Consider the following 144,179-nt stretch of genomic DNA (forward strand, 5'->3'; position numbering starts at 1 on the left):
GTATAAATATTCACACCGTGGCCACTGTTAAGCTATCAAAGTGATGTTGATGAATTCAGAGTGGGAAGAAATGTGCAGTTAGCGCACACAAACTGGTAAGAACTACTTCCAGCACACCATTGCTTATCTTACCCTTTACCTTCACTTTCTGATTAGGAAAACAGACACCCCAACAGAAGCATGGTTGGAATGCTCATGGAGCGTTTATGATGGCACTGTTCTAAGGACTTTGCAGTTAAAATTTTTAATTCTCACAGCAACTCTATGTGGTAGGTGGAAATAAGGAAACTGAGTCCTGGGTGAAGTAACCAGTCCCAGCTAATAGCTTGTGATATGAACTTAATTAGTCTCGGTGTCCATAATCTTAAAAACTACACTAAAGTATTCTCTAAAACTGTACTAATACACTAGCCACTGGCCACATTGGCTATTTAAATTTAAATTAAATAAAATTAAAAATTCACTCCCTCATTCACACTAGATATATTTCTTTTATTATTATTTTTATTAGGTTCAGGTGTACAAAGCAACATAATAGATAGACATTTACACCCTCACAAAGTGATAACCCCACTCCCCCAAAGCTACTATCCCTCTGACATCTTATATACCTGTTACAACACCATTGAGCAAACAAAACAGAAATAGACTCAGAGACATACTAGACATATTTCAACTGCTTCATAGTCATGTGCCACTAGTGGCTACTGTATTGGACAATACAGATATATGCATAATACATTTCCGTCACCACAGAAAGTTCTATTAGACAGTGCTGCTCTAAATACATTGTCAGAAAGAAAGAAGCCACACATTTTATATGGAAACAGTGGATTTAATAGCCTTGTTGATTGCTGTAACGTAAAAACTCAAAATACACAGTTGCATGTCTCTTCTGCTCTGAGATAAGCAAATTCATTCACTTATTCATTCATTCATTCAACACACATTAACTGAGCACCTACTATGTTTCAGGACCTGTGCTAGTTCCTGGGGATACAAAGATGAATAAAGACACAGCTCCTGCTCCCCAGGTGCTCACAATCTGATGGAGGAGGAAGATAAGTACAAAGGCAATTGTAATGCCGTGAGGAGAGAGTTATGATGTGAGGGTCAAGGGTAACATGACAGACTCAGACAGGCAGCCAGCTGAACCCAAGGCATTCGGGGGAGGCTTCACAGATGGAGTGACTTCCAAACTGGATGTTAAAACATGAATAGGAGTTGGCAGGTTTTAGGCATTTTAGATAGAAAATGCAAAGAGCGGCATGGGAGAAGATGGGTCCCTCAGGGACCCAGGAGAGAGACGGTTTGACTGAAGCCTGGGATGCAACAGAAGTAGAAGTCAGTTGTCTCAGGTAGTGTGCTGAGGACGGACAACTATGGGTGGTGGGGAGAGAAAGGAAAGAGGAAAAATTTCATTTCAGACATGCTGAGTTTAATGTGCCTGCAGAATGTCCTCTTGAACCTCTTGAGTGGGTGGGGCTGGAGTGCAAGAGCAAGGTTGGGACATACAGATTTAGGAATATCAAACTCAAGGTGGTGAATGAAAAAAAAGGGCCCGCTGAGCTCATGCAGGGAGTTTGTACAGACTGAGATAAGAATAAATCAAGAGTGACCAGAATGAAAAAAACAACTACAGGAAAGGCCAACATATCAGTGGCGTGTGGAGAAACAAGGACAGAGAAGACTGAGAAACAGTCTTGGGTCATCAAAAGGAAGTGGTGTTCCAGAAACCAAGCGCTGGGAGTAGCGACCGACATAGAGCTGCCAACTATTGTAAGGACTGAAAAGCACCCACTGCAGTTGACCTTGGTCAGAGCTATTTCACTGGAGTTCAGGAAGCCAGCCTGCAGTGGTTTCAGGAAGAAATGGAAAGTGAAGAGAAGAAGATGATACCTATGAAACACAAATCCTTTAAAAAAAAAATACTCAGCTGTGAAGATTATTACTGAAGAGTCCCCAGCATGTTTACTGGCTACATTGAAGAAGTCAGTGGACAGAGAAATGTCAAGGATCCAGGGTGGAGAAGGAGTAAAGCGAAGCAAGGCCCCGGGGACACAGGAGGGCAAGGGGTACAGAGCCCTAGTGGGGAGTTTGGCTTTGGAGAAGGAGAGGGGCTTTTCCACCTCTTCCTGCATATGCACCATTCGGAAGAGGCTTCACTTCTCTGAGCAGAACCTAAATGGCCCAAACACAGCCCCTTTTTCATAACTCCATACTTACCTGAGGAAACTGGACATCCCCCAACCTAGTCAGCCAAATCCTGAATATTCCAGACCATGGGTGAGACCAGCAGCCCCAGAGACACTTGCACAGATGGCTGAGAAGCCACCGATGACTCTCCAGGCACCTTCCCCCCTCAGCTCAGATGTCATCCCTCCATGAAACTCCCCACTGCATGCACACACTCACACACACACACACACACACACACACACACACACACACACACACACACAGAATGTTCTACTGCACCCCCTCTCTCCATAGAGTTTACCATTGCATTTATTATTACAGTGCTTTGTTTGTTTATGTTTTGCCTCCCCAGCTACTTTTGGAGCTCTTTATCTCTAGGGCCTACCACCCAATAAACATTTGTAGGATGAGCTGGGCTGTAGGATGAGTTAATTGAACTGAAATGAGTTGAAATAAACCAAAATGACACTAGGGAACACAGAACAGAACATTCCCACAGCAACAAGGTTGAGCGTGCCTCTGACTTCCTCATCAAGGGTCTCCCCAGAAACCCACTACTTCCAGAATATCTCCCCAATTCCCCAGCCACGGTGCCCTCCATACAAGGCAGGTCCTCACTGCTTCTTATGGAACAGAGACGGGGCTGGCTCGTTGCTGGGCTCGGCCATGACCTGCATGGGCTGGTTGTTCAGGGCAGCCTCGCGCATCTTGCGGTACATGAACTCGTTCTGGCGGAACAAGCGCAGCTCCATCTCCGTCTGCACCCGCATGGCCTGTGGGACGCAGACACACCATAAGCAGGGATGACAAGCCCCCGGGACATGTTGGTCTCTGACCTACCTTGGCCCTTTTGGAAAGGGCAGACAATGGGGTAAATGACTCTCAGTCACCAAGCTTCAACTGTACCCCTCAGAGGACACACACAAAGTGGGGGCCTAATGTCCTGGCAGTGGGATCCATTTGTCAGGGAAGAGGGAGTCAGACCCCTCAGAGAGTAGCTTGAGGGATTATTCTCAGCAGAGACTGTTTATTCTCAGGAAGTGTCAGGTGGGGACCTGGATTTGAACCCTGGCCCCTGCATTTAGGTCCCACCCAAGATTCTAGGACCTTGTGTAGGTGATTTAATCCCTTCAAGCCCTGTTTCCTCACACACGAAATGGGTAAGATTCCTTCATAGTTTACAATAAGCCAGGAAGATTAGAGTATGTGACACACACAAAAAAGCCCTCTTTCCCAAATGTCCATTCAAGAAATATTTACCAAGAGCCAGGCATCGCTAAGGGGCTCAGGATACAGCAGTGAATAAGGTTGACAGAAACCGCCTTTGACAAGCTTAATACACTAGACATAACATTTGTGATCCCATACATTTCATGACACAAAAGTCTGTCATCTTTCCCTACATGACACTGTCTGAGATCAGCTCTTTGAAGTCTGTAATTCTCATAAAAACCAGCCCTTCAAAGCATAAAGAAACCCAGCAGCTATTAAGAGCATGCCACTGGCCAGGCACTGTTCTTAGTGCTTTTCGCACATTAACTCACTGAAGCCTCATTACAACCTTACCCTTTTCCTCCATTTTATTGATGAGGAGACCGAGGCCCACATATTCAATATGTGCAGTCACATAGCTAGAAAGTGGTGAGACTGGAACTAAGTCCCAGCAGCCTGATTCCAGAGCCTGTGTTCCACAAGCCTACACCATATAGCACATTTCTAATGTACATGGCTACACACACACACACACACACCATTTTTTAGGTTTTCTCAGTCCAAGCTTGGAGCATCTCAGGGTTCAAGTCTCAGCTTTTCCATCCACTAGCTATGTGGCAGTGGACAGATTATTCACCTTCCCTGGGCCTAAGTTTCCTCATATGTAAAGCAAGGGGAGTGGGCTAAAGCATTTCTGAGTTCCTTTCAGGTCTAGCAGGCAATATAGACTTTCTAAAAGCAGAATCCAAAACATAGCTCTCATCCTCAGATATGTCAGGGAAGGCAGGGAGGCCCAGCCCTGAGATGCTACTTGCCTCTAAGTCCTTGGTGATTGGGTGGGTGGGTCCGTGTGTCACCAGGAGAATGGCATAGGCTTTGCAGATCATCCCATGCCCCACCTCTATGTTACCAGCATGCCAGTTGGTCAGCCCCGCCCGCATCACGGCCATGCCCAGTTGGGCATTGTTGGGGTGGTAGAGCTTCCTGTAGGGGCATACGAAAAACTCAAACACAGAATCCCAACCTTGCTTTTATCTGCACAGTATTTGACAACTTAGAAAGTACCCTCATTGATTAAGTCCATCTGCTTTCCCACCAGTGCCGTGAAACATGTGTGGCCCGTTGAGAGGAGACTGAGGTGCAGAGAGGTGGGCGAGTTGCCAAAACCTCCACACAGTGAGGCTGTGAGAGCTGACTCTCACCTGGGCCACCAAGTCACATCCTCGTGGGGAGGAGGAGTCGGGATTACACTCTGAACTTTAGTACAAGAAGCTGGGCGCTCCCAGCCCTCAGCCCTCTCCCTGGAAAGCAGTAGGATTCAAGGGAAAAAAGTAACTTCAATGTCCTTCTTGGGACAGAACTGTATTTTCACCTCCTGGCACCTTCCTAACAGAGCTTCCTTTTAGCATGTTACATCGTTTTCCCACATTTTTTTATGAATAACATCCTCCCCCAAAAATGAACCTTCTTGTGCCAACTTACTTATTTGGCCAGAAATACAAATTCACAGGCCAGTGAGGACAGAGAGAACTGGCAGGGGGAAGGCCAGGGTGTTCTATTTTATAATTTATAAGCAAAAGTGGCTGACACTTCTTTTTTTAATAAATTAAGCTCACAGGATTGCCTGTGCTGAATGTGCGGGGGGGAAACTTTTCCAAGCACTTAAAATCAAGCTGGACTTAACCTTAAGGAAATCAAAAGCAGAAGATGCCCCCAGGCGATAGATGAGCTGGAGGACGTGGGAAATACCAGGGAGGACAAACAGGTTTCCTCTCAGTACCAACTCTGATTATTTGGTCATTATTACTCGGAGCACCATTGTAAAAAGGCTCCATTGTACAGAGGATCGATTACTGATGCCTGCTGTGGGTGCGGGAGGGAGAGGTAGCACCATGTGTGCCATCTACTTTGCATGCCTGGAATAGACACGCTTCCAGGAGACTATCTGAGTCCCAGGATCGTCACCTACATGTAGCCATCCACCATCCTCCTGGCATAGTATGAGGCCTCCTCAAACGCCTGGAGGTAGGAGAGGACCTCTGAAACAATGCTCAGCATCCGCAGCATGTAGATATTGGTGTCAGCAAACACTGACTCCTGCTTCTGCAGACACTCCCGGCATAATTTCACAACCTAGAAGAGACACAGGCCATATCCATTACCAGTGCACCATGGCACATGCTTAACTTACATATGGGAGCATCACAACAACACTGGACAGTCATTCTTTGGAGAAAATTAGGAAATTGCTGGCAGAGGTGGGAAAGCACCAGTTTGTGATCTGAATAGCTAAATGGTCCTATTTGGCTAAGATGTAAGGATGGAAAGAGTAACACTGAAGATACAACTGACATGACAAAATGAGGAATTTTCATATATGTTAGTTGGTAGCAGGGAGTTATGAAAAATATAGCCATCTTTATGTCATTTTATATACATAAAGATATATATGTCTAAGAGTATATATTTTTACTTTCATAACAATGCAGTGAGATAGGTACTATTAATATTCCCATTTACCAGATCAGAAACTGAAGCACAGGGAGGGTAAGTGCTTTTTCAAAGTCACACACCAAGCAATTGAGCTTTATCTTAACCACCATTCCTATGATCCTCTACCCTAGCTGTGCTCTGAAATCACCTGGAGACCTTTTTAAAAATACATACGAGGTCAGAGAATTAAATTTGCGAACTCATCCTAGAAAAAGTGCTACATACTTCATTGCTGAATATCACTATGGTCCCTTTTGAAGTACTCCCCTTGGGAAGCTATGCACCAATCCCAGCACCTAGTCCACCCTTCAAAGCAATTTTGGAACTCTTTTTCTGGAATGGCCATCAGAGCTGTTGTCATATTACCCTTGATGTCCCGAATGTCATCAAAATGTCTTCCTTTCAATATTTCTTTTATCTTCGGGTAAAGAAAGAAGCCATTGGGTGCCAGATCAGGTGAGTAGGGAGGGTGTTCCAATAAAGTTATCTGTTTACTGGCTAAAAACTCCCTCAAAGACAGTGCCGTGTGAGCTGGTGCATCGTCGTGATGCAAGCAAGAGGCATGAATTGTTGGCGAAAAGTTCAGATCGTCTAACTTTTTCACGCAGCCTTTTCAGCTCTTCCAAATAGTAAAACTGGTTAACTGTTTGTCCAGTTGGTGTAAATGCAGAATGAATAATCCCTCTGATATCAAAAAAGGTTAGCAACATTGTTGCAACAAGTTTGCAAACTTAATTGTCAGACCTCATATGTCTGAGCCCTACCCTCAGACCAATTGAAACCAAATATCTGGGGGAGAGACGCTGGCATCTGTAGTTTGTATAAGCCCCGGGGTGGTCCTTATTCACAGTGAGGTTGAACAATCAGATTGGTCCTGCTAGAGGTATACAAAATGGAAAGGCAGAGAGGGAGGCTCCCAGGAAGCTGGAAGACCCATCAGGTGGATACCACATTGGTCTTGGTGAGAAATAAGATGGGCCTGACCCCAATCAGCTTGGAGTCAGGCTTTTCCGACTCATTCATGTGTAGACATAGGCTTAGGTTGCACTCTACAAAGTCAGATGGTCCTTAGATGTTAGTTGTTCATTGTCTCTTCTTCTTGCCTTGCCACTCCCATGGGTGAAATGCAACACAATTCTTTCCATTTAAAATGAGTGGAAACTAATTTTGCTCTGAGACTCTCCCAGAGGCCCATGAGGCAACTGAGTGGGGGTATAGCAAAACATGGGCTGACAATCAATCCATCCTAAAGACAGTTCTCTTAAACCTACAGGGCAGTGTCCAGCCCTGCACTTGGCTCTGGCCATTTTGAACAGAGGATAAATGAAGAGGAGAGAAACTGGAGGAATGGAAAAAGTGGAACTTTCCTGATTGTTCCAGCTTCTATCCCATGCCTCTGACAGAGATTTTCCATACTGTTCGATAATATTTTGTTCATGTGACTATCTCCCTCACCTGACAGAACTCCTGGGAGGAAAGAAGCATGTCTTGTATTGGTCACCCCAGTAATGGCTCAAAAACGTGCAATGAAGTGAGTAAAGGATGAAAATGAAGGTAAGGGGAAAGCAGGTAGAAATGAACAGAAATCAATCTCCCCCATTGCTATGCCCTAGGGGCATCCAAACCCAGCTACACACCTGAGTTGTTTAAAGAGCTTGGAAAAAAGATATGAATTCATGTTCGCTGTTGTCCTGCTATAAATTGGATAAATCGCATCTTGGGGAGTGAGACAGAGGAATCTATATTTCCAAAAAGCTGTCTAGGTGAATTCAATGCAAGTGTTCTGCAGGTCAGTGTTTAGCAGTGGGTCTCAACTTTGGATGCACACTGAAATCACTTGCAAGCTTTAAAAATCCTGATGTCTGGGTCCCACCCCAAGAGATCCTGGTGAAATTGTCCTGGGTCTGGATTTGAGCAGTAAGATTTTTCAGTGATTCTAGTGAATAGCCAGTTGAGAACTCCTGGTGCTTTGAGAGCCAACATCAAATGCTCAGTTTGTAGAGACAGGAAACTATAGCCAGGATGTGAATTTAATTACAGGAAAGTAAGCACCCCACGGCTATCTCCATTCCTCCATATCTGATGCCAACCTGAGACATCACAAATCCCCCAGGGACATTTGTCAGGCTGCCTGTGTTCTCCTCAGACACAGTTTCAGTGGGTAAAACAGTCACTGAGAACACACCCCTAAGAGTGCTCAAAGCTTAAGGGCAAGAGGAGTCCTGGTCTCAGCCAAGAGACATCTTCCAGAAAAAACAACCTACTTGGTAGTTTCTCCATCTTCACCGCCCCGCCCCCGCCCCCCCCCCCCACCATTTCCCTCCCTTGCTAGAGGACCTTTCCACCCCCACCTCCTATAAAAATGAATTCTTACCTCGTGGTACAGACCCTCAGAGCGAGCCTTGTCAATTTTCTCCAGTGTATCTTTAGAAAATTGTATCATCTCCTTCACCACATCTTGAGAGGGCTGGGAAAGGGAGGGACATTGAGTTAGATCTTTGAATAGTTGCCATCTTTGACGTTCAGTATAGTACAAAATTAATGGCTTCCTCACCCTGAATGCTTCATTTCTGTAAATGCTGCTCAAGAGCCCTACAGCTTTTCAAGCTGCCTCATCATGCTTCTGATTCACGGTGTATTTTCCATCAACCAAGCCCACAGCCTTGCTGCCAGCCAATCATCCCCACCCTGTACTCATGCCGGGGCTTTCAGCCCCGGTGCAGAATCTGACATTGATCCCTGTTGTATTTTCTCTGGTATTTTGGGTTCTCATTCTGTTACCCAAAATATTTTCCTTTTTCCTCTGTACTTCAAGTCAACCATATATTCTACAGATATGCCCTTTCTTTTTTTGTCTTTGTCCACATCATTGATGTAAATACTGGCCAGCACAGGGCTGAGGACAGAGGCTGAAGACTTCCCTAAAAGTTTGTACTCTGTTTGCCATTGGAGTTCATTAAAGACAGCTCTTGTGTCAATGGGCACTCAAACCCTTCCAAGCATCTTAACGTCCAGTTCGTATTTCCCTGCCTTCACCAAAAGTATATTATGAGAGAATTTGTCAGCTGTCTCTGTGAAATCTAGACCCTTAGGCTTACTGCGTTTGCCTGAGCAGTCTAGATATTACCAAAAAAAAAAGAAGGGATTTTGATATCTGAGGCAAGGGGGTACCATAATTAAGAAGCCCATAGGGACACTATAACTTTGAAGAAAAAGTGCCAAATTTTCAAAGTCCAGAGGAAAAGTTTACTTGCTATGATTGATGCCACATCCGAAGCTCTTTACTGATTTTTTTTTTTTTTTTTTTTTTTTTGCTTAGGCAAATTTGATAAAGCCTTTTTCCAAAATGAAACACTTACTGTTTATTCTGACTGTAAAATAAGCATGTGGAAGTTGTAAAAAATTACAGCATATGAAAAAGTATGGAGAAAAGAGTAGAAATCCCCAGACACACCCAAAGATGGACACAGCATTTTGAGGAACATTTTCCAATGCATATCTATAAGAATCATATTTAAAATATTTAACAATGGGTACAGGAAAGGCACTCACCAATCAGAACAGACACTCACCATCAACAGCGAGTATCTCTATATGGCCTCATCAGTGTGTACTGGCTGAACTGTAGCCGGTATGCGTACACATGCGTGTAGGTGTATATGCCAGTAGCAGCAAATATATTTTTTTAACTGGAATGGTACCATATTTCTGTCTATATTCTGTTGTTTTCACTCAGTAGATTATGGATATTTTCCCATACCTATAAAAATATATCACCACTTTTAATAGCTGTAGAGTTTTCCACTGTATTCAGCTAGAATAATTTATTTAACCAGTTCTGTAGTTGTCCAATTTTTCACTATAAGGAATTGGGCTCAACAACTCCATTTATATTTGCTGCTTACATTGTTTTGTGAGGTCACTTTCACAAAACTACCAAAAAGCAATGGGAGGATGGGCATTTGTTCCCATAAAAACACACCCCGCCCCCGTTAGAGATGGAGAACGGGATTTTCCCTCAGCCTCCCAGTTGTCCTGGGATAGTTCCATCTGGCAGTAGGAGACGCCCCTGGCCAGGACAGCTTGCTTCAGGGTCAGGATCTTTTAAGAAAAAGGGTGTTATATTTATTCCTGTACCCACCTCACCTACTTTGGTCTCTGCAGAGTTCTTGACTATCCCTCAATTTTGACCACCCTTGTTTCCATACCCGTCTGTATCTTTGATACAATGCTAAGGTCCGCCTGCCTGCCACTTGCAAACGTTCAAGATCGAAACACATGGTTGGTGGAAAGAAAAGCAGGTTTGTTCAGAATGCTGGCATTCTGGGTGGATGGCAGATTCCCCTCATGTCTCTTTCCACCAACCATGTCTCTCGATTTTGAACTTTTGCAAGTGGCAGGCCATCGGACCTCAGCACAGTATCATCTGGGCCTCCCTGGAACTCTTCTGCATGTCTACTTGTACTTGTCCCAAGGCCTGACTCCAACAATTGATACATCCGTCCGTGCTCTGACTTTTATTTGCAGGTCTCACTCCTGACTTAACTTTGCTTTGATCATTGATTTGGCTGAGATTTCTGGCTTCCGGCTGCCTTTTATCCCCAGAGTTATACTTAGCCTTCTGTTAACACGAAACATGTCTGGGTTTCAGACAAGTCATTTCTGCTTTCCTAAGACCGTTTGAATCAAGCACATAAGTAAGAGAGGGTCCATGTCTTGCCCGGTTGTGCAGAGCTCTGTGACACGTGGTCCTCCAATCTTTGAAACCTACATTTTTAGTTTCATTCATGGTTTGATGCCCAAGTAGTGGCTCATAACATCATATCTAATTTATGATCATTAGTTTAGTCTCTAATCTACTATAAGTTTAAAACTCAAAATTCTTAGTGAATCTTCTAGAGTCATCAGTAGCTTGCAGGTAGACTCAGAAAATACCAAGTGGTTAGGTGTTAATAGTCATGCTCAATTTGATGTTGTAAGAGAGAGTGTTACTTTAAGCTCTGAAAGTGAATCAATTTGGTTTTTTTCCCCAAGGAGCCAACTGCCAAGGTTTCCAAAACAATCTGGCTGAAAAGTTGTTCATTAACACGTGATAAAGCTATTCTGAGAAGGGAAATGGGCAGCTCCCCTGGCTTTGCTTTCAGAGTAAAGACAGGAAAACCTGATCTACAGATAGGCTTTAAGAAACTCCACAGAGAGACAATCCTCTTCCCAGAAGCATCACAAAAAATAGAAAACAAAGAGAGGGGAAGAAGCCAGAAGGGAAGAGAAGTTTTAGTGACCACAAGGTATTTTGTTTATTTAAATACTTCCCTGTTGATGGTTATTTAGGTTTTATTCAATATTTTGTTGTTCCCAACAATGCTACAATATATCTCTTGAAACATATATCTTTGTGCATACGTGCAAATATATCTATAGTGTAAATTCTTAAAAGTAGAACTGCTTAGTCAAAGGGTTAAAAAATATTGTTATTAAGTAAGAATAAAAATAAGTTAGTCCCCCCCAAGAAAAAACAGGTCTATAATAGCTAGAGCACGAAAGAGAGAGATGAATCAAGTGGGGGAATAGTGTTATCTGAACATTAGCACTGACGCCACTGAGTAATGAAGTGAGAAGAGCCCCAACGCTTGTACCCAAAAGTCAATTTTGCTTGTAGCCTTTGCTCTAACCGGCGACAAAGTTTTGTCCACACATAGGATGCAGAAGTTAGATTAATTGTGTATATGTATCTTAATTGCACTGGTGGACTATAAGTTATACAAAAGTGCTCACTTGGTTGGCCTCCCCCGAGGAGTCCAGCTCCTGGTTAAAAACCTATGTGTGATTTTTCAGACCTGACCACAGGCAATTACAAAGGCTTTCCCTGACAGGCCTCATGGGGAAGGCTGCCCTCCGCCCACCACACTTGGTGCACAACCAGTGCAGGGCAGTTTCTGAAGGGGGTTGCAGTCAAGCACTGAGGGTCCCCTGGCTTGTCACGCTCTTCGAATATTTGCATTCCTAGCCCAGGTGCCTTTATTCCTAGGTCTCTTCATCTGAGGACTTGAGCTAAGGTCTTCTTTAGGGGCTTCTACCGAAGCGTCCTGATTGAGGAGGGACTGGGGGCCTTGAAGACACTTTTCCCCACTCTGACTCAGTACCCAGTACTTTTCCACCCCTAGCTCTTCTTCCCCCTTGCCCTCCCCGCAACCCTTCACCTCAGGGTCCATAAAACTGCTGGAGCCTTTTGTTCTGGGCCCCACAGCAGTGAGACAACCCCCAGATTGGTGCTGATCCATCTGACCCCCCATCAGTGTACCTTTCCATGGGGGAAAACTGAACGGGGGAATTAGCTCCTGCTGCAGTTCAGCTTCTTGCTTACACTGCAGGAAAGGACTAAAGGCTTGCTGCTTTAATTGCCTACTCCAATACCTGGCAGCTCAGCTTTCTCCCAGCTCAGCTGAGCTCCTGACATAGCTTTCAGGAAGCCTTCCTCTCCTCAATGGTCTCGCCATCAATTAAACAATAGCTACTCAGGAGTCAAGCATATTAACCAATCTAAACATTGCCTCTTTCATGGGACTAGGAATAGCTTTGTGATAACCAGACAACAAATCTCTTTGCCCATCTGCTCTTGATACATGAAATTCTCAGCATTACTTAAACTACAAAGGGGCGAAGAGGGGAACTAAAATGTACTGAGTGTCTGCTCTATGTGCCACACCCTTTACACATATCATTTTGTTTAATACTCATAACAACCCCTTGTAGTGGGTGCCATTATTCCTATTTTACAGATGAGAAAACTGGGTAACGTCCCCAAACTCAAATGCCTAGCAGGTGGTGCTGAGAGGACACCAGCTGGGACCTACCCACAGTGCTCTGTCCACCACCCATACAGCCTTCCCCAGGGTTACAGGCTGGTGCTCTGGGGACCAGTGGGCAGGGGTGCGTTGATTGGCTGTGGGATCAACCCTTGCCTGGCTCCTGGAGAAGGTGGCCACAAACACCGTCCTAGCAGAGCTGCGTGTACCTTCGGGTCATCCTTCGCCCCGAGGAAGAGGTCATCCTTCAGCCCTTTCTGGCAGTGCTCACACGTGCAGTCAAAGTAGTACTGCTTCTTCAGCTGCTTCTTGCGTTCTTCGCTGACGTTAAGGAAGTCGATATAGGACACTGTCAGCTCTTCTCCTTCTGAGATCTTGCCCAGGGCCCGGAGCTCAATTCTGGAGCAGGGCAGAGGAAAGAGTAGATCAAATCCAGGGCTATCGGAATGGCATTTGTGCTTTTCAAGATTCAAGGAGTTGAGTTTCAAAGACCATGACTTCTACTAGCACTTGAGAAAACTCTCCTTCCCTCCAAAAATAAAAAAATATGTGACCTAAAGGACAGTTTTCTGGATAATTCTGCTCTACTCACCATAACAATCAAATCTGCTCCATTCCATGAATTGCTCTGAAATCTGCTCAGAGGGCCGGGCTTGGTCTTAAAACCACACATAGCTCCCACGCCTGCAATTACCCCTGCACATTCAGCTACTTGTCGTCAAAGGAAGGGAGAGACGATAATAAGGCAAAAACTCAAACAAGAGAAGACTCAATAGTCTTTTCTGCTTCGTTTGGGGACTGCTCCCTCAGAAACACACACATTTAGTTACCACCAGTCTTAGCCTATTCTGTGACTACCGGTGGTTTAGGCCTGAATTATGTGAGGAGACTTATTTAGGAGATCACCGACGCCAAACAAAGACTGGCTCTCTTAGTCCGCGGCATTGTTCACTTTTGCGTTTATTGGGGGACATGGCTTTCTGGCTGAAGGTGACGAGCAAAAGCAGATGGCATTTCAATCCCCTTCCAGCCTAGACCTGACCCTCCAATTACCTATCGTACAACCCTCCTTGCCATGTAGTAAGTACAGAATGTGCTGAAGACAAAAGCCCACTGCAGAACTGACATCCAGCTAAGCCAAAGAAGCGGAGATCAGCCCGTGGGCCTCTCAGCCATGCACCCTCCACCACGAGGCCAGAAGCGACAGAAAACAAGTGATGAGCCCTGCAAGCTGGATCCTGAGCTGTGCTCTTATATCTCCCCAGGATTCTGGGGCCTCGTTACCCAATAGGTAACCATCACCCAGAGACTGAGTGGCAGGACGCAGAGGCTGGGGAGAGCATCTGCAGAGAGGGCCGTGGTCATTTCTTTGACCTCCCAGCAAGGCTGTCAGACACTGTGTCAAAGGCGGGACAAGATTTCAGCACCACAGAAGGGTCCCAGTCACAGGCTTCCCCTTCCACGTGCTCAGAGGTGACAATTGAGCAAACAACTACTGAACAGCAGTGACACACTTGTCCTGGTATCAGAGGTGACCACTTAAGGTTAAAAAAGCTTTCTCCCAGAGTGGAGTACACTGACATGCCAAACAAATGTGATCGTATATATAAAAACAACTCATATGGAAGCTGGTAAAATCTAAGTGCCCATTCACCTTCTGTTCCTTCCTTCCTTTCTTCCCCACTCTGATTTTTGGCAGCAGCTGTTACTAAAGTGACAAAAGGCGAGAGGGACAGGAGGGCCCAGTGATTCTACTCACAGCTCTGTTTATAATCTATGTCCAAGCTGCAGGGGATCAACATCCTCATTTCACAAATGAAGACACTGATGCCCAGAGAGGTGAAGTAATTTCCCCAAAGGTCCACAGCACTTTTGCGACAGAGTCAAGATTAGGACAGAAGTGCCATTCACATTTCACCACATCATATTGGCCTCACCTGACTGTGTTCAGTCTGCCTCTCGAGTCTGCAATGCACGGGAAATGAGATGCACCAAAGCCCTAGATTTGAGGACTCTTCTAATGTCCTAAATCATTCTGGCCAAGGTTGAGTGTGGATCGCTGGCATTTGTCCTGGTGGGGTAAATAAGCAATTCTACCCACACCAGCCCCTTTCACAAAGGCAGTTCACCATCGTAACGTATCCCCATTCAACAGTGATTCAGTGGCCAATTAAGTTAGGATTTCCAGTAGCTTTACTTCCCATTATATTTAAGCCAATTCATACAAGGTCTTGGAGTATCTCAAATTATTTCAACAATATTAGAGAATTTTCAAAACCAAATTAATTTAATGTCACTTAAATATGAAAAAAAATACATAGACATGTACCCCTTTTTACCTAACTTGGAATTAGGGAGGAGGGGATGAATATTGACTACCACTCCGTTCTGGACCCCAGGCCCCTTCCATCTCTAATGCTCTGCAATTTTATAGTTCAGCCGATTGATCCACAAGTAGGCAATTAATTTAAGTATTTATTCTAGAGCTCGGGAAGGTCCCTAGAGACGCTCCCATCTTGACCTTTGCTCTATAGATGTGGAACCAATGGCCCAGGAGATGATGTGAGTTGTCCGAAGTCAAATGCAATGCACGCCAACAGACTCAGATGCACAGAACACTCCTCCCCGTCAGCCCGAAGCCCAAACTCCCAGGCAGCGTTCTGCCCTGATTCCAAAGAGCATTTCAAGTACTTCAAGCCCAGCTTGAGTAAAAGACCCACCTAGGGCCATCTGGTTGTGATTAAGAAAGGTCAAAAGTAAAATATAACCTAAACCACTAATTCACAGTTGGCTAGAAGCAGTAAAAAGAAAACTATGAATAAACACTTATCAAAAATATCACAGTTATGGGCGCAACTTTCACAACCCAATCTGGGTGAGAAGTTGAGGGTTATAAACCAACATAGTCCTTTAGTGGGTCAGTAATATCAGCAGTCCTCATTTCATGGTGAGAAGCATTTAGAGCAGGGGTGTCCAAATTTTTGTCAACATTTTTCACCAAAGGCTATATGTGGTAAAATACACAAACAGCCGGGCCACTCACTCGAGGGGAAGTACGTATTGCCTCACCTGGTTTATTTAAGTAAACTAAATATATTTTTGGAATTTGCTGCGGGCCAATTAAAAATGGATTGCGGGCCACGGTTTGCCCGCGGGCTGCAGTTTGGACACCCCTGGTTTAGAGGGACAATGTGGGTTTCTGCCAAGATGATGTGGACCAGGAGGGACTGCCATGCTTTGATGTTGGAGGAGTGAGAGAAATGAGGAGTGAAATAGGGGAAGAAAGAAAGCAAAGTACAGCAAAGGCATGGCAGGTGGTGGGTGGGTAAGGAATAAAATGATTAATTTAAATTAATTTCAATATTAAGAATACAGCATTCAGCAAAGACAGGACTCTGGTGGGTAGAAGAACTTTACAAACAGCAAGCAGCCACAGAGACGTGGGAAGAGGTGGCCCAGCAAACCAGGCAAGTGAGGGAGATGGGTCAGAGGAGCAGGGATGTTTGCAAGAACTGACCCACCTCATCTGAGTGTGAAACATGGATTTGACTGCCTCATGACTGAAAGACAAAACAGACACCCAAATGGAAATCATTACTATTGGCTGATCCCGCACAGCTAGCAAGGGTGCCCAGCATTCCAGGTTATGCAATCAAAGCTTTGGCCATAACAACCACCTCTATACCAGCCCCGACAGCTGGGCCCACATGACAAGATGCAGCCTGGTACAGTGGAAAGTACACTGAATTTGGAATGAGAGGTTCTGGGTTCAAAAGTACTCAGCCCTGGACAACTTACTTCCCTTCCCTAGACCTCAGTGTTCTCATCTAGAACCTGGTAATGAGACTCAGGAGAGAATGCATTTAAAAATAGAGTGCTAAAAAAATATGGAAAGCTGTTATTACACCACTAACAAGCATCTTGGACAAATAAGTGTTGCCTCTTTTGATATCTATCTCATGGAGACTTTGAACAACATATGGAAACTATATTAGATCACACAGGTAGCATATACATAAAAATTGTTAGGGTTAGAATTAGGCATCTAACATCATGACCAGTGTTCTTTCCACTATGGCAGGCAGCTAGACAGTGAATGCAAATCACCTTCTCTTGCACAACAACCAAGAAGCCTGTGTAAAACGTGGCTGCTCAAAGTTAGTGGATGCATAGGAGCCACAGCAGACCCTGAGATGATCTGAAGAAATGGTTCCCAGGTTCCTGTGGCTGTCACATGCAGTGACAAGAGCCCTGGGGCATCATCGCTTTGGGCAGGGATATGCAGAAAGACCAGCCCCGCATGTGGCTGAATCTGATCTTCTCTGCCAACCATGCTAACCCTGGACAATAGTCCCTCTGGAGAGGATTCCATCAAGTCCAGGCCAGTGACCCCAAGAGGCTTAGGAAGGGAAACACAAAACCTGGGAAAAGATTATCATTTGGGTCCAAAATAAACTTCCCTGTCTTGAGTGATTTTCTCAGTTGCTCAAGAGCCTGTTGTCATGTGGGCCCTTGTTTGCAAAAATAGGGAGGAAAAGGGAAATCAGAGCCCTTGCTATATTGGGGCTTAGGCTTAATTCTTGGCTGAGAACCAGAAACCATTGTCTTTAGTTTCCAGGAAGTTTTTTTGGGGAAACCTATTCATTGTTGATGGCTTAGCATCTGTCATAAGAGCCTGTCTCTAAAAGCAACAAAAATATTGCTCAGGCCTCATTCCCCCAAGTCCCCCCAGCCTGAGCCATGGACAACCAGGGGTCACCCTGTTTGCTGACTCTTCTCCATTTGTGCCTCACCCCCAAATTCCATTCTTGGCCCTTTGGGCCCTTGATCTGTGCCTTCTTGGGGCAGGGGGCTAACTGACCTCTGAGGATTTCATCGCTCAGGTTCCTTTGCCCTCTGGCTTCTGGCAGGGGTTTGGCCAAAGGGAGAAGATCAGAAGATGGGAGGACAGGTTGGGGTTTGGGTCTCCTGGCTCCCGCTGTCTCACCATGGTTCTAGCAGTTTCTCTACAGGCACAGACAAGCTGTCGGGGTTGTGGGGAGGGCATCGCCCATGGTTGCGGCTCTCACCAAACACAGGCACAGGGCTTCTTCCACTTGCCCTTCCAGTCTAGTGGTAACAATGGTTTCATGCTGTCACTAGACCCTGGACACCTCACCATTCTTTTTTTTTTTTTTTTTTTTTTTTTTAATTAAATTTATTGGGGTGACAATTGTTAGTAAAATTACATAGATTTCAGGTGTACAATTCTGTATTACATCATCTATAAATCCCATTGTATCCTCACCATTCTTTGTTATTAGATTGGTGCAAATGTAATTGCAGTTTAAAAGGTTAAAAATAATTGCAAAAACCGCAATTACTTTTGCATCAACCTAATAGTTTCTTAAATTCTACCCACACTCCTGTAAATTATCCTTTTATAAATTCTCTTCAGGTAAACTCTCAGTGTGCCTTCTGCTTTCTGTTGGGACCTGGACTAATAATATGCTTCTGCCAAGCGCTTTCTCAGTTGATGATGTTCTGCAATGACCTCTAGAGAAACAATCCCAGGCATCAAGTTTTAAAATAGTCATTAGAGGTTTATCTAACATATCTAGGCAACCTGAAGCAACCTACAAAGACCAAAAATTACCTGTGTAGAATTATTTACTGTCTTCCTCTTTACGTTTCTCCTAGCCACAATTATTCTATAATGAAATTCTGTTTTCTTTCCATTTGCAAACCATGCTAGTTCAGGTTCAACAGTTTACCTCTGACTTAAATCAAGTGGAGAAAACACCATAAGACCTCCCCACTCGCATCTCACCACCCCCAGTGAAAGACATACTCACTTGCCATTGTTAAATATGACGGTGCAGTTGGGCCAACAGTCATGGTTCACCAGGCCCAAGTTGGGGAAGATGCCCACACCCACTGCCTGCAGGCCTCTCTGATCACTGAGCGTGAAACCATTGCAATTAATCTACACAGCGGAAAAGATAAAAGAGTCAGCTGACAGATGTGGACTAGAGCCAGGTCACCAGCTAACTATTGAAAGTTAAAAAAAAAAAAAATAGAAAACCGGGGTCATCCTGGAAATGTGCAGAGTCTTGCATTAGAATCCTGTTCTCTGTGTGACTCTAAATGATCCTCAAGATTAGTACCATGACAGAGTCCCATATTTGCTAAAAAATGCAATACCACCTTAAAAGTTTTGGGTAGCTGTATTCTGAAAAGGCCAAAGATAGAAATGTTCGTTCTGAAAGTCTCTCTTTCCTGTACCTGGGTCTCACAAGTCTTCCCCAGTATCTATCTTGTTTCTCTGTGCCCTACTCTGCCACTTTCTTTGCCTACCCACCCTCAACTCCTATAGCTGCTCATAAGATAAAAGTGACACCTCTTTTTCACTATTTTGTATCTGGTGGATATTTTATACTTCCTGTTTACAATTTTAAACTTTGATGAGTACAACATTTATCTCTAAATACAAGGCAAGGCAAGTTGGTTATTTCTTATATATTGTTTTATTTCCTTTTCCTTAAAAATAACTGGTTTTTTTTATAGAAACATATTCTAAATATCTGCTCTCAGGGTATGAAAAATGCACAAGAATAAATATAACCAGGCATTAACAACTGCACAAAAATTTCTACTTTATATGTAAATAATATATAAGCTCATACTATACATAATATACATTTATATATACCAGGAGTGTCAAAAAAATGTATACAAGTGGACACTTGGGTCAACGTTGCCCAAGCAGCAGTTTGCTATAATCAGAAGTGTCTGGACGCTGATGGTAACCACTCTGAGCACCTCTTGTAATTGCAGAAGTCAAATGTGACTTGTACTCATCTTTTGTTATCAGTATATATTCAGTATTACAATTTTAATACAGTTTTCGTTTCTTAAAATGTGTATACATTTTTTTGGCACCCTCCGTATATATTGATATGTATAGCGCATGGCTATTTGTTACAGATATTGAAGGAGTGTCACTTTCTCCATTCAATCTCATTGATCATTCAGAAGGCACATGAAATTAAGCCTGTCACTACCACTAAAAAACTGTGTTACCTTGGTCAAATTACTTTTGTCACTGAGCCCCAGTTTTTCCATCTGTAGGTTGAATAAGTTGGATTAGATGATTTCCCAGTCCTTTCAGCTCTGCACTTTGGTGATCATGCCATCCTGTGACTGTAGTCCCCAAATCATCTTAAGGATACCCAAGATGGTTCTATGACCCCCATTCACCCCAAGGCTGTGGAGCATAACTGCTAAGAGTAGCACCTCTGGCACCAGACAGATGGCTCCTAGCTTTTCCATAGACACCAGCTCACTGTGTGGCCTTTGGAAGACATGTAACCTCTCTGGGCCTAGGCTTTCTGTTTATAAAGACATTAAAGGCATGGACTTCACTTTGTGTTGTAAAGGTTGCATAAAATAACACATGAGAAGCTCGGATGGTTAATTTTATGTGTCAACTTGGCTGGGCCGTAGTGCCCACACATTTGGTCAAACATTATTCTGTGTGTTTCTATGAAAGTGGTTTTTAGATGGATTAGCACTTAAATAGGTAGACTTTGAGTAACGTAAATTAGCCTGCATAATGTAAGTGGCCTCATGCAATCAGTTGAAGGACTTAATAGAACAAAGACTGACCTCCCCTGAGCAAGAAGGAATTCTGCCAGCAGACAGTCTTTGGAATCAAACCGCAACTCTTCTTTGGGTGTCCTGCCTGCCAGCCTACTGGCAGATTTTGGATTGACCAAGCCTCCACAATCTCAAGAGCTAATTCGTTAAAATAAATGTCCTTCTCAATAGATATAGTATGTATGTATAGATAGATAGATAGATAGATAGATAGATAGATAGATAGATAGATAGATAATGATGTTGGTTCTGTTTTTCTGGAGAACTCTATTACAGAACAGTGGCATATGGTTAGGACTCAAGAGATGTTGGGTGTGATCACGTTGTTGTTGTTATTAAAATATACCCCTCTTCAGCCCACTCACCAGCACCACAGAAGGGGCTGGGCCTGCCAGACGGAATACATCTACCTCCAGAGCCAAAGGCCTGAGCCTGCTGCTCCTCAGGGCGCCCATCTCCACCTCCTGGCCTCTCATGGTTTTGAGAAGCCTGGCTTTGTTGCTCTAAGGAAGCACCCTCCAAAAAGCCCTTACTCTCCTTTTTCTGGCTTCCATACCCAGTATTCCAGGCTCCCCATTATCCTGCCCATTAGATCTGGGAAAAGGAAGGGCCTTATTTTCAAAGTGACTAATGGGCAAGAAAGGATGGTAATTGGGTCTTTGTTTTCAATATGGAAAAGAGAAAATACAGGAAATACAGATAAACAAGAAGGTAAATGCATCTAAATCTACCATTCTGAGATAATGGAAAGTTTGTGTTGGGATGCCAACTTCAGATAGGACAGGAATGACCTCACAGTAAGCAAGAACAGGAAGACAGAAAACGGGATGACAGTTGTTAATATTAGGGCTCTGTCTCCCTCAAGTCCGTCTCTTGACCCCCCCACCCCTACTCTAGCCTGGAAGTATCTGAATACTCCTTAGTTAGACAATCCCAGCTATCACCTCTCCCCCACCCCCATTTAATGAGAAGTCATACCACACCGAAGATGTTCGAGATGTACTGAATGCTGAACTGCTGGCTCTGGGGTGGCCAGTACTGCAAGAAAGCGTCCACGTCCAGCTGCAGCTCCTTCTGCTCCTCCTCCCCGAAGTGTGCCACGTGGTTCTGCAGGTCATCCACGGAGACCAGGCAGCCATCTGTGAGCCCAGTGCCCTCTCTCTCCACTCGCCACATGATGCGCGCAGCAAGCCTATGGAGAGACGCAGGGTTAGGGAGGCCCTACTGCATTCATTCATTCAACAAACACTTACTGGGTGCTTAATACATGTCAGTCACAGTGTTGAGCCAAAGATACAGTTTTGATCTAAACAGATAGAATTTCTTCTATCATGAATTTCTTCTTCTAGTGGTGGAAACATGTTAAAAAGATCATTTAAGTTAACTATCATTACCATGCTGTGAGACAGCAGGCAAAATAGCAGAGTAGATAGATGCTGTGCTTGCCTCCTCCCATGACCACATTAAATTACAACTAAGTTATAGAACAATCAATCTGGAGAACCATCTGAAGACTAGCTGAACAGAAGTCTTATAACTGAGGATATAAAGAAGAAGCCATGTCAAGACTGGTAGGAGAGGTGGAGATGTGGAACAGGCTGGCCCCGTGGAACACGCTGGCCCCAAACCTCCCTATGGTGGTTGAGAATCGGGAGGGATATTTCAACTGTGGAGGTCCCCCCTGAAAAGCGAAGGCTCCCCAGCCTGGAGCACCAGTGCTGGGAAGAAAAGCCCCTATAATATCTAACTATGAAAGACAGTGGGTACTCTGTCCATCCAGGTGAGACAAAAGGATGCTAGAAACCCAGATGTCCTCTTAAAGGGCCTGAGCACAGAGTCACTCACTCACAGGCACTCCCCCTGGTTTCCAGTGGAGGGATGGTGGCTCAAGAGATGCCAGATACATACAGGGAGAAACTGAGTTGTGTAGCTTCAGAGAGAGGGCTGGAGAGCCACCATCATCCCTGTGTTGAGCAATCCTCCTGTGCAGCCTACAGGCAGGCTCTATCTTTCCTTTGTTGAGTCATTCCCCTACATGGTCAAATCTGAATCTGCATTGGCCAGGAAATCCACTCATCCACCCTGGTGACTCCCTGGGACCCTGACCCAGCAAACTCGCACAAGTCGGAGGTACTTTGGCAATGGGGAGCCAGCCCTGGCATATCCACCACAGGAGGCTCTTTTAAAGCAAGTAGCCAGGCTTTTGCTCGAGTACCTCCAGAGTCCCTTTCTGCAGTGGGCAGCCAGCCCCAGCCCAAGCAATACAGGGGCTCTTTCAGCAGCAAGCAGCTGGCCTTGGCTCACATGCCACCTGAGACATGTTCAGCAGTGGGCAGCAAGCCCAGGAATGCAATGCAGTCCTTTTTGGACAATTCTCAGGAGTCCCCAAACCCTAGGCAGGCGGTGGCTGGCCTCGTGCTCTGAGCCTTTTGCTGAGTGGACCCAAGCTCGGCACTGCACCAAATCTGAATCTGCATTAACCTGGTGAACATTGCCCAAGGCTCTTTGAGTGACTGAGCTTTGCAGGCACATGGCAGGTGGCAGCAGGCCTGTGCTGCCCTGGGCCTTTTGCTGAGCTGCCTGCCCCAAGCTCAGTACTGGTAGCACCAAGCCTTAGTTCTCAGCGTGCCCACTCTCACAAGTATCCAGTTCCAGCAGAGGCAGCAAACAACCATGGATCACTTTGTAGCTCCAACCAGGGAGCCCCAGCTGGTCACAGGCAGAGGCTGACCTTGGCCTTCACCAGAGCACCTTCCAAGAGGCACCAAATCCAACACACCTGGAGGTTGGCTTCAGACCACAACAGAGCACCACCTGATTAGCCCCATAAGCATCAAACCCAAAGGGTGGTCTGGGTAGGTACCAGAGCCTGCTGGGGCAAATCCTACTCCATGAGGTCAGCTCCCACAAGCAACTTATATGCTGTGGTTGTGGTAAATGCTCAGCCAGTCAGCCTGAGGGTCCTTCCCATCCACTGACATGCTAACAACAAGCAAGGCTCTACTACAAGAGGAGAGCACATATAACCCACACTAGAGACACTCTGGAGCACCAGGTTCAAGTGACCAGGGAGACGGTGCCACTTGGCCCTACAGAACACCTACTACATAAAGCCACCCTGCCAATACTGGGATATGCAGCAGATCTACCTAATACATAGAAACAAACAAAAAGAGGCAGCCAAAATGAGGAGAAAAAGAAACATGTCCCAAATGAAAAAACAGGAGAAAACTCCAGAAAAAGAACAAAACAAAATGGAGGCAAGAAATCTATCAGATACAGAGTACAAAACACTTGTTATAAAGATGCTCAAGGAACGTAGTGAAAAATTCAACAAAGAAATAGTAAGCATAAAAAAGAACACAGAAACAATAAAAAAAAACCAATCAGAAGTGAAGAGTACAATAACTGAAAGAATCAATAGCAGATTAGATGAAATAGAGAATCAAATCAGCAATTTGAAAGACAAGGTAGCAGAAAACACAAATCAGAATAACAAAAACAAAAAAGAATTTAAAAAATGAGACTAGTTTAAAGGACCTCTGGGACAACATCAAGTAAACAATATTCGGATCATAGGGTCACCAGAAAGAGAAGAGAGAGAACAAGAAATTGAAAACCTATTTGAAGTAATAATGGTAGATAACTTTCCTAACCTGGCAGAGGAAATAGACATATAAGGCCAGGAAGTGCAGACTCACAAACAAGATGAACCCAAACAGGCCCACTCCAAGACACATCATAATTAAAATGGCAAAGGTTAAAGACAAAGAGAGAGTCTTAAAACAGCAGGAAAAAAGCGGTCAGTTGCCTACAAGGGAGCTCCTATAAGACTTTCAGCTGATATCTCAACAGAAACTTTGCAGGCCAGAGGAATTGGCATGAATATTTAAAGTGATGAGAAGAAAGGACCTATAGCCAAGGCTACTCTACCCAGCAAGGATATAATTTAAAATTGAAGGAGAGATTAAAAGCTTCCCGGACAAGAAAAAGGTACAGGAGTTCATAACTACTAAACCAGTATTATAAGATATGTTAATGGAACTTCTTTAAGAAGGGGTTGGGGGCCGGCCCGGTGGCTCAGGCGGTTGGAGCTCCATGCTCCTAACTCAGAAGGCTGCCGGTTCGATTCCCACATGGGCCAGTGGGCTCTCAATCATAAGGTTGCCAGTTCAACTCCTCGAGTCCCTAGCAACTAGCAACGGCAACTGGACCTGGAGCTGAGCTGTGCCCTCCACAACTAAGATTGAAAGGACAACAACTTGACTTGGAAAAAAGTCCTGAAAGTACACACTGTTCCCTAATAAAGTCTTGTTCCCCTCCCCCAATTAAAAAAAATAAAATAAAATATCTTTAAAAAAAAAATTAAATAAATAAATAAATAAATAAGAAGGGGATAGAGGAAAGAACACAAATATGAATAATAAAAGGCAAATAACTACATATTTATCAATAACCACATCAAAAGTAAATGGATTAAATGCTCCAATCAAAAGATATTGGGTGGCTGAATGGTTAAGAAAACAAGCTTATAGATATGATATTTACAAGAGACCCACTTCAGATTGAAACACACACATACTGAAAGTAAAGGGTAGGAAAAAGATATTCATGTGAATGAAAGCAAAGCTGTAGTAGCAATACTTATATCAGACAAAACAGACTTTAAAACAAAAGCTATAATAAGAGACAAAGAAGAACATTACATAATGGTAAAATGATCACTCCAACAAGAGGATATGCATATAATCCTTGTAAATATTTATACACCCAACTTAGGAACACTTAAATATATAAAGCAAATATTGACAGACGTAAAGGGAGAGATCAATAGTAATACAATCATAGCAAGGAACATTAACACCCCATTGAAACCAATGGACAGACTTCCACACAGAAAATCAACAAGAAAACTGTGGTCTTAAATATTACACTTAACCAGAAGGATTTAATTGATATTTTTATAACACTTTACCCCAAAGCAGCAGTATATACATTCGTTTCAAGGGCACATGGGACATTTTCCAATATAGACAACATGTTAGGCCACAAAACTAGTCTCAATAAATTTCAGGGATTGAAATTATATCAAAGATCTTCTCTGACCAAATGGTATAAAACTAGAAATCAATTACTAGAAAAAACTGAAAAACACACAAACACATGGAGGATAAATAACATGCTACTAAACAATGAATGGGTTAACAATGAGATCAAGGAAGTAATCAAAAGATACCTCGAGACAAATGAAAATGAAAACACAATGACCCCAAATCTATTGGACACAACCAAACCAGTCCTAAGAGGGAAATTCACAGCAATATAGGCCTACTTCAAAACCAAACAAAAAACAAAACAAAAACAAGAAAAATCTCAAATCAAGAATTCAACCTTACATCTAAAGGAACTAGAAAAAGAAGAACAAGCAAAGCCTAAAATGAGTAGAAGAAAGGAAATAACAAAGATCAGAGCAGAAATAAACAAAATAGAGTCTAAAAAAAACAATACAAAAGACCAAGAGCTTGTTCTTTGAAAAGATAGACAAAATTGACAAACTTTTAACCAGATTCAGCAAGAAAAAAAGAGAGAGGACTCAAATAAATAAAATCAGAAATGAGAAAGGAGAAGTGACAACTGACACCACAAAAATACAAAGGATTATAAGAAAATACTGCAAACAATTATATGCCAACAAATTGGACAATCTGAAAGAAATGGATAAATTCCTAGAAACATACAATCTTCCAAGACTAAATCAAGAAGAAACAGAAAAATCTGAACAGACCGATTACTACAAACAAAATTGAATCAGTAATTTAAAAATTCCCAACAAACAAAAGTCCTGGACCAGATGGCTTCACAGGTGAATTTTACCCCACATTTATATAAGAATTAACACCTATCATTGTCAAACTATTCCAAAAAATTCAAGAAGAAGGAAGGCTCCCAAGATCTTTCTATGAAGCCAGCATTACCCTGATTCCGAAACCAGGCAAAGATATTACAAAAAGAAAAAGTATAAGCCAATATCCCTGATGTTCATATATGCAAAAATCCTCAACAAAATATTAGCAAATCAAATTCCGCAAAACATTTGAGAAAGATCATACATCATGACCAAGTGGAATTTATTCCTGGGATGCAAGATTGGTTCAATACCCACAAATCAATTAATGTGATACACCTCATTAAAAAATGAAAGATAAAAATCATATCAGCAGATGCAGAAAAAGCTTTTGAAAAATACAACATCCATTTATGATAAAAACTCTCAGCAAAGTGGAAATAGAGAGAACATACCTCAACATACTAAAGGCCATATACGATAAACCCACAGCTAACCTCATACTCAACCGGAAAAACTAAAAGCATTCTCCTTAAGATCAGGAGCAAGACATGATGTCCACTTTTACCACTTTTATTCAACATAGTATTGGAAGACCTAGCCAAAGCAATCTCATTCCATCTAAAAATTCCTAAACATTCCATCTAAAAATTATTAGAACTGATAATAATGAACTATCAGAAAGAGAAATTTAAAAATCAATCACATTTACAGCTACATCAAAAAGAATAAAATACCTAGAAATAAATTTAATCAAGGAGGTAAAGACCTATCCTCAGAAAATTATAAGACATTGAAGAAAGAAATTGAAGAAGATATAAATAAATGGAAGCATATACTCTGCTCATGGATAGGAAGAATTAACATTGTTAAAATGTCCATACTACCCAAAGCAATCTACCGATTCAATGCAATCTCTATCAAAATACCAACGGCATTTTTCACAGAACTAGAGCAAGCAATTCTAAAATTTATATGGAACAACAAAAGACTCCAAACAGCCAAAGCAATCTTAAGAAAGAAGAACAAAGCTTGAGGTATCATACTACTTGACATGAACTATACTACAAGTTTATACTGATCAAAACAGGATGGTACTGGCATAAAAACAGACACATAGATCAATGGAACAGAGTAGAGAGCCCAGAAATAAACTCACATCTATATGATCAATTAACCTATGACAAAGGAGGCAAGAATATGCAATGGGATAAAGACAGTCTGTTCAATAAATGGTGCTGGGGAAACTGGACACATACATGCAAAAAAAATGAAACTTTCTTACACCATATACAAGAATACACTCAAAATAGATTAAAGACTTAAATGTAAGACCTAAAACCACAAAATCCCTTGAAGAAAACATAAGCAGTAAACTCTCTGACATTGCTGTTAGTAATATTTTTTCTGATATACCTCCTAGGGCAAGGGAAACAAAAGGAAAAATAAACAAATGGGAGTATATCGAACTAAAAATGTTTTGTACAGAGAAGGAAACCATCAAGAAAATGAAAAGACAACCAACTGAATGGGAGAAGATATTCACCATGATATATCCAATAAGGGGTTAATATCCAAAATTTATAAACAACTCATACAACTCAACACCAAAAAACAAACAATCTAATTAAAAGATGGGCAGAGGATCTGAACAGACATTTGTCCACAGAGGATATACAGATGGCCAATAGTCATATAAAAAAATGCTCATTGTCACCAATCATCAGAGAAATGCAAATTAAAACCACAATGAGATATCACCTCACATCTGTCAGAATGGCCATCATCAATAAATCAACAAACAACAAGTGTTGGCGAGGATGTGGAGAAAAAAGGAACCCTCGTGCACTGTTGGTGGGCTTGCAGATTGGTGCAGCCTCTATAGAAAACATTTTGGAGTTTCCTCAAAAAATTAAAAATAGAACTACCTTATGACCCAGCAATTCTACTTCTTGGTATTTATCCAAAGAAATCCAAAACACTAATTCAGAAAGATGTATGCACCCCTATGTTCATTGCAGCACTATTTCCAATAGCCAAGATAGAGAAGCAACCTAAGTGCTCATCAATAGATGATCAGATAAAGATGTGGTACATATATACAATGGAATATTGCTAGGTCATAAGTAAAGAACAAAATCTTACCATTGCAACAACATGGATAGACCTAGATATGCTAAATGAAATTAGTCAAACAGAGAAAGACAAATGCCATCTAATCTCACTTACATGTGAAATCCTAAGAACAAAATAAATGAACAAACAAAATAGAAACAGACTCATAGGTACAGAGAACAAACTGATGGTTGCCAAATGGGAGGGGTCTAGGTAAAAAAAGTGAAGGGATTAAGGAGTACAAATTGGCAGTTACAAAATAGGCAAGGGGATGTAAAGTAAAGCATAGGGAATATAGTCAATAATGTTGCAACATTAGGAATAGAGACAGTGGAAATGTAATGGCTGTGTGTGATGTCAGAGGGATAGTGGATGGGGGTAGGGGGGTTGATACAGTGTGAGGGATATAGATGATAAATGTCTAACTATTACTTTGTTTTGTGCACCTGAAATTAATTTAAAAAATGAAAAAATAATAACGTTGCAACAACTCTATGGTGTCATGTGGGTACTAGACTAATCAGGAGGATCACTTCGTAAATTATATAAATCTCTAATCACTATGCTGTACACCTGAAACTAATATAAAATAACATTCAATGTCAACTATAATTGAAAAAACAAGATCAATTTAAAAAAAAACTAGCTTTGTGCAGTGGCAGTATCGTACCCAACGAGGTTTATCCGAGGTGTAATTATTGCTAATTAGAAAAAAAACGAGTGTTAAATGCTATGCAGGAAAAAGAATAGGGTAACATCATAGTGAGAGACAAGGGATGCAGGAAGAGCCAAGGGTTTCAGGAGAGATGGCATGCTGGAGGCGCACGCAAGCTGAAAGTGGAATGAACAGAGGAGCCAGCCCTGCAGATGGGGAGAGAGCGGCGAGGACAAAGTCTCTGAAGAAGGAATGAGCTTGGCATGATGGAGAAACAGCAAGAAGGCTAAGGCGGCTGGAGCACAGGAAAGCAAATAAAGGTGGAGAGGTGGGTAGAAGCCTCATGAGGGGACTAGCAGACCACGAAAGGGATCTGGGGACATCACGAGGTATAGCAGCCGGGTCTCTCCTGGAGAAGGAGTCTAATGACCTGGCTTCAAATTTGTGTCCACTTCTCACTGTGTGACCTTAGGCAAGTCACTGGACCTTCCTGAACCTATCCGGTGGCCACTAAGGTAAGGATAATGTATAATTCCTGCCATGCCAACCTCCACAGGTATTTGAAAGACAAAGGGAGGTAATGGATGCCCACATAGTGTGTGAACTCATTCACATTCTTAATGATTAGATAGGGAAGGTGAAGAAGGCAATGTGGGTGGGAAACAGTAGAAGCAAAGGCCTGTACACAGCCCCGGGCCTGGTCTGGCTGGAGCCGCAGGCTCTGGAGGTGGGGGGCAAGCAAGGGGGACAAGCGGGGGCTCAGGAGAGCACAGGGCTTTGAGTATGAGACAGAGGGGTGTACTTAACCCTGACAGCAGAGAGGGTTCCTTTGCTCACTATTAGGCAGCCCACACCCACAAGATGAAGCCTGGCACCAAGGTACGCCTTGGTAACTCACTGCCATTCACTGAGAGCGGGCTGGCCAGGCACCTGGGAGGGCCTGGTGGCTTAGGGCATACCCTGTCTCTGAAGAGGGACACCATTGGCAAAGAACAGGCCCTTTTCTTCTCTCATCTGGCTCACAGAGTTATTTCTGCAGAGATGCCTTGTCTGGGACGCCAGGTGCCTGAGAATCAAGATGTCCCCCACGTAGAGCCCGGGACAGAAGCGAAGAAAATAAAACTCAAACTGGGGTGTCTGCCTATCGCCAAATTTTAGGGAGATGGTCACAAAGCTCAGAAAGTAGAAACTAATGGGTGACAGATTTCAACTGAGTATCAGAAGAAACTACCAACTGGGACTACGCAGGTGGAGGTAGGGAGCTGTACAATCACCGGGAATAGAGGGGCTGTGGTGACCTGAAAATTCCGTATTTTGTAAAGGGGACAGATGCTACAGAGCTCTAGCTCATTTTGCCAACTCTTCAGATTTCTTTTATTTTTTCAAGAGAGGCCAGAAAACATAATTTTTTTTTAATGTGAAATTTCCCAATTTTTTAACATTGGCAGATCAATTTTTTTTTTTTTTAATTAGACATTAGGGAGCCACTCAGAATGAATCTGCAGCCAACCCCAGCTAGTGTCTGCAGTTTGGAACAGCTGCCACGGACACCCCGTTCTCCCTCTTAGATGGGCTCCCAGACCTAAAGGGAGTTCATGGAAGTGACTATATTCAGTCTCTCTGAGGCTCTGTCCTGGTTTGCGCCCATCATGGCTTTCCTGGGCCTGGGAATGCTGTCACAGCTACCTCCCCCCAGCTGACATTTGGGAATCCCAAACTTTACCCCATCGCCCAGCTCTGACCTGATGTTCTCATTGGGTGTCTTCCCGTATCTCTTGATGGCCATACACTCGTTCTTGTGGTTCAGCCAAGCATCCTTCTGGCAGGTGCGGTCACAGTAATGGGCAAACCTGCACTGCCCGCAGCGATGGAGCTTCTCCTGCCTCTTGAAGCACGTGTGGCACACAAAGTTCACGAGGCTGGAAACAGAGGGAGAACGCATGTGACTGAGGTGGGGGAGCACCGTGCAACGGGGCCACACTGGCCTTTGGGAGGCCAGGGCTCGGGTACTGGCTCAGTGGGCCATCCTTGTCTTTCTAAGCCTCAAACTTCCACTTTTCAAATTGAGGGGCTTGGGCTTCCAAAGGTCCCTTTTAGCTGTAACAATTCTTTTAGCAGATATTGTAAAGTAAACCAAATGTGGGGAACACTAGTGAGCTCTGCATATAAGCCTTTCAATTTAATTCGGCAAGTGTAGGTCTACGACCTACAGGCACTGGGACGACTGCAAGTTGCCAGAGGAACAGCTGAACTCGCAAGGCCGTGCGGTGTGAGGAGCGCTGTGATAGCAGAGGCACAACGTGTTCCTGGAACACACTGCAGAAGACACTTGAGGAACCTGGGAAGTCTCTCCCGGTCCCCTTCCCAGTCCCCTTGCCAAAAGACACAGGTCACTGGCACTATGGCATGGGAGGGGCATTCTGTAGGATATGGGTTTCTCATTGTTGAAATATACTTGCCTGTTTCCCAAAGAGTAAAAAATCATAACTACCCATGACATGATCTATTTTATACAAAAATATTTCATAGTTCTGTGTGTTTTGCAACATTAAGAATTACAAGGTTACTGATGTCATTGATGTTATCTAATGTAGTCTCCTGGCTCAGAGAGAGTGGAAGTGACGTGGAAGGACAATACATGCCCATTCAGTGGGTGAGGGAGAGAGATGTAGGAAGATGAGATCCCTTCCCCGTTTCTGGCCTCCCAGCGTTCCCATCAAAAAGTCACGTGTCTCCCCATGTTAAAGGTACAATTCAAACAGACAAGGTCATAGGCTAGCATGAAGGAAACATATTATAAGACATAACCTAACACCCAGAGTGAGTTTAATCTGGTGTGATACACAATATCTCTAGGCCCCACCTGCAGGCTCCTGCAATGTGGGAAAGAGGCATCCTCGCCACGGAAGCAGAAAAAAGATGAAAGACTTTCAGTGACATTCAGGGAAGCGCTGAGCTCCCTGGGAGAAAGTGGATATGTAAACTCAGGTTGGAGCTGACAGTCAAACAGGGATCTCAAAAGTATAAGAAAACAGGGGTTTTTAGAAATATAGACTTCTAGAGCCTGAAGGAAGAACCTTCAACATAATATACAAGTACAGATATCCCTTGTGTCTATCTCTGACCATACATTTTCTAACGCACATAGTCAAAAAGAGTTTGCTGCTTCCAGTTGTTGGCCAGCCCTAATTACTGTGGACTTCTTCCTTGTGTTAAGCCTGAGTTTGCCTTCTGTAAAAACACACCCCTAGAACCTAATTTTGCCATTTGGATCCTTGTCTAATGAAACAAGCTAGGTCAAGTCAGTCCTTCAAGAATTTAACAACCGCTTCCATGCTTCCCCTTCATTTCCCTTCTCCAAGTTAAACACCCCCAGCTCCTTCAACAGTTCCTTATACAAGTTTCTGGAAATCTCACTCTGTTATGGTGGTCTCTGATATGCCTACGGCATGTTCCTGCAGCCAAAGGAAAGTGGGCCTAGCAGGGCATTCAAGCAAGATCCAGCAGCCAACGCTGGGGCATTGGGCTCAAGGACCAGCCCAGGGCTATGCCCAGTGGCCCCAACATAACATCAAGAGATGAACAGACAGGGACAGAGCCAAGCTAAGGGTATGGCGTAGGCTACTGCTCTAAGCTAGATCCTGGGCTTCCTGGCGTCCAGGCAGTTTTCAGCCTCTAGATAGCCAACTCATCACACACTGCTATGTCCCCATCTGCTGCGAGGTGCATTGCTAGTAATTTGTAATAATCACAACGTACTCAAGGGCATGAAAGGTTAGTGCTTATTTATAAGTTAGAGCAGATTGAAGGTTATTCCCATAATGTTATCTTCCTCATTACCTTGCATTCCCTTAAGATTTCCTAATGAGAGGAAGCGTGGAACTACATCGGCATACCTAGTGAACTGCATAGAATCCATACCCCATCATAACTTTGTCACAGAGCGGGGATCCTACTTGGGAAGGTCACGCGTGTCCAGCGGAATAGAATACAGGGGACTCACACAGGACCCTGACCATTTAGTGGGATCTCCAAATCCCTGAAGAAGGGGAGCTATGCATTTCTTCCATCTGTTTCCAGTCCGGATTGTGTTCTCTGTGAAGTCGTTAGCAGGGACTGGGTTGCTGAAGAACCTGAGTAATTTGGATCCCAAGGAGACTTCCGTGTGCATGCATATCACCAGAGATCTTGTTAAAGTTCAGGTTCTAATTCAGTAGGTCTGGGGTAGGGCTTAAGAGTCTGCATTTCTAATAAGCTCCCGGGTGATGCTGATGCTACTACAACTTTGAGTAGCAAAAATATAGAGATGAGAGAAAACCTGAACCCTACTCCTATCGGTGGGGTATATGGGAGAGGGCCAGGTAGGCAGGAATAGGAAGTTTAAAAAAAAGAAGTTTTCTCTGGTCTCCGTATTGTGGAAGGTCAGACCTGAAGTCAGTCAGAGCTGGGTTCAACTCCTGATTCCAGTATCTACTGGCTGTGTGACCTCAAGCAAGTCTACTAACCTCTCTGAGCCCTCATTTCCTTATGTGAAAATGGGAATAGCAACACCTAGATCTTGATAGCTCTCAGACTAATGACTATTACTTTTTAACGAAGCATACTTACTATTCTTAAAAATTCAAGCAAAAATAAAATTACAAAGGAGCTCCAAAACCCCACCAATCTCAAAATGATTTTGAGGGTTAAATGAAATAACGAGTAAACTAACCAGCTCAGAGCCCAGTACAGGATGAGTGCTCAGCAGATGCCAGCTGGTCCCCCCATCCATCTGTCATACAGGGAGGTTAGGCCAGGTGATCTCTGAGCTCCTGCTCTCCTCTAGCACCCACTATTTCTCAGGCAGCCACCAAAAAGGAAGACCTCTCAGGTAGAAGAGAATCCCTATAAGGGGGGAAGAGTACTTCCTTGACAGAAAAACCTCCTGCTTTATTTCCTTTGTGAGAGAGAGAATCCAAAAGACATTAAGCCCTAAAACTACTTTTTAAATTCCAGGAGAAAGAGTGTTTCATCCAGACAGCTTACCTGGATGTTTCATTTCTCCTCCTAGTCTCATTTTGTCCAATCCAAAGAGTCCCATTTACACAACATTTTGCAAAGATAGGTTTTTAGCAATTCTCTAACAACCTTTAGAGTAGTGGTGATCAATATCCTCACAGGGGTGTTATCTGTATAGGGGTCTCTCATGCCTGACACTGCTCTGTAGAGGGCAAAGGAAGCCCCAAGCCTACCTGTTTGCCTGCAGCCCTGAGTGTGCCCTGACCCAGCCAGGAGATCCCCACTTACTCTTTGCTCTGCAGCCCTGGGTTATGTCATCTGTCAGAGTCAAGAGGGATGGAAAGGCAGCTATTGCTCAGTTCCTTGTATGGACATAACTAGTTAACAGACAGATAAACACAAAGAGAAGGTGCCTGCAAGTTGAACGAGCCCTGCAAACACACAGCCAGAGAGAACTGGACCAACAGTGCTGGCTTTCTGGGCTGCTTAAAAACTCTCAGCCAGCCAGGAGGTCTCCCCCTAAAAATCAAGGGGGAGGAGGCGTGTCTTAAAGAACATTCCATCCAAGTACCCAGAGAACTATACAGGTAGCGTGATACGTCCAACTTTGTTCCTCTTTCTCAAGACTGCTTTGGCTGTTTGGGGTCTTTTGTAGTTGCATATAAAGTTTAGGATTATTTGTTCTAGTTCTGTGAAAAACGCCATTGGTATTTTGATAGGAATTGCATTGAATCTGTAGATTGCTTTGGGTAGTGCAAACATTTTAACAATGTTAATTCTTTCTATCCATGAGCAGAGTATATGCTTCAATTTATTTGAGTCTTCTCCAATTTTTTTCAACAATGTCTTCTAGTTTTCCAAGCACAGGTCTTTTACCTCCTTGGTTGAATTAATTCCTTGGTGTTTTATTCTTTTCAATGCAGTTGTAAATGGGATTGCTTTCTTAAGTTCTCTTTCTGATATTTATTATTGATGTATAAACATGCAACTGATTTCTGCATCTTAATTTTATATCCTGCTACTTTACTGAATTCATTTATCAGTTCTGATAGTTTTTAGATGGAATCTTTAGGGTTCTCAATATATAGTATCATGTCATCTGCAAAAAATGACGGTTTTCCTTCTTCCTTTCCAATTTGGGTGGTTTTATTTCTTCATCTTGTCTGATTGCTGTGGCTAAGACTTCCAATATTATGTTGAATAAAACAGTGAAAGTGGGCATCCATGTCTTGTTCCTAATCTTAAGGAACACACTTTTAGCTTTCCACCATTGATTATAATGTTAGATGTGTTTTGTCATATATGAGTTTTATTATGTTGAGGTATGTTCCTTCTATTCCCTCAGCAAACGTTCTTTGCTGAGAACGTTTATATAAATGGGTGTTCAGTTTTGTCAAATGCTTTTGCTGCATCTAACGATATAATCACATGATTTTTATCCTTCGTTTCATTTGTGATATATTATATTAATTGACTTGCAGGTGTTGAACCAACCTTGCATCCCAGGAATAAATCCCACTTGATCATAGTGTATGATCTTTTTAATATGTTGCGGAATTCAGTTTGCTAATATTTTGTTGAAGCATTATACATCTATGTCCAGCAGAAATACTGGCCTATAACTTTCTCTTTTTGTAACGTCTTTGGTTTTGGAATCAGGATAATGCTGGCCTCATAAAATGAGCTTGGTAGCCTTCCCTTCTATTCAATTTTTTGGAATAGCTTGAGACGGATAAGTTTTAATTCTTCCATGAATGTTTGATAAAATTCACCTGTGAAGCCATCTGGTTGTTTGTTGGGATTTTTTTTCCCTGATTTAAATACATTAGTAGTTACCGGTCTATTCATATTTTTTTATTTCTTCTTAATTCAGTCTTGGAAGGTTGCATGTTTCTAGGAATTTATCAATTTCTTCCAGATTGTCCAATTTGTGGGCATATAATTGTTTGTAGTATTTCCTAATAGTCCTTTGTATTTCTATGATGTTGTTTGTCACTTCTATTCTTTCACTTCTGATTTTATTTATTTGGGACCTCATTTTTTTCTTGGTGAGTCTGGCTAAATGTTTATCATTCTTTTAAATTAACTTTTCAAAAAAGCAGCTCTTTGTTTCATTGATCTTTTCTATTGGTTATTTAAGCTCTATCTTATTTTTCACTCTGATTTTTACAATTTCCTTTCTTTATGTATTCTTCTTTTTCTAGTTCCTTTAGGCATAAGGTTATATAGTTGTTTTCAAATTTTTCTTGTTTCTTGAGGTCTGCTTGTATTGCTATGAGTTTCCCTTTCAGAACTACTTTGGCTGTGTCCCATAGATTTGGGGTCACTGTGTTTTTATTTCCATTTGTCTAAAAGTATCTTTTGATTTCTTCCTTGATATCATTGTTAACACATTCATTGTTTAATAGCATGTTATTTAGCCTCCACATGTAGGTAGGGTTTTTGTTTTGTTTTTTCATTTTTCTTCTTGTAATTGATTTCTAGTTTCATACTATTGTGATCAGAGAAGATGCTTGATATGATATCAAACTTCTTAAAATTATTGTAACTTGATTTGTGGCCTAACATGTGGTGTATCCTGGAAAATGTTCCATGCGCACTTGAAAAGACTGCACATTCTTCTGCATGTGGGTGAAATACCCTAAAAATATCAAATAAGTCCATCTGGTCTAATATTTCATTTAATGCCTCAGTTTTCTTGTTGATTTTCTGTCTGGAAGATCTATCCATTAATGTCAAAGAGGTGTTAAATTCCCCTACTATGATGGTATTACTGTTGATCTCTCCTTTTATGTCAGTCAATATTTTCTTTATATATTTAGATGTGCCTACATTGGGTGCGTAAATGTTTAAAGGGTTTATCCTCTTGTTGGATTGATCCCTTCATCATTATGAAATGTCCTTCTTTGTCTCTTGTTAAACCCTTTGGTTTAAAGCCTAATTTGTCTGATATAAGTATTGCTACCCTAGCTTTTTTTAAATTTCCATTTGTATAAAATATCTTTTCCCATCCCTTTACTTTCAGTCTCTGTGTGTGTGTTTTGATCTAAACTGGGTCTCTTGTAGGTAGCATATGTATTGGTCTTGTTTTCTTATCCATTCAGCCACTCCATGTCTTTTGATTGGGACATTTAATCCATTTACGTTTAAAGTAATTACTGATAGATAGTTATCACTCTTTATTTTAAATGATACTTTGCAGAGTAGGGTAATCTTGGCTGTAGGTCCTTACTTTTCGTCACTTTGAATATTTCATGAAAACCCCTCTGACCTGCAAAGGTTCTGTTGAGAAATCAGTTGACAGTCTTATGGGAGCTTCTTTTTACATACCTAACTGCTTTTCTCTTGTTGCTCTTAAGATTCCATTTTCGCCTTTAACTTTTGGCATTTTAATTATGATGTGTCTTGGTGTGGACCTATTTCGGTTCATCTTGTTTGATGACTCTGCACTTCTTGTTTGATGACTCTGCATCTTGTTCGGGACTCTGCACTTCCTGGACTTTGTATGTCTAGTTCCTTTGCCAGGATAGGGAAGTCTTTAGTCATTATTTCTTCAATGGTTTTTTAATCCTTTGCTCTCTCTCTTCTCCTTCTGGTATCCCTATGATGTGAATGTTGTTATGTTTGATGTTGTCCCAGAGGTTCCTTAAAATATCTTCATTTTTGTTTTATTCTTTTTTTCCCCCTGTTCAGATTGGATATTTTCTGCTACCTTGTCTTCCAAACTGCTGATGTGAACCTCTGCTTCATCTAATCAGCTGTTAATTGCATCTAATGTATCCATCTTATTTACTGTAATCTTCATTTCTGACTGGTTCTTTTTTATGACTTTTATCTCTTTGTGTAAGTTCTCGCTGAGTTAATCTACTTTTCCTTAAGTTCATTAAGCATTCTGATAATCAATGTTTTGAATGCTGCATCTGGTAGAGTGCTTGTGTCCATTTTTTTCAACTTCTTTTTCTGAAGTTTTTTTTCTGTTCCTTCATTTCAGACATGTTTGTTTGTCTCCTCTTTTTGGCTGCCTCCCTATGTTTTTTCTATGTATTAGGTAGGTCTGCTACAATTCCCAATCTTGACAGTGTGGCCTTATGTAATAGGTGCCCTGCTGGGCCCATGACACAGTCTCCCTGGTCACCTGTGCCATGTGTTCCAGGGTTGCCCCTTGTGTGGGCTATGTGTGCCCTCCTGTTTTAGTTGAGACTTGATTGCTGTGGGTGCATCAGTGGGTGTGATTTATCCTCAGGCTGATTGGCTGTGAGGATTATCCATGACTACAGCTGATGAGCTATTGTTCTGGGGGCTGGGGAGTGGCTGGGGGACTGACTCCGCAGAGGTGCCTAGGGCTGTGGTGCCTGCCTAATTTAGCAGGGCTGTGGTGCCTGCTTAATCCATCCTTTGGTTGTATCATTTGTTAAGCTAATCAGGTGGTCTTCTGGTGTGATCTGAAGTCAGCCACTTGGGTGTATTGATTTTGTGGCCTCTTGGGAGGATGCAAGCCCAGGTGAGCGACTGCCTGTGCCCTGTCCAGGGCCACCTGGTAGGAGTTACAAAATGATCTGTGTTTGGTAGCTGCCTGTGCTAGGCTTGCAGACTCCTGGGAGAGGCTATGCTGAAAACTGAGGCCAGCTTCCACTACTGCCAAGCTTAAGGCCACTTAGCAAGAGGTTTGGGGAATGCTGAGGCCAGCTGTTGCTTATTTGAGGTTTGTGGGCCTTTGAGAGATTTTAGGAAATTCTGCAGCAAGGGCCTAAGCAGACTGCTTGTATGAAGCAGCACTGAAAGAGGTTTGGGATAGATATGTGAGTTAAGTGGAACGGGGTCTCAGGAAATCACCAATGTGGGCCAAACGGTGTTAGCCAAGCTAATGGAAACTCAGATTTGGTGCCCACCTGTGCCTGCCAAATGTACGGGGAGAGGACTCAACAAAGGAACAATGGCATCTGCCAGAACTTCAGTCCTGGAGAGAGCGTCCCTTCCAGCCCTCACGCTAAAGCCAGACAATTCAATTCCTCCCCCTATGTCCCTGGTGCTTTTCAAGCTGCTGTCCCTTCACTGGAGCTTAGGGCAAGTGTTTGTGAGTGAGCAAGTTTGTGCTAGGACCCTTTAAGAGGATACCTTGGTCTACAGCAACCCTACATCTCAGCCAGATGGAGTCCTCACTGATTTTCACAGCTAGATATTGTGGCAACTCCTCTTTTCAGCACTGGTGATCCAGGCTGGTAAGCCCAGTATGGGGCTGGGACCCCTCGCTCCTCATAGGTGACCTCCACAGCCAAGATATCCCTCCCAATTCTTAACCACCACACTTGGGTGTAGGACTAGACCATTTTATGTCTCTGCTCCTCCTATCTGTCTTGACATGGCTCCCTCTTTCTATCCTTAGTTACAGGAGTTCTGTTCAGCTAGTCTTCAGGTGGTTTTCAAGGTGGTTGTTCTATAATTTAGTTGTAACTTTGATGTGGTTGTGGGAGGTGAGCACAGCACTCCACCTTCTTGAACAGAAGGGTCTACAATGTTTTATTAAAGTATAGTTGGCATAAAATATTTATTTGTTTCAGGTGTACAACATAGTGATTTGATATTTATATATCTTATAATGTGATCACCATACTTAGCCTAGTAACCATCTGTCACTGTGCAAACTCATTACAATATTATTGACTATATTCCCTGTGATACACACTACATTTCTGTGGTTTATTTATTTTATGAATGGAAGTATATACCTCTTATTCCTCTTCACCTTTTTCACCCATTCCCCTCCTGTAGTAACCCTCAGTTAGTTTTCTATATCTATGAATCTGCTTGCTTTATTTGTTTGTTTTATTTTTTTATTTTTTTTAGATTCCACAAATGAATGAAATCACACAGTATTTGTCTTTCTCTGTCTGACTTATTTCACTTAGCATAATACCCTCTAGGTCCATCCATATTGTCACAAATGGTAAGCTTTCATTCTTTTTATGTCTGAGTAATATTCCATCGTGTATATGTACCACATCTTCTTTATCCATTCATCTATCAATGAACACATAGGTTGCTTCCATATCTAAGCTATTGTAAATAATTCTTCAGTGAACATGGGGGTGCATATGTCTTTTCAAATTAGTGTTTTCATTTTCTTCAGATAAATACCCAGAAGTGGAAATGCTGGGCTGTATGGTAGTTCTATTTTTAATTTTCTGAGGAATCTCCATACTGTTTTTCATAGTGGCTGCGCCAATGTACAATCTCAGCAAACGTGCGTAAGGGTTCCCTTTTCTCCACATCCTTGTCAACACTTATTTGTTGACTTTTTGATAATAGCCATTCTGACTGATGTGAAGTAGTATCTCATTGTGGTTTGATTTGCATTTCCCTGCTGATTAGTGATGTTGAGCACCTTTTCATGTGTCTGTTGGTCATCTATGTATCTTCTTTGGAGAAATGTCTATTCATGTCCTCTGCCCATTTTTTAATTAGATCATTTCTTTTTTATATTGAGTTGTAAGAGTTCCTTATATTTTTTCAATATTAACCCCTTGTTAGATATATCATTTGTGAATATCTTCTCCCATTCAGTAGGTTGTCTTTTCATTTTATTGATGGCTTTCTTCGCTATGTAGGAGCTTTTAAATGTGATGTAATCCCATTTATTTTTGCTTTTGTTTTCTTTGCCCAAGGAGACATATTAAAATTTATATTGCTGGGCCAGTCCAGTGGCTCAGGTGGTTGGAGTGACAGGCTGCTAACACTGAGGTCGCCAGTTCAATTCCCACATGGGCCAGTAAGTTGGGCCCTCTATAGCTAAGATTGTGAACAACAGCTCTCCCTGGAACTGGGCTGCTGTGAGCAGCTGGAGGTCAGCGTGAGCTGCCGTGGGCTGCTGTGTGCTGCCGTGGGCTACCGTGTGCTGCCAGGAGTGGCCAGTGGCCAGTGTGAGTGGCCAGCAGCCATTGTGAGCAGCCGTCAGCCAGCAAGAGCTGCTGTGAGAGGCTGCCCGATGACTAGCAACCAAATGCCTCAGCCAGGGGGGAGCACAAGGCTCATAATAACAGCATGTGTGAGGGAGCTGTGTCACAACTAGACTGAGAAACAATGGCTTGAACCGGAGTCTGGGAGGAGGCGGAAGATGGGGAGGATATATTTATATAAATATATATATATATTTATATATATAGATAGATATATTTATATATCTATCTATCTATCTATCTATCTATCTATCTATCTATCTATATATATATATATATATATACACACACACTGTGTTTCCCCGAAAATAAGACCTAGCCAGACAATCAACTCTAATGTGTCTTTTGGAGCAAAAATTTATATAAGACTCAATCTTATTTTACTATAAGACTGGGTCTTATATTATATAGTATAATATAATATAATAATATAATACTGGGTCTTATATTAATTTTTGCTCCAAAAGATGCATTAGAGCTGATTGTCTGGCTAGGTCTTATTTTGGGGGAAACACAATATGTGTGTGTATGTGTGTGTGTGTGTGTGTGTGTATAAAACACATATATATGTAATATGTGTGTGTGTGTGTGTGTGTGTATGTATATATCTGAAACCAAAGTCAAAAAGTTTACTACCTACATTTTTTTCTAGGAGTTTTATGGTTTCAGGTTTTACATTTAAGTCTTTAATCCATTTTAAGTTTATTTTTGCATATGGTGTAAGATAGAGATCCAGTTTCATTTTTTGCATGCATATGTCCAGTTTTCCCAACTTATTGAAGACACTGTCATTTCTCCATTGCATATTCTTGGCTCCTTTGTTTTAGATTAATTGGTGATAGAATTCATAGAAGTGAGGGTTTATTTCTCTATTATGTTCCATTGATCTATATGTCTGTTTTTGTACCAATACAATACAGTTTTGATTATTATAACCTTGTAGTATAATTTGAAATCTGGGAGAGTGATATTTCCATCTTTTTTCTTTCTCAAGATTGCTCTAGTTATTCAGGATTTCTTGTGGTTCTATATAAATTTTTGGACTGCTTGTTCTAGTTCTGAGAAGTTTTTAACATCTCTTTTCTTAAAATAGCAAGTCTTAAGATTTTTCTCTGCCACAACTGGCATAATGAGTTCACACACCACATTCAAACCTGTGTGCATTTCCCACACTCTAGCTGCAAACAAACTCCAGTTCTCATGCTCAAAACACATCTTCCAATGCAATTGAGTGAAGATGACTACCATATATATATATATATATATATATATATATATATATATATATATAATGTATATATATACTTATATTATATATAAGTATATATATATTATGGGGTTATACATTATATAATATAGTATGTATATTATATAATGTATATATATTATATATATATATTATATTATATATAAGTATATATATATTATGGGGTGAACCTGGCATTTGATCTAATCTATGTTTAAAGGACAATGATTCCTAAACTTCTGCATTTAAGGATTATTTTAGTAAACTTCAGCAACAGCTTACAATAGGTCATGTGACATAGCAACACGTTTTACCTTCACAGCTACAAGTGCCAAATTAAGGGCATATTTTTAAATCTACCATGGTTATCCTCATAATCAAGTACAAACATTTAATGCTATAACTTGAATACTTTAACAGTTACTCATTCATTTCTGAACTAACGTTCAGAAATTTCTCTAATACTTTTATTAAATTATTTCCATTTATAGCATCATTTGTCCCCCAGCACCCACCAACAGCTGTTACCAGCTTAAAGGCCACACGAGTCTTTGTGCATATGCCACAGCTAATCCTGGTGTTCCCACAGGCCCAACATAGAATTACACTGGCTAAAAGCCCAGCTGTCTTCACTGGCCCTGAAGAAACTCATAAATGCTATGATTTTCAGAAAAAGCTTGCCGACAATACTTTCTTTTAAAGTACTCTACTTTTTCTCACATTCTAATCTTTGTTTTTCCCTATACACATACATTTACATAATCTCATGAGCACTTTAATTCCTTAAACAGAATCATTTAGTAGCTGGTCAAATTTTTATCTAAAGAACTTTAAAATTTTTGTGATCAATTGGATTAACAGGAAATTCATATTATTGGCTGTAGTAAGCTAAATAGCCCCCCCAAAATGTAAATATCCTAATCCCCAGAAACTGCAAATATGTTACCTTACATGGTAAAAAAGGACCTTGAAGATGTTATTATTAAGATTAAGGCTGTTAAAATGGGGAAATAATCTTGAATCATTGGGGTGGGCCTCATGTAATCACAAGGGTCCTTATAAGAAGGAGGCAGATGGTCAGAAGGGGAGAAGATGCTACACTGCTGGCTGTGAAGATAGAACCAAGGAATGCAGGTCCAATTCTGCACCCAATTCCAATGTGTGGGGATGGTTTCTTAAACCACCAAACAATTCTCCGACACCAGGTGGGCATCTTAAAATCCAATTCAATTTAACACTATCTACCTGGAGATAGCATCAGGTCTCACAGATTAGGGGCTCAGTCCCACAAACCTATCCCCCAAACCCGAACCCCTCAACTTCATGTGATGCATGACTGCACTTTTCTTTTTTTATAAATCACAGTATTATAGCACGCAGACTGTAGAAGATAGAAAAGCCAAGGAAACCTAGTCCTAAGGACACATTTGAGATCTCTGATTTCCGGAAGTGAAAGATAATTAATTTGTGTTGTTCAAGGCACTAAAATTTGTGGTAATTTGTTACAGGAACAGCAGGAAACTAATATATTGTATTGCTATTGTAAGCACTTTTTTTTTATTATGTAATCACATGTATATTCCTGTTTTTTACGTAGGCGTTTCTGGATCTAACCATTCTCAGGTCCCAGAACCAGACTTTGATTCTTCTAAAATTGATGGATGGGTATGCTTTCTTTTATTAAGATTAAATATTATTAATTGGACTGACAAGAACAAAAGAAAATTAAGTAGGCAATTCTGGGATGACGTGTGGGGTGGGTAGTGAGAGATGATGACTGGAGAAAATCCCAGAAGATTCAGTCCTGCCCCAGAAGAGTAACCCCTGTGTGACCGGGAAAAGGCCCTTCACGAAGCCTCAGTTTCCCAATCTGTAAAAGAAGATTGAATAAATTCAACAGGTTTCAATCTTCTTCTGGGTTGAAAGTGATTTTGAAAGTGATGAAAGCCATGGACTTTCTCCCCAGAAATAAAAAGCATGCATGCACATCCATATAAACTACGATCCTCCAATTATAGGTATTTCCCTAGTTAAGGATCCATGGACCCAAGTTAGGAATCTTTAGGCTAGATACACTCTAACTCAAGACGTCTGGGACTGTTGTAAGGAATAACCTAATGGTATCTTTGGCTCCTAGGACTGCCCACAAGCACCATTCCTGTGACATTTCTTGTATTTGATGCTAAAATAAAATAATAATCAGAACAAGCTCCATTCCTATATTACCCTATTAGCCTTGAGCTCCTCTCTTGCTGCACTGGAATCCTTTTCACATAGAATATATCATGCAACTAGAATCTCAGGCTGCAAGAGATCTTTAGTCATCTGACTTAATTCTTCTCTATTGTTCGACTCTGTGCATACATCATCTCTGCCAGGTTGTCACAAGGAAATGCACAATCTTGGAAGTTGCCCTTCCCATCTCCAGACAGCACTGACAGGCCTGTTCTACTCATCAGGCAATAGAGTCTCGGTGTCAAGGAACTAAAAGCTTGTAGGTGGCCCAGGAAAAGCTTTGGGACTGATACATTTTAATGGCTCCAAAAAATTTTTTAAACAAAAATGCAAAATGGAAATAATAATTTCAAAAGCAAAGTTATAAAAATCTATTCAGAAATGATAAGCAAAAACTACATTTTGACATATTGTGAGGTGGTGCCCCTAAAGGTAAGGGTGTCCAGGGCCTACTTAATTCTTAAATGGCCTGAGCTCTGACTAGCATTTCCCCACACCTCCTCACCCCCATTGTCACCTGAAATATGACTCCATAATTTCTGCTTAAGATGCCTGGTTCTCACCCTTCTGTCAATTAAAAAATAGTTCAGAATTCTCTTTCTTACAGATGACAGTCATTATTTGTAGACGGCTATTAGGAGCAGTTCTCCGATATTACTGTAATACATGCTTCAAATTCCTTCACCTGGTCAATTTTGAATCTATTCCAATTTGGCCATGTATCTATTGCCTGTGAGTACTGTTTGAAGACAATGACAATTATGATGAGGATGATGGTGCAATTTTATTCGTATTGTGAAAAATTGTGCCCCTGGATCTCAGTCTGTGGTTCAACTGGGTTAACCAACTAATTGACTTTGTGGAAAAGATGGAGGTTCTACTTCAGAAGGCTGGAAGAGTCCTTTCAAGACCGAGCAGGGAAAAAGGTAAGGATCTGATCTACTTGCTGAAGTCCTTGCACTCTTAAGACTAAAGCCATTTATCTTCTCATCCCATTTGAACTAAATGAATTAAGTAAGCCTGGCTTGCAATATCATGTGTAAAAAATAACATAAACTGAGCTGGAGTTGGACCTGCCATCCCATAGGAACTGCCTTGCTCATCTTAGTCCTCAAATCTTTGGAATATTAAAACAGGGCAAAATAACCTTTGGACTAGACCTAAAGAAACATTATAGCCCAAAGAACTGTTTGCAAAGATAATGAGAAAGCAGATATTATGACTACGGAACTGTAAATTAAAAACATTCTTTAGAATTAGCATCACTGTTAGCTTATCTGCACCAATAGAAGTGCCTTCCTTCTATTGATGTAATTGTTTCCCTTCCTTTTCTCATAAATACCCCATCTTTGTCTCCTAATTGGAACACTATTTGGCTTTCTGCCTGAATCAGTGTGTCCCAAATGGTTACTTTTTACTTTTTTTTTTTTTTTTTAGTCTCAAATAAATGCTAGTCGTCTCTCTTTGGCCTTTTGTTTTTAGGTTAACACATGGATTGGAACAAGCCTCTTTTATAGAATGACTTTTGTAAGTGACCCTGTCCTACCTCCTCAGTCAGGTTTCTCATCTATAGTGGCACAGTCTCATCAGGAGCCTAAAATGAGAGTGAGGTCAGAATGGACAGTTTTCCTTTGACACCTATCCAGGGGTCTCAGGCATACCCAAAGAAAGAGTACACCCTCACCTTTGCAGTGACAAGTTTGGGCAAATCACCTTTAAAAATTATCTCTTAGATTTTTTTTTACTCACTTAAAGATCATTTACCCCAATCACCCTAATTTTTATCAATATTGTAATAATAATAATATTTTATGTAGCAGTTTATCTGCAATGTACACAGGTTGTTTTTGTTATTAGTACTTCAAATGAATGATGAATTCTTTATAGTAACAAAAACATGTAAATAACTTAAATGTGCAGTCATAAATGAGTGGTAGGATAGCAGGCAGCCATTAAATACTATGTTTATGAGGAGTGTATAGCAATACAAAAGACAATTAAATTATTAAACGAAAAAAAGCATAAGTTTATATAATAAGATTACAGCTGTGTAATACAAACAAATGAAACTTCTGTTTTAAAATAAGCTGGGAGGAAACCGACCACAATGTTAAAGAGTGGTTATCTTCATGTGAACATACATTTTTTTCTTCCTAAGTTTTACTTTTATAATGGAAGGAAAACTCACTCAATTTAAAATATTCTTGAAAAGGAAACCGATTGGCTGTATTGCCTTTGGGGAACTGGAGGCACCAACGGAGGTGTTCTATACAAGGCAAGATGGCAGCGCCAAGATCCTTGATCAGAGTTCTTGTGTTTCTAGCTTTTTATGTCTTAATTCTGAGTCCAGTTGACTCCTTAACTACACTTACCTCTATCCCCAACACACACACACACATACACACACACACACACACACACACACACACAAGTGAATTAATAAAGCAGAACGAGCTCCCTCTGAAGATCTACTTGTGTCACCTAAGTCCCTTTATATTCTTCAGGTGATAGTCAGCTGTATGCCCCATTCACTGTCTTTGCCCTGAAGGTCTAGGTCAGCAGGAAGAAAGGAGAATTTCTTCATAATCAAATATAATCAAATTATCTCTGAAAAGCAGTGCCCATCAGTACAGTGAGCCAGCCACAAAGCCTAGATTATCAGAGGCCATCATGATTCAGATCACATAAAACTTAGGACAGTCACCCAAATTTGGGCTCTGAGAATACTGTTCTGATTTAATCGCCGTGTAGGCTTTTTAAAATAAAGAGTTAGCACTACTTTTAAAATGTTGCAGTTAAATATGGACAGAGTCGTGGGGAAATGGGAATGTAAATTTAATAGCGTCACTTTGGAGAGTCTATTAAAACTGAAAACAGCATACCCAATGGCACAGCAATTCCTCTTCTAGCCGTATGTCCTAGAGAATAATCAGACATGTGTACAAGTGGACATAATCAAGGATTTTAATTGCAGAAATGTTTGTTTTTATCAAAAACTGGAAACCACAAGTGTATTTTAATAGGAGAGTGGATAAATAAAATTTCACGTATGTATAGGTTGGAATATTTACAACAGTTAAAATTGGTGGTTCAAAAGAAAAAAAATTGGTGATTCCTATAGCATATGAATCAACATAGATATATTTACATGTGGGTAAAATAAGTAGATATTTGATATTTAAAAGAAGTATCTATAGACTTATAACGCCCATAAGAATAAATAACAAAAACATGTTCAGTGAAAACAGTAAGTTCTAGAATGACATCTGAAGAATGATAGTATTTCTGTAAAAAAAAAAAAAATAGACAAACTAGACAGCTATACATTTTGATAAGTGCAGATATACGTATGTAATAGTCAAAGAACATTCTAGAAGGAAACACATTAAAATAATAACAGGGATTACCTCTGGGGAAAGATAGAGGTGACTGAGGTTAGGGATGGGAAAGGTAAAAATGGATTCCACCTTCGTTAGTAAAAGTCTAATTTTTCAAATTTAAGTGCATTCCAGTGTTGCTTGTGTATTTTCAATTCCTTTTTTAAAGTCTCATCAATTATTTAATCCTCTACATTTCTTATATCCAAGAAACTAAAAACATGGAGACTTCTGTAAGAAAGTGTTTTACAGCACCACACCCACTTTTCCACTCCTTTCCCTCCACCCTTCCCACACCCAGTACATCCACTAACCCAAGTTCACTGGTGTTGTGAGCAAGTGCCCCAAAGCCTTTGCTTACTTTACAACCCTCGTAGGGACCACAGCAAATCACATTGGCAATGACTCTTTGCAGAAAAAGACATGTCAGAAAACAGCTGGTAGAAATGCCATTTTGTTAAAAATAGTCACATGGATTTTATCCCTTTTTTGATGATTTTGAGAGCAAAGAATTTTTGAGTCTGGCACCAGCCAAACCAACAGGAGAAAAGAAGGCAACTCCCCACACTTCATACCTGTCAAAAACAACTGCAGAATAAGCTCGCTCAGCAAATATGATGTCCGCAGCCCAGAACTCCTTCGTGGCCTTCAGACTCCTGCCTTTGCCTTCAGAAGTGAAGACCTCCACATTCTCCATTCTCCCTATTGTCATGTCAGTCTTTCAGGCAGCACTGCAGATACTTAGCACGGAGCCAAGTCTCTTGTCATTGCTGCTATTTCAGCACCTTCAGTATCCCAAAGAGCAAGACTATAAATGGACAAGCCACCTCCCCTTCCCTACCCCCTCTCACCCCTGTGCCCTCACCTCCCCCTCCGCCACTTTTCCTGGAGGCAGGGATGGGCAAGCAAGAAGACAGTAATGTGGGTGGGGTGTCATTCATCACTCAGCAAAACTGACAGAGCAGAAAATGACCATGGACTGGTGTGGCTCTGGGATTGGGCCTGAAAACTTGAAAAGTTCCTTGCAAGAAGCTCGGTCTCAGATGGCAGTTGTGCTCAGCTTTAGTTAGAATAGGGAGCACTTGGTCACTAGGGTATTTTTAGCAGCCAGATGCCTCTGTCAATCCAAAGTAGACAGCTGAAAAGGTCCAAGAGGAGAAGTGACGCCTGCTGCTCTGGGGCCCTACGTCAGTCAGGCTTACACTTTCTTGAGTGAGATGGCCCCTGTCCCCCTATTTCCTCCCCCAGACTGGACTGTTTTCAGAAAGCTAAAAGTGGATGGCAGATACTAAACTACCCCTCTGGCACATACATAACAGTATATTTAGCTCCAAGGGCTATCCCTCTTCTCCAGTATTACCCGGGGTTCCCACAGCACCCCCACCAGGGCATGGGGGTCTGGGAGTTCCCTGATAATGCATGTGTGTTGGGTACAGGCTGTACAATGAGAGGAGGCAGGCCTTGAAAATAAAAACCCTCATTTCTATCTTTCTATCAAATCTCCCTTTTAACATGTTTTTACTGCCAGGAAAATACCAATGAACTCTGTTCTTCTTACCCAGGAGTGAAGACATTGGAGGGACAATTCTAACATCTCCAGTGAACTAAATACCAACTCTCACTCAGGTTGAAAAGAAAGACACTTGCAGATCTCGGGCTATAGCTTATCTTCCATGTAATATTTTTAGTTTTGAGGATGCATCTATTTAGGGAACTCTGTGTTCTGGATCTCTGTGACTGTAGTCATTCTCAAGCACTAGCTTCTGAGTCAGATAGATCTGCATTTGAATTCTGAGCCTACCACTATGACTTTAAGATAGAACCCGTAAAACAGGGTGATAGTTTCTACCTCTCTGGATTGTCGTGAGTGTTAAATGAGATAATATGTATACAGGATATAGCACAACGCTTGGTACTTCATAAGGAACTCATTGCAATACCTATGTATAGGGCCAGCTGGGTACTAGACTAATCGGGGGATCACTGCATAAGTTATATAAATTTCTAACCACTATGCTGTACACCTGAAATTAATATACAAGAATATTGAATGTCAATTGCAACTGAAAAAAAGATAGCTATTTTACTTTATTTTATTTTATTTTATTTTTCTGTCACATTATCTTCCCAAAACTATCAAGATGTGCTAGAAATTCTCAGGTGTTTTCGACCAAATTGCATCTCCTAAAACTCCTTTGAATCTTGGAACCATATATCCCGATTTATAGGTCAGAACACATAGCCCCTGGAGCTAGAGAATACCTCAGTGACTATCCAGAAAACAACTGTAGACATTTAAAGTTGGGTGCCCCAAAAAGTAAACATCACGTGCTTCCAAGGGGAAAAAAAAAGATTAAAAAGTAATTCTTCAATCCAGGTTAGCTTCATATAAATGCTTAGACCCACACTGCCTGGCAACTCAGGGCCTTGCAACAACCAGAACCTTCCTCAACCTGGCAAGGATTAGGTGGTTCTCTAGACACTGTGCCCTTGGACCAGGTTCAGCTGAAGCCAAGGTCAAGGACAAAATCTACCTGCCCTCAGAACAGAAAGAGAAGGAGCATTAAGCCCAGTGCTTTAGTTCCATCTGTGAGTTTCAACCTTATCAGGACAAGTATTATATTATTAAAGTATTATAGGCAGGATAATGCACCCCCCCAAAAGATGTCCAGGTCCATATCCCCAGATCTGTGAATACATTACCTTACATGGCAAAAGGGACTTTGCAAATGTGACTAAATTAAGGATCTTGAGAGAGGAAGATTATCTTGGGTTATCCAAGTGGGCCCAATGGAATCACAAGAATCCATGTAAGATGCAGATAGGGTGTCACAGTCAGAGAAGAAGATGTGACAATGAAAGCACAGGGTCAGAGTCAGAAAGACATTTAGAGATGCTATATTGCTGGCTTTGAAGAAGGAGGAAGGCGCCAAACTGCAAGATAATAAATTTGTGTTATTTTAAGCCACTACGTTTGCGATAATGTGTTACAGCAGCAACAGGAAACTAACACGTTAAGTATTATACTTACTCTCATTATAGTAAATATTATATAACATCTCTTTTGCCACTCCAAAATGAAATTCATACATAATTTACTAACTCACACCTAAAAAATCATAAATTACTAATTCCAGTGGTCTGAATATTTGTGTCTCCCCCCAAATTCATATGTTGAAATCCTGACCCCCAAAGATGATGATATTAGTAGGTGGGACCTTTGGAAGGTGCTTAAATTATAAGGATGGGAGTAGTGCCTAATAAAAAAGGGTTCAAAGAGATCCCTAGGTCCTTCTCTTCCACCATGTGAGGACACAGCGAGAAGTCTGCAACCCAGAAAAGGCCTTCACAAGACCATGCTGGCACCTGATCTAGCTAGAACTTCCAGCTTCCAGAACTGTGAGAAATAAATTTCTGTTGTTTATAAGCTACCCGGTCTGTGGTATTTTGTTATTGCCACCCAAATGAACTAAAACACTAACCTAACCTAATAAGGGAGAAATAGAGTGAAGTTATCTTATAATAAAATAATATGTATTCACAGAAAATTAAATATATCACGATGTGCTCACTGTGTATATGCTTGGGTACAACTACACTAGAAAATAGGATAAAGTTAGATGCTTGCTCCTAAGTAGAATTACTGTGATAGTGAGAGTTAAAAATGTAGGTTGATTTTGGGGACACAAATACCACATAGGGCATTGTTTGTAACACGATTTTCTGAAATGGTGAATGATTTTTAGTCAAGTCCCAAACGAAAGAAAGTATAATCTTCCTTTAGTTAACAAAAAGTTGCGTTCCTGGAAAATTTAGTGTATTTTAAAACTAAAACTACTCTATAGTTAAATATAAAACAGAGTCCTAGACTCAAATAATTATAAACAGGGTTTTCACCTACCTGAAATGAGCACCTGGATATTTGTGGTTGTGCAGGATGGGCAAAGATTCTTCACTGCGCCAGGGTGTCCCTTGCTTCCCAAGACATACAGTGTCTGTTTCCAAGATCTAGAAGACAAGCCATTTTCAACGGAGGCAAGTTCCACCACTTCGGGGGCATCTCAGAAGTGTGGGGGTAACTTTTGTTTGTCACAATGATTGTGAGGTGCAGCTGGCATATTGTGGGGAGAGCCAGGACCGTTTAGAAAGGTTTGGATTCCTGTGGGAGAAAAAAAAAAAAAAAAAAAAGTGGAGATGGGAGACAGCAAGGACAGATGAGCAAAAAAAATTTACATAAGATTTGTGTTGATATGCAATATAGCAGGAATTTCCCTTTCCCCATTACCAGCCAACAGCCTGATAACTAATACCAACATCCCTTGTCTTGTGAGGCAACTGTTGCAGGATATGCCAAGGAAGGGTAATGCCAGGTCTCCAGTCGTGCACCTCAAGAGTAGAAGAAGGTGACATGAAGAGTTCAAGAGTAGGTGCTGTTTGGGAGCGTTATCACAAGACTAGACATGGGCTTCAAGTATCCTCTCACAATTAGCTCCACTTGTTTACCGGAATCTTGGGTAGAGTATATTCCAAAATTCCACACTGCAGCCCCCAAATCTTTGACCACAGCCTGTACTTATTCATAGTATTGTTTTGAGTCTTTTGAGCAAATAATCTCAGAGGCATTCCTTTCAGTTAGATATGTTGCAATTCGGGGAATATGTACAAATTAAGTGGGGAGGTAGAAACGTAAATGAAACCCAGAGTAATGGTTTGTGATTAAGTTTTGAACCACAGTTTGTGTGCCTGTATTAATACCACAGCAGCTGATCTACCTACCATACCCTGCAAAAACTCAATCCCCTCTATTAAAAGACCCACTGGCTGATCCCCATACCTTCAGAGACCACCATCTAGTGGCAAATCAAGAAAGCTGCAAGATTTTAAATCTTTTTTAAGGTCTGATTTAGTAAGAGAACAGCCTTTTATCGTTGGTTGTGACCTCCTTTGTACATGGAGCTAACATTCATTTAGACCAGGTTTCAACAACTTCTTTAAAGGCTGGGGGTAGGGGTGGGGAATCAAAAGAAGAATGTTTTGTGACACTTGAAAATTATATGAAATTCAAATTCCAGTGACCATAAATAAAATCTTATTAGAAAACAGTCACAGTCACTTGTTTACATATTTTCTATGGCTTTCTTCACATTACCACAGCAGAGTTGAATATTTGCAACAAAGATCATATGGCCCACAAAGATAAAAATATTTTCTATATGGCCCTTTACAGAAAACATTTGCCAACCCCTGCTTCATTATAATAGCTTCATGCCTCACAATGTTAAATATGCCAGAAGGAGCTCACTGCTTCCGCATGCATTCACTGGTTGATTCACCCATTCATTTCAAAATCACTTCCAGCCAAGATCTAAGAAAAAGTTCTTATGCATATCTAGCACTCACATTCCAGGATGACAGTAGTGGGTTCCCTACTTAATAGTCCATTGTATCTGTATAATTACATCATTGACAAAACTTCACATTCTCTCTGGTCTCTGTGTTCTTACTAAAATAGCATGTTTATTTCCGGCTTTCTAACTTTGGCTCCAAGAAATTCTTAGCTGCCAATTGCTTTCCTCCCAAGAATTCCTAAATTCACTCATTCCTCATTAATTTATCAACACATGTATCAAGCACTATGCTCAGTGAGTGTCCTGATACAAGATTAATAAAATGTAGGCCCTGTCTTCAAGACATTGACCATTTAGAGAGGATGAGGGAAGAGCATGTGAAGATGCTATGCTGAACGAGACAGAGAAGTCAAAAGGGAAATAGTATCCAGGGAAGGCTTCAGAGACGTGGCCAGAGAAGATAAGTAGGGAGGAGGAGAAGCAAAACTGGAGGAGATCATTTCAGGCCCAAGGACCACAGCAGCATGAGCAGAGATATGAAGGTAAAGAACTAACATGACATGTGCAGACACCTACAATCTGTTGTGTATGGAGGGAGCTACAGAAGCACATGTAGTATACTGATGTTTATCATTCTGGGACCAAACTATTGCCTTTTATGTCCTAGTATTTCATATACATTTCAATGCTATTCTAACAGCAACAATAACCGCTTGAATGCTTGAAATTGTCCTTTACTTACAATACCGCGTATGCTTTCACAACACCCTTTGAGGTGGGTATTATCAAGGCCTCCTAGTTAAAAAGTAGCAGCATCTCCTAAATATAAATCCCAGAGAAACTCTCACATACATGCACAAGAAGACGACACAAGAATGTTAGAGCAATACCATCTACAAAAGCAAAAATGGGGAACAAGCTCAGTGTCTATCGATAGGAGAGCAGACAGCTCATGATATATTCATACAGTGGTATGTTATAGAACTATAAAACTCACATTTTAGTTAAAACCTCACATTTCAGCATGCATTAATATAAAAAATGGTGATAAAAGCAAATTGCAAAGGAATAAACAGTATATACCTGGGGTGCCAAAAGATGTATACAAGTGGACACTTTGGTCAATGTTGCTCAAGCAGTAGTTCACCATAATCAGAAGTGTCTGGACGCTGATGGCAACCACTTTGAGCACCTCTTGTAATTGCAGGAATCAAACGTGACTTGTATTCATCTTTTGTTATCCATATATTATTACAATTTTAATAGTTTTTTCCTTCCTTAAAATGTGTATACATTTTTTTGGCATCCTATGTATAACAACATTGATGTAAAGTTTTAAATCATGCAAAGCAATACTTCATTTTACCTAGGGATACATACATTAAGTAGTAAAAGTATAAAGAAATGCATGGGAATGAGAAACACTGAATTCAGGATAGTATTTGCTTCTGAGGGAAGGAGTTCATTAGGAAGTAGGGAGAGGGCACTCCAGGAAGAGGGAGCAGCATATACGATACGTTGAGTTATGCAATAGCTTGGTATTTACAGGAATCAGTAAAGGTTTAACATTGCTGGATCATAAAGTGAAAGCAGGGTGGGGAGGTGAGGGCAATAGGTGGATAATGAGATCAGGGAGGGACACAGAAGTCCAGTGGTACTCACGTTTGACTTCTCCCATCAGACAATGCGGAGCCAGTAATGACTTCTAGATAGAACCCTTTGGCAGTAATTTGAACAGTAGTTTGGAGTGGTGAAGTCAGAGGAAGGATATCAGTTAGGTAGATGTTGCCATGGTTCTAACAAAAGATGATGAGAACCTAAAATTAGGCAATGGCGCTGTGACAGACAAGGATACCCAAGAGTAAGTTACACAGTGTACCAGGAGGCATGCCCATCAATAGGAAAATGGGTAGAATATTATACAGTAATGAAATGAATAGATAAGTTTTATATACCACAGCTTGGATGAACCTCAAAATGTTGAGTGAAACAAGTCCCATTATACTGCATAAAGATATAAATCTTACGAAATTCAAAAACAATCTAAACTTTTTTTTTAGCTTCACATATATGTGATAAAGATATGTATGTAAGGAAATGATGACTACAAACCAGGGTAGTGTTTTTGGGAGGTGCGGAATAAGATGATGAGATTCACGTTTGTGTATTTATGTGTGTGTGTGTGTGTGTGTGTGTATATCCATATATAGATATATTAACAGAGGTGTCATTTCTGGACCATTGATGACAGCGTATCATGACCAAGGATTTTGCTTAATCTACTCTGTACTAAAGGCCTTAGCAAAGGAAAGCAAAATACAGCAGGAGATGCTGTATTTTTCAGATGCTCTAGAGGTAAAATCCAGATTCCAGTCTTTCGTTTGTTTGTTTTTCTTAGTTGGTTTCAGATTCACTCTCAGAAAGGTGAGAGGCCCCAGGTGCTTGTCTTCCCCTCCAATAGTTTAGCGTAGGGGTTTCTAGAAGTGAGGGGCAAAGGCCGGGGTGCAGCGGGGCCCCGGAAAAAGGATGGCGAAGGGGGCGGAGCAAACAGGAAGGCGGGGCTAGAGGGGCTCGCCGCCATGGCGTCGGCGCCGTCCAGTCAGCCGCGGGTGGTGGCGGCGACTTCCCCTCCGGAGCCCGGGTCTCCGCCTCCTCCTTCCACCTCGCCTGCTCGGCGGCGGAGGCGGCGTTGGCGGCAGCGGGTGTCCCTGCCTCTCCGCCACCTCCACCTCGGCCTGACCCCAGGCCGGCGGCGTTGGCGGGGAGGGGGACAGTAGTTGTAGACGCCCGCCCCTGCCTCAAAGAAGGTGAGTTCCCGCCCCGGCGGCGGGGGCGGCCCGGGCTTCAGCCCTGCAACTCCGCGGCCCAGTAAACCCCTGCGCGCCAAGCCCGCTGGGCCCGTCCCGAGTACGAAATGGCCGACAGCGTCGGGGCCGGAGTCCCCTCACCACCCGCCGCCTGCGGAGACGGGCGCCAGGGCCCCCAAGTGGAGTGTGGAGGGAAAGGGACGCCTCAGCCTTCGGAGGAGGCTGAGGTGTGAGTGGGAAAGAGGTGGCCAGGTAGACAGACGTCTGTGGTTCTTGAGTGTCTGCGAAAAGGAAGGGGCATTGATGAGGAAACCCCAAGATTGAGGGGGCAGAGATCGGATAAAAGGCCCGAGACGCGGAAGGAAGCAAACCTCCGTTGGGTGAAATCCGACATCCTGGCAGGTCCATAGGACAATTAGGAATTTGGGTAGAGGAGGAAGTAGCATGGGAGCTTCAAGTTGGGCAGGCCCTGGGTGGAGGAAAGAGGGTTTTGAGGGATCACTTTGGAGAGTTTTCCTTGGCTTTTTGAAGATAACACCCTGTAAAACAAGCTTCGAAGATTTACAGGCCTATCTTGATAGTCTGAGTTTTAATATGTTAGCTACCAGTGTCAGAGATAAAGCCGGACATTAGAGCGGTGACAGCAGACTTTATTTGGTTTACCCAGAGGTGACTGGGTGTTTTACAGGGAAAATGAAGGAATGGGAGAGAAGTGGGGTTCAAGTAGATTCAAGGAAGTGAAAAATTACAAAGGGTGGGTCAGTGTGAATGCAGTTAGCTGTGTCTGCTTGACGGCATTAAGGAAACGAGGGTTCTGCCCTCCCACCGTGACTGGGAGACCTGCCTGATGATCGCAGAGCCTCCCTGATGATTGCGTTTCAAAGGAATGACTTTCAGGTCCTTGAGAGAGAGGCCACCGAGTTGTAGGAGATACACATCTTCAAGGGTAGGAAAAAGGATTCACAACAGAAAGCTCTTTAGTAAGAACTCTTTAAAGAGAGATCAGGAACCTACCCTGCCATCCGGTGTTGGCTGGAACACACAGTACATTTCTTTTGACAGCCCTGAGCTTTTCCTATCAGACCCTCAGGGGCTGCGTTCTCCCAGGTATTCTGCCTTAGGCTGCTGGAGGCCACGGTTAAAATTTGGTCAAGTCTCTTTGTGCAGGGGTTTGGAAGGAGTGGTCCTGCCAAAAGTTTTTCAAGTTCTCACCAACACATTTCCCCTAACACCAAAAACTATTTCCTGATCGTCTCAATCTAAGAGCTGTTTAAGACTATACCCGCGAACATCCTATCAGATAAGGCTGTATGTAAGTCAGTTTGGGAAATGATTTTAGATGAAACTTAAATCCACTGCCCAGTATTTCAGTAAAACATTTAGCCCTCTTTAATTTAATAATTAACTTTCAGTATTTGCTGTGTTGCCTTAAGATGCTTTTCTTGTCTCCCAAGTGAAAGATGGTGAAAGCCAAAGCCTTGTCGAATAATTTAATTACTTTCTCCTGGAGGGACACCAATAAATATAATAACCTCATAAAATAATTTCATTTTTACCTTCTTCCATAATATATTTTTGCGTGTTATTCCATAATCTTTTAAACTTTTCGCTTTGGAGGAAAAGCAAAGTAGTAAAATGTAAATTTCTTAAAACATTATTGTATACACTTTATATAAATTTCATTCACTAAAAATGGAAATTAGAAATTCATTGCAACCAAATGATGTTCCGTTAAGTATCTTAGGACAATTTGGAAGACTAGATTCAGTGTCTTCAATCAGCCTGGGTTAGTGTCGTTGTTGATATAAAAAATATAAGATCTCCTGGATTTTTGTTCATACCAAACATCCTGCCTCTCACCAACAAGTAAGCCTGAGCAGTTTATAAGTGTCAAGTCTGCAATACAATTTGGTTCCCATAACCAGATCATAGGAAGATTTGGCAATAGTTTCTCATGGAAAAACAGCTTTTTGCCTGACTTGGCATTTTCTGTTTGTTTTTTGTGATGCCTGAATATGTGCAGAATTACTGAAGACTTGATGTCAGTTCACACAGTGCTACCAATAACCTTCCTAAACCACTTCTGGGTAGTATAATAATACTGGAACATGAGTCTTAACTTGTAATAGGTTCTAGTTCTAGTTTCTCCACTAGCTGTGTGACCTTGAATAAATCCCAAGCTTTTCTTTCAACCTTTCAAAGTCCAAAACTTCTTTGAGTTTTGTCATCTGTGGAAAGGGGGATTGGATTAGCCCAGTTGAGTGGTTTTCAACCAAGGATAAATTTGCCCCACCCCCCACCCCCACCCCCACCCCCACCCAGAGTACATTTGGCAATGTCTGGAGACATTTTTGTTTTTCACCACTGGGCAAGGAAGGAAGGGCAAGGTGAGAGTAGGTGCTACTGGCATCTGTTTGGTATAGGCCAGAGATGCTACAAACATCCTAAAATGCACAGGGCAGTCCCCGCCAGACACACACACAAAACAGGATTCTCCTACCAAAATGTCAGTAGTGTTGAGGTTGAACTCTGCACTAACCAAACTCTGAGGTCCTTGACAGCTTTAAAATTGTGAACTCATTTACAGTTCCATGTTGATAATCATTCCACAGCTTCGCTGTGTACTAGAATGGCAATTCATAAAACATGAAACTTTGACCTATAACGGCCATCAGATGACATTCAGAAAGCAATGAAATCTCTGTTGAGTTAGGATTGAGATTATTCAGTAGGATTTGAAAAACAAAATATAATTTAGTACCTAAAAAATTACCTCATCACTTTATTTCAGGTAAATATCCCTCATTAACTGTTCCGTTAACTGCTACTTAACAAATGGTAAATATTTGATATACTATTTAAAACACTTGTAAGACTATATATTTAGTTTAGATATAAGAGCCTTAAATAATGGCCAATTAAGAATACATAAATAAGAGAAAAAAAATGTTGCTTGTTACTTCTCTTATTTTTCTTAAAAAAAATAAAAATCTCTTTAGGAGATTCCTCCAAAAGGTATCAAAGAATTGTCATGTTTCCAGTTATTAAAATTCCACTCTCACTTTAAAATCCTGATGGGACCATTAAGATTGATTTGAAAACCATCTGTTTATTCATTTTCACCTATAGCTGTAATACTCTTCAGGAGAAGCTCATCTGTATCGGGCTTGATAATGAACAGATGTCAGTAAGGGTTAAAAATTGGCAAGCAGGGAATATATAGAAGGTATAAGATTACAAATAGGACATTGAGAAATAAACTCAATTACAAAAAAACAAAAGAAATACCCCATCACCAGACTTATATGGAAAAAATGCATACATAGAATATATGGCCAAAGTATCGTAAGATTTTCCAGGATACTTTATAATTCATTCAGTGAGGTTTCTCAAATATTTTTGACAGTTAAAAATTTTTTCACTCAGTAACAATATTCCTGAGAAATCTGTAAAAACAAAACCGCAACAAACAATCGTTGCTTATCTGCCTTTTTTTAAGGAATAAAAAAATTAAATGGACTCAGTTCCAGAATGGACATTTCTGACTTACAGAATCATTGACGCATTTACACAGCAATTACCTAAAAATGTTTTCCTTTATTTTTATGATATTAAGCAGAGATTCGAGTCAAATGACAGAAAATCTAGCTAATAGCCCTTCTTACATTTATTCAGAAAACATGTATTGAGCTCCACCTATGTACCAGGTATTATGCTCAGTACGAAGGACATACAGATGAATTAGGTACAGCCCTTTTAAGGAGCTAAGCAGTAATGTTTGTTAGTGAAATTAGGTGGGAACAAAGAGTAACTGGAGAAAATGCAGTTTTAAATATGGATTAGCCAGACTCCTGAGACATCAGGAATAGTACATTGTTTTGTATAAATCTGCTCTCTGCCCAGGACATATCTGCTACGGTGACACCAGAGTACATTATCATGCAAGTCTAATGTTGGCAGCTGGATAGAATGATTGGGGGGCAGGAGTCGACCTCCTGCCCCCCAAGACATTAATGATTATTTGTCAGTATCAGATCTACTGCCTTTACTAGGTGTCAATATGAAAAATATTGACTAAGCATGTTCAAATGACTAACTTAAGATTTCCCCTGTATATTCATCACACATATGTTAGGACTTGAGCACTGATTTTTTTTTCCCCTTCTTACAGACCCATTCACATTTATTAACCCTTTGGAAGGAATGGCGTACATTTGATGGTGTTCTGATGTAGGATGGCTGCCTTGGGTCCAAGTAAAATTAATTTCACAAGCATGATCCTTGACCTAGCTAGCCACAGCATATTTATGAGTATTCAAAGACTTAGTTAAAAACATAAATTTTATATTAAAGGTGTAACTAGTACTCCCAGTTAATGATTTTTGTTAATTCCTTGGTATTTAGTCATTAAAAATATGCCATAGTAAGCTCTTAGTTATTTTTATGATTGTTGTATTAATATGAAATGGCTAGAGCTTGGGAAACTCATAAATCAGATACTAATCTCATTTCCTGAAAAATCAAGGTTAATAACTAATATAGCTAAGAGTATTCATGATGCTGACAGGTACTGGGCTGCATTTCTAGCACAATTAAGATCTCTAAAAACTCCTTAAATGATATTTGACCTTCAGGGGTTAAAAGGAATTAAAAACATGCTTTGGCAAAGATAGGAGGATCAGCTACCAAGTGTCCTAAAACTTACTGCACTGTTCTGCTTAGTCTTTCCTAAGATTACAATGGTATTATAAGATTGCAAAACTCAGAAGAACAAGGGAAGGTGCCCATTCTTACCAATTCTGTTCAATATTGCACTGGAGGTCCTAGCCATACAATCAGGCAAGAAGAAGAAATCAAAGGTATACAGACTAGAGAGGAAGAAATTGCACTGTCTTTATTTGCAGATGATAAGATCATCTGTAAATAAAACGTCAAAGCATCTAGGAAAAGGCTACTCGAATAATAAGTGAGTTTAGCAAGAGCACAAAATACAAGGTTAGTATTACAAAATTTCTAAATGTTAGCAACACAGAATTAGAAATTGAGGTTTTTAAAAAATACTATTTATTTGCATCAAAAACCATAAAATACTTTTTTGCAGAGACTGTTACATAACATTGCTGAGAGAAAGAAAATGCATATAATGGAAAGATGTAAAATGTCTTCTAATGCTTCTTAGTGAATAAGATTTAAAAGTATAGGACCATGTCATTTATTTGGTATCTTTATTAAAGGTGAAGAATTGAGCTTACTTACACCTAATACTAACCAAATTAAGCATCCTAAATTGCTCAAAAGTTTCTTGCTCAAAGATTAATGATTTTTAATAAACATTAAAAAAAAACAACCTTTGTGCTGTATTATGTTTAAATGCCATGTCACAACACAAATAATGTGCTGTGGGGTATGAAAATTTTTATAAATTTTTCACTCAAATTCAGTTGATTTATTCGTGAAACCTGATACTTATTAAAAACATTTCATACAATGCAAAAATTCAGGTTTTGCAATTTCTAAATGGGTTGTTGGATTGGAACAAATTCTCTCTGATAGGTCTTGAATTAGGAAAAGTAGAGTAGTTCTTAGTATTTTATTAAGATACCTTTTTAGGTAGTTTTGAATTATGAGTACTTCATATTACTCATTTGTTTCATATTTAACACAGCAGTTTATGTGCAGTGTTTTCATTACTTTAACTTTCACAATGGCTTTATATATCTTTACTGAAATAAAAAAGACCAAGCTTTGTATAGCTGTTGAATAACAACCTACATAGTTTCATTTCTCCAAAATAAAAGATTCCATGTTCTTTCTTTTTCTACTATGATATCTTTTGTGGAAGTAAGTGGCATTGTGGGTGTTCATCTATAACTAGGTTCGTGGTGTAGATGCAGTACAAATAGGAACATCAAGTTTTCAGAATTTTGCTTGATTTTTTTCCCCAAAATTTTAGAAGGTACATCTAAAAAATACTACAGATGAGTTTCAATCAACAAAAACTATTTATTGCTTGAGACCTAATTAATACTAAGCTGCAAATAGTTAATAAAATAGCTAGAATCCCTATTTGTTTCTGCTTGATATTCCATACTCTTTTGGGTATTAAAGTATATAGAACACACGTTATCACAGGACATAAACTGAAATCTTCAAAGAGTTGGTTCAAAATCAGAAAAGACAATAAGGATAAAGTCTAACTTTAAGCTTTTGTTTTAAAAAGTCCCTCTAAAACAGGAGTTAGCTCAAAATACAAAGAGTTAAGTAATGCTTACTGGCACACCTGCCCTGTTTACCTCTCCTTTATTTGACTTTCTGTAGTTAACTGGAATAATTGGTTAGGAGAACATTTCACTATGACAGTTAAATACAGTGGTACCTCGGTTTTCTAACGTAAGCCGTTCCAGAGACCATTCAAGTTCTGAAAGTTCGAAAACAGCCGACAGCTAGGCCTCAGGATTTTGCACCCAGCAGAAGCCGCATGACATGTTCGACTTCCAAGACATGTTCACAAACCGAAGCATTTACTTGTGGATTTATGGCGTTCGTAAACTGAGATGTTTGTCAACAGAGACATTCAAAAACCGAGGTACTACTGTAGATGAAATCCTAAGTAATAAAAGTAGCTCACTCATAAAGCTCTTACTATGTGCCATCCAGTCTTTTAAGCACTTTATATACATGAATTTCCTTAAGGCTCACAACAGCTCTGAGGTATTTGTTATATTCCGATTTTAGAGATGAGGAACCTAAGACACAGACAGGTTGAAACATTGACCAAGCTTACACAGCTAATAAATGCCAGGACTAACGCTAGAGTCCCTCCCTACATCTGGCTCCCAGGAGCAATGAGGTAAGGAACGTCCTATGACAGGCAGTAGCTCTGCATAGGTGACTTGGCCTTCCTTAGGTGGATGACCGATGTGAAAACATAGCCAACATTTAAAAATCCAGTTTAACACATTAAGCTGGAATTATTTCTTTTTCGAAAACAGCCGCTATAGATCTTTAAGTTCTCTAATGCACTTTACTGAGGTATACTGACAATAAACTACATATTTAAAGTATACAAGTCAATGAGTTTTTGACAGGTGTACTGCCATGAAACCACCATCGTAAACAAAATGCCAAATATTTCCATCAACTCCAGGAGTTTTATCATGCTCCTTTACAATCCATTCCTCCTTCCAGCCCTGTCCCCAGCAACAACTAACTTGCTTTCTATCACCTTAGTTTGCATTTCTAAAACTATTTATAAATAGAATCATACAGTAGGTACTCGTGTTTTTCATTCAGCATGATGGCTTTTGAAATTTATGTGTGCATTGCTATTTTATTCCTTTTTATTGCTGAATAATTCTATTATATGGATATACCACATTTTGTTTATCCATTCATCTCTTGACAGACATTAGGGTTATTTCAGTTTGGGGCTATTACAAAGTTGTCATGAACATTCATGTACAGGTCTTTGCATAGACATATGCTTTCATTTTTCTTGGGCAAATACAAGTGAAATGATTGGGTCATACGGTAGATGTTTAACTTTTAAAGAAATTGTCAAACTGCTTTTAGAGTTGTACCATTTTAAATCCTAATTAGCAATGTATGGGCTTTTCTGTTGTCTGATGTCCTTACCAACACATGATATTTTCAGTCTTTTTAGTTTTAGTCATTCTAGTGATGCGGTAGTATCTCACCTTGGCTGTAAATATGGATTCTTTTCTGAAGTGTCTGTTCAAATCTTTTGCCCATTTTAAATTGAATGTGTTTTAGTGAATCCTAAGAGTTCTTTATATAATTTAGATATAAGTCCTTTGACATATGAAATGGGAAGAAATGTTTTCTCCCATCATGGCTTGCTTTTCTATTTTTTTAATGCAGAAATGTGTAAAGCCTGGAGATCAGAAAATGTTTCCGTTTTCAAAAGGGAGAAGTAGATTTCAGAATGTGAATTGAGAAGTTTTAAATTAGTTAGAAAGGCAGCCGAGCAAAACGGTAACAGATTCTGGAGCCAGACTGCCTTTGTCATTTACTAACTTAACTTTTCTATGCCTCAGTTTCTTCTATAAACTATGGATGATAATAGTACTTAGCCCACAAAGTTCTTTGGAGGATAAAATTAGTTGCTATTTATAAGTGCTTAAACAGTACCTGCTACATACATAGTAAGAGCAATGCTGGATAAGTGTTACAGAACAGATTGCTTTAAATGAATTTAATGAACACTCAAAGGCATACAGATTTACTAAAAGTACAAGTAATGCCATGCCTCATTTTCTTCTATGAAAATGTGGTGGATCAGAGGAAATTTGTGGGGCCATATTTCCTAGAGTAGGGATACTCAGATTTCCATGAAGTTTTTGAGGTGTTCAGCAGTGTACCAGGAAGTACTTGAAGTTTAAATAGCACATTTTATTTAAAGATTAAAAACTTTATATAAAAGATGTTATAAGACTAGAGTTCAAGAAATTCATGTGTTTTTAAGATAAAACATGAAACTTGAAATGCATTTTTTTGTGTGTGATTGGTTTCTTTAGGCTATGTACCCACTAGACCTCTTGGAAATAAGAATTCACTATCTGCCTATGGAATGCTTTGGTCAAAATTACTGAAATTGAGAACCGTTGCTGTAGGAAGAATGGTTCCAGTTTAGAAGGACATGTCGCGTATCTTTCAAATGTCAATGAAATGGAAAAATAAGACTTCTATGTAGTACACATAGATTTGAATAATCAGACCCATAAGAAGGAGGGAAGTAAGTGGAGTGGAAAAGCATAGAGCATTCAAAAAGATGCTGAATTTAATTTTGGAAAAAACTCAGACTTTATCAAATTCTTAATATCTTTCTGATTAGAACCATAGATTGCTGATGAAAAAATCAATCCTAAATGCAAGGAAAGGATGGATTCTTTGTAGAATGTATTATCTTGCTCCTATCCTACTTAAAGGTCAGTAGAAATCCATAATATGACAACTACTTTTAAAAAAAAAAAGCTAAACTAAATAAAGTGGTAAAAATGAAAAGTGTCCAGATAGGGGAAATGATCATTTCACTGTACTCCATAATAATCACAGTCTGTATTCTTCAAATCGAAAAATACAACCTTTGTAATGAATAAATAGTATTCATTATGCAAAATAATATAAAATTTAAAAATAGAAGTAGCATCAAATTTTCCCAAGGAAGATTTCTATAACGCCTAGAATTTACTACCACACCTTCTTTCTTTTCTCTAATGGTTCCTGTTGCCCACAATGTTCACAGAAGTTTGAACATATACAATTAGTTCAAATGCCCAACTATGTTAATTTGTAATCTTAATTTGTAAGGAATTTCAAGGTACATAGAACCCCTGCAAGTTATTTAAACCCAGTTCCACATAGAGGAATTGAACATACTATAGAGCAGGGGTGTCCAAACTGCGGCCCGCAGGCCAACTGCGGCCATGATGGCCTACAGCAAATTCCAAAAATATATTTAGTTAAATAAACCAGGTGAGGCAATACATACTTCACCTCGAGTGAGGGGCCCGGCTGTTTGTGTATTTTACCGCGTATGGCCCTTGGTGAAAAACGTTGAAAAAAGCTTGGACACCTCTGCTATAGAGGAATGGGACATAGAGGGAAAGAAAGGAAAAATGTGAAAGATTATTGATGGAATCTGAGTTTATTTTAAAATCAAATTCATCTTTTTTAATTCATCTTTTTTTCCACTCCACTCCTCACTTCCCTCCTTCTGGGGAATAAATAATAACAACAGCAATAGCAGTAACTCTTCTTCCCCTTCATTCTGACAAATACAACGTTACGTAGGATCAAAGCTTTACGATTATCCCTGCTTCCCCACTCTTGTACCTGCTCTCTCCCCAGCTCTCAAATTCCTTTGATTCCACCTGTAGAATGTCCCTTAAATTCTTCCCTTCTATTCTGTCCTCACTACCATGTTCCTGTTTCAGCCCAGTAATCTCTTGCCTGCAACACCCTCCTTACCAATATCCCCATTTTGACTGTTTTCTTCCCCTACTGACTGCAGAATTAATCTCAAATGCCCAAATAGGCCTATTAGGATCTGGCCACACTCTTACAGCACTGTCTTTCACGGCCTTTAATGCTTATCTTGTTTTTATAATGCACATAAAGCTTTTATAATGTTTTTCCATCCTCCAGAATACCCTTTCTTTTCTTTTCTTTTTTCAAATGTTATTTATTTAAGTGTGTTTTTCAAGGACCTATCAGCTCCAAGTCAAGTAGTTGTTTCAATCTAGTTGTGGGGGGCGCAGCTCACACTGGCCCATGTGGGGATCAAACTGGCAACCTTGTTAAGAGCACCACACTCTAACCAACTGAGCTAACCGGCTGCCCCCAGAATACCCTTTCTTCACTCATTTTTTTTTTTCTTTAAATTTTACCCATCTCCTAAGGATCTATCCAAATTCATTCTCTACAAAGCCTTTCCCAAATTCCTCAGCAAGAAGACATACCTTCCTTTGTGTTAGAGCACTTAACACGGTTTTTTGTCCTGCATTATAGTTCTTTGCCTATCATTTTTATAGAATTATAAATTCATTGATCTGAGGAATTATCTTGTTCCCTTATTTATAATTCCCAATATGTGGAACAGCTATGTGTATATATAACGGAAAAAGTCAAAATAAATCAAAGTTTAAGATCCAGCTCAATCAATTAACACGTGGCAATTTATTTTAATTTCTTTGAATCCTGAAGTCTTCATCTTCAAACTGTGGGAAATTCCCGTTGTCTTGCAGAGGTAAAAGTCTGAAAGAATAATCTGTTACCTTGTTTGGCATATAGTAGTCAATAAATATTCATCTCTTTTTTTCCTGTACACACAGTACGTATCCACCTTAGTACCTTGAAGACAAAACTCAGAGTGATGAAGTTTAATAATGCGCAGAGACATGGAGAACTTAAACTAAGTAGTGTTAATGGGAATTGAAAAATGAAGGGATAAATTTGGGGGGGAAAAAAAACCATTATAAAGCTAGAATTGACATGAGTACAGACTTGATAGGGAGAAATATGGCTGAGATTTTGAGCTTGGGAATATGATACTATTTAATGGAGATTTTAAAAATAAAGTGCTTGGTGGGTAAAGGACTTCAAGGTGACTCCAAGTTTTTTACCTTAGTTGTAAGTTGTCAATGTAAGAAACGTCCAAACCTGTAGAGAATTTTTATGAGTGTATTTGAGCTAAACTGACAGCATGTGCCGGGGAGCAAGATCTCAAATGCTCCAGACAGTAACAATTTTGCAGCTTCTTTTATGCACTTGAGATTAAGGAGGTAACATAAGGAAGATAACATGCAGGTGGGGGACAGCAAGGCAGCGATTGGATTGCAGGATAGTTAATAAGATTATGTGCTCTCTTGAGGGTGGTTATCACTTACTTCCAAGGTGTGTTAACCTAGATGCATAGAAATGATGGACAGGGCTAGCTTAAAGCAAAGTTAAACCTTTAATAAAGATGTTATATTCCTGGGGCGTGACTACCCACCATGACCTGCCCAGTTAGGAATTTATGATCAGATCACCCTGTGAGGTTACTTTCCATACAACCCCCCCACCCCCTTTTTTTTTTTCATTTACACAGCTTAGAACATTAACTTTTAGAAATAAGAAATCTAGTATTATGGATTGAATAGAGAGGGAAATCATTGTTCTGTTTTAGAGTATCTTGAACTTCTAAATGACTAGTCTTCAGTAAACTTTCCATCTATACTAAGTTTTGGTTGTCACCAAAAGACAATATTTACCACTTCTTATCAAATATTTTTAATACAAAAAGCAATGTCACATCATCATGGTCAGGTTGTACATATTAAGTCTAAATCAAGGGAAGTTCTGAAAGCCTTTTTAGTTAACCTTTTTAACTTGCTGACTTTAAAGTCAAATGTAATTACATTATATACTTTAACACAACTAAAAAGTAATTTAGAGAGATACTATATATAATTGAGAAATATTTTTAAATATTCATCAATTCCTTTCTAAAATGTTTATTTACGGTTCTTGAACATAATATTTTTAAGCAAACCTTTTAATCTATACACTGGTACTAAAAATTAAGCTTAATTTGAAGATATCCCATAGAACCTTTAAATTAAAATTTGTTGGCGTTTTTAATTACAAAGTAATATATGATCTTTGCAAAAATTAAAACAATACAGACTTGTGCGGAGAGCAAAATGTTAAATGTCTTACCTACTCCTTTCCTAACCCCATTTCCCAGACCCCATTAAGTTTAGCATATATCTTTTCAGATTATTTTCTATGGGTACTGAACTAACACACAAGATCAGACTATCAAATCAGACCCACAAGAATAGGTAATATTACCTGGTATCAAGGTTTACTAATTACTTCAAGGGTACAAGCAATCAAGAGGCTCTAATGAAGCAGAGAGGTCTCTAGTACATGGAAGGTGGCGCCTCAAACCAGGTTTTCCCACATTGGTCGTGCATCTCTGGTCCAGAATAATAGATGAGGTTTCTAAGTGAAGGTCACCTCACACAGTGGGAGTGTGAAAATTATAAATCATCTGCATTTTATATCCCAGAGAACTATAGAATTTACGTGACATTCTTCAGGGGATTAGCCTCAGATCCCGGATTTACCTATTGTAGGTAATCCTTAGCCAGGGACATCTTGCTAAAGGCATTTCAGAAATAAGTTCCCTTCCTCCTAGCAAATATTGTTAGGCTCTTTATTCAGAGATTCAGAGGTCACCTGCCTTCTTCCTTCTTCCCCTCCCCAGGAAACGGAGTGAATGCGTTATAGTCCAGCTCCGTTAACTCCTTCCTTACAGTAAATACATAAGTATATATTTAATTTTTGGTTCTGTATGTTGTGTTTTTATATTAAAATTGGATTTTAGATCAATAGATCATTAGGTAGGTAGGTAGATATAGTTCTACATATTGTTTTTTCCCCTCAGTATAATATATGGACATTTCTTTATGACAGTATATGTGGTTCCAACTCATTCATTAAATGGCTGCATAGAAAATGTTTTGATGTTCCATGATTGACATTGTATTTATGAACTAGTAAACTTCTATAAAATAAAATTTCAACTATTAGGAACTTTAGAAAGTTGTATAGATCTCAAGTGTAAATGTAGTAATTTTGACATAGAGTATTTATTGTGGTCAGAAACACTTCTAGCAGAAGTTCTAGAAGTTAATATGTGAGTATAGCTATAGCTTTGAATGGCTTGTCTGAGCTTTGTTTAGTGATCCTTGCCTGTGGTGTTTGTACCAACTCTGGAGGTTTGTGTTCCCCCATGGGATTCTCAGATGGCATTAGTGGTGTAACTAGAATCAGTGACTATCTTAAAATGGTCTACATTTCTTGGTATTGTCTTCTATAAAAAACAAAATTCCAAGGCTGGATTTCTCAATCCAGCCTTTCAATATGGTATTGCAGATAATTTCCATAAAGTGCAGACTCCTACAGATACCCCAATAACTTCTCCTTCAGAATGGTATTTTCTGGACTAAGTAAAAGTATATGACCATATTTAATATTAGAGGCTTACTAAATGTTTTCATACTAAAATTCTAATGAGCAAAAAGCTAGTACTGTAGTCTTCTAAGAACCTCAGGAAATTAAGATGTGAGGTGGTATATGAAATGAAGATTAAAAATACTACCTTAAATGTTTAATATGATCTTCTATCTTCCCTCCCTTTATTTTATTCATCGATACCACATTGAATAAACAAAGACTGAATTTTTACAGATACCTTTTGTAAAAGGCATATGTGGAATAATAATATAGTTTAGAATCACAAAGGATTTCACATTATGAAGTAGGTTGAAAATAAAGGGCTTCTAAATCAGGATTATTTCTACTGAAGCAGATATTTGATTTGAAAGCAAGCAAAACTATTCTTAAACTCTTAGTTCAGATTAAGTATATTAAAAATTATTATCTTCAAATTTAGAGGTGTACATTTGGGGTACATTCCTGTAAAATAAAATATTAATTTTCTGGGTAAAATACATGCTCAAAAAGTGAGCTTTACTTTCACATTTACAGGAAGCAAAATGATAAGAAATTGAAGATGGATTTCATGAATTTTCAGATGATTGACCTGTGTTAATATAATTCTAAACTTCGAATTATTTCATCTTTATAACAAGATTGTGGTTGGTTTCAGGTGACTGGGAGTAGAATAGTGGACAAAAATAAATATTGTGATCTCTGTATCATGTTTTTTAGCTCCCCAGTTGTTGCATAGTCTCACTATTTGGGTAAAGTCTGTGCTAAGAAACTGAAGCAATTAACGGGTGAATATGATCAGATTTCTTCACCAAGTTCTCAGCCTGATAAGGGTAAGTTTCCATTTACTTATTTTTGTTGATCTCTGCACCATCTGTGGTCTTGTGGGACTGGCTTCTTTCACTTAGCATGTCTTCAAGGTTCATCCATGTTGTTGAGTGTATCAATAGTGTATTCTTTGTTATCACTGATAGTATTCCATTGTATAGTTATACCACCATTTATTTAATTTATCCATTCACCTGTTCATCAACATTTGGGTATTTTCTTTTCTGGAGCTATTACAAATAAAACTGCTATGATTATTTATGTAGAAGTCTCTGTATGGACATACATTTCCTTTTGGGTAAATATCTAGAAGTAGAATAACAACCACATCATATGGTAGGTGTATGTTTAACTTCCTCTGAAATTGCCAAACTGTTTTTCAAGTGGTTGTACCGTTTCACATCTCCACCAACAATGAGAATTTCAGTTGTTCTGCATCCTCACCAACACTGTCAGTCTTTTTCATTTCAGTCATTCTAGTGAGTACATGGTGGAATCTCATTATGGTTTTAATTGATATTGACTTGATGACTAATGATATCTTTTCATGTATTTATTGGCCGTTTGTATATATTGTTTTCTGAAGTGTCTGTTCAAATATCTTGCTTATATTTAATCAAATATTTGTTGTAGTATTTTATTCAGAATTTTTATACTTTTTAATTTGAATAGTAGCTAAATTTTCTGACTCATCACATTAGACTTCATGTAGACTTTCTTTGTAATCTCAAATTTTCAGATAAGATAGCTGATCATCAGTGAGTCTAGAATGCTATGTCTGGCTTATTTTTCTTTTAAATGGAAGAAATGTTCAGTTCTGCATGGGTTATGCTGCATCCTAATTTTTGGAGATAAAATGTATCACCAAAAGTATCTAGGGCATTAACATCTCATAATAAGTACATTTTCTGCTGTATTTGTACTTATGCAGGATTTTAGGTAGGGTAAAGGAAGAGAATCAGGAATAGTGCTGGCCCCTCAACCCCCGAAAAAGAATCACAAGCAAACAAAAACTAGTATATCTACTCTGTATTTCTTCTGAAACTTTTCTCTACTTCAATACAACTGCCCTCCTAGCTTTCACCTCCATTTCCTCCCTTAACCCTCCCACCAGTAGTTTAATAGAGAACAAACCAGAAGGCATTCTAGAATGCTTTTTCACCAATCAGAAGTAGCAGAATGGAATCCAAGCCCTATTACAGAGGAGACGACGGAACTCTTCTCTCATCTTCCCTCATGCCCTGTACCTAAGAGTTTTATCCCAGAGCTGAATTTCTAATTTCCGGCATTCCCAAACCATTTTATAAACGTTCTTTTAGTATTACGTTCTACAATACTCTAATCAGGTGAGTATTTAATTTTGTTTGCGTTAACTGAAGATTTTAAGGATCAAATTACTTCTTCATGGTTCTACTACTTCTCTTAGAAAACAATATACAAGAAACTGATTAACCAGAACTTTAGAAAATCTATGAACATTTAGATCAGGCCACCCACCATGGATGTTTAGTCCTTATCCACACATCTCTACGTGCCTTACATTTTCTGCTCTACAACAGAATCCTGTATATCAGCTCCTTTCTGCCATCTTATCCCACTTCTGAGAAGGATAAAGTTCCTTGTGAGTGGCCTGGAAGATATTTGACTATCCTGATGTTCCTTTTTGGCATATAATGTCATGATATTTAACTTTTATGCTGAATTAGGTTTTAATTTGTTTGGGCTTTATTTTCTTCTAAGCTCTCTTCAAGAACAAAGGTTATTCTCAGAATACAATAATCTAGTAAGAATTTTCTCCTATCTTCTCTACAGAGAATCCCTTGTTGTCAGCCTAATGAAGCATTCAAAGACATACGACTCTTTTCAAGATGAACTTGAAGATTATATCAAAGTGCAGAAAGCCAGAGGCTTAGAACCAAAGACTTGTTTCAGACAAATGAGAGAGGACTATTTGGAAACCTGGAGGTACAAAGAAGACTTTGATTCCAGACCCAGGCATAGAATGTTTAATCAAAGATTCCCAACTGAAACCATCCAGACCTACTCAAGAACATGCAGTATTTCACAAGCAGTGGAAAACCAGTTCCCTCAGTGGCTACCAGCTCATTACAACAGGCAAAGACAAGACTCCCTGAGCTACTGTCAATTCACCAGGGATCGTTTCTCAGAAAAACCAGTACCCCTGAACCTTAGTCAGCAAGAGTATAATTATAGCTCATACAGTGTAGAGCCTGGAGTTTATAAGCACCTCTCCTCAGAAAACACCACCAGTGCCCATCCAGCCACTCATAAACAGATACATCGGAAGAGAAAAAGGCACGCAGAAGAAGGCAGAGAAAAAACAGAGGAGAAGAGGCCCAAGCATAAGAGGAAAAAAGGTTGTGATAAAACAGATTTAGACAAGAGCCTCCAAGGAAACAAAACAGAGGTAGAAACAGTCAGGATCAGTACAAAAAAGCTTAAGAATCAAAAGGAGAGAAAAAGCCGAGATGTCGCCTCTAAGAAAGAGGAACGTAAGTGTAGAAAAGAAAAAAAGGAGCAAGGCAAAGAAAGGACAGAGGAGGAAATGCTTTGGGACCAGTCTATCCTTGGATTTTGAAGCTCTTGAGTTGATTCCCCTGAGGTTAAATTGAAAAGATAGTTGAGGAGAAGCTTGGTTTTATGATGTTCATGTTCATACCACTTTTCTGATGTAAACAGGTACTTTAGCTTGTAGCAAAGGCCAAGGGAACAGAAAGTATTTATTTAGTATGCTTGATCTCCAACATGGAAATTACTTTTCCTCATTTTCTAAAAGTATTATTGCATTTTTCTTATATAAAATGTAATTTCCTTTAATGAGAGTGGCTTTGCTTTTATTCATCAAATTGCTCTGATGATGGAAGTATTTTTCCCTTGTGAAGTCATTTATTTTAAACTGGAGGATTAACAGGCTTTGTAGAATCTATTTCTTGACTGGGTTTGGGGTATTCTTACTCATATATTCATTAGTTTTTCTCTATACAACAATTTAGAATGATTTGTTTTTCCTATATTACATCTGTGTTTTGTTTTTTTGAAATTCTTTGTATTTTCTAGATTAGAAAGTGGAAAACGAAATACATTCTAATAAAAATAAGCTTAGGTTACATATAGCTTTAAAAGTTTCAAAGAGTCTTTATATAAAATCAGTTTATTTTCCGGAAATGTTTATAATAAAGTATACTGATTTCTACATTTGTTGTTCTGTATCAATGATTTTCCCCATTCCATGATGACTTTCTTCTGGAAGAGCAATAACTGTGCAGTTTGTACTTAAGAGGCAAGATCTTGTTGGTAGGGCACACTTTACACTTATAAAATTCCTTATCTGCTGTGCCTTGCTTATTCATATTTAAACCCACTTCCCCCACCCGTGTCCCTCAGTCCTCTGCACGTAACCAGTCTCCCTTCCTGTGCTGCGCTGCTGCCTTACTCATCCTTGACCCCTCTCTCCGTCACCACCTTGCCTGGCCTCCTACCTCACGGGGCCCCAATAGTGAAGGAAGAAAGGAAGGATGGAAAGGACGGAGGGAGGGAAGGAGGGAGGGTGAGAAGGAGGAAGGGAGAGGGGGTAGGGGCCATTTTGTTTTCCACTGTGGCCCTAGTAAGTTTCCCACTCTCAGAAATGTCTTTTATAGTCTTCCCTCTCTCCCGAAAACTTCTCCTCCCTGCTGCCTCCCACACAGGCCCCTTTTTCTCAGCTGATGACCTCACCTCACACTCCAGTGAGAAAATAGAAGCCTGCAGAGGGGGACTTATTCATTGTCCTACCACCAGATCTATAAACTTCCCTCTAGTACACTGTTCTCTGATTTCTCTCCCGTTACCAATAAAGTTGGCCCTTCTCTTATTAAAGACAGATCTCCCCCTCCCCACCCATTGTACACTGGATCCTATACCCTTTCGCTTCTCAAGGACTTTGCACCATGAGTATTTCTTCCTTTACGGATCATTCCATTCATATGCAAACATGCTTCTGTTTCCCCTCTTCAAAAAACAAAATAACAAAAACTCCCCTGACCCCCTACATCATCTGTCAGCTATCTCCTTTCTATTTCACATCAAAACATGCCTACTTCAGCTGTCTACACTTTCTCACCTTTCATTCTCTCCTCTATTATGATCTGGTTTCTGTCCCTACCACACTTCTGAGGCGGCTCTTGTCAAGGTCTCCAATGATGACCTTATTGTCAAATCCAATGGGTATTTTTCATTTGTACTCAATTCAGCCTCTCAGTAGCTTCCATCTGGGGTTGGTCAGTCCCCCTCTCTGAAATGCTCCTCTCTCAGCTTCCGTAGCTCCACTTCTGATTTTTCCTACCTCCATAGCTCCTCCTTCTCATGGTCTTCTTTACTGGTTCCTCCTCCACCCATCTATAAATGCACCATGAATATATTGCATCAGGAGACGGTCCTAAACCATTGCTCTTTCTAATTACACATCGTAAGTGATTTCATGATGGCCCATGGCTTTGAATTTATCAGTGTATTGACGTTGTGGACTGAATGTTCCCTCGTTCCCACATTCATACGATGAGATCTAATCCCCAGTGTAATGGTATATGGAGGTTGGGCCTTTGGGATATAATTAGTCATAAGGCTAACGCCCTCATGAATGGGGTTAGTGCCCTTATAAGGGGCCAGGCTGCTAGCTCAGCCATCCAATCTGTGGTAATTGTTATAGCAGCCCAAACTGAGTAAGACAGTTGATGACCTCTATAAATTTCTATTTCTGGACTAGACCTTCCCCGAGTTCTAGACTCATATCTAACTGCATTCATTGATATTTCCATTTAGAACCCAAAGAGCACTTACTTCCCTCATCACCAGTGATTCTTTCCCCAGTTTTCCCCATTCGTGTGAATAACACCAACTCAATTGTTCATGCCAAAAAAAAATCACTAAAATCACACTTGACCCTTACTCTCTTACAGCAGACCCACCAGTACTTTCTCCTGGTTATATCATCAAATTATCTCTCCTATTGCCCAGTTATCTTCATCTTCATTGCCACCACCCCTTCCAGACCCATCATTTACCCCTGGGCCAAACAGGACAAATAGGTCTGAGAAGAAGCGCAAAACTGGAAGTCATCACAGGCTCTGAGTTGGTGAGTGCAAAACCTGCAACAGGAACACGAAGAGATCGAACAGTGTTATGGTCATCTAAACCCGGAGGATTTCAGAAATATCCAGCAAATATGTCCTTCCAGAAGGACATAGCCTTGCCTGAAAAGTGTTAGGTTGAGAAACCGAATTGATCAGGGAAGCAACACGGGGTAAGGGAAAGAGAAGGTTCAAGTAGTAGGGAGCAGGGGAAGGTCCAACATGAAGCAGAATTCTGATAGTACTGTAACAGCAAAATACAACAGCTGAGGTAAGACTGCTACCGTGGTAGGCAAGACCTGTAGACTTGCAGAAATAGAGCAGAAAAACGTCTGAACCAGGAGTAATTCTGAGAGGCAGAGAAGTATCATAGTTTGAGCCCTTCACAACAAGGAGGGAACCCCCAAGCCGTGAAGCTGGGAAAGGTACCTTCAGCCATTTCCCTTTCCATGGAAATATACCCCCAGTAGTCCAGGTTAATACATTTCATTTACACTTTGGAAAAGAGAGTCAGGGTGGGGAATATGATCTAGCCACACATAAAGTGTCATAAGAGAAAAAGGAACTAAAATATTTTGGCAAGACACCAGCAAAATGTGAACACCAAGTACATGAAAACTAACCTAACGCCAAACGAGGCTGAATGAGAATAAGAAAACAGTTAAAGCTTTGAAAGAAGCACATACTAGTAAAGCAGAGAAAGAACTCTGAAATAAAATGACTAGAAAACTACGCAGCTGAAAAAGGACAATTATTAATTCCAGGGAAAATAAGATGTGCAGTAAAGAAAAAGGAATTACATTTACCAGTCAAAAATATTCATTGAGCCAGACACAGTTACTCAACAATGACCCTGACAAACACAGGAGAAAATTAGTAAAAGAAAAAAATCATCTCAGAAATAAAAGTAAAATTAACAGAAATAAAAGAGATTATAGACACCATAAAAAGAATAATGATAATCCAATAAAAGTAAAAATAATACACACGACTTTTGTGAGAAGGTGATAAAAGCAAAGGAGATCCAGATATATTTGGAGTCTCTAAAGAAAACAACCAATGAAGCAGAACAAACATTTAAAACTGTAATTTTTGTTTATTAATGGCGACAACATGCAAAACAGTTGCAGGTGTGTGTACAAAAAGTTGTTGACTTGGTTCGACAATGCATGATTATCAGACCTTGGGCAATAACTCTCCATAAGACAGTTTTGAGCTTTCAAACCTGACAACTTGGTTTTGAATTCCAGTGTACACTTACAAGTTTTATATGATAATTTCGTTGTAGGGGGAGATGGCAGCAATAATTCTCCCTCCCTGCATCCACCCCTTGGGTCGTCTCTTTCCATACTGTGGGGCTTGGCCTTAGGAACTGCTTTGGCCAATGGGAGGATAGCAAATATGATGAGAGCTAGATTTGGAAAGTGCCTGTGCTTGCCTTCATGCTACTTTTCGAAGTTAGCGTCCTTGTACGAGCCCAGTTGAATAATGAGAGATTCGTGGCCATGTCCACATACCTAGCTGATGTTGAACTCCTCCTTCCACCACCACCCCCAAATACAGGGCTCCTTTGCCATCCAGCCCCCACCAGCCCAGCAAACTCACAAAATTGCAAGAAATAAATGTTTGCTGTTTTAAATCATAAGTTGTTGAGTGATTTATAATGTAGCAAACATTTACTTATACACTACAAGATTTTAGGCGAGTTTTTCAATCTTTCTGAGTCTCAGTTTTCTCATCTATATTATGGAGATAAAACAATTACCCTTGGAGGGTTATTTTGAAGATGAAATGAGAGAATATATGTGAAGTACTTGGCAGAGCATAAACATTCAGCATAATAAAAACAAACAACCTCTGCATGCTGGAATGGGGTCAGCCCTCAGGCTGGGGCACATTGCTTTTGTACTTTGTAAGCAATCTAGAATGCCAGAGAAAAGCATGTGGCAGAACTGGAAGGATGGGGCAGCAGAGGCCCAGACAGGAAGTTGCATGTCCAAGGTCACAGCACTGATCACTTTGGGGGAGGTACTCTAGGCTCTTCCCTGCTGCCCCATGCTGTCTATCGCCCCAGGAAACGGGGCAGGGCACTCAATTCAGTTGGCTCCTCCAGGAGCAGAAAGTATGGCACTCTGTGGATAAGAACCAAACCAAAGAAAAGGACAACGCTCAGAGGCAGGATGGATATCCAGATGTATCTCGGATTGCCTGGAGACCAGAGTCCCTATAATAGTGGATGCTGATCAGGCCCTGGCTGACATTGACCATCACTGCACATCTCACCCCCACAACCACTATAAAGGGAACTGCCATTGCTCCAGCCATTTTACGTGGAGCAAAGAAAGCTGAGGCTCAGAGAGATTAAGTAATCTGTCCAGGGTTACCCTGGAGGCCAGCCCAGTCTCTTTCCAGGTCTGAGGTTTGAACTCCACCCCTTTGGGGAGCTGGGGTAGAATCCAGGAGGAAGTGTGGTGAGTAAAGGCATCTGGCACACAGGTGCTGGCTTGACTCCAGGGGACCTGGGGGCTTCCTGGACTGACCAAGGGTAAGGAAATGGATTTACCATAGGCCCAGAAGGGAAAAAGGGAGTCACCAGCCTCAGAGTATATGAGACAATATTCAGAGAATGGTGGGCATAGAGCTGGGGGGTTTGGGGGGGGGGGGAGGCTTCAAAAGTGAGGTCATAGCCTTGGTCTGATAGGAAAGGGGGTAACGGTCAGTGGTTTACAGGCAGAAAAAGGTATTGGACTGGTTGGCCTTGAAGGTATGGAACTGGCAGTCAACAATAAACATGTTTGGGCATTAGGTCATAGAGTCTAAAGATAAAGGCATAGGCTTTCCTGAATGTTTTCAATTGTTTTGGTTGTCATGTGGTTTATAGTCAAAGATTAAAAAAATATGTTCGCCACTTATAATCAAAGATAATAAAGTATGTTAGTTATGTCCTAGAGGCGAGCCTGTAAGCAAGTTCCAGGAAAAAACTGTTTAAAAGTACACTTTGCTTGAGATAATAAAAAAAAAAAATGTAGCTAGTTAAGCACAAAACAATGATAGCTTAAACAATAACATAGGTCACAAGATGTTTACTTTCTTTTTACTTTAAAGATAACATCACTGATGCACAGTCATGAGATATTTTTCAGAATCTTGGTTCCTCGACCTTGTTAGACCACAGTGAGAACCACACAGAGACAAGATGACAATCAGGAACTAAATCTAAGTAAAACCACTGAAGCTTACACAAGAACTAACCAATCAGCTTCACCCTCGACCCCTAACCCCTAATCCTCCACCGCTGCCTTTAAAAACCCTTCATCAAAAGCCATAGGGGAGTTCAGATTATCTCACCGGTCTCCTGACTTGGCGCCCTGCCAATAAACTGCTTCAATTTCTGCAAAATTGGTGCTCAGTGTTTGGTTTCAGTGTTTGGCTCTATTGTGCCCCCACTGCTGGGTAAAAGGTCCCCCTCCAGGCGGTGCCCCTCAGTGCTGACCCGTAGCCCATGTTTCCACCACTCTGCTCTGTCTTCCCTCCCAGACTGAGGATATTGTGAGACCACCTTGTTCTCCATCATTAATTCTTGTTAGCGACACCTCCACAACACACTTTCTTCAGGTGAATGCTGACCGCTCTGCTCAAAACAGCCTCGCTCCCCACTCTCCCCGCCACCCAACCCCTAATCCCCTACAGTTCTGGGCAAAACTTATGTTTTACACTACATTTGGGTCACTCCACAGCTTTCCAAACGACCCTCGCCTAAGAGGGCTGCATTCTTGCCCGGGACCCACAGTGGCCACGCCCCCGGGGCGAGGAGTGGGCGGGGAGAGCAAATTAACTGACGCTTCAGCCTTTGCGACTTGCGCACAGAAAAGGATGCGAAAAGTCATTAATAAACCAAGACGCAAACAAAAATGTCTGCAAAAGAGGCTAATATTTTCAATATAATATTCACATAAGAAAGAAGGTGAGATTTAGACTGAGGGTGAGGTTTCTCACTGTGAATTAAGATGAGTGAAAGAAGGAAGTACCTGGAGAGGGCCAGGCTTTTAGGGATAAGATGCGGTGTCTGTTTTGATCAGGTTAATGTTTTAATGTGTTTTTTGCTTGAGAGCATCATACTGAGTACAGTCCTGAAGTTAAGTGATGGAGTGAGAGCTGCATGCCTAGTGAATTGTGGAAACTCCTTTTGAGGTCATGGGTCACTTATGTGTGGATTTTTTTTTTTCAATATATACCTGTAGTACTTTTGATCTGCAGTTGAGAGTCAGTGGATGTAGAGGCCCTGCTGTATGCATTGATCTACACCATTTTATATAGGGGACTTGAACATCCATAGATTTTGGTACTGGGGGACCCTGGGGGACAACGGAGGGCAACCCCCTGGGGGACAACTTAAGCTTTGGGGGAGTCAAAAGTTATATGGGGATTTTCCACATGTGAGGATCGGTGCCCCTAACCCTCCACTCCCCCTTGTTCAAGGGTCAACTGTGCTACTTTTGGTTTTGGGTAGAACCTATGAATCAGTTTCTGGATTAAAAGATATTCCCCGTAGAACCTGTTGATCTTCTACAGGTAAAAGAAAATTCCCTTTGCAAAGTCGCATTCACACTTAAGGATTCAAGTACAAAGACATTGCTAAAGGTGCAGTGCTTTTGCATCTTTTATTGTTTATGGAGATGGATTTATATCATCCTTGGGTACATTATGACAAGATTGAAGGCAGGGAAAACCTTGAGTTGCCCTTCAAGGAAAGAACAGTTATAGAAATCTGTGTGGTTCTTTTGCATAAGAGAAGCTGTACAGCAGCCTTACCTCACCTGTTGTAAACCAGGACAAGTACGTCCTATACACCAGGTACCCCAGTGCTCTCAAAAGAGAAGTCCAAATGGGGAGTGCGCAGTATTTATTTCCCTTTGAGGATGAAACGAGCTAAGCAAGAATTTTCTTTGGTTGTTTGAACTTTCAGCATCCAGGGTGGTAGGTGAAGCACAGGGGTAGCTGAAGGGACAAGAAAGAGTCATGGAAATAAGGCATAAAGTAAGTGAGAAAGGTATATCTTGGGGTTATAAATGTTCCATGTCCGGGTTTATTTCAGGGCTGGAAGGGCCTTCAGGGGTTGGGATAGAGCAGGACTTGGTCCATACGAGCAACGGGAATATCCCTTCTGATAGACTTCAGTATCTACACCTAGGCAACACCAGCAAGCAGTGATTCCTGAGCCTTCCCCTGCTTTCATTTCAGCTGTTCTGGAACAAGTAGCACCAGCCTTCTGTTTATTAGATATCTTCCCAGTGCCCAGAGATTACAAAACAGCAGCAGGGAAACCTTACCCAGCATAGGGTGGTAGAATGGAGTGAGGGCAGGCACTGGCCTCAGAATCAGAAGACACGGATGAATATATTCAGATTACTGTAGGTAGCTGAGGGCAGCGTACTTAACCTCTTTAAACTGTTGCAGAACCCAAGACCGGAAAGAACGCAAGCGGCACTCAGAGAGTTAGGAGAGTCAGCTTTATAAGCCAGCGGGCTCAGCAGAATCCTTCCCAAAAGACTGAGCCCCTAGCAAGGTTTTGAGCAGGTTTTTATGGGTTGGGGACTTCCTTGAGTTGGGGAAGGGGTAGGTGTCATCTGGTGATTGGCTTAGGGTGTGGCTTGGAGGGGGGTTATGCGGAAGTGGGCTGAGGCTTAGGCTGGGGAATTCTCTCTCCCCTCGGGCCACCATTTTAGCTCAGTTCCACGTGGCAGGGAACCATCTTAGGTCAGTTTCTCCATCAAAACCTTCATTTTCTTCATCTTTTTTCTCTTTTTTTTTTAATTGGGGGAGGGGAACAGGACTTTATTGGGGAACAGTGTGTACTTCCAGGACTTTTTTTTTTTTCCAAGTCAAGTTGTTATCGTTTCAATCTTAGTTGTGGAGGGTGCCGTTCAGCTTCAAGTTGTTGTCCTTTCAGTCTTAGTTGTGGAGGGCGCAGCTCAGCTCCAGGTCCCATTGCCGTTGCTAGTTGCAGGGGGCGCAGCCCGCCATCTCTTGCGGGACTCGAACCGGCAACCTTGTGGTTGAGAGGACGTGCTCCAACCAACTGAGCCATCAGGGAGCTCAGCAGCAGCTCAGCTCAAGGTGCTGTGTTCAATCTTTAGTTGCAGGGGGCGCTGCCCACCATCCCTTGTGGGACTCGAGGAATTGAATTGGCAACCTTGTGGTTGAAAGCCCACTGGCCCATGTGGGAATCGAACCAGCAGCCTTTGGAGTTAGGAGCATGGAGCTCTAACCGCCTGAGCCACAGGGCCGGCCCCCATTTTCTTCAGGCCCCCATTTTCTTCATCTTTAAAGTGAGAATTTAAAAGAAAAATCTCACCTCAGGAGGTTATTTGAAGATGAAATGTGCCAGTACCATACTGTACATGTTAACTGAATCAGAATATCAAATACTTAGAGCCCAACATTAGGGAGCCAATGATAACGTGTGAAATTTCATGATGCTGAGCCTAAGAGTCAGAAGTGCCCAAAGGTGAAAGCGGTGCCCACGACGTGCTGAACGCGGGCGATGATCCTGCAAAGGCTGTGCGGTGCGGGTGCCTTGATCCTCCACCTCATGTCATTTCTCCCACTGTGATATTGTGATTTACAATAAGATCTTAAGAAATGTATTTGGTCTTTCATCTATGCCAGGCACAGAGGTCCTAAAACTCTTGGAATTCCCTAAGTGCTGAGATCAATAAAGGTCTTTTCTATGTTTTGAGGTAACTTTTGGAAAACCTCTAGGTCAACTAAGGATGGAGGCTGGAGCCAAGCGTGTGATTAGAGTGTTGTAACTTTGAGTCCCACTGTTAGGCACGGCTGGAGGAATGAGTCACAGGAGACCAAAATTGGTCTATTAGAATTTATTTGGTGTGTTTGAGCTGCGGGAGGTCAGGCTAGAAAACACTATAACCTCCCCAAGCAAAAAGGGTTATGGAGTTTTATAGGAGGGGGGTAAATGAGGCTGTTCCCCCTTCAATACTTCAGGGGGTTTTCATTGCATTGTCTCTAGCACCAAAGGGTTTCGGGGCATCACGAAGCCCTCCGGCTCCACACCCTGGCCCCCAGGCCTCCGTCTGGACCACCGAAGCCAGCCCAGGCCTGCTGATCATATTCCAGGCGGCTTCTCCAGGCCTAAGGCAAACACAAGCTGGCAGGTACAACGTACAAAGCAAGACAAGATGGCTTTTAAGATAAGAAGGTTCCTGTTCCTGGCCTAAATATTGGCTAACACCAACACTTACCCCTACCTCCCCAACCTCTGTGGGAAAGAGAAGGGCTTGAGGTTGAGTTTAATGGCCAATGATTTAATCAATCATGACTTATATAATGAAGCCTCCATAAAATTCCAAAAGAATGGGGTTCAGAGAGCTTCCAGGTTGGTGAACAGTGTTGATTAGGGAGAGTGGTACGCATGGAGAGACCAAGGACGCCCTTTCCCTTTCCCCACACCTTTCCCGATGCATCGTTTCCATCTGGCTGTTCCTGAGTTAATATCTTTTTTATAATAAACTGGTAATCTAGTGAATAAAATGAGTTCTGTGAGCCGCTTTAGCAAATTAATGTAACTTAAGAAAGGAGTTGGAGTCTCTGATCTATAGCCAATTGGTCAGAAGCACGGATGACAACTTGGACTAGTGATTGACAACTGAAGGAGGGACAGGGAGAAATCTTGTAACACTGAGCCCTTAACCTGTGGGATATGACGCCATCTCCCAGTAGATAGTGTCAGAATTGAGTTACTGTATTTTGCCATGTATAATGGGCACATTTTTGCCTAAATTTGCGAGGGAAAAATAAGGATGCACATTATACGTGGGTAGGGCTAATTCCGTATCTATATAAATGTTTTTAATTCCTTTATTTATGCTTATGAGTTAAAAGCATAACTCTAGAAATTAATAACAATATCCATACGCAAAATAATACTCTGGAATACGATAATCGGTTTTGTTGAACTTACGATGAACTTGAAACGGGAAGTGTTCTTGGCCTGCTATGGTGTGTAAATATCGTAACTTTGTTACGGGTACATAGAATCTCTTATACCTTGTATCTGTTCTGTTTTGTAATTATTTACTACATAAAATTTCATGTACCATAATATGTTTAAAAAATAAATGCTGAAATTCCTTTATAATACAAAAAACAAGTACCTGAATGTAAACAAATAAAAATTTGAATTAAAAAATAAAAATGAAAGATTATTTCCCCTGAAAGTTTGGGCCCAAAACATGGATATGCATTATACACAGGAGCACATTACACACAGCAAAACACAGTAATTTTATGGCGGTGTGGGAAAAATAACATACATCAGAATTGGTGTCAAAATGGGACCCACCTTATCTTCCTTTCTCCCCTTTCTTCACATTGTAAACATTCTTTTAATAAAGTCATTATATTTGTAAACTGCCGCAAAGCTATGCCAAGGAAACAAATTTCAAACCTAAAGAAAGGTTTAAAGAGTTTATTTGAGCCAAGGTTTTGGAGCCAGTACTGAAAGCAAAATCTCAAAGGATTGAGATACTGCTCTGAGGAATAGCAGTTTTGCAGTTTATTTTATACATTAGAATCAAAAGAGAAGACATGAGGAAGGTTACATGAAATCCATTGGTGGCAGATTAAGGAGATGGGAGAAAGCAAAGAAGGGAAATCTCTAGGAATGGATAAAAAGTAAAATGGGGAGTTACATGCTTCTTTTACACTGGTAGGTGCAGGATAGTTAACATTTAATATACGTAGTTTACAGAAGTATATGGGTAAAAGATAATAATGAGGAATGTTGGGGTTGTCTCACCCTATACAGCGGTGTTTATCTTTGGAGTTCTGGAGAAGAGATCATTCTGACATTTTAAGTATTGTCAAGGTAAGAAATGCCCAAACCTGTAGAGAATCTATGAGTTTATTTGAGCCAAACTGAGAACATATGCTGGGGAGCAAGATCTCAAATGCTCCACAGAGAAAACAGTTTTGCAGCTTTTTTAATGCATTTGAAATTAAAGAGGGAACATCAGGAAGATTACATGAAAGTGGGAGAGAACAAAGTGGGGATTGGATTACAGGATAGTTAACAAGATTATATGCTCTCTTGAGCGTGGTTACAGTTTATTTCAAAGATGTGTTAACCCAGATGCACAGAAACAATGGAAAGGGCTTGCTTAAGGCAAAGACAGATCTTTTACTAAAGAAATTATACGCCTGCGGTGTTACTACACACCATGACCTGCCCAGTAAGGAATTTATGATCAGATCACCCTGTGAGGTTACTTTCCATAGAATTCTTTTTTTTGTCCATAGTATATTTCCTAGATGCACAAAAATAATGGATAGAGCTTGCTCAAAGTAGAGATTAATCTATCATATAGGCCTTAGGGCATGATTTCCCATTATAACCCATTCAGTTAGGAATTTTTTGGGATCAAAACATCCCATGTGGTTACTTTCAGTTATTGAGTTTGTCAGGTTTGCCAAGGTAGCCCCCTTTTTGTTCAGCACTACTAGAAACAAAGTCTGACATAAATAAGTATGCAAACCCACAAATTTCAGAAGAATCACATGTGGCATTGGGCCTGGGGCTTAAAAGTTCTGGCTTTTCATAATCCTGGGACGAGGAGAGGTGTAGTGGATAAACTCCGTCCTCAGGGAACACAAAATGATACAGAATCCCCAAATAAATGGAGACATAAACCATGTCCACATTTTGAAAAACGTAATAATATTGGTAAGATGTCAGTTCTCCTCAAACTGATCTACAGTTTCAGTAGATTTTGAATCCCAAGCAAAATCACAAGTGTTTTTTTGAAAATGAACAAGCCAAATTTTAAATTTATGTGGAAAACAAAATACCAAGAATAATAAGACACTGTTGAAACAGGAAAAGATAGGGAGAGAACTTGGCTTAGTAGCTCTAAAGAAATTATAAAACCATAGTAATTAAGACTGAGTGGTCTTGGTACAAAGATACAACAGAATTCAGAACCACGAACAGATGGACGTTTGGTTACTAACAAAGGCAGCACTTCAGAGCAGTAAGGAAGACACTTAAATAAATAGTGAGTATCTATATGGGAAAACAAATGAAGTAGGATGTCAATGCGGGGGAGGAAAACTTTTCCTTCTACCCTTCTAGGTTCTTCGGCTGGTGTAGCAATCAAATTAACATAAGATACATTAGCAGGAGAAAAACAAATTTTCACACAGATATTTTCTGCTAATCTAAATGTAGAAAAAGTAAAGGATTTTCACAATTCTCGCTTCCACCAACCCCGCAGGCGGAGACCCAGGAGACTGGCTTGGTAAGAATTCTTTCTGCCGGTGCTTACCAGAGGTCCCAGGGTCTGCCTGCTGCAGCAACCCGGGAGCAAGCAGTGTCCAGCCAGTGACATCTCCTGGCCGGCTTGTAAAAACCGTTGGGGAGAAAACCTTTTCCCTTCTTCTCTTTTGGTGTTCTTTGGCTGGCCTAATAATGAAATTGACATGAGACAGTAGCAGGAGCAAAGTAAATTTAACTTTGTATGTACGGGAGCCCCACAAAAAATATGAGAGGGCTCCCCAGCGGTCAGGTTATTGAGGTTTATATTCCATCCTGAGCTAAAGAGAAGGAGAGAGGGGCCTGGGACTTCAAAGGGGAGGAAAAAACTCACAGGGAGATGGGAATAACACGTTTAGTACACATCTGTTTGCTATGTGGAGAAGTTTTTCTTATGTTAAAAAAAAAAAAGGTATTTTTGGTAATGCCTCTTTTCCGAGTACAGGCTCCCTATCCAAATTTCTTCAGGCAGCTAAGGAGGAGGTAAAAGCTTTTCTTGAGTATGTTGTGCTCAAAATAATCTGCATGCCAAAGTAGCACATTTTGGGGCAACCTGCCCTGGACTCCATCACCTACCTTACCACTTGCACAAAAATCAATTCCAGTTGAATCATATACTACCTATGAAGCTTTTACAAGATATCATATAACAATGTATCTTTATGATCTATGGCAGTGGTTGTCAACCAGGGACAATATTGCCCCCCGGGGGACACATTTGGTAATGTATGGAGACATTTTTGGTTATCACAACTGGGGAGGAGGGTTGCTACTGGCATCTGGTGGGTACAGACTAGGGATGCTGCTAAGCATCCTGCAGTGCCCAGGACAACCTTTACAGCAAAGAATTATCTAACCCAAAACGTCAATAGTGCTGAGGTGGAGGAGAAGTCCTGGTCTAAGGTTAGGAAAATATGTCACAAATATGACATAAAGGAAGCACTAGCTCTATAAATTTAATTGCTAAGTTTGACAACATTAAAATTAAGAAAGTCTGTCCATAAAATGTACCACAAAGAGAGTGAAAACACAAGGCAAAGAGCAGGGTATTTCCTGCACACAGAACCAGTAAAAGGCTCGTTTGCAGAATAAAGATAAGGAAAAATGCAAACAGCACAACAGAAAAATGTTCAAGAGACCTGGGCCAGAACTTCACAAAAGAGAAAATCCCAGTGGCCAATAGATATTAGAAAAGGTATCCACAATCATTGTAAACAGGGAAATGCCTATTCATTTTGTATTAATTATTCTGAATTTGATTTTAATTGTTACAATTAGATACAAAATGTAAGGTCTGACAAGTCTGAGTGTTAGAATGTGAAGCACTCAAACACTTCTGGGGGAGGATTTAAATTGGTAGAACCTCTTTCAAAAAAACATTTGAGGTTTACTGTGTCTAATTAAGCTGAATATACAATGCCATGTAACACTGAAATTCCACCTGTAGGCAAAGAGTCTACAGTAATGCAGGCTTATGTTTATCAGGAGATATGAACATTCATGACATATGAATATTCATGACAGTGTGGTTTAAAACAGCCCTGGACAAGAAACACTCACAATACCCATGGGTAGATAAATGATCTGTTATTGTGTGTATATTTATGTATTTTTTCATAGAATAAAATACCATACAGCCATGAAAGTGAACACATTGTGATGAAATCCAGACACATGTTGAACAAAAGAAGTGCATGCTGTTTGATTCCATTTACATAAAGTTCAAAAAGAAACAGGCAAAACTAAGCCATCATATTCTGAGATTTATGCTTAAGGGATAAACTATACAGAAAAGCAAAGATGAGATTACCATAAAAGTCAAGCTAAGATTAGGAGGGAAAGGAGCCAGGCTTCTGGAGTGTGGGCAGTGTTCTATTTACTGGCGTAAATGGTGGTTTGGTGGACATTTCCTTTGTGCTATAGATTTTTGTTTTGTGCACATTTCTGCATGCGTGCTATATTTTACATTATAAGAATGATGTGTTTTATTTAAATTTTTTTCAAAATAAATTCTTCAAACAGGATAGAATAATATTGATTAGATTATAAATTGATTGTGTTGCAAGGTGATGAGCTTAACTGTTCCTAAATCACCTTGAAAACTGTGATTGGATTTGTGTCTCCTAGAGCCTGGAGCTGTGAGATGATAAGGTCTAAAGCCCAAAAACCAGAGACAAAGGGAGCGATGTGTCTTCCTGCTTCCCTGCTTCCCTGCTCCCAGGGGCCTGGTAGAGAAGTCTGAGCATCGAGGAAGGTGGGATTCTTCTCCTGTAGCTGAGGAAAACTTCCAGCCTGCATTAGGGCGCCTTACTTCCTTTTGAGGTTCTAGCCAGTAACATCTGCTCTCTGTGGGCCCACAGGACTTCTACTTAACACGACCGACCCCAAAGATTTGTAGGCTTGAGGAGGTGCGGGTTTCTGTTTCTGGAAATTTCTCTCATAAACTAGTGCATGGTGGTGATTACAGGTAAGAGGGGACCCAGACTTTTGCTCTAAGGTTTGGTAGTATTTGGAGTGCTAGTTGGGAGGGAAGATGGCTGAGGTGCAAACAGGAGGAGGCTGGGTGGGAAGCACGGCTGAGGCAGGTACGGCTCCTTGGATTGGAGGTTCCTAGTGGACCTGAACCTACAGAGGTCAGGTCGTGGCCCTTCTTCCCTCGTTTATTCATTTAGCTTCTACTTGATGTCAAGCAAACTTTGATGTGATGAGGAGACAGCAGTGAACAAGGAATCTCTGCTTGGTGAGGAACTTATATTCAAGTGTGGCAAGATAGAAAATAGACCAAATTTTAAAATTAAATTTATCTTAGATCTTTGCTAGTCATATCATTTGGGAGTTTGGTAGAAACGCAGGAGTTTGGTAGAAATGCAGACTCTCAGGCCTGCCCCAGACCCATTGAATCAGAATCAGCATTTTAACAATATCTCAAAGCACTGTGTTAGGTGATGGTAAGTGTCATGGAGAAAAAACAGCAGGAAAGGGGCATAGGGTGACCCAGGGGTTAGGGGAGGTTAAAACTCTGAGAAGGTGACATTCCATCTAAGACATAGGGAGCTGATGATGTGTCTTCCAGTGGAAATAAATAGATAAAGAGCTTTGAAGGCTTAGCGATGGAGAAGCACAAAGGCCTGAGGTCAGGAAGTGCCCGCATGCTCCCATCCAGCTGGGAGAAGTGTGAGGCTAGATGGGAGGAGCACGGGGAAGTTATCAGAAAGAAACTAGAGGCCTTAGGACAGTGGGACAACAAATAGTGTCTGGGCCTTGGAGGTACTTTGGAGGTTTGGGTTTCCTTCTGAGTGAGGGAGGAAACCTGATGGCTTTCGAGCAGAGGAGTGATGGTAGCCAGGATTAAATAACATGAAAAGGATGATTTTGGTTGCTGGTTTGGAAGTAGACTCAGTAAGCAGGAACTGGGAGACCAGTTAAGAGGTGATGGCCCTGATTCAGCAGAGATGGGAATCTGGCCCGTGCAGAAGCAGTTTGGGTGGAGAGAGGTGATCCGATTCTGGATGCATTTAAACGTCGTGCAGGCAGGACCTGCTGAGGACACTGTCTGTGAGATGGGACAGCGGCTCTCACCTGTGGTTCTGATCTGAGCCATGAAAGGAAGGATGGGTGTCAATGGAGGTGGAGAGCCTGCAGGAAGAGCAAGCGCCCCAAACTTCCCATAAGTTCCCTTGGAGAAGGGTGGTCTGGCATCTCCTGGCTTCTGGGAAGAAAGCCCTAAGCAAAAGAAAATGCCTTAGAGAATGTGATTTCAACTGGATGTGGTTTTTGGTTTTTTGTTGTTTTGCAAACTTTGCTTTCTACCCTACAGTGTGGCCACGTTCTTGTTAAAACAGCATCCCAAGTAAGAAAACAAACCTGAGAGGGCCATGAGACAGGACTGAGGAAATAGGCAGGGAGGTGACAGCCTAGCAGACACATGAAGCAAAGGTAGAAGTTGACAAGGTAAGGGATTGTAGGTCAAGCAGAGTTTTCAGGACTGGAGGGGGCATGGATTTAATAGCCTGGAGGGGGGTGGGAACCGTTGTGGCTGGTCCTTGGAGACTGAGGAATTGGATAGAGGCCAGATGTTGCGGGGAGGGGGAGACTTAATAAAAACTATCCTAGAACAATAGGAAATATGAGGGGTTTGGCTGGAGGAGACATAATGAGATTGTTTTTAAAAAGATTCATCTGGCTTCTTCCTGGAGCACGGCTCAAAGGGTGGGTGGGTCAAAGTGGATGAAGGCTGATTTGTAGCACAGGTGAGAGAAGATGGGGCTTGGACTGGGAAGGTGGCAGAGAAGATGGAGGACTGTGGGTAAATTCCAGGGTATTTAATAGTTAAAATAGACCAGACTTGATGGTACATAGATTTTCTGCCTCTCTGAGCCCTACTTAAGCAGGGAGTGGAGGGTGGGGAGGTGGCATACTGCTCCACCCTACCCAATGTCCCTTTGCTTTGTCCCTCCCTTCCCCAGCCTCCTCCCTGTGAAACAGCCTGAACCTCTCCTCTCTTTATCAGCACTTGTCATAGGGTTTTACATATTGGGAGGTGAGGATTTTTATTGTATGGCCATCACACTAGACTGTAAGCTTCCCCAGAGCAGAGAATACCTCTGTTTAGTTCACATATGTGCCCAGTGCCAAGCATAACATCTGGTTCAGTGTACATGCTCACTGAACATGTGACACAGGTGGGCAGAGAACATGCCATATCACACCAAAGGGTACACCACACAGGAGGAAACAGACCCTGGAAGAATAAAACAGTTATGCAAGTCAACACATGAGTAAGCTACTCATCTGGTTCCAATTCCACATCTGCCCAGTTGTGACCTGCCCAAAGGCACTGAGACCGGAAACGGGGGCACTGAAACCCAGCCCCAACCTGTGCCTGTGGGGGCGTCCTCCAGGGGACAAGCATCCTGTCTTCGCATTCGGGCACCTTCCTCTCTTTGGCCAGGCACCCTGGGCTCTTAATCACACCATTCAGCACTAATAAATCCTTCACTGTCTGCTTTTTCACCCTTTCTCATCCTTCCATATTAAGGAAGTGACCTGAGGCCTCTCTAAAATTCCATTTCACCTCACCAGAACCCAGAATCAACTACAAACACTCTACATAAAATTAAAGCCCTCTCCTGACAAATTCAGTCTCACTTCAAGTTCTATTTAGGGAAGGACAGGTCCCTCCTGACACAGTTTTAGAATCAGACAGGCCAGACCCTGGCCCTATAGCCCCACCTCTGGGCTGGCACCCTACAGCCACACAGACCTAGGGCACTCAGTGTATGCAAAACACTGCGGCTTTGTTGACCAGAGCTAAAAAATAGGAGCAATCTAAATTTGCAGGGGTTGATTTTTGTTTTTTTAACTCATGGTCCACATCTGCTCTAGCACTTCAAGCAACCCTTTTAAAATGAGATAGATCCTTTATGCACTGAAATAGAAAATGGGACTAAATATATTGCTTGGGATAAAAAACTGACTTGCAAACCAGAATGTACAATCCGTCCTCACACCTGTTGGCTATTGGATCAAAGTTCAGATCAAAGTCTGCAGGAACACAGTAAAATGTACACCCAGAGGTGCTCTGGGATTAGCACAAACAGGTATTTGTTTTGATTAAATGGAAAGACTAATAAAAACAATAAAGTAAAATGGAGACAAGTTCTCAGAATAGGCCACCGGTAACACATTAAATGCTGCTGGCCCTCATTCCAGCATCCTAACGAAAATATTAATAGCTAACAGTCACTGCCCAGTTGCTCGGCACCCAGCACTGTTCCAAGCCCTGCATTTGTCAGCACTCGTTTAGCCCTCACAACACCTGTAAGGCTGAAGGTTGGTGCCAATAGCGGAAAGGTTAATCAAGGCTCCAACCCCCCCTCTGCCTGGGTTCAAATCTTGGCTCTCCCACTTGCTGGTTGTGTGACCTTAAGTAAGTTATTTAAACTCTCTGGAACTCAGTTTCCTCATCTGTAAAACAGGAATAACAATAGGTCCAGATTTTCACACAGTAAACGGCATCTTCCTCTGTCTTTCACCCCAGTTATGAGATTAAAATATGTATATGTATATATTTTATACACCTATATAAATTTTATACACATATTATATATATAATATGTGTAAGTGAAAGAATGTTGATGACCCCCATTATTTCTTGGCACATAAGCACAGGAACCAGTTCTGTTTTTATAGAATTTATGAGTGATTTTAGTTTAATTTAATTGTTTGATATTCTATTTTTCTTTTCTTTTTTTATTATTATTTTTTAAAAATTTATTGGGGTGACAATTGTTAGTAAAATTACATAGATTTCAGGTGTACAATTCTGTATTACATCATCTATAAATCCCATTGTGTGTTCACCACCCAGAGTCAGTTTTCTTTCCATCACCATATATTTGATCCCCCTTACCCTCATCTCCCACCCCCCATATTTTTCTTTTCTTAAAATGACCTGATTTTCTTATTGTTATTACACAAGTACTAGTATTTATGGCAAAAAAAAATCTCGAAGTATAATTAAGAAAGACCACTCATAAATTTTATACACTTATTATATATTTCTAGATCCTAAGTTTACAGTGTTTTAAGACTCATTTTCTTAGTCCATTATATTTTATGATTCTCAGTCTATGTCAAAATGGCTACGTGGTATTTACATACATGAATATAGTATAAGCTCCACTACAAATTTGAGAACCTGATCTTTTAAAGACAGAATATATGAATAGCAAAATAATACATTTAACATAAAGTTTTTCCTTTATCTTCCCCAGCAGAGAGTCATCCATAGTTAATATAATGGAAAACTCTGAGACTTATGACTCTTTTCAACATGAACTTGAAGATTATGTTAGAAGGCAGAAAGCCAGAGGGTTACAACCAGAGATTTGCTTTAGAAAGATGACAGATGGCGCTGTGTACAGAGAAAGGGAACACACTGCATCCAAACCTCTAATGCTGGAGCAGAGACTCTTCTTCAGAAGCTCTCACAAGTTCCCCTCTTCCTACAAAAGGCTAAGAACAGTGGAAAGCCAGTTACCCCCATGGTCTAAAATTCATCAGTCCAGACAAAGACTAGAACCTCTAAACCACTGTGAGGAAAATCACTACTATTTCTTCAAAAACCCGTGGCTTCCAAACCCACTTGTGCAAGCAGAGACCGCTGGCTTCCATGCAGCACCACGCAGCAAAGATGCCAGATGCTTCAAAAAGAGTCTCAGTGTCCATTCAGCAGGAGATCAAGGTGGAAGCCAGAAGAGAAGGTCCAGGGAGGAGGAAGGAAGAGGACATGGCAAAAAAGAAAGGGCAGAGTGGAAGAGGCAGCATCCTACAGATAGAGAGGCCTGCAAAGAGAAAAGGACAAAGGCAGAGGTGGAGCCCCGGCGCGCAGAAAAGCACGAACATAGGAAGAAGACCAACCGAAATCAGGACACCACCAAGGAGGGAAGAAGGTCCGGCAAAGAAAAGCAGTCACGTGGCAAAGAAAGGCCACAGGAGAGGGATCTGTGGGATGAAGCTATCCTCGGCAGTTGTTACTGATATTAACAACAATGATTCAATATTGTTAATATTGCTCTGATAAGTGATTTGGATCCATGGGAAAGACTGGATTAAATGACTGAAGCAATTCAGTGGGCACCAAGAAAACACATTTAGATGCCCACTCAGACTCTGTTCAAATATAAAATCCAGATGGTTTAAAGATATAAATGTAAAAAATTAAAATATGAAACTATTAGAGGAAAATGGTTTTTAATCTTGGAGTATGAATGGGCTTCCTGAGCAATACACATTAGCCAGGGAGCATTAAAAGGAGAAAAACAATAAATGTAATTGCAGAAACATTTAAAATCTGTGCATAACAGAAATTTTTGTTGTAGTTTAATGTTCAATGTTCTAAACGTTGTACATATGCATAGAACAGCTCCAGAAAGATACACAAAACACTGATAAGTCTGAGCTTTGGGGATAAGAATTAAGGTGGGGGGAGGGGGTACAGAGGTGACAAGTAGACTAACTTTTCAAGGTGTACAATTCTATTTTAAATTTTGTACTATATGAGACTATTACCTTTTCAATAAGTAAATATTTTTAAGGCAAGGGAAAATAGGTGCAACACTGTAGTAGTATCTCTTGTGCCAGTTATCAAATTTTGCCTCTTACCTCTACGCCTCTTGGTGAAACCACCCTGTAGATGTGTCTCCTTTGCGAGGTGGCTTGATGTTAGTCTCCGCCAGTAGAGGGTGCTGGAAGGACATCATAAACTGGGAGCAGGAGGAAAGGACTTTCCTTTTTCCAGAGTTGCCCATTTTCTGAGGCATTAAGTCTGTGTCTGTGTGTGGGTGTGTAATCTAGCGGCAGCCCATGCCCTCTGACAAATATCTTTGTCACTGGTAGGCTATGTTTACCGGTGGCATCCACATTCTTTCTGCAGAGGTCCAAATCTCAGTCATGTGGGGAGCTCCTAGTCCAGGTTTCTCAGTCCCTTCCATGTTCACCCTCCATCAAAGGTCAAGGGTAAGCAAACTGCAGCCTGCAGGCCAAATCCAGCCTTCTGCCTGTTTTTGTTGACGTATAAAATGGAATTTGTTTTGGGGCAGGTCACTTGGATGTAGATCTGGAAGGACTTTGAAAGTCTTGCAGGTTGTGGGAGATCGTTGTTTGCTAAGTAGATAGCTAAGGATGCCAGATGCTCTACACCATCTCACAGGTGTAGAACATCTGGCATCCTTAGCTATCTACTAAAAGCCGGTAGCTCCCTCTCCCTACCCAATGTTGAGACAATCAACATAGGCCCCCATAAGTTGACAAAATGTGCCCCCTCCCAGAGGTTCCTCCTCCCTCTGAGAATGCCTGCCTTAACCTCTGAGAATTCAGTTGAACATATATTTTAAAATCATGTCCCTGGTTTCCTTTGTCCTTGAAGAGAACCCAGTGAGACAGGCAAGGCTGGTATCTTATCCCCACTTATCAAATGAGGAAATCAAGACCCCTGGGGCATTACATTTAATAATTCAACTAAGATCCTCAGACCTGAGCCACTGCTCTTCCCAACCACCTTTGTACAAGATCAACACACAAAAATCAGTTGTTTCTATATACCGGAAGCAAACACTCTCAAAAGGAAATTAAGAAAAAATTCCATTCACAATAGCATTCAAAATAATGAAATACCAAAGATTAAATTTAACCAAGAAGGTGAAAGACTTGTACGCTAAAAAACATTGCTGAAGAAAATTTAAATAGACCTGAAGAAATGGAAAGATAGCCTGTGCTCATGGATTGAAAATTTTAATGTTGTTAAGATGGTAATACTACCCAAAACAATCTACAAATTCAGTGCAATCCCTATCAAAATTCCAGCAACTTTTTTGCAGAAATAGAAAAGCTGATTCTCAAATTCATATGTAAATATAAGTGATCCCACATAGTTAAAACAATATTTTAAAAAGAACAAAGTTGGGCAACTCACACTTTCCAATTTTAGAACTTACTACAAAGCTACTTGTATAAGTGTTCTCCAGAGAAAGAGAACTGATAGGAGACACATAAAAGAGATTTATTACAAGGCATTGACTCGTGCAGTTATGGAGGCTGACAAGTCCCATGAACTGCTGTCTACAAGCTGGAGACTAAGGAAAGCTGGCGGCGTTCGAAGGCTTTAGAGCCAGAGGGCCAGTGATGTAAGTTTCAGCATAAGTCCAGAGGCCTGAGAACCAGGAGTGTGGAGGGCAAGACAAGCCTGATGTCCACATGAGGCACACAGGTATAAGAAGGTCAAATCCAACTTTCCTCTGGCATTTTGTCCTATTTCAGCCTTCAGAGGATTGGATGATACCGCACTGGGGAGGGCCATCTGCTTTACTCAGTACACTAATTCAAAAGATAGTCTGTTCCAGAAACAATCTCACAGATACACCCAGAAATAATGTTTAATCAGATATTCGGGCATCCGTGGCCCAGTCAAGTTGACATAAAATTGACCATCACTCTACAGTAATCAAAGCAATGTGCTGCTGGCATAAAAATAGACATACAGATCAATGGAATAGAGTGTGAGTCTAGAAATAATCCCACACATCTATGGTCAATTGATTTTCAACAAGAGTGCCAAGATGATTCAATAGGAGAAGAAAAGTCTTTTCAACAAATGATGCCAGGACAACTTGATATCCACATGCAAAAGAGTGAAACTGGACCCCTATCTCATACCATTTATAAAAATGAACTCAAAATGGATGAACAACGGAAATATAAGAACTAAAACTATAATTTCTAAGAAGAAAACATCAGAGTAAATCTTCATAACATTGGCTTTATCAATGGATTCTGAGATATGACACCACGAGCATAAGCAACAAGAAAATAAATTGCACTTCACCAAAATTAAAAAGTTTTGTGCATTAAAGGACATTATCAACAAAATAAAAAGACAACCAACATTACAAGAGAAAATATTTGTAAATCATGTATCTGAGAAGGGTCTAGTATCCAGAATACATAAAGAGCTCTTATAACTCAACAATAAAAAGAGAGCCCAATTTTTTAAATGGGTAAAAAACTTGAATAGATCTACAAAGAAGAAACACAAATGGCCAACAAGTACGTAAAAAGATGTTTAACATCATTAATCATTAGGAAAGTGCAAATCAAAACAACAATGAAATACTACTTTATGGATATATATATATGTATATATGTATATATATATATATGTATATACATATATATATATACATATATATATAAAACAAGTGTTGAGGATGTGGGGCAATTGGAAACCTCATACATTGTTGGTGAAAATGTAAAATGGTACAGCTGCTAAGAAAAACAATTGGGCACGTCCTCAAAAAGTTAAACAAAAAGTAAAAACGGGCGGCCCATTGGCTCAGTTGGTTAGAGCACAGTGCTCATAACACCAATGTCACTGGTTTGATTCCCACATGGGCCAGTGAGCTGCGCCCTCCACAACTAGAGTGAAAATAATGACTTGACTTGGAGCCGATGGGTCTTGAAAAAACACACTGTTCCCCAATATTTCCCAATAAAAATTAAAAAAATTAAAAACAACACAATAGATGAACAGATAAACAATATGTTGTATACACATACAACAGAATATTATTACTCAGCTATAAAAAAGGAATGAAGTACTGAGACATACTACAACATGGATGAACCTCAAAAACGTTATGCTAAGTGAAAGAAGCCAGTCACAAATGGTTACATACTATAGGATTCCATTTATATGAAATGTCCAGAATAGGTAAATCCATGGAAACAAAATGAAGATTAGTAATGACCAGGATTTGGGGAGAGAATCAGGGGTCAATAGAGGGTGACTGCTTCATGGGTACAGGAATTTCTTTGGGGGCGATGAAAACGTTTTGGAACTAGATAAAGACGGTGATTACACTATGTTGTGAATGTACTAAATATCTGGATTGGACACTTTCAAATGGCTGATTTTGTGTTATGTGAATATCATTTCAATTAAAAAGAAAAAAGTTTACACTAATGTGTGGTTTCCCCAGGGCGTTCTGCCCTGTGTACACTCAGGCCTCAGCTCCTGAGAACAAGGAAAATGTGAAGGGAGACTCTGGCCTCTACCGGGCTGGGAAAGAGGCCCACACTCAGGACTCGCTCCTTCCCCTTTAGTGACTTTGAACTCTATGCTCTTATCTCAGCAGTGCCTGTCACCTCAGTGGGCAAAGGAGCCAGGCAGGATGACATGGACCCTGCAGCTGACAGTGTTGCTGCCCCACTACCTTCTTTAGACCTCCTGTGACACTCCATCCCCTCTTAGATAAACTGCAAGCTGCTCGCGGGACCCACAGGGCCTGCATGTCTAGTTCCTTGTTGATATCATGGCCTCCTCCCACAGCCCTCCCCAGGCTCCCTCTTCCCCGCAGGCCCTCACATCCCCTGTTCTCCTCCTTGGAATGCCCTCCCCCAACTCCCCAACCCCCTTCCTCTGTAACCCCGTTTGAACAGGAAGACTATCCTGACAAGTCTCCCTGACCAGGGCTGAATCACACAATAACACAACGGGCAGACAGAGCTGCAGGGCATGTACAGAGCAGGAAAGCAGGCCACACACTCACACTCACACAGCTTCAAAGAAGTCATCTTTGTTGGTCTTCTGCTGATTTCTCATTTTAGTGTTATTTTAACAGGAATTGCACCTGTGGGGAGCGGGGGTAGGGGAGCCCCATGATCTTCTCAGCTCTTCCAGACCCTGACAGGCTAGGCTCGGTTGGGCTTCTACTACCCCCAGGCAGGGTTAAGGACCCTTCTCTGGGACCAGGCTCACCTCCTTGGGCATCATGCTGTGTGTCACGGTCAGTTAACTTTCCTTTGGCCTTCACAGGTGTGTGCCCTTGAGGGCAGGGTCAAGGTGTTGGTTACTGCAGGGCCCACTGAGCCCAGGGCACCCAAGAGGCTCACAATAACCACTCCAAAATAAAAGAAGTGACCCGAGTTGGGATCCAGCTTCCCTACTCATTCCTGCAGGATGTTGACCATCCCGACCTCTTTGAGCCTCAGTTGCCTCAATTGTCACATGGAGTCATGACCCTGTTCTGACCACCTCCCAGGGCAGAAGGCGATCACACACACGTACAAGTGCTTGGCGCAGGACAGCAGTATCACCTCCTTACCTGAAAGCAGGGATTTCTAGTGGGCTCTTAGGAAACACTGCGAAGACCTTTGAAATGCAGGAGGGTAAGGGCGGAGCCTTACCATCTTCACACCAGACTCCCACCCGGTCCCGCCCCCTCCTCGTTACTTCCCCCGCCACTGCCGCCCCGCCCGGTCCCGCTCCCCACCCCTCCCATCCCCCAGCTTGGACTATCTCAGCGGAGCCTGGCAGGTACCAGGTGTCCAGGCCAAGATGCTGCTTCGTGGTCTCTGGCTCTTCCTCGCCGCACAGCTGGCGGGTAAGCGGGGGAGACTGGAGGTGCACGGGGCTGAGGCGGGTGGGCTGTGCTGCACCAGCGAACAGCCTGAGCGGTGGAGTTTAGAAAAGGCTGTCCCGGTAGATGCAGGTCCCAGAGCCCGGGGCTGCGGGGCACCTGGAGATGGAGCAGCAGCCACAGATCCTCAGGGTGGAAAGGAAAATCCTCCAGGGAGCTCATTACCCCAGAGATCTGGGAAGCCCCAGGACTGAGGCCACCTCTGCCCAAAGCTTGGAGCTAGGTAAAGGGGAGACAGGGAGAAGAGGACAGTAGGGAGGGAGGTAAGGAGGTAAGGAGATAGAAAGAAGAAAAGAGAAAGAGCGAGGAGGTCCAGAGAGGAAGGAAAAATGCCCTTTTCCAGGGTCCCTGCAAGGATGTGCTCCCAGGAAAGTGCCAGCGGCCCACTTCTGGCTTTGATGTCCCTCACTTGGCGCAGGGTTCTGTAGACACATTTTCATTACTTTCAGGCAAGTTTTTGAAGTACAATCAGCCAAATACCGGGTTGTTGCCAGTTCTCGGATAGGTATGGCCGAGTATTCCTTCAAGGTCCTCAGTTTCCCCAGTATTCCCTGGGGCGTGGGGTGTATAGTGTGACTCTAGTAACAAGCGGTGTTGGAGTTGAGATGTTGCAAGTGGAATGGAAGGGGGAGTCAAGACTGTGCCTCTGACTAAGCCCAGTCAGACTACCTTTTAGAAGTCCCCCAACCCCCCCAACTGCCCACTAACCCGTGGTTGATTCGCCATCTTGCACAAAAGCCCAAAGTTGGTCATCCCGCTAGGGGTGACAAGGCCTGCCAGCCCGGCCTCTGACCCTGTAAGCTCAACATCTGATGTAGAAGCTAGTTCAGGCCATTCAAAGCTACTAAAGTTATTGCCAATCATTTTAGAAGCAGCAGGTCCCTCTGAGAATGGAGTCACTGGGTTACTGATCAAATGGATCAAATGAGACCGTACATGCGACAAGGCCTCGCTCTGTGTCCGGCACATAGACGGGGCTTGGTCACTGCTGGGTGTTCAGTCTCCAGGGGCTGAACAGCAAGTGGTCACAAGAGAGAGACCAGGGTGTGTGTCAGCCAGGAAGCCTTCATGTTAGGACGCAGGAGGGGGAACGTACACAAACAGCCTGGTGCCCGTTCTGACCCCTTTACCCCTTGAGGAGTCACTTCTGGGCTTTTTTGGAAGGTCTTCGGGAGTCTGTTTATTTGTGGTCCCACTATGTGCACACAAGCACATGTCCACGATCCAGGAACTACAGGTTTCCTCAATTCAGGGAGTGGCTCAAAGCTCAGGTTCTGGGGCTACAGACCTGGGTTTCAATCTGAATCGACCATATACAGGCTATGTGACCTTGAGCATGTTCTTAACCTTCCTGAGATCTCTGTTTCCTCAGATGTAAAATGGGTGTAAAACAGGATTTGGTGACAATTAAATGAGATAATGCATGTACTGCATTCAGTAAATACTGGCATTTTCTATTCTTATTGTCTCCCCTAAGAGGTCAGTGACTCAACATAATGAAGAACCTCTATTCTGCTGAATAGGCAGTGTGATATGTGGGGAGAAAAGAGAAGGCCCAGCAGTCGCTTGGGCCCGGGGTACCATCTTGATGCAAGCGGAAGCTCACAGTGGTCTGTGAATGGAGTCAATGAAAATTTTAAGTTCATTTCATCAGTATTAGAGAAGTCCACTATGAGGCAATGGAACCTGAGGGCAAGTATAAGTAGGAACATGGGCCACTACATTAGTAAGCCAGCTCCTCTTGGACACACACACACAGAGACATACACACACACACACACACACACACACACACACACACACACACACACATCCTCTGGCCTCTTTGGCCTACCCAGGTCTTTGCCTTGCTGCTCCTGGGTCTCTACCCTGGCCTGCAGGCTATCCCTCTGCCCCACAGCTAAAAGGAAAGGCTTACTAAGTCAGGTTCAGTTTGCTGGACTTGGCTGTGAAGGACCCCTTCTAATCCTCCTTATAATTTCATTTGCTGCCAGTAGCCACCCCTGATATGTAAGGCACGTGGATAAAGCTTTGCCCGTATACAGTGCTTGCTTTACAGTTTGCTTTCTTGGACATGCTAACCCTTAGAGGCAGGCAGGACAATGGCCCCAAGCTGCCTTCCTTTTAGAGAGAAGGGACAGGCTCCATGATTTGCCTGAGGTTCCACAGCTGGTGCGGGGCACAGACTGGCTTCAAGATCAGGTCTGTGAGTTCTGCTCTAGTTTTCCATGAACAATCCCCTACTTGAAGTGCTTCCTGTCTGAGACTAAAATGAACTCCCAGCCCTGCTTCTGGGGTATCTGTCTTTCCACTCAGGAAGGGGATCCAGTGACCTATCAATGGCTGCAATGGGCATTAATTATGCCTACCAGCGGACAGTGATTTCCTCTTGCTGGTTGTCATTGCTGTCCAGAAACTGTGGTTGGCCCTATTTTAGGTTGGCCAGCCCAGCCCTGTGCTCTGCCTGAGATTCTGAGCTCGTCTCCCAGCTTGTTCTGGGTCTCCTTCAGCTGCTTGGAGCCTATTGGAGGTGTATACATTGTTAGCAGGGCAAGGTGAAAGGCTTTGACTTCAGACTTTGAATCTTTGAGTTTGAATCCCAGGTCCCTTATTAGCTGTAAGTGGGATTTTGAACAAGTAACTTCATGACTCAATTTCCTCATCTGTGTAATGGGGATAGAAATCCCAAAGTAAGTTTGAGGCTTGACTGAAATAATTATGCATAGAGCCAGGCTTGTAAGCATGCAATCACCAAATGGCCGCTCTCTCCCCTCTAGCTTTTGTAGCTGGACAGAGGAAACATCCGCCTTGCAGATAATCTCCTGGGAGGTGGGCTGCTTAAGCTCTTGAGTCCAGGAGCCACCAGCTGCATTTGCAACAGCCCCACACCCTGCCATTGGGCAGCTTCTTCCATGGCTTTTCCTTTGATACTAGACACGGGGTGACTGTCATACTCCACCACTGTGGTCAGGAAAACGTGCTGATAGCCTTTGCTCTTTCTGTTTTCTCCTAGCTCTCCATGGCAGCTCTGTACTCGTTCAGAATCCTACGTACATGCAGGTTCAGACCAACCGAAGGGTGAATCTGTCCTGTGAAGCCAAATCCTCCTTCTCTAATCCACGCATCTTCTGGCTGAGACAGCGCCAGGCCCCAGTCAGTCACTACGAGTTCCTGGTCGTCTGGGATTCCATCAAAGGGGTTTTGTATGGCGAGGGTGTGGAGCAGGAGAAGCTAAATGTGTCCCGGGAGGTGACCCGATCCAATCTCAGTCTCATAAATGTGAAGCCTTCAGACAGTGGAATGTACTTCTGCATGACCATGGGGAACCCCGAGCTGACCTTTGGGAAAGGAACTCAACTGAGTGTCGGTAAGACTCTGGCTCAATACTATTGATGAGCATTGAGCACCTACGTGTGCCAGGCACAAGCCAGGCATGGGTGCTGCCTCCACTCTCAGCAAGCCTAACTCTGCGGGAAGTGATGACGGCGTGAGCAGTAGCACTACAGCTAATAGTAACAGAAAATATATCTTGAGACTTACCTAGGGCCAAGCACATGTAAGTGTTTTGTGTTATTTCACTTAATGCTGCCAACCATGCTGGGAGGTAGGTCCTACTATGATTCCCATTGTAAATGGGATGCTTAGAACCATCAGTGCTTCTTATGGAGACAGGAAGCATTGTCCTTCAGCCACATCAGGCCCACCTGAGGCTGTGTCTGGATTGGACAGAGTCCCCAGGCCTGATGAAATCCCCTCTGAGTGCGCACATAGGGCCAGTGGAGGGGCAGATGCCCTCACAGTCAGCATGAGGGCCTATGGCTTGAACCCACACCCAGAGTTGGCGGGAATGAGGAGACAGGACCCCAAGCCCAGTTGCAAATTCTGCTGCAAATTCACAGTGTGCCTTTGGCAGGTCACTCCCCTCCCTGGGCCTCAGTTTTCTTATCTGTATCATGGAGCTGCTGATGGCCTCCATGACCTCTCCAGCCCTTAGAAGCTGCAGATCCTCATAAGTTACAGCAGCACATCCAGTAAAAATATACTGCGAGCCACAGAGGTAATTTCAAACTTTCTGTTCACCATGTTGAAAAAAGTAAAAAGAAACATGTGAAATTGATTTACATCATGTATTTTATTTAACTCAATTTATCAAAAATATCATTTCGAAATGTAATCAAGATGAAATTATTACTAAGATATTTTGTATTCCCTTTTCATACTAAGCTTTCCATGTGTGTTTTACATGTAGAGCACAGCTCAGGTCAGACTGGCAAACGTGGCAAGTGGCTGCCATATTGGACAGGGAGAATTAAGCAAGGGTGCAAAGGAATCGCGGCAGAAATTCTCAAAGGCCCACGTTTGGCTTTAGCCCCCTCCCCAAGTTAGTCCATGGCCGGGGCCACTCCCCTGCAGGCCTCTCACTGTCCAGCTTCCTGCTCACCTGGGCTCTTCTCTCACTGGGGGCACTAAGAGTGACAAGGGGGCCCCCCAGGAATTTGACCACTCGACATGGGAGGTACAGGAACAGCTGGGGACAGCAGCACAATAAGGAAGACAAAAAAACAGAGTGATGCCCTGTCACATCTCACCAGCTATGGCTCTTAAATCAGGAGGGGGAGGGGGGAACGTAACCTCTCTGGGCAAGAAACCATGGCATCCCTTGGGGGTTGTCAACTGATTCCTGTATTAGAAATTGGGCTTTTGGGGGTTTGGGGTTTGGGTTTGGTTTATCGTTTTTGTTTCTATAAGTCTCAAATCTTCCCATTAATGAGATTTCAGGGCCCAAGAAAGGTGGATTGTGAAATAAACACAACTGGTTTTCAGAAGCTCCCAATCTCTGCCACCACCCACTCACTCCTGGTTTTGATATTCCCAAACCCCTCCTACTGCCCAATTCTTGGGAATGGCAATCCCTCCGCAAAGCATGCACTTGCGACCATATCACCTCCACAGGGGCAGGGGATCCAGACTCAGAGTCCACCTCCTGCCAGAGGCCAGTGCATTTTGGAAAATGACCCAGGTGGTAGAGAAAGTATCTGGGGAATGAGGGCCTTTTTCATGCCCCTTAAGCCTGAAAATGGGTTCAAAAGGCCTGTCCTTTTCAAAGAGAAGCGAGGGGACAGATTTGAACTGTGGGGAGGGAGTGTCAGGAAGCATCAAAGCTCTGGGCAAGAAGAAATGAAAATGCCACAAGCTTATCCACAAACTCCCATCAGACCCAGGCTACTGTGCCCAGCCAAGACGCTGAGGTCCTACAGAGCTGGCTCCCTTGCCAGGCTCTCCACTGACCCACTGAGAGACCTCTGTGCCCTCTGGTGTGTAAAGTAAGGGGAATGAACACACCTAGCTAGGGTCTGGAGGATTAAAGGTGATAGCAGAATGCTACGACACCCCCTCACCGAGGGCCGGGCCCTAGCACACCCTCAGAGCATTATAGCTCGTGTTGTTTTACCTTTTATACTAGTTTCCCCCAGCACTCTGATGACCAGGGCCTTGGGTCAACCTGATGTGCATGACTTTTTGTGAAAAAAGGCATTTGCACCCGAGTCAGTGTGGTGCAATGAGAGCCTAGAATCAGAGTCTTTTGACTCAGATCCTGGCTCTGCTGTTTACTGCCTCTCAAACTTTGGGCAAGTTTTTTCAGTCTGGCTTCCTCGGGGATAAAATGGGGATAATAGTGTCTGTCCCAAAAACTGTTGCGTTTAACAAACTTAAGCTGAAGTGCTTGGCCCTGCCACTAGCACATGGTAGCTTAGTAAGCGTGCATTCTATTTAGCTGGCTTTTCTCAAAAGCTCATGATACAGGCAGAGCAGAACGTGTTTTCTCTAATTTCCACAGGAGGTTCAGGGTGGTGAGGGTCTGAAGCGTCCACTTTTTATATGGAAGAAGCCAGCCCAAAGTGACCAATTTTTGGCTGCCCCTCCCTGTCTCCTTGACTCTAGAGTTTAAGCTCATGGTGTCACCCTATTCCCTCTCCTATCATTTTGTCGAAAATTATTTCAGTGAAATGTCTTTCCTCAACCCACAGAAGAAGGTTGGATTCAGTGGCACCCGGTCCTCGCACCATTTGTCAGCACCTCTGTCCTCAGCGTCTCCCTGTGCTCTGTGTACTTGTCCCACTGCTGTATCCCAACACTTCAGGATGTGATACTGAATTAGAACAAAATAGAGGAATGACCCACCCAGGTGTCAGGAGAGGGGTTTGGGGTCGCTTTCTACTGTAGACCTCGGGGTCAGCCCCTCCCCTTAATTTTGCTGGCGTTCACCTTCGAAATTAAAGGTTGAGACTAGACTAAAGATCCCTCTGGCTCTGATAGTATATGATGTTTAAAGACACCTGAGAAGGAAAGAAAACCCCAATATCATGGTATTGTACATACAGAAAAAGGCACCCACCCCGTTTCCGTGAGCTTCCTCTACTCGCTTAGGGCTTGACGGGTCATACCAAGGGCTTGGGGACTCTGGCTTCAGCCCATGTGGATCCATGTCTTCAGCCAGGTGGAGTCATGTCTCCCTCACACTTTGCTGGGCACACTGTCCCCTTTGATTCTCACAATAACCCCAACAAATAGGTGGGGACCCTCTTTATTTCAGCAGAGATGGGAAAACTGAGGCAGAAAAAAGTGATAGGACTTGCCCCAAGTCACACAGTGGTTAATCAGGGGTGCTGGGGCTCTGTTCAAATCTGTGTAGCTGCAGAACCCCTCTCTCTCCAGGACACCAAGCTAACCCCCACCACTAGGCCCACAGATCAATCTGAGAGTTGGGAAAGCAGATAAAACATTTTATTGTTCTGTGACCTTCAAGCCCTGTAGCAGCCTAGGGAAGAGTTATAAGGACTTCAGTGTCTAGAGGTAAGACGTGCAGTTTTAAATTTTGTTTCTAAGTCCACTTGCTGTTTACCTGGCTAAGATATGTATTTTGCTTGCTTTCTATAGTTGATGTCCTTCCCACCACTCCCCAGCCCACAAAGAAGACCACCCCCAAGAAAAGAAAGTGCCAGAACACGAGGCCGGTGACCCGGAAAGGTGAGTTCTTCTGTCCCCCTGGACTCTCAGAAGAACAGGAGATAGTCTCACTCACTGCCTTCCTTTTTTCCCTCCCTCCCTTCCTTCTTCCTTCTTTCCTCCCTCCCTCCCTCCCTCCCTCCCTCCCTCCCTCCCTCCCTCCCTCCCTTCCTTCCTTCAGCAAGCCCTTCCCAAGTGCAGATATTTTAGCCTGTTTCTCTGGTCCTGAGCTGGGGTCGGAAGGGAAGCTGCGTATGACAGCAATGCTGTCCTCCAGCAGCTCACAGTCTAGTAGGGGACATACTCACCAATTGTCACAGGACAAAACAATGAAAGGTACGTCCACCCAAAATTTGCACACAGATTTTCTTATCAGCATTATTCATAATAGCCCGAAAGTAGAAACAATTCAAATGTCCACCAACTGATGAATGGATTAACAAAATATGGCATATCCATACAATGAAATATTATTTGGTCATAATGAAGAATTAAGTACAAGGTCTGACAATTAAGTTTGCGAACTTGTCGCAACAATGTTGCTAACCTTTTTTGAGATCAGAGGGATTATTCATTATGAATTTGTACCAACTGGACAAACAGTTAACTAAGTTTACTATTTGGAAGTGCTGAAAAGGCTGCATGAAAAAGTTAGACGACCTGAACTTTTCGCCAACAATTCATGGCTCTTGCTTCACGACAATGCACCAGCTCACACAGGACTGTCTGTGAGGGAGTTTTTAGCCATTAAACAAATAACTATATTGGAACACCCTCCCTACTCACCTGATCTAGCCCCCAATCATTGCTTTCCTTACCTGAAGCTAAAAGAAATATTAAAAGGAAGACATTTTGATGACATTCAGGACATCAAGGGTAGTAGGACAACAGCTCTGATGGCCATTCCAGAAAAAGAGTTCCAAAATTGCTTTGAAGGGTGGACTAGGAGCTGGTGTCAGTGCATAGCTTCCCAAGGGGAGTACTTCAAAGGTGACCATAGTGCTATTCAGCAATGAGGTATGTAGCACTTTTTCTAGGATGAGTTCTCGAACTTAATTGTCAGACCTCGTACTATTCATGCTACAACATGGATGAATCTTGAAAATATTATGCGTGGAAGAAGCTAGTTGCAAAAAAGCTCTGTGTTATATGATCCCATTGATATGAAATGTCCAGAATATGACATTCCATAAAGACAGAAAGTAGATTTGCAGTTGCCTAAGGCTGGGGAGTTGGGGAAGGAATAGGGAGTGATTGCTAATAGGTACAAGATTTCCTTTGGGGGGTCCAAATGTTTTAAAATTAGATTGTGGTGATGGTTGCACATTTCTGTGAATTTACAAAAAAAAAAACCACATTAAATTATACCATTTAAACAGGTGAATTTTGTAATATGTAAATTATATCTCAATAAAGCTGTTAACTAACAAACTAACAAAAAACCCAACCCAAAGGACCAGAGCTTTAAACTTTCCCAGTTTTGATGCCTAGCAGAGGATCTAACACACAGTATGTGTTTAATGTATGTTTGTTAGTGAGTGAACCAGCTTGACGCTCTGTGCTATACACACCAGACACTGCAACTGTAGTACACACACACACACACACACACACACACACACATACACTTTCCTTGAATTCATCAGCCACATGTGTTTCTGGAAAAATATTGAGCTCTGTCCCCCAAAAGTTACTGGTGACAAACAGAAAGTGCCATCTGCTCCAACCCATAGATAAAAACCACAAGCAAACACACCAGGCTGCTTCATGCTGCTGGGGTTGCTTTGTCTTAAATACATATAAAGTACCAGAAAGAGTCTGGGAGAAGCATCTAACAGGGTTGAGGAGATGGAAGCGACAAGCTGCTACATGAGATCACAGCAAAAAGAACATCAGAATTCCTGTACAGAGGACAGAGACTTGGGGAACATAAACGTGGAGGCAGAGTGACCTCGTTTTACAAAGTTTATGCCCCACAGTTTTGCCTAAAGGATTCCAAGCAGGATACAACAAAAAAGGGCACCAAGAGCAAATACAACAGGGCCCTGAAGAGGTGGACACAAACAATTTCAGCAACACTTTTGTAAATGATGGAACGAAGGTCTTCAGATTTCTTGTGTCATTTCTTGTATCAACCCTTAGTGAAATCCTGGGGCAAAATGGAGATAAAACATTAGCAGTTTGTTTAGCGTAACCAGGATGTGTGGAGATGGTCAAGTGGAGTGGGAGGGGGGGTAGATGGATGTTGCATTTAGGGTGGGGGCCATGGGGCAGTGTTGCCCACTGGTAAGTCAGCCGGCCTCGGTTGGAATCCCAGTCTACCACTGCTTATACCGTGTGAACTTAAGCAAGTGAGTCACCTTTCTGAACCTCAGTTTCCTCATTTGTAAAATGGGGACATTTACCTGGCTAAAGGGAAAGCAGGATTAAATGAGATCCTATACACAAGGTATCAGCTTGGCGGGGCACCCAGACAGAGCTCAAAGCTTATTATCATGAATGAAACCCCCATGGCCACCATGGAGAGGACTTAGGGCTGTCCTTTGAGAGATACTGGGAGGTCTTGGGGGATAATTTCTAAACTACTGTTGCAAGAGAAATGTGATAAGATCCAGACCTAAGGAGAGCCCGAGACCCAAGTGAGGTGAAAAAGCTAGGCCATGTGTCATTGATGTGGCCCTGGCTACCAGCTTCCCCCACCCAAGCAGGCTTTTCACTGCCTTCATCAGAAGCAACAGCTTTTCCTGGAGTCACATTTTGGGTAGATGATCATGCTACACTGCAGACCTCTAGCTGCACTGCGGGCCTCCAGTTCAGTTATGACCACCCTTCAGGAAGCTTCCCCTGACCCACCCTCCCTCAGAAGGAGAGGACCTCTGTGCCCTGCACCACCCTGCAGCCTTCACCCACCTCTATTACTAAAACAACAAAAGCAACCCCCCCCCAAAAAAAAAAAACTTTATCGAGGTATAATTTGCATGCCATAAAATTCACGCATTTTAAGCATAAAACTCAATGATTTTTGTAAATTTACCAAGTTATGCAACCATCACCACAATCTACTTTTAGAACATTTCCATCACCCCAAGAAGATCATTTATACTTGTTTACAGCTAGTCTCTGTTCCCACCCCAGCCCCTGGCAACCACTAATCTACTTTCTGTCTTTATAGATGTGCCTTTTCTGGACATTTCATATAAATACGTGGTCTTTCATGCCTGGCTTCTTTCACTTAACATCATGTTTTTGAGATTCATCCAGGTTGGGAAAACATGGAGGAGGTGAGAGGGAGGCAGATAGACACCGTTGTATCTCAGAGGTGGGAAGGACTTCCAAGGGCCTCTCACCCAACCTTCCACCCAGTGCAGGAATCGCCCCTCCACATGGCACCCTCCAGCATTGGCGATGGCAGGCTCCCTCCCGTGGAGGGGCCAACTCCATTTCCTCACTATCTCTCATGCCCTCAAGCTGTCGTGGTGGTGCAGGGCTTTTGAACTTGGAGGATCCAGGTTCATACCCTGGTCCTGCGTTTTAGTAGCTGGGTAACCTTGGGCGTGTAATTTAATGTCTTTGACTCTTGATTTTTCTGAACTGTAAAATGAGAGATAAAAATGATAGTAATACCCTCCTTCCTCACAAGATGGAAGTTTGTAGTTAGTATTATATTTGGCACATAATAGGTATTCAGTAAAAATTCTCTCCCTTCCCTAATATCCAAAACTCTTTCTAATTTTTTTCACCTTGATCCCAAATCTTCAGCCTCGCTCTTTTCACCCATGAGTCCTGGTTCTGCCCCTCAACTACTCACAGAAACCAACCAGAGGGCACGGAGGGTGTCAAAGAGGCATCTGGGGCATTTGTAATATAAACTCTGCTGTTTCAATGGCATACGAAGTGGGCAAAGGAATAAACAGGCAACTCTTAGAAGAAAAAGACGTGGCCAATATATGAAAATAGGCTGAAGCTGACAAGTAATTAGGGAATTGAAGTAAAATATCATTTTTCACCCACTGGACTGGCGAAAATTAAAACCTTTGATAATCAGCAGGGTGCACAATTGAAGGTTGGGAATGGAAGTCAGGGCAGCCTGTTTGGAATGCGTTTGACAGTATCTATTACAATTTAAAATGGACATAGTCTATGGTTTATTAGTTCCTGTTTTCAGTATCTGTGTCAGGCAGGCTCCTCCATAAGAAGAAACATACCAGGATGTTCTCTGCAGAGTTGTTTGTAAAAGTAAAACACAGGTAACAAAATGCCACTGACGGCAAAATAATCCACAGTACATCCATACTTCAAATGTTACACTGCTAGAAAAAACAATGTTTTAAGTGAAGGGAAAAAAATGATTGCAGAACAATTTGTACTGTAAAATCCACTCTCTTTTTTAAAAAACTATATGTGTCTATGTAAATTATGTATGTGAAAATGTCAAGAGAAAGGTACCACATTAACAATGACATTTACTGCTGTGAGGGAATAAGGATGTCAAGGGACATACACTTGAATCTTTTACAGTGAAAATCTATTCAGCTACTTCTTACGAAATTAAAATAAAAGTTTTAAAAATAAGCAGCAAAAATCCCATTATCAGTCGCGAAAATTGTCTATTTCCTTTTAACATAAATATCTCCTGAGTTTAATTAATAATTTTTTTAAATTTGGATGTGGGACATGAAATTTTACATATAAAATTATGTCAATGTGTTTAAAGTGCCTAGAAGAAAGACTAAGAGGAACTACTCAAACACTGGTATTTTCTGGGAAGTGGGCTTCTAGTTGATTGTTCCCTCTTCATATTTATTGTGTGTCTCAAATGTTCAATATATGCATCTTCCAGGCCTGCCCTGTGTCCCCCTTATCCTCGGTCTGCTACTGGCCGGTGTCCTGATTCTGCTGGTGTCCTTGGGTGTGGCCATCCACCTATTCCGTAAGTTGTCCCCCTGTTGGGCCATCATGGTGACCCATTTTTGCTGTTGGAGGTATCCCTGGGGGCTCTTCCTTCTCTAGGGGAGGAAGGCAGATGGGAGCCTGATGGAAGTTTGCACCCTGAGAACTGGAGGGAGTTCCAGAGGTGATTCTTGGCATGAGGCCATACTGCAGGGGTCGGGGACCACCCTGTCTCTGAAGTCAGACAAACCTAGGTTTGAATCCAGCGCTGCTGCTTCCTGACTTAGTGACGTTGGGTGCATGCCCTGGCCTCTCTGAGCCTCAGCTGTCCAGGGGCAATATTGTCTACCTTCCAGGGTTGCTGTTTGTAAAGCCCTGCCCAAAGTGCCCAGCGGGGGTATGGCTCAGTAAGTGGGAACTCCTGTGAGCAGTTGGGATGGAAGCAGTACATAGAAGAGATTGAACTGGGGTTTGGGTTATGTTCCCAGAAACTCAAAATCCTCCTTCTCTGTGAGGCTGTAGGGAAACTCAGAAATGGCTGCTGCTCTCAACCATCTTCTTCTGTGGGTCCCCCAGCTGCAGGGGAGGCCCACACAGCTGCCTGAGAGCCCAGCACCCCAGGCTCACCTGTGCCATCTCAAGCCAGTCTCTTACCCTTTTTGGGCTTCTGTAAAATGGGAAGGGGAGGCCTGCAGGGGCACTGACTAGATCAGTGGCTCTTCTAGAGGTCACAGACTGCTTTGAATGTGCGATGACAATTATGGACTCTCTCCCAGAGAAATGTGTCATGGGCACATTTTTGCATACAATTGCCACCCACAAAGGGATCCATTTATCCCGTTCTAAGAACTCCATGAAAGTTCAAACATTTAAATTAAAAGAACCTTTTTAGTAAAAAGTTTAAAAATACTAAACAGTAACCTCAATTAACTACATTTGTTTATTTAATATATTATGTATGTTATTAAATCAAAAATAAAAAGCAATAAAGGATGAGATAATCTTGTAAATAGCCATGCTCATATGTCCTTTCTTCATCCCAATGGGAAACCTTGCACATTTCCCGAATACACATGCTGTAGTTTCAGACCACCTGTCTGTACAACCTTTCGTTCCTGACCTGCTATGAAGAAGGGCAAGACAGCATGTTTAAGGATTAATTAACTGGAGTAGGTTGCCTGAGTGTGAATTCTGGCTTTACCACATACTAGCTGCGTGACTTTGGGCAAGTTAGTAACACACTTGCTCCCTGCCTCAGTTTCCTCGCATACAAAATGGAGAGAAATACGCATCGTATCCAACTCGTAGGTTTGCTGTGAGCATGAAGGGAGTTAAAACCCATGAAGTTGAAGCACAGCCTGGCACCAGGGAAGTGGTCTGAGGTGTTGCTGTCCCTCTTATCACCCTCCTTACTCTCGGGGGCTTGGTGTCAGCGGCCCAGCCCATGCCAACTGATGATCTTGGCTTCTTTTAGGCCGTCAGAGGAGAGCCCGGCTTCGCTTCATGAAACAGTAAGTGCTTGGGGCCTTGAAGAAGTGCCTGCGCCTCTGCCCTGGGTGGGGTCCTGACTACCTCAGTCCCTGCTGCTGCTCACAGCCTCCAACTGCAAGGAGCTCAAGCCAGACGCCACCTTCAAAAACATCCTAGGCTGTATAAATCGATGGGGTGATAGAGTTCAGGAAAAGAGAACCAAAACAAACAAAACACTGATTAGGAGTTGAAGTGGATTACAAGTGCGGTAAACTTCAGCCTCCAGATGATAGCAAGCAGCTCTTTGCATAGAACACAGCAAAAGATCCCAAACTCTTTTCCTGCCCATTATTTCATTCGATTTGGTCCTGCATGACCTAGGAGGGTTATTTTTCCAGACCAGTTGAAAAAGTTGCTCAGAGCGTTTGGGATAGTAAAGAGCAGAATTGGGTTTGAAAGCAAGCGGGTTCACCCCAAGGCCGGCGCCCTCCGCCACTGTCGCTGCCTTCCCTCCTGGTGTTGGGTGTTGCTCTGCCTTAGTCCCACTTCCTCCTCGACCCCACCTGGGTCTCAGGAGTTAGCAAACCCGACCGGCTGGCCCCCGTAGACACAGGAGCTAAAAACCCTCGTCTTTTTGTCCCACTGAGCTGTGTAAGCACAGGAAAGGCCAGAAGTTAGCGGCTGCTCCCAGCCTCAAGGACTTCCAGACCCCCCCTTAGGCCATGGACAGTGTTCTTGGATTGCTTTTTCTTCCTCCAGGAGGAGGCAGATCTGGATTTGAACCCTGTTTGCCACTCACCAACCATGTGACTGCAGACGAGTCACTTCACCTCTCTGAGCCTCTGATACCTCATCTGCAAAATGGGATAAGAGCACCAACCTCACGGCTACTGTGAGGACTTACTGGGGTCAGCACCCATAACGTGTTCAGTCCCTAGTGCCATGGAGTCCAATCACAAGCTCATGTCACTTAGGCAAAGGCAATTCTACGAGGAGGCCAACAACCAAGAAACAAAGTCTATTTTTAAATACTCTAAAATTATAATTTCCATATAAATGATCTGTGTTATATGCTCTACATTATTATATACATCATTTTTGTGTATATCATTGCTTACACACACCCGCTGTATTTTATGGGCAATTTTCAATGATAATTTTGATTGTGTGCAATTTTCAACTTATGTGCTGGATTTAGAAACTAGCCCCTACCTAAGAGACAGTGACTTGAGTGTATCTGTCTAAGCCTAAACCTCCAGAATGTTCTTCTATGGAGAATGAGGCCCTTCGGAGGACTGCCTGGGATTCTGCCCCTCACTCACACCTTCATTTTAACTTGTTCCCTAGTAATTTGACACAAGTTTGTGGGACCTCATGCTTTGGCAAACCCAAGGTTTCCGAGGTTCAGCAGAGGCAGGGAAGGGGTTGAGGGTGGTCATGGGTAAGGCCCTGAGCACCCCTCACCCTCGGCTCACAGCTTTGCTCTCATCTGTTGCCTACAGTTACATTTACCTGTAGGCATCATTTGAACAAAAGGGTTTGTGGCTAAAAAAAAAAGTTTGAAAACCACCTCTAGTTTTGCTATCGTGATCCAGGTGTGGACAAAATAGTCCACGGGCCTCACAGATAAGCTGTTCCAAACTCAAGCTTCAGTTTGGGGAAGATGTTCCCCTACCGCTAACTGGCCTTAGAAAATCATCCTGTCAGCAGGCCACCTTCTTCTGGCCTCTTGGTGTACATTTGTGAATAGCTTATCTTAGAAAGAAGGTACTGCAGGAAGTAACACTATTCAAAGCTAGAGTCCTTTGGGTTGCTTTCTTTTTCTTTTTCTTTCTTTCTTTTTTTTTTTTTTTTTAGCTTTAAAATGTTTTTAATGATGAAGGTGGGCCCTAAAAACATACTAACAGAAAACTCCCAGCCTCAGGCTACTAACTTGGAGAGGAGCCTGGCATCCTCATTTGCCTTTTGTCGCTGTTATAGGCAATTCAATAGCATTTGCCTGAAAATAAGTGGTTTCACAACTTGCTGTTGTTTTCAGGTTTTATAAATGAGCAGAGAATACGCTTTTGGTGTCCTGCTATCAAAATACGTTGGTCAGTAATGAGTGAGATCTGGAAACATGAGAGAAAAGGGACACTCTGAATGGAAATTTCACTGACCTGCTGAAGCTGCCTGCTTTTAACTACTGCACATTCTTTCTGTGGACCTTGTGCATGGGAACAACTTGTTAGTTGGTCATCGGAAGTCTTAGAGAGAAGGCTTCAGAAACCCAGGTCACTTCCTGCAACTCAAGGGCCCACTGGAGGATTGAGTAAGAAATGCCGCCTATGATACCACTTCCGGCTCCTGCATTCACCACGGGCTGGGCCAGGGCCTTTGTGTTGGCTATCCACACAGGTTCTTGCAAGTTGCTTTGCCCTAATAGGGCAGTGACATTGAGTCCTGAATAATGGAATAGTGCTGGAATGGATCTCCCTTGTTCTTCCCAGGCTGGGGTTGACTGTCCCCACAGAGAGCATGAGAGACAAGAACACAACTTGAAAATGAAGCTTCCAGGAGGGGCTGACCTGGCTGTCACAGTCATTTCAGTCTCTGAAGACCTTCTCTGGGGCTGGGAACTTGTGGGTTTGGGTGCAGGAAGGGACTTCATCTTCCATAAGGAAGTTCCTCGGCTTTCACTTCTGCCTTCCCATTTTGTGGGGAGCTGTTGCTTTCCATTGGGCCTTTCTTCTCACACTTCTTCTTTTTATGTAAATGTCTTGGTTGTAAAAATAAAGTCCTGAGTAAAAGATGCAAGTGGAGCATGTGATGTCAAAGCATGAAAGCCCATCTATACAGCAAAGGTGTTGATGCTCAGTTAGAAAGAAGTAAAGATAAAACGCGTACGTCCTCATTTTGCATCCTCATTTACCCCTACAACATGCAGTAGTCCATGTTGCAGGTGTAGAGGAGGCCTGAGAGGTTGGTAAGCACCAGGGCTTACCGACCTGGCACTTGGCACCTGGAGCTGAGGTATTCTGGCCTACTCCCAAGCTGCCTTCACTGGCACCTGTTCATGTCTATTGAGGGTGGAACCCCAGGGACTCCTGGTGTCAACGCCGGTAACCTTGCACCAAAGAAAAGGTGAGAGACATCAAGGTCTCTGTGACATGTCTATTAATTTTTATACTGTCTCAGCTTCAATGATCAGAGAAGGAAAATGCAAGGAGACAATACTGAACTGGAGAGGGCAGTCAAGATGAAGATCTTGTGCCTTTTGAAAAAGTCCAGGGATCTAGCTCCCTACCTGGACTTTAGCAGCATAAGAGCTATTGAGCCAAAAAAAAAAAAAAAAGAATGCAACTTTGGGCTGCATTAACAGAAGCACCAGGCCCACGTCAAAGAAGAAGAGAGTCCCGTCTGCTTTTCCAGCCCAGCTCTGGACTGGGAAGTGCTATTTAAGAGGGCATTGGCAAACCAGGCCTGTTCAGAGGCCTCTCTGGCAGCCACAGAATGTGAAGAAGGGGCAGTGTGACCATCTCCTGGCATCTGAGATGGTATCTGTGGGATTGGAGGGCACAAGAGAATTGGGTGTGTTGGTGGGAGTTAGAAGGGTGTACTCAAGAGAAGCAGAAGTTTCCTACTTATGAGCTTTGAGGGCAACAGGACAGGCTGCCTCCCAAGGCCGAGGGGAGGGGAAAAGGGCCAGGGTTGCTGGGACCAGACTCTTCCAGGGTTCACTTTTGAGGTGGGCTGCTTGCTTGGAGACTGCCCGTGTGAATGATAAGAGACTAAAGCCCAGACGGCTGGCCTGCCCTCCCTGAGGGCTCAAAGCCAGTCCACCGCAGCAGTAAGTTGCAAAAGGCCTCAAGGCCCTCAACTCGCTACAGGTTCTGCTATTTAACAGTGTCTCTCTGCTACTGTCTTTGTGATTGCGTTTAGTTCTTCACAAGTTCATGGGGGGACAAAGTTGTGGGGTAGAGGGTGGGGGTGGTGTGCTCCTGGGTCTGTTTTCTGTGCAACAGGCACCTGCCAGGCAGCACGCTCGGCTTGGCCTGCCCAGGGAGCAGGCTCAGCTGCCCGCAGCAGGGCCTGCGGTAAGGACGTCTGCACCTAGCACCTGACTTGTTTTGAAGAAGAAACTGAGCTGTTACTTTTTTCTGGAGGGCCATTATGGCAAAATATCAAAAATAAAATTTTTGTTTAGCTATCTCTTAACTACCAATGCCACATGTAGGCATTTATCTTAACAACAAAAACAAACACACACACACACATATATGCACAACGAAATACACATCAAATTGTTTCTTGTAGTGCTGCTTGTTTGCCAACAATTGGAAACAATGCAAATGTCCACCAAAAGGAGCCAGTTAGATTAATTGTGATACAGCCTTATAAGAGAGTCCATGCAACTAGTAAGGAGTGAGCTAGATCCATAAATGCTGGCATCAAATGATGGCCACTCTATCTGCATATATTTTAACAACATCTGTATTGATTATTCTCGTTTTAAATCCAATAAGCACATTTAAATCCAATAAGCACATAATGTAAATCCAGTAAGCACGTTTAACAGTGTGCTTACTGTTAAAATTCAAGCACAGATAAAACAAATGTACGTTAGAAGTCAGGATATGGTTGCTCTTGGTTCAGGGTAACCAATACAAGGGAACACAAGGTTTGGGGGTTGGCACGTCCTGCTTATCCACCTGGGGACTGGTCATAGGGTGTGTTCAGTTTTGTGAAAAGTCATTGAGCTCATGATATGTCGACTTTCAAATATAGACATGAACATAGATATAGATTATACGTCAATAGAGAGATGCTTTTTAAATTCAAGTACAGAACATTACAGAAATGTGTAAAATCAGTATTTGAGTTTCTTGCTCTTCCAGATTTTTTCTGCATGTACTTTTTTAAAGAGAAAATTGCAACCTTATAACTATAATATATAATGCATGAGATACAGAACTTAAAAAGTGGAATCTCATAATATTGTCCTGCAAATTTAATTTTTTTCTCTAATAATATATTAAGGCCTATGGACACATTTGTTTGTTTAAGCGTAGAAAAAGGTCTAAAAGATATATTCTAAGCTGTTAATGGCAGTTATTTGGGGAATTTCCATTTCCCAGTTGTTCATTTCAGTGTCGTATGAATTTTTACAACCATCATATATTACTTTCGTAATTGGGATACAACAAACGTTTGGGGAAAAAGAAAAGAAAGAAACAGCCTCTTTTAATAAAAGAAGTTCTGCTCACTGCACTATTCAAAAATTGGAATCAGCTTAAATATCCATCAATGAGAGATTTGTTCATAAATTATGATTTTTAAAACTGTACTGTGGAAGTGAAGGTGGTGCATGCTGAGGTGGCTGGACAACCGAGCCTAACTCTGTTAGCTGTGCAGTCTTGGGCAAGCAATAATAGGTAACCCAAGTGAGCCTGGGTTCTCGCCTTTGAAATGCGAGCACCAGGAGCATCTCCCTCTCAGTCTTGCTATGGTCTTTGAACGACTATAGGTAGGAAGGTCTGGGAGCAGGGCTGGTTTCCTCCACTCCCTCTCAGCAGGAGTGAAGAACTCTGGGCAGCAGCCTGCAGCTGTGGCGCCCAGCAGAGCCACGGTCAAAGGAGGAAGGGGGCTCCTACACCACCTCCTTCCTTTCATCCTTACTCATCCCCACCCCCACCCCAGCAGCTTGTGTCTATACCTGTAGGAAGTGGGCAACTTGTTATCGGAACGTGATCCCCGGCCCTGTGTAGGCTGTGAAGCTGATCCGAATCTATCACTCAGTCAAAAAGAAAGAGAGAAAGAGCCCTGTCTTCAGAGGACTTTCCAGGTGTGGAGGATGAAAGAGATTTCCTCTCATTTCTTGGGAAACCTCCTCAGATGCGTCACTCCCGTCACTCCTCGGGGACCTTGAGTCACTGGTTTCTAGAGTCCTCCTGGCTACATAACTCAGTGCATCGACTCAAACAGAAGGAAACCCTGTTCCCCATACCGCATCAGTTGGGGATTCACAGACATATGCATGACACATGTGATTCTTATCGAGCTGAACACAGAAGTGCTAAAAGGGCACTTCTATTCCTGCACAGTACCATTGGCTATCCAGGATTGAGGTTTTTTTCCATTCAATTACTGCCTTTTACATGCGACTACCCATTTTAAGAGCTCACCTTACAGCTTCTGAATATGAATGGAAACCATCGACATCTCTTTTCATATATTTTTAATTTCGGACCATTTCCCATTCTATACCTCCTTTATGAGTGAACTCATCCTGTCCCTCTGCAGTCGGTGCTCCTCTTTAGCTATCTGGCTGGCAGTACAAATACAGTTATTTGGGGCACTTTCTGTGTGCCCCGCCTGCCCAGTGCTGGAACGGGGAGGGGGCGGGCATTGACCAGAACAGTCACAGCCTCCATGGCACACATCTTGCTCATCGTACTTCTAGGCCTCAGTTCCCTCCTTACTAGCCCGTCCCTCATCTCCTGGTGGGACCAAGGCCTGCGGGAGCCCTCTGGCCCCGTCTCGCCCCCTGTACAAATGGTCAGCATTCCCAAGCCTTGAAACCAGAATCTAAATGAATGAATAAAGGAAGCCGGTCCTCCGGCTCCCGCAAGTGGGTTCTGCTCCTGATGTTAGTGAGCTGGGAGCACCGCCCTCCCTCGGTGTCCCTGTCAGCGCCTCTCCTGCTGGCATCCTGACCCAGCTTTTCTGGGCACCTCCAGGCTGTGAGAACTTGAATTGCCCCCACTTCTGAATGTTCACTCTACCATGTACAGTCGACAAACACCTTGGAGAATACGAGCTCAACAAATTAGATATTAATCGAGCACCTATCGCGTTCTTGGCACTAACATGTGAACACATGGACAGACACTGTCCCTAATGCTATGGGCTTACACCATCTCAGGGACACAGACACAAGACCAGCCCTTGTGTGACTGACAGTGTATGCCCTCAGCACCTCATTTGCCGCACCCCAGTGCCAGCCTCAGACGGACGATAAACAAGAGAATAGGTAAACAGCCAGATTATGTTCAGGGGCAAAAGACATAATTGCCTCCTCAAAAAAATTTTGTTCTGCTGATAAAAGAGTTTGTAGCCTCTCACAGTAGATTTTGTGGAGGTCTCTGCGGTTGGGTGGGAGCAAAGTTAAGAGGGGAAGGTTTGAAGTGTTGGCGGGGAGGTGGGGGCCCACCTCCCCCAACACACCCCTCCCATTCCCCCTTCAGCATCCTGTGGGCCAAAAGCTGGCTGCTTGGCTAGACCTGCTGGCTGGGTAAGACCAGGCCAAGCAAGAGGCCATGACTCCTGTCCCTCCACCATCACCCAACTCCAGGTCTCAGCCAAGCCTGGCGGGCCTGGGGAGCAAAGAGCAATGGGAGACTTAGCCAACACAAAAGATGGGACTGGCTGGAGATCATCGAGCCTCTGGGTGGGCAAGGCAGGAGGTAGAGTGTGAGCTGTCCCTTCCATCCCATTGCCTTCCATACAGCCACACTAATGCTTTGGTTTCGGGAAGGGGAGGAAGGGTGAATTCCACAAGAGAAGGAGGCTTGCGTGGAAGTCCTTTCCTGAGCCCCCGCTCAAAGCCTGCCTCCGCAGAGGCTCAGAATCCCATCTCTGGCAGCCCATCCTGTGGTATGGGGGTAAGGGTGGGGTTGAAGGAGGTAAGAAGAAACGCGTGCTGGGACTCAGATGAGAACAGTCCTTGCTCTAACGGTTCCTCACATCTTCCTCTGTCAGGACTCTGCCAGCCTACCCAGCACATAGGGAACTTATCTGTGGAAGAAAGAATAATTCTATTGGGATTTTGTCTACGTCATTTCAGAGTGAGTGTGCTCCTGTGTATGGCAGGTGAGATGGGGGCAGGGATGTTTGCCTTGTAAAGTACTCCTGGTTATTATGATGCACTGGGCCTTCCAACCAACAGCTGTCCCCTCGTTCAGCCTGATCAGACCCTACTGATGTTAACTCAAAATCTCCCCACCCTCTGCCCTGCGTTTAGCATCCAAACTAAATTAAAACCTTTGAGTGTATCTGCATGTTTAAGAGAGGAAGGTTGATTCACATGTTCTCAATCTCCTACCATGACCTCTACACCAAAATTTCGTCCTCACAGAATGACTTGTGACTCAGTCAAGGTTAAGAATACATTTTCCAGAAAAATCGAAATCTGTCGTTTGTATACAAATGTCACTGGGTGGATGAAAATGTAAAAGAGTGATCCCACTCACTGCTGGAGAGGATGTGGACAAGGGCATTCACGGGGGTTGCTGATGGTATTATGAAGCATTATAGCCTTTTGGAAAACAGTTTGGCAGTATTTAGTAACGCCCAGTATAAATCACATACTCTCACTCAGCACTCCTGGGAATATGTTCCCTATAAAGCAAAAGCATCATTACATAAGAATAAATACACGAAAATGATTATTTCAATTTTATTTGTTAGGGCAAAATAAAAACTGGAAAGTTCATCAATAGGGAGTCACTAAATTAACTGTGATCTATGCACAGCCAAACATATCAAGCAGCCATCAAAAGAATGACTTAAAAGAATGATTTGGTGAGATTGCTAGGAATCCTTAGGGAGAAAGTATTTAAAATATGATCCTATTTTTGTAAAGCAAAGAATCACCTGCAGAAAACCCTATACACATCCATAGCTGAGCATATATGACTGCGTGAATAGGCAAATGCCACTGTAGACACTCGTCTGACTGCAAACATTGGGCACGCGTGTCAAAAAACAAAAGTTCCCCTGGAAAAGGAACTAGTTTCACTTTAGTATTGGGAGATTAAGACATATGTATTCCTCCTTCTATTTTGATTAATTTGACTGTTAAAATTCAATTTTACAATGTATCAGAAAGCACCTAAGAATCAATATTTTTATTTATTCTTGTGCTGTCTAATTCCAAATAGGATTTAGGGCAGCTCACCAAGCTTATACACAGAGGGAGCCGTGAATAAGGGCAAACTCACAATGGCATGGAGGGGGGGGCAGAAATGGTGGTGGCATAATGGCACACCACCTATTAGTGTTCAACGTTCATTCCCCACTCACATCAGTTCATTTGTTACTACGTAAAAACTTGATGTTATTGTGCCCTTCACCTTATTTTACATATCTCCTCATACTTTGTTTTTAGATTTTGATGGTTCAAGGTAATTTATTTTCTCCTCTATATTTGCCTCAAATTACAATTCATCATTGCAGATACACTGTGCTGCTCTGGCTGGGTTCGTGGTGTGAACACCCAGGTTATTCATAAGTACGATCAGATGAGAGGGCACAATTTTCATTCATTTAAACTTTTTTCACAGAAGTCTAATTTGTTACTATAGTAGCTAAACATATTATTCGTTTCTACATTTAAAAAGGTGACATTTCAAGCACCGATACAACAAAATTATTGACTTAATGGGGCATGACTCTGTGGATCATCTGTTTTGTTTTCTAAAAGCTTGAGAACAAACAATACCTCTTTCACCTCCCCAAACTCCTCATTTTCAATTTCTTATCAGGGTCCCAGAACTTGGCTGACTTCTCAAAGTGTCAGAATCAGAATCGCTAAGGCTGATCTTCAGTTTCTACTGTGAAGAAACTGAAGGGGGGCTCGGGGAACAAAAGTTTGCCCACAAGCTTCATTACTGGTTCGCCATGTTCTGCATTCTGGAGTTCTGCTTCCTCACCGTGATGTTCTGCTTTTCCCATCCGTAAGTCCTAGCTGAGAGAAAAATTGCACAGATGACGAACAAGACTCACCTATCCTTTTAAAATCAGAAAAGTTTTTTCTCAAAGGCAAGAGCCTCTCCCTCCCAATCAGATTACGGGCTGCTATATAGATACATACTGGTCAATTTACAGTTATTAGTTCCAATGATTAAAATGAAGGGATACAACTGGACTTATTGGCAGGGGTGGGGAATCACTTCATAGATTGTCTAGACGCCTGACCACTACACTGTACACCTGAAACTGATGTCGGATAATATAGAATGTCAGCTATAATTAAATTTATATAGGTAATCATGGGATGTAAAGTACAACATAGGGAATATACTAGTTAATGGTATTGTAACAGCTATATACGATGTCAGAAGGGTAGTAGACTTGGGGGGGGTATCACTTTATGAGGGGTGTAAATGTTTAATTATTATTTTGCTTTGTACACCTGAAACTTATATAAAAAATAAATAAATAAACAATGAAAATAATTTTAAAAATAAGTGATACAAGAATAGACCCCATTAGCATATACAGAATACATGATACAAGTGGCATTCACATACATGGGGAAAGAATGGATTATATACATAAAAGGTGGTGAAACTCTTTGGAAAAAATTAAGCTTTAGTCCTTCATGTCTTACACCAAAAGAAACCCCAGGTGCTTTAAATAAATGAATGTTTTAAATATATATATACTGAAAGAAAGAAACCAGAAAATCAGTAATTTAAAGATTAATAAACACTAATAAAAATTAAATCCAAATACAAGCTTTCATATATATATATGTATGAGTTGCTTAAATAAACTTTCATTTTCAAATATATATACATATATATATGGGTTGTTTAAACAACAAACAAAATAAGCAATGCATTTTAAAAATGCATTTTACCAGATTATACCAGAATATAATATTTCAGATAGATGAGAGTGCTGATAAATGAGCCCATTCATATGCTGGGAGCACAGATTCGTACCACCATTACAAAGGGAAATTTGGCAACGTATAATCAAGAAACTTAAAGTTGTATATATATATTTTTTTTTTCTGATCCAGCAATTCCACTTCTACAAACTTATCATGAAAAGGTTATTATGGTTATGCACAAGGATTAACAGCAAAGATATGCACCAGCGATTGTGAGCATGTTGAGAACATGTTAAAAATTACCAGTGAAATAAATGATAATACATCCATACAATGTAACGAGAGCCATTAAAATAATGCTGTGCAAGAATGCTTACTAGTAACTGAAAAAAATATTCACAGTGTAGTTTTAAATTTAAAAATCAGGTTATAAAACATTAGATGTTATATGAACTCAATCTTGGAGGAGAAGTGAATTACGTGTGTGTAAGAAACACGTGTTAGAAAAAAATAGTCAGAAAGAGTATGTGCCAAAATGTTAGCTCTGTTACAGGGGTTGGGGGTGGTGGCAGACTACAGGTCGTTTTTACCTTCTTGTTTATGTATGTGTATTTCTTCCATTTGAGTATTACATTTATAGCCAGGCAAAACAATAAAGCAATTTCAATTTTGAAAAATATATACATACGAGGAGAATGTTTCATGACAAGAAAAGTAACTGTTTAAAAAACTAAAATATTATTACAGCAACTAGAGTATAGACCCATTTTTAAGAGAGAAAATCTGGACAGTAAGAGATCAGAGGTTGCCTAGTTGTATCTTTGGAGGTAGGACTATACGAATATTTTATTTTCCTCTTTGCTTTGCTATATTCTAGATTTTCTCTAAAAACACGCATGATTTTGATAAGAAAATAATGTTTTTAAGGCTGTAACTTTTTAAAACATACTTCAATAGAACTTTACTTTTACATATTGGCTCCAAATATCACAGGCTCACCACTGCCCTGAGAGTTTCATTTCTGTGTGTCCGGGGCCGTTCAAAAGACATCTCACCTTCAGAAGTGAGTTCAGCTACAGCATCTCCTGCAGCTGCACATTTCCTTGGACAGGAAGAAAATAATTACCAAAAAACAAACAATAAAAATAAGTTTAAAATCTCCAAAACATAAAGGAGATTATCTACTTTATACATCTATTTAAAAAAGTTATCTGTGGGTCTGACCACACACACGCACACAGAAACACACATTTCTACTTGTTTTCAAAGAACGGTTGCTCACCTCCAATCTCACTATCAGTGTAAGGTGACCAGATGACCCATTTCTTCACATATTGTTTATTCACATTTACCCTCACTTGCCAGTCATCATCTGCATTTGCTTGTTACTGTACTGTTTTACCTTAATTCTCTCAGTTAACCCCTTATGCACATAGGCACTCTTACCATTTTACAAGCAGGACAGTAAGCCTAAGCTCCATCAAGTCACCAGGCTGGAAAACAAAAGGCAGAGATGGAACTTTACCCAAATACCACCATCCAGTGATACCTGGTGCGATGTCCTGTTCCCCCACAACCCATGGGGACAAGAGCAAGAGCAGTTTAATCTTAGGTCCTGCACAAGTTTACCTAATCTTGTCACCAACGAAGCCCCACGCTCCTGATCCCTGCATGTCAGCCATCGTGTGGGCTCTTTATCTACTCTAGTCATAACTGAAGCAGCAGCAAATTGTGACAAAAATTCAAACACCTTGGTGACTGATTCAATTTGATCCTTTAGAGTTATAGACCTTTATGTTGGGAAAGGAGCTTGAAAGTCTAATTCAGCTTCCAAGATAATATTTGAACATCATGTATGACAGACCTGTCAAGTGCTTGTCCACCCCACATTTAAACACCTTCTGTGACGTGGAACTCATTCTCTGGGCAACCCACTTCACATTTAACTAGAAAGTGTTTTTCTTAAAGGAAGTCCCTGCAAGTTTCCAAGAACCACTCAAAAGCAAGTCTTCTCAATGGCTTACACTTGACTGCAGTTTTGAATCACTGCTGCACCAAGATGACCTTTGGGATGCCATAAAATTCAGTGGTGTTTATTTGTGACCATTTCCATGGCCAATTCTCAGTGTGCCAGCTGTCACGCCCCCTTGCCTAGCCCACCCAAGGAAGCCTCCTGCAACGCAAGGCAGCAAGTGCCACTATATTTTATAGGTATAACCTTGAACCTACTCTCCTTTTGATAAAAGAAGTGAGTACTCATTGCCACACTTCACACCCAGCAGTGACACAGTAACATCCATACAGAGACGCTTAGGAAGGTGCGTTGGAGTTCATTCCACGTGACAGAGCTCAGGCAATGCAACCAGTTCCAGCAGTCTGTTGGTGCTCCCCTGGCCCAGACTAACTGCAGCTTTCAACACTATCATTATGAATTGATCAGTGGTTCCTGTTTCCTCTTCATTTACAAACCCATGTCACAGATTCTCAGAATATTCCTTTGTTTGCAAGTAATTCACCTCTTAGAGTCGCTCTTTGTTTTGTTTATTGGGGAAAGCACATTGGCTTTATAACTCCGTCACTCTGCCACACCACTGGGGAGGTGTCCCCGGCTAAACAGGGGGCAGGTGTGACCGCCTCTTCACTCCAGTGGCCCAGATGGACCCCTCTGACGACAAGGGAAGAGCTAAGAAGACAACACAGGCCCTGGTGTGGCTTGCGCAGCGCTCCCCCACAAGACCACATTTCCTTCCAGGTTTTCAAGGGCACATCAAAATAATATAAATGAGACTTTCTAAAAACCACCTAAAAACACAGTTGCCTCGGCCTGCTTGGTCTACAAAGTTATCAAAGCCATCTTGGATCTTTTCCTCCAAGAGCTCCAGCAGTCGATGTCCACATATTCAGGTACGTGTTCCCGTTCATAACTGAATGTGCCTTGTGTCCCTTTCCTGAGGACAGTGTCTGCAGCTGTTCTCCATGGTGTGTCTTTGAGGGTGGCTGACAGACACGTGCTGAGTCATGCAGCGTGGTACAGTCAGGTAACGGCAATAAAGGGCAAGGGTGGATGGGCAGGAGGTGAACAGTATGAGAAGAAAGTGGCCCTCTCTGAGAAGCTCCCGCGCCTCTGGTTATGGTCTGCTGACCATTCAGACTTGGAGGTGGCAGCCAAGAACCTTCACAGCGCTTTTCTTCTCCTTTGTTGCTTCTGCATATGTTTTCTGTTGGTTTCTTCCTGGAGGTGTCTGGCTAATAGGCTTCAGCCAATAGGAGGCTGAACTGGCTGGAACCCAGACTCCCAGGGCTGGGCTCTTTCCCAGAGCCTCAGCTAGCTCAGGGCTTTTCCCACCTGGGACATGCTGGGTAGCGCCTGCCAGAGCAGCCATTCTCTGATTCCAGAGTGATCGCAGCCAACAAAAGCCAGCCACAAACCTCTGCCTGCATGCTTGGGGTTTGCTGCAACAGTTACAGACTCGGGGGCTGCATTTCAAACAGAGTCAGATGAAAATGTGTAAGAATCTCTGTACCCTGGACTTTCCCAAGAACGTTAAAGGGAATGGCCCAAGGAAGGGTTGGGGGGGACACTTGAGGCAGGTGATTGCTCCCCACAAGCAGGGGGTGTCAGGCAGAGCTGCTGCCACCCTGGATCCCGCCTGCACACCTGCCGCTTTTATGTGGGGATGTTATGTAGGGCAGCCCCTCCCCCCTCCAGCAGTACCCCTGGCCCCTACCCATCTGCTTGGATGAAGCTCCCTTACAGACGCAGATGCAGAGTCACTGGGTTTGCCCCTAGTCTTCTAAGCTGCCCAAGGCACTGAGGGGGTCAAAACACACAGGGCCCACAGAAACTGCTCAGACCCTTGAAACCCTGATCTGAAGATCAGTCTTCAGGAAATGCTACTCTCAGTATTATTAGCATTATTTAATAGCATTGTTTATGTATTTTAGAAATATCAAAAACAACCTAAATGAATAATATAAGAGGGAATTTTAATAAGTGTGGTCTATTTACTTGTAGACAGTTATCCAAAGTTCAGCAACTGTGGTCATAAAGATTTTGTAAGAGAATCAGACTATTTATGCAAATAGCTAAAGGAAAAATAGGACATGACACTGCATTTATAGTAAGTTAGGTCAGGGCGAGGCTTTAGGAAAGAAGCACAAGAAAGCACACTTGAGTGTGCTCTGGAGAGACTAGAATCTTTTTTCCTCTCCAGTGGTGGGCCCTGCTCTCCCTTCCTCTCCCCTCCTCCTCCCCAGGCCAGTGGAGCCAAGAAAAGCCCCCTCCCTCAGGACCTTGGGAGGCAATGGTTGGGGGAATGGGGTCAGGCTTTGTTCTCCTTTCATTTGCTCATTCATCCAATCACATATTCACTCTTTACTCACTTACTTGCTCCTCCACCTTGGGCAGCTAGCTTCTTGTCCCTAAGCCTCAGTTTCCACTCCTACAAATTGGAGATAATAATCACCTCCCTGCTGAACCCCAGACATTATACACACAGCCGCCCAGCGGTGCACAAAGACGCAGAACAAAGCGGGGTCCCAGGCAAGGACCATGCCTGTTCAGCCATCTCTAGCTGTGGGAGAAACTGCATGGACGTGTGTCTCAGCCTCTGTGTCTGAGGAACCAGGCTGCTGAGTACCTGGCCCAGGAGGTCATGTGGGTACAGAGCGTGGTGGCCTCAGTATCCAGCATAAAGTCCTAGCATTGTTTCCTCATCTTGGCTGTGCACTCAGCCCAGCCCAGGGCCCTCTTTCCCTCCCCTCAGGCTTGCCATCTCCCCTGGGACCTCTACACGCACTCCCACACTCACTGACACACATGCACACACGGCATGAAGGCCCTGCTTCCTCAAGCTCTGTGCCCACCTCCCTCTGCCTGCACCCCCCAGGGCTCCTCCTCACCCTCCTCAGGGACCACTTCCCAATTCATCCTACAAACACTCAGATTTTCTAGAAGGCCCCAGGGGTTGTCTGGCACCACAATTATGCACTTATCCCGCTCTGTCCTTTCTTCTCTGTGTCTGTCCGTGTTACCTCTGTCTCACTACTCTGTCAGCCACGGAGACCACATGTGCTTCTTGAGCGTTAAGCCTCTGCCTAGCACAGTAAATGTTACGTTAATGAGCAAATAGACGTTACGTTTAAAATGAAAACAAATCCTATCCTCAGAGAGCTTTAAAAATGGTTGTGGAAAAAAGACAAATGCATGATTCTACTTACAAGAGGTACCGAAACTAGCCAAATTCCTGGAGACAGAAAGCAGAATGGTGGTTGGGAGAGGGTAGGAGAAGAGGAAATGGAGTGTTAGTTGGTGTTTAATGGGTACAGAGTTCCAGTTTGGGAAGATGAAAAAGTCCTGGAGATGGATGGTGGTGATGCTTGCAACAGCAATGTGAATGAACTTAATGCCATTGAGCTGTGCCTTTAAAAATGGTTAAAACGGTAAATTTTACATTATATGTATTTTACCACAATTTTTAGAAGATTCTTAATAGTTGTGGAGAAAGATATAAACGTACTAAACTGGAGAATTGTAAGACAACATATGAATAATTGGCATAGACAATATGGGGCGAAAAGTGACACACACACTGCTTGATTTGGCCCCAAGAGGAAAAAGTCCAGTTCTGAATGCTGTCTCTGCGGTGGAGTGCAGCTTTGCACTGACCATCTCTCCCCCACAAAAGGAAAGTGAGTTACTTTTAAGTCTTCCATTTGTAAAAGCGATATAATTGCAGTAAAAAAGATTGAAGAAATTTAAAAACTAGAAAAAAAGAGTGAAGGAAAAGCATCTTGATGTATTTTCTTCTAACGTTTTTAAAACTCTTTTTTACATGTTATAATCATGCTGAATGTATGTTTTTATGAACATACCATCAGCATTTTTCTTGTCCCCGCATAGTTTTCATAATTAAAACACTTCATAATTTTAACGCTTAAAATTGTATTGAATCGATTATCACAGTTTACTTAAATAATCCTTTATTTCTTTCTGAACATTACAATTGCTTCCAACATTTAAAATCTCTATTCATACCATCTTGTGCCAAGTCTAAGATTATATCTACTGGAGAAATTTTTCAGATTAGAATTACTGAGCATACAGGTATAAACAATTTTATAGCTTTTAATACTTGGTATCAAATTGCGTTCCAGGCCACCAGCATGTACCCAGTCTTACCCCACTTTTACCCACAATAGGTATCACTTTTTCCCCCCTGCTGGGTTATAGGTGGGAAATACTTTATAAGCATTGGTATGATTTTGTACTAGAAGATAGCCACATTTTTAAAAAAAGACATATTTTTTTTAGAGCCATGTTACGTTCACAGCAAAATTGAGGGGAAGGTACAGAGAGTTCCCGTATACCCCCCACTTGCATAGCCTCCTCGTCATCAGCATGTCCCACCAGAATAACGCATTTGTTACACTACGTGAACCTACATTGATATGTCACTGTCACTCAAAGTGCATAGTTTACGTGAGGATTCACTCTTGGTGTTGTACATGCTATGGTTTGGGACAAATGCATAATGACATGTATCCATCATTATAATATTATACAGAGCAGTTTCACTGCCCTAAAAATCCTCTGTGCTCCACATGTTCATCTCTCTCTCTCTCCCCCTTAAGCCCTGGAAACCATTGATCTTTTTACTGTGTGCATAGTTTTGTCTTTTTCGGAATGTCATGTACTTGTAAACTTATAGTCTGCCGTCTTTTCAAATTGGCTTTGATCACATAGTAATATGCGTTTGAGGTTCTCTCATGTCTTTCCATGGCTTGATAACTCATTTTTTTAAACACTGAATAATATTCCATTGCCTGGATATTCCACAGTTTATTTACACATTTACCTACTGAGAGACATTTGAGTTGCTACCAATTTGGCAATTATGAATAAAGCTGCTATAAACATCTGTATGCAGGTTTTTATGTGGACATACGTTTTCAACACCTTTGGGTAAATACCAAGGAGCATTTGATCACTGGATCGTATGGCAAGAGTATGTTTAGTTTTGTAAAAAACCAGCAAACTGCCTTCCAAAGCGGCTGCACCATTTACATCCCCACCAGCCATGTAAGAGTTCCTGCAGCCCCACATCTTTCTCAGTATTTGCGATCGCCAGTGTTTTGGATTTTGACCATTCCAATTAGTATAGAGTTGTATCTCATTGTTTTAATTTGCATTTCTCTAATGACATATGATGTGGAGCATCTTTTCTTATGTTTATTTGCCATCTGTATATCTTCTTTGGTAAGGTGTCTGTAAGATTTTTGGCCCATTTTTTAATTGGGTTGTTTGTTTTCTTACTGTTGAGTTTTAAGAGTTCTTTATGTGTTTTGGATAACAGCCCTTTATCAGATGTGTCTTTTGCAAATATTTTCTTCAAGTTTGTGGCTTGTCCTATCACTCTTCTGACATTGATTTAGCAGAGCAGAGGCCTTTACTTTTAATGAAGTCCAGATTATCAATATTATCTTTCATGGATCATTTCTTAGAAGGATGCAGCATTTTCAAACTCTATGTCTCCCAGGGCATCATCTTTCTTTGTAGTGCACAGACCTGCCTACTATGTTTATAGAGATAAAGCATACAGCTTATGCTATAAACATGGCAGGAACTCAAATCTGCTTTGTCTCCACCATGTGCCTGGGGGCATATCAGGGAAGGCTTAATTGGAAGCCCTCATCTAAGTACAGAGTTGCATGGAGCTGCTCAGGGAGACAGCAAGATGGACTACACTGAAGCTCCTCACCCAGGCTACACACAGATGGACAACCCAGAACCTGAAATCAGTGCCCAAGGTGGCCACATAAGAGAGGTGTGGGGCCGCAAAAGGCAAAAGAATAAAGGAGGCAGGAGAGGAGGGAGCTAAGGAACTAAGCAGTGGGAAGGGGAAGGTGCAGAAAGCAGGGGGCATGAATAGGCACAGACTCAGCAAGAGGACTCTCCCTTTGGAGAGGGTTGGTTGCTGTGGGGGCTTTCCCTCGCTGTGGCAGGGGCTTGCTAAAAGTGAAACTGATTTTTTCAAGGGCTTTGAAGGGGTTTGCCTCGGGAGGGAAGATGTTCCACTTGGGGGTCCACACTAACTTAAAAACAATCTCTCCACCTACTTTCGGGCCCTGCTGCAGTGGGCCCCTACTCGCCCTGAGTCCCAGCCTGGGCCAGAGCACGAAGGAGCCCTGCTGCATCTTAACTTGAGTGTGCCTGACAGGCCTGGAGACCCATCTGCTTCCTCGCCACAAGACAGAGGAGTAATAAAGCTTCCATCTGCCGAGTGCTTCCCAGGTACCAGTACCACGCTGGGAGCTCTGTTTCTTTTTTTGTTTATTCTACTTTCTTAACATCCTAATAAGGCACATATTAGTGATCCCTTTAACAGATGAGGCAGCTGAGGCTCAGAGAGGCTCTGCAGTATCATGGAAATCACACACCATTTAATGAATTGGAGAGCTAGGATTCGATCCCAGGTAGCCTGACTCCAATGTCTTACCTACCCTCACACACATGCCAGAAATTGCCCAGCTGCTCCTTGAGACTTTGAGGAGCAACAAGGCTATGAGTTTAGAGAAAAAAGTAGGAGAAGACCTGTGGAACCTGATAAAAAGTCTAGGTTATTGGATTAGTTGAGGAAAAAAACAAATAAGAAAGTTGGTCCTTTCAAACCAAGGAAACCCAGCTACACAGAGTGGTTCGGGAGAAGTGAGGCTGGAGGGGAGGTGGGTGGGAGTAAGTGGGACAGACAGGATAGCTCAGTAATTAGGGCAGAGGCTGACATCTGGCAGACCTGGGCATCTGTGGCTCTGGGCAAGTGGTCCTGCCAATTTTTTCCAGCTTTATTGAGATATAATTGACATGTAAGATTGTATTACTTTAAGGTACACAACATAATAATTTGATATATGTGTATATTGCTAAATGATTACCACAATAAAACTAGTTAACATCCATCACCACACATAGTTACAATTTTCTTTCTTATGATGAGAACTTTTAAGATCTACTCGCTTAGCAACTTTCAAACATGCAATATTGTGTTGTTAACTATAATCACTATACATACATTACATCCCCTTGACATTCATTTTATAACTAGAAGTTTGTACCTTTTAACCCCCTTCACCTATTTTCCTCATCCCCAACCCTCACCTCTGGCAACCCCAAATCTGTTCCCTGCTTCTATGCGTTCAGTTTTTTTACATTCCACAAATAAGTGAGATCATGCAGTATTTGTCTTTCTCTGTTTGACTTATTTCACTTAGCATAATGCCCTCGAGGTCTACCTATATTGTTGCAAATGTCAGGATATCCTAAGTGGAATTGATGAATCATGATAGTTCCACTTTTAATTTTTTGAGGAACCATCATACTGTTTTGCATAGTAGTTATACCCATTTACACCCCCACCACAAAGGTTCCCTTTTCTCCACATCCTCATCAGCATTTATCTCTTGTCTTTTTGATAACAGCCATTCTAACACTGCTGAAGTGATATCTCGTTGGGGTTTTGATTTGCATTTTTCTCATGATTTGTGATGTTGAACACCTTTTCACATATGTGTTGGTCATTTGTATATCTTCTTTGGGAAAATGTCTATTCAGTTCTCTGCCCATTTTTTAATAGGACTGTTTGGGTTTTCCTATTGAGTTGTATGAGTTTTTTACATATTTTTTTGATACTAACCTCTTGTCCGATACATGATTTGCTTGACTATTTTTGAACAGCCTAAATCTCACCCTCAATCAAGGCCAGCAAAAGGATGTTTCATTAACCTTATAAATTCAAATACTGTTGACCCTTGAACAAGGAAGGGAATAGGGACATCAACTTCCCATAGAGTTGAAAATCCAAGTATAACTAGACTTTATCATGCCAGGCACACAGAGGTACTCATTACATGTAATTATGTATTAACCTTCTAAAGAGGACAGTTTTAAAATTTTTGTTTTAAATTATGAACTATGTCAAATATAAAGAAAGTACTGAAAGTTATATAATAGATGTCCAGACATGCCCTGTCAGATTTACAAATTTTAACATTTTGTCAAAATTTTTTCAGTTATTTATTTTTATTTCATAAAAAATAAAATGTTAGTACTTATTTCACCCCCATTCCGTCTTCCACTACTACTCCCCACCAAGGTAATTCCTATGTTAAAGTTTGTGGATTATACATATTCAGGCTTTTATACTTTTATACTTGTAAAACTTTTATTAAATAAGTATGTACGAGGTATGACATTTAAGTTCGCGAACTCATCTTAGAAAAAGTGCTACATACTTCATGCTAAATATTACTACAGTCACCTTCGAAGTACTCCCCTTAGGAACCTATGCACCAACGCCAGCACCTAGTCCACCTTTCAAAGCAATTTTGGAACTCTTTTTTTGAAATGGCCATCAGAGCTCGTATTACCCTTGATGTCCTGAATGTAATCAAAATGTCTTCCTTTCACTATTTCCTTTATCTTCGGGTAAAGAAAAATGTCATTGGGGGCCAGATCAGGTGAGTAGGGAAGGTGTTCCAATACAGTTATTTGTTTACTGGCTAAAAACTCCCTCACACATAGTGCTGAGTGAGCTGGTGCATTGCCATGATGCAAGAGCTCCTTCAAGACCATGTTTGCACACATCTTTCTCATGCCAAGATTTTCAGTTAAGATTTTCCTAACTGTTTCTCTAGTGATGTTTACTTGGTCTGTTGTGCTTCTCAAAGTCAGCTGGTGATTTTGACGCACAATTCAACAAATTTTGGCAATGTTTTCATTATTTCTGTTCATTACTGACCACCCTGATCTTTCTTCATCAGTGACACGTTCTCTCCCCTCAGAAAAATGTTTAATCCATTTGTACACTGCCGTTTTCTTCATGGCATTATTCACATCAGCTTGGACTAACATGTCCCTGAATTCACTTCCACTCTTGCCAAGTTTAATAGGAAATTTAATGTTTATTCATTGCTCTAATTCAAGCTCAGACAGTCTCCCAGTGGCACACAAAAACATGTGATAACAGTAATGAATGCCACTCAGCAACACACTGCAACACGTCGATATGAACACAACAGTGAGACACTGATATACTAAGGCTATGAAACCTTACCGAGCTGTTTGTACAATGCTGCCAATGTAAGCGCACAGTGGTAAGTTCACGAACCTAATTGTCAGATCTCATATTATAAACAATGATATAATAATAAATAATATACAGCATAATTTTGTATGTTATTTTATTTTTCATAAATGATGTCAGATTGCATGTATACTTAAGAAATTTGCTGGCTACAAGTCAAGATGGTGGAATAGGTCAATGCTATGCTAGCCTCCACCCATGACTACATTAAATTACAACTAAACTACAGAACAACCATCATTGAGAATCACCTGAAATCTAGCCAAACATAAGTCCTATAACTAAGGATATACAAAATAAGCCATGCCAAGATTAGTAAAAGGGAAGGCGACACAGAACAGGCTGGTCACACCCACGTGTGGTGGTAAAAAATCGGGATGGATATCTCGGCTGCAGAGATCCCCCCTTAGGAGCAAAGGGTCCCAGCCCCACACGAGGATCCCAAGCCCAGGGTTCCAGTCCCAGGAAGAGAAGTCTCCATAACTTATGGCCGTGAAAACAGCAGAGATTGTGGCAGAGTGAGACAGAGAGCTGGTGTAGTCCCAGGTATTCCTTTTAAAGGGCCTGCATGAATTTACTAACTGACAGATTTCACTTGTTCTGAGCTCCAGCACTGGGGCAGCAGCTCAAACAAAAGGCACCAGGGACTTGTGGAGAGGAACTGTATTGTCTGGCTTCAGGACAAGGGCTGGAGGGGCAGCTTTCTCCCAGATAGAAGTGCCAGCAGAAGCCATTTTTCCTTTGTTGAGCTCTGCCCCACCCAGCCAGCATGCACAAGTGAGTACCATATCTGAGTCTCCATCAACTTAAATAATACCGTTCACCCCACCTTGGTGATTCCCTGAGATCCTGCCCCGCCAACTTGTGGGCTCACCCAAGCCACTTCCGGTGGCTTTTCCATATAAATGGCCTGTCTTGGCTCATGCTAAAGACTTTCCTAAAATCTCCCTAAGGTTCACAAACCCCAAGCAAGCAGCATCTGGCCTTGGTGTGCCCTCTACCTCTTCCTAAGCAACCCCAAGCCCTGCACTAGTGGCAGCCAGCCTCAGTTTACAGCTTAGCCTCTCCAAGGCACCCATAAGCCCAGCACAAGTGCCAAACAGGCCACACCAAGACACATCATAATTAAAATGCCAAAGGTTAAAGACAAAGACAGAATATTAAAAGCAGCAGGAGAAAAGCAGTTAATTACTTACAAGGGAGCTCCCATAAAATTGTCAGCTGATTTGTCAACAGAAACTTTGCAGGCCAAAAGGGATGGATGGACACAAAATATTCAAAGTGATGAAAAGCAAGGACCTACAACTAGGATTACCCTTCCCAGCAAAGCTATCATTTAGAATCAAAGGACAGATAAAGAGCTTTCCAAAGTTGAAGAAACTAAAGTTCATCACCACCAAACCAGTATTACAAGGAATGTTAGGACTTCTTTAAATAGAAAAAAAGATCAGACATATGAACAATAAAATGACAACAGCTACATATCTATCAACAATTGTTTTAAATGTAAATGGATTAAATGCTCCAGTTGAAAGATAGGGTGGGTAGATGGATAAGAAAACATGACCCTCACATATGCTGCCTACAAGAGTTTCACTTCAGATCGAAAGACACACACAGACTGAAAGTAAAGGGGTGGAAAAAGGTATTTCATGAAAATGGAAACAAAACAAAACAAAACAAAAGCTGAAGTAACAGTACTTATACCAGATAAAATAGACTTTAAAAAAAAGGTTATATCTAGAGACAAAAAGGGACCCAGTAATTCCAAGTCTGGGTACTTATCCAGACAAACCCAAAACACTAATTCAAAAAGACATTTGCTCATTGCAGCATTACTTACAATAGCCAAGATTTGGAAGCAACCTAAATGTTTATCAATAAACAAATAGATACAAAAGAAGTGGTACATATATACAATGGAATATTACTCAGCCATGAAAAAATGAAATCTTGCCATCTGCAACGACATGGGTGAACCTAGAAGGTATTATGCTAAGTGAAATAAGTCAGCAGAGAAAGATAAATACCATATGATTTCACTTATATGTGGAATCTAAAAAAACAAAATAAATGAACAAACAAATGAGAAACAAACTCATAGGTACAGAGAACAAACTGATGGATGCCAGATGGGAGGGTGGTTAGAAGTACAAATTGGTAGTTACAAAATAGTAACAAAAATGGGGGTGTAAAGAGTAGCATAAGGAATATATTCAATAATATTATAATAATTATGTATGGAGTCAGATGGGTACTAAATTTGTCAGGGTGATCCCTTCGCAAGTTATATAAGTGTCTAATCACTATGCTGTACACCTAAAACTAATATAACTTTGTATGTCAACTGTTATTAAAAAATAACAAATTATTTAAAAAAGAAATTTGCTTATTTCATTGAACATCACACTTTCGAAATTTATCTGTTGATAACAATGGATTTAGCTCATTCTTTGTGTTATTTAATTTATCACCATTTATCTATCCATCCTTCTATTATTCGATATTTAGGTTTTTTCCAATATTTATTATTACAAATTTCCAGTTTCTGATCTTTGTACCTCCGTGAACATTCTTATGTGTCAAAGTTTCTCTGAGTAATGAACCTGAAAGTAGGAATTCTGGTGTTGGGGGGGTTGGAGAAACGGTGAGCATCTTCATTTTTACTAGATATTGCCAAGTCGTCTCTAAAGTGGTTGTAACATTTAAAATCACATTAACATTACGTACAAGTTCTTTGGCCATTTCTCACTCAAGCTTGATATTATTAGTCTTATTGATTTTTGCTAATCTGGGTATAAAGTAATAGCAATGTTTTAATTTGCATTTCCCTTACCCAAATAAGGCTTAGTGTCTTTTTATATGGATATTGGCTGTTTTGTATAGTTTGCTCATTTTTACTTGAGTTATTTGTCTTTATCTCTTTATCTTATTAATTTGTAATGGTCTTATGTATTATGGATAATAACATTTTGTTGTTTCTATGCATTGTAAATATCATTTCCTAATCTGAGACTTGGTCTTCAATTTTGTACTTACTGGTTTTTGTCCCAGTCTTTTTCTTTTCTTTTTTTTTTTTTTTAACTAGATTACCATATATTACAAAGGATATTAAGGGGTGCAAATAAACAGCCAAAGAGAGAGATACATAGGGTGAGGTTTGGAACAGAGGGCCTTCTGTCTTTATGGAGTTTGGGGCCAGACATGATGGCACATGGAACCGTTCTGGTTCTCCAATGTGGAAGCTCCTCAAGCCTTCTTCTTTTGGGTTTCTTTGAAGCTTCATTGCATAGACACAATTGATTTACTCATTGGCCATTGGCAATTGATTCAACTTCCATCCTTCCTCTCCTCTTCTTGGAAATCAATTGGTGGGACTGGAAGTTCCAACCCTCTATTCGTGGTTGGTTCCCCTGGCAACCATCTTCCATCCCTAGGTGCTTTCAGATAGTCACCTCATTAACATAAACCCAGTTGTGGTGGAAAGGGAATTGTTATGAATAATAAGACACCCATCTCACCTTTATGGCTCTGAAGAGTTTTCAGGAACTGAGGACAAGAAACCAAATATTGTAACGAAACATGCTCCCATTGCTCTTATCACTCAGGAAATTCCAAGGGTTTGGGTTGCTGTGAGCCAGGAACCCAAGATGAAGACAAGATATGTATGACAAATATATTTTGGTCATCGGAATGATTTAAGATCCTAAAGTTATAACACTCTTATGTGAATTTATACCAACTCAACTTCAAGAACATATAAAATTTCTGCTCTGACCCCACCCTTTTTCAGTTATTGATGTCACAAAATTATATCTTTATGCATTGTGTTTTGTTTTAAATATTTTTTATTGGGGAAGGGGAACAGTTCTTTATTGGGGAACAGTGTGTTCCAGGACTTTTTTCCAAGTAAAGTTGTTGTCCTTTCAATCTTAGTTGTGGTGGGTGCCATTCAGCTTCAAGTTGTTGTCTTTTCAGTCTTAGTTGTGGAAGGCGCAGCTCAGTTCCAGGTCAGGTTGCCGTTGCTAGTTGCAGGGGGCGCTGCCCACCATCCCTTGTGGGAGTCGAGGAATCAAACTGGCAACCTTGTGGTTGAGAGGATGTACTCCAACCAACTGAGCCATCCGGGAGCTCAGTGGCAGCTCAGCTCAAGGTGCCGTGTTCAATCTTAGTTGCAGGGGGCGAGGCCCACCGTCCCTTGCGGGACTCGAGGAATTGAACTGTCAACCTTGTGGTTGAGAGCCCACTGGCCTATGTGGGAATCGAACCGGCAGCCTTCGGAGTTAGGAGCATGGAGCTCTAACCGCCTGAGCCACTGGGCCAGCCCTCTATGCATTGTGTTTTTAAAAAATAGAGTAATAGTTGCTTTTTTAAAAAATACATTAGTCTCTTAAATCAAGTAGAAAAAAAAAGTGGAGCTTTAAACCAAAGTTACCATAGTACTAGCTTTTATAATCATCCATGTATTGACTTAAACCAGAGATCTTTCTTTCTTCATAATGCTGTAAGCTGTTGTCCAGTGTTTTATCATTTCAACCTGAAGGACTCCCTTCATACAGGGCAGATCTAATGGTAAAGAACTCTCTCAGCTTTGGTTTATCTGGGAATGTCTTAATATCTCCCTCATTTTTGAAGGACAGTTTTGTCAGATATAGAACTCTTGGTTGACAGCTTTTTTCCTTCGATACGTTGAATACATCAACACACTGCCCACTAGTCTCCAAGGTTTCTGATGAGAAATATGCTCATGATCTTATTGGTGAAAATATGATAAACGCTATCTTCCTCTCAGCATTATAGATGTTGATAATACAAATGTACCTTAGAGAAATACGCTTGTGGTCTTATTGGTGAAAATATGATGAAAGTTATCTTCCTCTCAGCCTTATAGATGTTGATTATACAGATGTATCTTATCCTATCTTATGCAGCAGAGCATTTTCCTGTAGAATCCTGATGTCAGTTAAGTTGTAGCATCAATTTGAAAACAATCAGTGTTTAAGGAAATGAAATTAATATTCTAAGTGTAGACACTATGAGGTCTTTTATTAAAAGACAAAAATTTTTTACAGATTTTCAAATTATAAATGAAAAGGCCACTGAAACATCCTACAGATTTTAATTTCTAATAAAGTAAATCTCAATCTTTAATATCTCACATAAACAAAAAACTCTTTAGGGTCTTCTTTATTATTCTTTGTTCTTTTTTCTCATCTTTATTTTTTTTTCCCCTTTCTTCTGCATCCCCCCCACCCCCACTCTGGTTCAAGCCATTGTTTCTCAGTCTAGTTGTGTAGGACACAGCTCTCTGGCCCATGCTGGTATTATAAGCTTTGCACTCCCCCGGGGCTGAGGCAGTCAGTGGCCAGTCGTCTGTTGGCCGCTCACAGCAGCTCACGGCAGCTCACAGCAGCTCTCACGGGATGCCGGCCACTCACAATGGCTGCCGGCCACTCACGGCAGCCCACATTGGCTGCAGGTCACTCATGCGGGCCACCAGCCACTCTTGGCAGCACACAGTAGCCGACAGCAGCACTGAGCAGCCTGCAGCAGCCCACAGCAGCCCTCAGCAGCCCACACCAACCTCCGGCTGCTCATGGCAGCCCAGCTCCAGGGAGAGCCGTTGATCACAATCTTAGCTGTAGAGGGCGCAGCTCACTGAACCATGTGGGAATCGAACTGGCAACCTCACAGTTAGGAGTACAGGGCTCCAACCACCAGAGCCACCGGGCTGGCCCATCATCTTTCTTTATTTATTCTTTTTGTCTTTTTTCTCACGTTTTAAATTTTCTTTTTCTCCATTTTTCTTTTCTCATTTTTTTCTTTTTTCTTTATTTTGTTTTTTTTTTTCATTTATTCTTTAAAATTTTTTAGTATTGTTAGCATTGTTAGTACAGTTAGTATTGTTAGTTTTGTTGGTATAGTGTATTTAGCATAGTTAGTATAGTTTGTATTATTTATTAGCATAATTAGTAATGATAGCATTGTTAGTATTGGTTTGCACAGGATAGTTGGTATTCTTTGTTAGCAGAGTTAATAAGCATAGTTAGCATTGTTAGTGTTGTCAGTTAGTGTGATTAGCAGGTCACCATGTAACATGACCTTGTAGCCATGTCTGCTTATGAGAAGCCACAGGAGATATACAGATAGCCATTACACATATGAAAATATGTTCAACCTCACTAATTATCAGGGAAATGCAAATCAGAACCATAATGAGATATCACCTCACACCTGTTAGAATGGCTATTATCAAAAAGACAAGAAATAACAAGTGTTGGCCTGGATGTGGAGAAAAGGGAACCCTCATACACTGTTGTTGGGCATGTAAGCTGGTGTAATCACTATGGAAAACTGTATGGAGTTCCTCAAAAAATTAAGAATAGAGCTCCCATACGATCCAGCAATTCCACTTCTGGATATTTATTTGAAGAAACCCAAAACACTAATTCAAAAAGACGTATGCACCCTTATGTTCACTGCAGTGTTATTGACAATTGTCAAGACCTGGAAGCAACCTAAGTGTCCATTAATAGGTGACTAGATAAAGAAGAAGTGGTACATATATACTCGTACAATGGAATACTACTCAGTCTTCTTCTGTCCTGCTGCTGGAAAGGTGACCTCTAAGGCTGGAACTTCATCCTGGCCCCTGTGGATGAGGGCAACACCTAGCTCCCAGAGGAGATGCCATGCCACACCACACAGGACCACATGGTGCTACCAGCATTGGTCAAGAGGCAGAGGGAGCAGAGAGAACTGTAAGCAGGAACCTGTACTGTGGTTTCCAGTGCCCATGTACTGAGGTGTTACAGCATGCCAGCCAGTGCTAGACACCAGGGCACATCTGTGGGTGAAGCAGGCAGAGGTCTCCACTCACATGCAGCTGACATCCAGTCCCGATGTGGCTTCTCCTTTATATCCTTAGTTATGAGTTCTGTTCAGCTAGTCTTCAGGTGGTTCTCAAGAATGGTTGTTCTATAATTTAGTTGTGATTTTCATGTGGTCATGGGAGGATACAAGCATAGTGTTTTCCCTACTCTACTATCTTGATTGGAAGTCTCCCCCACATTCTTTTTTTTTTTTTAATTTAATATGATAACATTATCAGACCTTTATGGTTTGTATTTTTATGTCTTGATCAAAAAATTCTGCCCTTATACTATGTCATTAAATTTTTTTCATAAAATTTTAAAGCTTTGCTTTTCACATTCAGTCTCTATTCTCCTTGGAATACACCTTTGTAAATGGTTTGAGCTAGAAGTCAAGTTTTACATTTAACCCGCATGAAAAGCTAATGGTTACCATACCACAGACCAAATCCTTTACCCACTGATGTGGACAGCTACCTCCGACATTTTCATATATATCTTCTGGGTCCTCTGCTCTCTTCGATTGGTCTATTATTGTTCAAATTACTACAGTTTATAAATCATGATATTTGGAAAAGTAGGTGCCCCCGTACCCTTCAGCAAAATTATCTTAGGTATCTTTGGTCCTTTACTTCCATATAAGTTTTATAAGCAGCTTGTCAAGAATATATTGTTGCCATTTAGAGTACAATGAATCTGTATGTTACCTGGGGAAACTAAAATCTGGAAGCTAAGTCTTCATGTCCAATAAAATGTACCTCTGAGAGGAAGTTCCCATTGGAACTAACTCAATGACATTTGGGACAGACTGGCTTGTCTTCCAACCCGAGATGACAATATCAATCCACCTCACGACTCTGTTGGGGGAAATTTTAAATGCATGATGATATGGTCTGCAGCTATTGACCCTTCCATCCTTGATTCCAAACATCAGGGAACTAATTTACAGGTCACAAATTACGAAATTCACCTTGATTAACTCAGCAATAAAATCCAGAGTGATGCCCAAGAAGGAGGGTAAAACCCTCACCTCACTCCCCTAAGTGAGATTAACCCGCTTACTTTGAGGGCATACTGACAATAAATGATTCTGTGTGTGCGATTTCCTTTTTCTGGGGAGAATTCAGAAAAAGAAACAGAAACAGGGTTTTCTGGCTTCAAGGTCCTGAATCAAATGAGCTGGATCCCATTGTAATCCTAGGCCTATTGAGTGCTATAATCCTGGCTCTTTCTATGTGTAAATTGACACAACATCTGACTGGTCAACTGAGTCACAGAGAAAATCATCTGTCATTCCTCAGCAAGTAACCAACAGATTGTTGCCGACTTGGTGTATATATTGAAGCCCTCTTGTCTTTCACAGTGCCTCAAGGAGAAGATATTTCAATAATTCCTATCTCTTGATGCCTGCCTGGAAATTATAGCCATGCTGTGACCTCACCAAAGCTGCTTGGCCACTAAGTCCCTGAGAAACAGGGGCGAGAAGCACAGGTCCACGAGTGGATCTTTCATGCTTTGACCAAATTCCCTTTCTCTCCCATCTGGGGTCCTCCAGCACCCCACCCCCAGAGCATTGCCTGCCATCACCACCCCAAATCCTAGGAGGCTCTCACTCTGCCCTGGTGAGCCGTGCCCCCATCTTTGTGAGCTAGAGTATCCACCTTGAATAAATTTGCCCAAAGTTTTAGAAAACGGGGAAATGGATGGTGTGGGAATTGGCAAGCGTTTGGGAACATCTTTGCTGCCTGCATCTCTGGCATTTAATCCCCACAAGTATGGTGCACTGATTTCAGATAAGCAGTGTAAACACTGAGGTTAGAAAGCTTACTTGGGAGCCGGCAAGGTGGCTCGGGTAGTTGGAGCACCGTGCTCCTGACGCTGAGGTTGGCAGCCAGCGTGAGTGGGGGGAAAAAAAAAGAAAAGCTTACTAATGTCAGGTGAACTTCTCCTTTTGATGAAAAGTACTTTTAAGTTCCTTTCATTTTTTTTTTTTTTTAAAAGATTTTACTGGGGAAGGGGAAGGCGAACAAGACTTTATTGGGGAACAGTGTATACTTCCAGGACTTTTTTCCAAGTCAAGTTGTTGTCCTTTCAGTCTTAGTTGTGGAGGGTGCAGCTTAGCTCCAGGTCCAGTTGCCGTTGCTAGTTGCAGGGGGTGCAGCCCACCATCCCTTGCGGGACTCGAGGAATTGAACCAGCAACCTTGTGGTTGAGAGCCCACTGGCCCATGTGGGAATCAAACCGGCAGCCTTCGGAGTTAGAAGCACGGAGCTCCAACCACCTGAGCCAGCCCCAAGTTCCTTTCATTTTTTAAAAAATCTTAATAAAAATCTGAATACAATTTTGTTGGGGAAATAATGTAACTAATAATTCTTTGCTTTCCCAAACCAGAGCTTTTTCTGTGCATTTACACACACACACACACACACACACACACACACACACAATTTTTACGTAAAAGAATCATAATGTATATATTGTTCTCACCTTATGTTTCCCTTAACAACATATGTTAGAGTTCATGTTATTCCAGGACATAAGAATGTATTGGCTTACTTTTAACTGCTGCATGGTATTCCATTAGGTCAGTGACCGTAATTTAAATTCCCAAGGCCCTATTGATGAATATTGGGTTTTCTCCCAAAATTTGCTTCATAGGCAGTGTTGCATAAACATTTCTGTACCTGCCTCATTGTGGACAGATCTACACACGATGTTACTCAAGCAAGTGTTGCAAAAACATTGATAAATAATTATTTATATGAATGGGGTGGGGGGGAATAACAAGTGCAACAAATAAAAAACAGTTATAAACCTGATAGATATTAATCCAACTACATCAATAATCACTTTATTTTTCTAATATCTGATTTCTTTTTTAATTGTGGTAAAATTGGTATATAAGGTTATAAATATTTCAGGTATACAACATTATAATTTGATATTTGCATACATTACATAGTGTTCACCACTGTAAATCTAGTTACCAGCCATCACCATACTGTTGATCCTCTTCCCCCATTTTGCCCGGCCCCACCCCAGCCCCCCTTCCCTACCGGTTACCGCCAGTCTGTTCTCTGTATCTCCAAGTTTGTTTTTGTTGTTGTTCAATCTTTATTTTTCTAGAGTCCACATATCTCTGAAAACACATGGTATGTGTCTTTCTCTATCTGACTTATTTCACTTAATATAACTCCCAGGGTCCATCAGTGTTGTCACAAACAGCAAGATTTCCTTCTTTTTTATGACTGAGTAGTCTTCCATTGTACAAGTATACATGTGCCACTTTGTCTTTATCCAATCGTCTATTGATGAACACTTAAGTTGCTTCTATATCTTAACAATTGTCAATAACACTGCAGTGAACATAGGGGTACATATATTAGGTGGATGCAAAAGTACTTGTGGTTTAGAAAGTTAAAAATAATTTCAAAAGTGCAATTACTTTTGCACCAACCTATCATTTTTTTTTTAATTTAAGTTTATTGG

The 144,179-nt window shown here is 41.7% G+C and overlaps 3 protein-coding genes, 2 long non-coding RNA genes and 1 pseudogene across 9 annotated transcripts in view; 5 read left to right on the forward strand and 1 right to left on the reverse strand.

The window, feature by feature from the left end:
* Positions 1 to 486: 486 nt before the first annotated feature.
* SMYD1 (SET and MYND domain containing 1) lies at positions 487 to 51,504 on the reverse strand. Of its 2 annotated transcripts, XM_019749221.3 has the most exons (10): positions 48,348 to 51,503; positions 30,706 to 30,882; positions 21,327 to 21,540; positions 18,545 to 18,675; positions 16,232 to 16,270; positions 12,920 to 13,109; positions 8,279 to 8,371; positions 5,381 to 5,544; positions 4,227 to 4,395; positions 487 to 2,972 (listed from the first exon to the last, which is right to left on the reverse strand). In XM_019749221.3, exons 1-10 carry the CDS (start codon positions 48,482 to 48,484, stop codon positions 2,814 to 2,816), a joined length of 1,473 nt encoding a protein of 490 aa, XP_019604780.3. In that variant the 5' UTR covers positions 48,485 to 51,503; the 3' UTR covers positions 487 to 2,813. The 2 variants fall into 2 exon arrangements, with proteins under 2 accessions (XP_019604780.3, XP_074188398.2); XM_074332297.2 differs by lacking the exon at positions 16,232 to 16,270 and having other exon boundaries at positions 48,348 to 51,504.
* LOC141572022 (U4 spliceosomal RNA) lies at positions 28,953 to 29,026 on the forward strand (annotated as a pseudogene).
* On the forward strand, positions 34,422 to 73,493 carry KRCC1 (lysine rich coiled-coil 1). 4 transcript variants are annotated; one of them, XM_074332299.2, is made up of 3 exons: positions 34,422 to 34,548; positions 70,172 to 70,284; positions 72,092 to 73,493. In XM_074332299.2, the coding sequence occupies exon 3, from the start codon at positions 72,114 to 72,116 to the stop codon at positions 72,876 to 72,878; it is 765 nt and encodes a 254-aa protein (XP_074188400.1). In that variant the 5' UTR covers positions 34,422 to 34,548; positions 70,172 to 70,284; positions 72,092 to 72,113; the 3' UTR covers positions 72,879 to 73,493. The 4 variants fall into 4 exon arrangements, with proteins under 4 accessions (XP_074188400.1, XP_074188399.1, XP_019604790.2 ...); XM_074332298.2 differs by lacking the exon at positions 34,422 to 34,548 and adding an exon at positions 45,302 to 45,321; XM_019749231.3 differs by lacking the exon at positions 34,422 to 34,548 and adding an exon at positions 55,710 to 55,927.
* Positions 73,494 to 98,543: 25,050 nt separating this feature from the next.
* On the forward strand, positions 98,544 to 114,871 carry CD8B (CD8 subunit beta). Its single transcript, XM_019749186.3, has 6 exons — positions 98,544 to 98,676; positions 101,726 to 102,079; positions 105,652 to 105,741; positions 110,561 to 110,650; positions 112,085 to 112,121; positions 114,119 to 114,871. The coding sequence occupies exons 1-6, from the start codon at positions 98,631 to 98,633 to the stop codon at positions 114,129 to 114,131; spliced, it is 630 nt and encodes a 209-aa protein (XP_019604745.2). The 5' UTR covers positions 98,544 to 98,630; the 3' UTR covers positions 114,132 to 114,871.
* A 695-nt stretch (positions 114,872 to 115,566) lies between these two features.
* LOC141571842 (uncharacterized) lies at positions 115,567 to 122,010 on the forward strand. Its single transcript, XR_012496900.2, has 3 exons — positions 115,567 to 115,909; positions 119,821 to 119,931; positions 121,605 to 122,010. It is a non-coding gene; the product is annotated as an uncharacterized LOC141571842 (long non-coding RNA).
* A 1,897-nt stretch (positions 122,011 to 123,907) lies between these two features.
* Positions 123,908 to 144,179, forward strand: part of LOC141571576 (uncharacterized) — a 22,088-nt gene continuing 1,816 nt past the window's right edge. Inside the window, exon 1 of the long non-coding RNA XR_012496415.2 lies at positions 123,908 to 125,584. This is a non-coding gene — a long non-coding RNA (uncharacterized LOC141571576). The remainder of the gene's footprint in view (positions 125,585 to 144,179) is intronic.

This window comes from Rhinolophus sinicus, chromosome 2 (genome assembly GCF_057876585.1).
Source record: "Rhinolophus sinicus isolate RSI-liver-muscle chromosome 2, RSI-T2T, whole genome shotgun sequence".
NCBI lineage: Eukaryota > Metazoa > Chordata > Mammalia > Chiroptera > Rhinolophidae > Rhinolophus > Rhinolophus sinicus.

Bases quoted from the DNA above. Each gene is read 5' to 3' on its own strand.
- CD8B (XM_019749186.3), top strand. From the start codon at position 98,631: ATGCTGCTTCGTGGTCTCTGGCTCTTCCTCGCCGCACAGCTGGCGG. The intron at 98,677-101,725 runs GTAAGCGGGGGA...GTTTTCTCCTAG, and splicing joins CCTCGCCGCACAGCTGGCGG to CTCTCCATGGCAGCTCTGTA. The intron at 110,651-112,084 runs GTAAGTTGTCCC...GGCTTCTTTTAG, and splicing joins TGTGGCCATCCACCTATTCC to GCCGTCAGAGGAGAGCCCGG.
- SMYD1 (XM_019749221.3), bottom strand. From the start codon at position 48,484: ATGACAATAGGGAGAATGGAGAATGTGGAGGTCTTCACTTCTGAAGGC. The intron at 16,271-18,544 runs GTGAGTATGTCT...TTTGTCTTTCAG, and splicing joins GTCATATTTAACAATGGCAA to TCATGAGGCAGTCAAATCCA. The intron at 4,396-5,380 runs GTAGGTGACGAT...ATGCCCCTACAG, and splicing joins AGGATGGTGGATGGCTACAT to GAAGCTCTACCACCCCAACA.
- KRCC1 (XM_074332299.2), top strand. From the start codon at position 72,114: ATGAAGCATTCAAAGACATACGACTCTTTTCAAGATGAACTTGAAGAT.